General features: G+C 42.8%; 3 protein-coding genes across 5 annotated transcripts; 2 read left to right on the forward strand and 1 right to left on the reverse strand.

Moving 5' to 3' along the window:
* The first annotated feature begins 22411 nt into the window (after positions 1–22411).
* On the forward strand, positions 22412–38352 carry LOC140126739 (protein DGCR6-like). 2 transcript variants are annotated; one of them, XM_072146544.1, is made up of 5 exons: positions 22412–22605; positions 23409–23559; positions 26439–26539; positions 28865–29005; positions 37503–38352. In XM_072146544.1, the coding sequence occupies exons 1-5, from the start codon at positions 22465–22467 to the stop codon at positions 37584–37586; spliced, it is 618 nt and encodes a 205-aa protein (XP_072002645.1). In that variant the 5' UTR covers positions 22412–22464; the 3' UTR covers positions 37587–38352. The 2 variants fall into 2 exon arrangements, with proteins under 2 accessions (XP_072002645.1, XP_072002654.1); XM_072146553.1 differs by having other exon boundaries at positions 22419–22605; positions 23399–23559.
* An 8426-nt stretch (positions 38353–46778) lies between these two features.
* On the forward strand, positions 46779–76605 carry SLC7A4 (solute carrier family 7 member 4). Its single transcript, XM_072146565.1, has 5 exons — positions 46779–46918; positions 57332–58381; positions 62080–62774; positions 63619–63727; positions 68655–76605. Exons 2-5 carry the CDS (start codon positions 57400–57402, stop codon positions 68849–68851), a joined length of 1983 nt encoding a protein of 660 aa, XP_072002666.1. The 5' UTR covers positions 46779–46918; positions 57332–57399; the 3' UTR covers positions 68852–76605.
* An 11367-nt stretch (positions 76606–87972) lies between these two features.
* LRRC74B (leucine rich repeat containing 74B) lies at positions 87973–117481 on the reverse strand. Of its 2 annotated transcripts, XM_072146577.1 has the most exons (13): positions 117092–117480; positions 114187–114355; positions 113586–113728; positions 113268–113400; positions 110739–110945; positions 102600–102709; positions 100985–101100; positions 99773–99851; positions 99090–99185; positions 95607–95723; positions 90163–90291; positions 88905–88990; positions 87973–88641 (listed from the first exon to the last, which is right to left on the reverse strand). In XM_072146577.1, exons 1-13 carry the CDS (start codon positions 117263–117265, stop codon positions 88614–88616), a joined length of 1587 nt encoding a protein of 528 aa, XP_072002678.1. In that variant the 5' UTR covers positions 117266–117480; the 3' UTR covers positions 87973–88613. The 2 variants fall into 2 exon arrangements, with proteins under 2 accessions (XP_072002678.1, XP_072002687.1); XM_072146586.1 differs by lacking the exon at positions 95607–95723 and having other exon boundaries at positions 117092–117481.
* Between the last annotated feature and the right edge of the window lie 3448 nt (positions 117482–120929).

Here is a 120929-nt window from a genome sequence, read left to right on the forward strand (position 1 = left end):
AAATGTCCTGCCAGATGCCCCCCTTTAATGAAATTTCCTGTCAGACGCCCTCTTAATGAAATGTCCTGTCAAATGCCCCCTTAATGAAATGTCCTGCCAGACACCCCCTTAATGAAATGTCCTGCCAGATGCCGCCCCTTTCCTCTGGAAAAAATAAAATCTATACTCACCGCAGCTCCGTCTTCTGCTGTTTCGGCCTGGGACACAGCGGTGTTGCGGCCGCAGGACATCATAGTGAAAGAGCCAGCATGGCGCATACAATATGAAGTCATGCAGCCGCGACAAAGCCGCGTTATAGTGATGTGCCCTGGCAGGAAGAGCAGAAGATGGAGCCGCGGGACCCGGGAGAAGAAACCGAAAGGCGAGTATAGATTGATTTTTTTTTTCACACATAGGGCCTGGAAATGAGGGGTTTAGTGGGTACTGTGATCCCCTTGAGCATGCCTTTTGATATGAAAATGGGGGCCCTTGAACACAGTCCCACTAGACCCCCCATGATGGCGGCCCTGACTTCTCGTACAGCGCCAGAGGTAAAGAGACATGCTGGAGGATGCTGAAGGGTGGGGCTGACAGCAGAGGAGCAGATCCAGTCCCTGCTCTCAGCAAATCAAGCCTGGCGCTCCTTGCAGAGGAACACAGGAGCTGATAGTCTCAAGTACCGGGTGGGAGCTGACACTTTGGCTGGATCCCACCCCAGGAGTACTGTGTACAGAAGGTGCTGGGCAGGACCCTCCGTGTGCCACTTACTGGGGGATCCGATCCTCTTTTAAGCAGCTTCAAGGTCTGCCGAGGTCCCTGGGGCTTCCCGATCTGTTTGGCAGTCAGACCAAGTCTATGCTGGCTGTTACAGAAGACCGAAGACAGAAGAGGAGCCGCGGGGAAGACAGAAGAGGAGCCACGCCAACGTTGGGGAGTCGCACTGAGCATCGGGCCTGCCAGAGGGTGAGTATATAAGTTTATTTTTTTTTATTGACTTGTGTATAAGCCGAGGTGAGGTTTAAGCAGAGAATAAAAACAACATGTTTTTATGGTATGGTGGTATGGTGAACAACCAAAAAAAATTGATGATTTCATTTCCTCCCCCAACAAAGAGTTAATGAAATCTTATCAATTATCTATAGATGTCCCAAAATTATGTACCAAAAAAGTGTATCTCAAGTGTCAAAAAATAAGCCCCTATATGTATAAAAAAATTATAGCCTGTACAATGTGACAATGCAAATCTGCTCTGGATGGCTCCTCCTTCCATTCTATGCCGGGCCATGTGCCCATACAGCAGTTTACCACCACATATGAGGTATCGGTACACTCAGTAGAAATTGGGTATCAAATTTTGTGGAGTTTTTATTTTCATTTAATTTTCTGCCTAAAATGAATGTATTGTCCAAAAATATTACAATTTGTAGACCGCACCTCCATTTTGTTTTAACCCCTATAAAACACTTAAAAGGTTAACAAACTTCTTAAAAGTGCTTTTTCATACATTCGCTCATATGCAGTTTCCATAATGGGGTAATTTACGAGTCTTGCTATTATTTAGGCCTCTCACAGTCAATTAAAAGTTGTGCAGGTCCCTTGAAATAGAGGTTTTGACAATTGGAATGTTAAAAAAACATGCCAACATAAAGCAGACATTTGGGAAATGTAAGTTAATTTGAGTGCTATGACCATCTGCTTCAAATGTAGAGAATTTTTGTCAATTTCAGTTTTTTTCATAACTAAACACAAAATATATTATTTAAATTTTTAAACTTATTTGAAGTACACTGGGCACATTTACTTAGTTGTCCGCTGTAGTTCATTATCCGACGATAATTCACTGTGTCGTAATTCAGTAAGATTGTGCGCCCGATATCATGCATGTGTTGCTTCGCTGCTCAGGTCCGACAGACTTCACCATCTTTTTAGTGGTGCATCAAAGTGCTTGGGCTTGCGGCACAATTTCAAAAGTAAATCCCATGCTAAGTGTGAATCTGTCAGATCGTCTGACGGCACAACCCCCCAATTTGTGCCGCATGGAACCCAGCCAGCTGCGCCAAAAAAGGATTGCGTGTGCCAAAATCCCATCTAGATAGACATCTTCTAAATACCTGTCCAAGCCGTGTATTCCCTGAAAAAGGCGTACGGTCTGAAAAAAGTGAGCAGGGCGACCCCTGGATATGTTAAAGCATTCCAGAGCTTTTACCACTTTAGACACAGGGCAGATTTGAAAAATGGAGTCCTGTCCTAGAGGCCAAAATAGGCTCAGTCCTGACGGGGTTAAAATAGCTTTATAGATCTGTGCCTTTGTTTTTCTTAAAAGAGAGGAAAACACACATGTCCATAAACAATGTCTATGAACGATGACTAGTTAGAGATCACATGACCTTCCATCTACAGCCATTTTATGGACAGAAATGTCTGGATGAAGAGGTAAAAACAGGTGGTTTCACTTTGCATATCAAGAAAGTGGCGGAGAAATTTTAATAGATGTATATTGGCAAATATCCTGCCCCCTACACTTACACACACATTACAAAAACATGAGCTAAAGGGGTCAACCCCTTTAAGCTACTGATAGACTGCTATAGAGCAGGACCAGACTTGGTACTATCAGCATTTACCGCATCATGGAACAATATCTCAAAGGGACAATCTCAGTACAGTTTGAAGTTCTATCAAAATCTTAAAGGTGCTTTTAAAGTCGCAATATAGGTTACAGTTCCAGCATCATCCAGCAATATTTTAAAGGAACAATCTAAGTATAGTTTGCAGTTCCATCAAAATCTTAAACTTGCTGTCGCAGTATAGTTGCTGTTGCAGTATAGCTTGTAGTTCAGGCATCATCCAGCAATATATTAAAAGTGCTGTAGCAGTTTGCAGTTTCAAAATTATCCAGCAATATCTTAAAGGCACAATATTGGCATAGATGGCAGTACCATCAATATCTTAAAGACACTTTCGCGCTATAGTTTGCAGTTCCATCAAAATCTTAAAGGTGTTGTTGCAGTATAGTTTGCAGTTCCATCAATATCTTAAAGGCATTGTTGCAGTATAGTTTGCAGTTCCATCAATATCTTAAAGGCATTGTTGCAGTATAGTTTGCAGTTCCATTAAAATTTTAAAGGCACTGTTGTAGTGTAGTTTGCAACTCCATCAAAATCTTAAAGGTGCTTTTATAGTTGCAAGACAGGTTACAGTTCCAACATCATCCAGCAACATCATAAAGGTTCTGTTTCAGTATAGTTTTCAGTTCCAGCGGCATTCAGTATTAACCCCTTCCCACCATTGCCCTGCATTCGATTTTGCATTTCCATTTTTTGCTCACCTTCTTTAACAATCCATTACAGTTTTATTATTCTGTCTACAGAACTTTATAAGTGCTTGTTTTCTGCGTAGCAAATTATACTTCCTATTGGCAGCATTTAATTTTCCATGCGGTGCATTTGGAAGCGGGAAAAATTCCAAATGCAGTGAACTTGACAAAAAAAAGATATTGTGCTTTTTTCTTGTGGGCTCTGTTTTTACAGCTTTCACTGTGTGCTCCAAATGACAACTCCGTTTTAGGCCCCTTCTACACTTGCAAGTGTGATGCAACGTGTGCTGCCCGGATCTAACGGCCCGAACACTGCAAACCGGAACTGAACACAGCATGTCAGTTTAGTTCCGGTTTGCAGTGTTCGGGTGTAGACGGGCCTAATTCTTTGAGTCAGTGCAATTACTAAAAAATACCAAATTTATATAGGATTAATTCAGTTTTAAAAAATAAAAACCTAAAAAATGGTACAGAAAAAAATGAATATTGCATAGGTACAGTTAGAAGCAGAGGTTTTCCTTGAAGTGCCATGTTGTTTTTTCGTGTTTTTTTTCTATTTAATTCAATGATCTTGCTTTGACACATATTCTTTTCCTCTCTTTTATGATATACTTGGATTAATGTGTCATCCAATTCCTTATTTATTGTAAAAGAACATCTAATACCAGGATGAAGCATTGTAAACTAAGCAAACGGATATACTGGTGTCTGCCCCCTCTGGCAGGATCTGCTCTTCTTGTAGCTTCTTATGTCCTTGTTTTTAAGAAAAAAGGGCTTTAAAACTATGAAAATGAGCCTGAGGGGCTCCAGGCTCCATTAACACCTATGGACCACAGAGCCCTTCAGGCTCATTTGCCAGAGGGGGCACACACATGTTTGTCAGTGTACTTGGTTTACAATCCTTCATCCTGGTGGTAGATTTTCTTTAATGTACCCATGGTTGTTTGACTTGTGATGGCCCAACCTATGTAAAAATGGACCATGGGGCCAATGTCAATTTTTTTTTCAGGGCCACATTAAATTCTCAGTTTGACCCTGGTCCTGTCTGTTCCAGATAAATAGAAAGATTTAAACCTCTTCTGTTTATCTTACTATGAATAAAGCAGTAACCAAGTGACCTAAAGTTGATACAAGAATGTTAAAGGACACAGCAGAAACAAAAAGGCTACCGAAACAAGTCTAAACTTCTATCACATTTTAGATAATAAATCATAAGATGCAGAATGATGTATTAAAATAGGATGGTAATTTGTGTTTACGGCCTTTCTTTTAACCAATTCAATTACCTTTTATGTAATGAACTGATCTGTGGAAGAAAGAAATAATGATCATAATCATCAAATGGTAAGTGTTCTGTATTATTTTTTCGGACTGTTGACTGTGGCTTGTACCAGTACACAGCTGACAGTCATCTGCACGTTCCCATGAAAAAAATGTATATTCTACCATTTCAAATTCATTTTGGACAGAACTTACCTAAAACAACAGAAATGCCGGCAGTGAAATCACAGGCATTAGTTTTTCAAACCTGAGTGGAGTATTGAAATTACTTTTTATTATGTACATATTATTATGATTTACTTCACAATCGCTTCTACTTTATATTAGTTTCTGTTGCATACATTTCAGTTCAATTCCACATTTGTCAAATGGCTCTGACATTACGCAGAGCAGTTAACATATACTTCATCTGATATAGCTCTGCAGATGGGCTAAAATCATTGCCAAAGACGATCCACAGCACAACATACAAGCAGTTTTTAATAAATACAGTTTTTATAGGCCATGCATTTTATCAGTGGACACTAATGAATAAACCCTAGAGCTCAAAGCTTTGCTTCTAAGGGGAAAATAAAAAACAACAATTTAAAGTATTTTAACTTTTTTAATTAGAACCCAAGCCTATAAATTCAAATTTTGCTAAGTCTTCAATAAATGGTTCAGATATACTTTTAACCTTCCTGAAGAAAATGAGGCTCATTTACTAAGGGTCACGCTGCTAATTTTCATTAGACTGTGCGCCTCTTTCGGGGATTACAGTGTCTGTGTCACGGTTACACCCTCAATCCTCAGTATGGATCGCGGGTGCACCCGTGTCTGCTGCCGCGGTCCTCGCTCCGCCAGGCCTCACTTACCTCTCCTTGCTCCGGCTTGCACTCTGGCTCCCAGGATGTAGGCCGTATGCTTCTTCCCTGCAGATGCACGCTCCCACCACTAGGGGGGGGGGGGGCGCGCGCAGACTTCTCCCAGCCTTAAAGGGCCAGCGTCCTTCTTATTGGCTCTGGCATTCCCAGCTCAGCTATATAGCCTGGCGACTCCCAGCATCCCCGGCCGGATCTTCATGTCCTGTTACTGAAGAGAAAGCCCTCTGTAGTCCTGAGCGTTTCCAGACACCTCCGTGTATTCTGTGATTCCCGTGTTCCTGTCTATTCTGTGATTCCCGTGTTCCTGTGGTGATTCCTGTATTCCTATAATCCTGTGGCGGTCCTGCAATCCTGTGGCGGTCCGGTATTCCTAGTGGTCTTACGAGGTCCTGCCAGCCGTCCTTCCGAGGTCCTGCCATCCCGAGGTCCTGCCATCCCCAAGGTCCTGCCATTCCAAGGTCCTGCCTTCCCGAGGTCTTGCCTTCCCGTGGTCCTGCCTTCCCGTGGTCCTGCCTACCCGTGGTCCTGCCTGCCCCATGTCCCTACATTGGCTGCCACCGTGGGCCTAGTCGCACCCGTGGAGCGACCTGGTGGCTCCCCGCCGCAGCAAGTCCATCCCGCTTTGCGGCGGGCTCTGGCAAACACCAGGAGTCCACTTAGACTCCGCTCCCGGGTAAGTGTGGCCAAACGAGGGAAAACCCTAGGCAATATCTTATCTCCCAGCACATTTAACACAAAGGTCAATAATAATAGCTGGTTGTCTGTGACAGGCTTTTATAAATGCGGAGGTAGCAGTAGTGTATGCATATATGCGGCCAATAGAACGTTAGAGTTTAAGATTGATGACAAGACAAATAGAAAAATAAAAACATTCATTAATTGTGACACACAATATGTTGTGTACATCATCCAATGCACATGTTGTTCTATGATCTATGTTGGCTGCACAATACAAAAATTGAAGACTAGGATCTCACAACACCTAAACAGCATTAAAAACGGCGACTCCAATGCTTCAGGAGCCGCTAAACACTTTATTGACATACATAATAAAAATCTCTCCAGCTTCCACTTTTTTGGCATCGAACATGTTAACAAACCATCCAGAGGCGGCAACTGGAGAAAACTCCTCCTAAAAAGGGAGGCGTTTTGGATTCTTTCCCTAAATGCAAGGTAACCTTACGGAATGAATTCAAAAATGATTTAGCCTACATTTATTGATATATAATATGTATGTGTAAATTCTGTTTCATTATATTTTGATCTGTTTCTGAATACATAGAGCTATAATTGGATTGCAAGTGTTAAACCAGGAAATGACGTGGTCAAACCTAATTGTTCAGGTGTGTAACATGGTTTAAAAGTGTTGTTTTTATTCTGATGGTTTATACCATGACTAAGGCTCCGCTGTGAGCTGAAACGCGTAAGTCTCCACCACTGTAACCTACACCTCTTATGCACAAGCCATGTGCATTTTTTTAATGGAAATCAAATAAAGTAATTTTTTGGATTTTACCCACAAGTGCTCCGGTTTTTCCTCAAACTCTCTTTGGATTTGCCCTACATGCCAGATACCGTTGCAGCACGGGACTGAAGGGGACCTTAAGCTACAGACCAGCCAAGGGAATGTGAGTGCACCCTTTTTTCTTTTTCTCTAATATATATTAAATATTTACAGTTGGTTGCTAAAACTTTCAACCCCATTGAACTTTACCTAATTTTTAAATGTTACAACCGCAAACTTAAAGGAAACCTACCACTTAGAATGGCCAGGGTAAGCTGTAAGTACCGAGCACCAGCTCAGGGTGAGCTGGTGCCAGTACTTACTTTCGTTAGTGTTATAAACCGCGGTATCGCGGTTTTAACACTTTTTAAACTTCAGAGCAGAAGACGCTTCGACGCTGCGTGCGCACGATCGTGCGCGCCCCTACATAGTGTGAGACACTGAAGGGGTTAACTGTGGATGGGCGGTATGTTTCCCCTAGGTTTTGCTATTATGCATGGCCTTAGTGCTGAGGTTGGGTGTCCAGCACCTTGGACACAGGTGATGGGAGCAGCCCAATCAGTCTTTTTTTTAAACCGCTCAGCAGAGCTGGAAGTGTTGTCTCTCTCTGGAAGGCAGCTGGAGAGCACACAGCCCTGACCTCTGTGCCTGGAGCAGCCAAGTGATTTTGTTAGTGGTGAGTTAGTGAACACCTGTATAGTTAGCACCCTGACGGGTAGGATTTTTGTTTATTTAATGCCTGAATGTAAAGGCTGTTTTATTTTGCTGCTACAATAAACGCAGGCGAGACCTGTTTTGGACTAAACCTTGGTGTCACTGTCTTGAACTGCATCACAGCACCCCGCTACCACGGTCTCTACTGGGCCAAATCTCCCACATATGGTGGAGGATTGCGGGCAGTTCAAAAGACACACACCTGAAAGGCTCGCTACATCCTGCAACAGTGCATGGCCTGGGTGAAAGCAGCAGGCAAATTGCAGGATAAAGCCAAGATGGAGGACTTTATTAAAGCCATGCTCCAGCAGCAGGAGGAGAGATCCCGCCAGCAGCAGGAAGAGTCCCAGACTAATCGGCAGCTGCAACAAGCCATGCTCCAGCAGCAGGAGGAGAGGTCCCGACAGCAGCAAGCCATGCTCCAGCAACAGCAGGAAGAGTCCCGAGCCATGTTCCAGCTGCAGGAGGAGAGGTCCCGCCAGCAGCAGGAAGAGTCCCGAGCCATGTTCCAGCTGATGATGGAAAAGTTTTCTGGCGTTATGGCAGCACCGCAAGCGACGACTACTGAGGGGTCCCATACTGGTTTGCAAGGGTACCCGGTTGTCCAGCATTCCGCACGGGCTGCAGTGCAGAAGGCTTTACAAAAGATGACGGCGACCGACGACGTGGAGGCTTATCTCACTGTGTTCGAGCGAGTAGCTGAGCGAGAGGAGTTACCAGCTGAGCAGTGGGCAGATGTCCTGGCGCCGTTCCTGACGGGCGAATCGCAGAAGGCCTACTACGACCTGAGTGAAACTGAGGCCCGTGAGTACCCCCAGCTAAAGGCGGAGATTCTGGCTCGTCTTGGGGTCACCATTCAAGTTCGTTCCAGCCGGGTCCACCAGTGGGCATACTCTGAAAAACTGCCCCCGCGCTCCCAAATGCATGACCTGATCCATCTTGTCCGGAAGTGGCTACAACCCGAGGATTGCACCCCAGCACAGATGGTCGAGAGAGTTGTTCTTGACAAGTTCACCCGTTCTCTGCCCTCTCGGCTCCAGCGGTGGGTTGGACAGGCCGGTCCCACAAATGCCGAGGAACTTGTGTCCCTAGTAGAGAGGTATCGGGCTACGGAGGATCTTCTACTTATCCCTCCCACACGAAGCAGTGCCAGTGACAAGGCCATTAAACCATCTGGTAAGACTGCTACTGCAGAAAAAGGGAAACAGGTCAGGTTGGGAGGGGGTACACTGGGGGGCTTGGATACACAGAAACCCAGTGAGGCTCGTGACAGAGGTCATAGCCGTACCCAGTGCTGGCGATGCCATGAAATGGGCCATATTGCTGCCAACTGTCCCCTGTCAGTGGAGCCAATGGACTGCAACCAGACCCGGCGAATGTCCCTGTTTGCCCGGCCGGTTCTGGCTGCCGAGTCAGTCACGGATGCAGAACCCCAAGTGTGTATGGTCACAATCGGTGGTCAAACGGTGGAAGCCTTGCTAGACTCAGGGAGTCTGGTCACCCTGGTGCGGGGAACTTTGGTTGATCCTGCACTGTATAGTGGGCGTAAAGTGGGAGTGTTATGTATACATGGGGACACTCGCGAATATCCCACTGCTGTCATCAACCTACATACCCCTTGTGGTACTATTACCCATGAAGTGGGGGTGGTGGGGACCCTGTTTCATGAGGCTATTATCGGCAGAGACTTACCGGTGTTTTGGGACCTCTGGAGACGAAGACCCACCTCAGGTGCTGTTGCAGATAATAAACGACAGGTATGTCCGGCCTTGGCCCCTGAACCCTTTGAGGCCGATGTACCCACACCAGCAGTAGGGGTGACCCCATGTGATGAATTCTCTCCCCTAGAGGTCCTAGCTGGTGAGGTCGAGGGCCACGAGGAGGTGGCCGACATGCCGGACCTTGAGTTTTCCCGTGAGAATTTTGGGGCTGCACAGCTACAGGACCCTACCTTGTTTAAAGCACGGGAGAATGTTAAGGTGATAAATGGGGTACTCCAAATACCAGGGGCTGACAAAATATACCCCCGAATGGTGATTGTTGGGGAGCTGTTGTACAGGGTCGACCAGATACGGGGTGAGGAGGTTGAGCAACTTGTAGTACCCCAATCTCACCGTAGGCTGGTGCTAGAGTTGGCACACAAACATGTGCTGGGAGGGCACTTAGGTGCTGAGAAGACCCGGGAGAGGATCCTGCAGAGATTTTTCTGGCCCGGGGTGTGGGAGGAGGTAAACCGGTATTGTAGCTCCTGCCCTGAGTGTCAGCTTACTGCCCCGGTGTCCCACTTCAGGAGTCCTTTGGTCCCGCTACCAATCATAGAGGTGCCATTTGAACGGATTGCAATGGATCTGGTTGGCCCCATAGTCAAATCCTCAAGGGGGCACCAATACATCCTGGTTATCCTGGACTACGCTACGCGGTATCCCGAGGCGATTCCATTAAGGAACACCTCCTCCAAAAATATTGCTAGGGAGCTGTTCCAGGTATTCTCACGCACAGGCCTCCCCAAGGAAATCTTGACTGACCAGGGTACCCCATTCATGTCTAGGGTAATGAAGGAGATGTGTAAGTTACTGCAGGTTAAACAGCTCCGCACCTCTGTGTATCATCCTCAGACAGATGGCCTAGTCGAGAGGTTTAACAAGACCTTGAAGGGGATGCTAAAGAGGGTGGTCAGCAAGGATGGGAAGGACTGGGATTGTTTGTTGCCGTATCTGATGTTTGCCATACGTGAAGTACCCCAGTCCTCCACGGGTTTCTCACCCTTTGAGCTGTTATATGGCCGTTCCCCACGTGGGCTTTTGGATATAGCCAAGGAGACCTGGGAACAGGAGAGGACCCCCCACCGTAGTGTGATAGAACACGTCTCCCTTATGCAGGACCGCATAGCGGCGGTTATGCCCCTTGTAAAGGAGCACATGACAAGGGCACAAGAGGCCCAGTCTAGGGTCTACAATAGATCAGCCAGACTCAGGACCTTTAACCCAGGCGACAGAGTGCTAGTTCTGGTGCCCACCGTTGAGAGCAAGTTCTTGGCAAAATGGCAAGGACCATATGAGGTCATGGAGAAAGTAGGGGAGGTAACCTACAAGGTATCTCAGCCGGGGAGGAGGAAACCCGAACAGATATACCACGTGAACCTCCTAAAGCCATGGAGGGAAAGAGAGTCCCTGATGGCCGTGGGAGTAGAAAAAGCGTCTGTCCCCAAGAAGGGGACACCGGAGGTAGGTGTACCCGATGCCAAGGTGCCTGAAGTACGGATCTCGGAGTCCCTCTCCAGGGCCCAGATTCAGGAAGCGAAGGAGTTTGTGCTCCGAAATGTGGATGTGTTCTCTAAGTTACCGGGACGTACTTCAGTCATCAAGCATGATATCATAACCGAACCCCACATCCGGGTACACCAAAAACCCTACCGGGTCCCTGAAGCGCGCCGGCTTGCCATATCCGAAGAAGTCAGGCAGATGTTAGACCTGGGGGTTATCGAGGAGTCTAAAAGTGACTGGTCGAGTCCTATTGTGTTGATTCCCAAACCTGATGGTTCCCTACGGTTCTGCAATGACTTTAGGAAGTTGAACGAGGTGTCCAAATTTGATTCTTATCCCATGCCCAGGGTTGACGAGTTGATAGAACGACTTGGACAGGCTAGGTTCTTCTCCACCCTTGACCTGACGAAAGGGTATTGGCAGGTACCCCTTACTGACAGGGCCAAAGAGAAGACCGCTTTTGTTACTCCTGATGGGCTTTTTCAGTACGTGGTACTCCCCTTTGGGCTACATGGGGCTCCCGCCACATTCCAGAGGTTAATGGATCTCGTCCTAAAACCTCACCGGAGATATGCCTCGGCCTACCTGGATGACATCATAGTTTATAGTAACGATTGGGAGAGTCACCTGGCCAAGGTGCAAGCAGTGGTAGACTCCCTGAGGGCAGCAGGGTTGACAGCAAACCCCCAAAAATGTGCACTGGGTCTGGAAGAGGCCCGTTACCTGGGGTACCGTATTGGGCGAGGTGTCATCAAACCCCAAGTAAATAAAGTAGAGGCGATCCAGCAGTGGCCACGACCTATGAGTAAGAAGCAAGTGAGGGCTTTCCTAGGCATAGTGGGCTATTATCGCCGATTTATCCCCGATTTTGCTACCATAGCGGCACCCCTGACTGACCTGACCAAGGGTAGCAGGGCGGTGATGGTAAAGTGGAGTGAAGAGACTGAGGGGGCGTTTCAGCGACTTAAGACGGTTTTGTGCGAGGGACCGGTACTGATCACCCCTAACTTCACCAAGACCTTTATTGTGCAGACTGACGCTTCGGACGTGGGCTTAGGGGCTGTCCTGTCCCAAGTAGTGGAGGGTGAGGAACATCCCGTGACATTCCTGAGCCGCAAGCTCACACCTCCTGAGAAGAACTATAGCATAGTTGAGAGGGAGTGCTTGGCGATAAAATGGGCTCTGGAATCCCTGAGGTATTACTTGATAGGGCGACAGTTTACACTAGTGACCGATCACTCTCCCCTCACCTGGATGAGTCAGGCCAAAGAGAGGAACGCCAGGGTCACAAGGTGGTTCCTAATGCTGCAGAATTTCAAGTTCACGGTGGAACATCGAGCAGGAAAGCTGCATGGGAATGCCGATGCCCTGTCTCGTACCCACTGTCTGATGGCCAAAAGTGTTCGCCCCCACAGGGTCAAACAGAGGGGGAGGGTATGTGAGACACTGAAGGGGTTAACTGTGGATGGGCGGTATGTTTCCCCTAGGTTTTGCTATTATGCATGGCCTTAGTGCTGAGGTTGGGTGTCCAGCACCTTGGACACAGGTGATGGGAGCAGCCCAATCAGTCTTTTTTTTAAACCGCTCAGCAGAGCTGGAAGTGTTGTCTCTCTCTGGAAGGCAGCTGGAGAGCACACAGCCCTGACCTCTGTGCCTGGAGCAGCCAAGTGATTTTGTTAGTGGTGAGTTAGTGAACACCTGTATAGTTAGCACCCTGACGGGTAGGATTTTTGTTTATTTAATGCCTGAATGTAAAGGCTGTTTTATTTTGCTGCTACAATAAACGCAGGCGAGACCTGTTTTGGACTAAACCTTGGTGTCACTGTCTTGAACTGCATCACAGCACCCCGCTACCACGGTCTCTACTGGGCCAAATCTCCCACAATAGGAAATAGCGGAGATGTTGCGCGCACACGGTCGCGACTAGCGCCGAAGCCCCTTCTGCTCTAAAGTTTAAAAAGTGTTAAAACCGCGATACCGCGGTTTATAACACTAACGAAAGTAAGTACCGGCACCAGCTCACCCTGAGCTGGTGCTCGGTACTTACAGCTTACCCCTGCCATTCTAAATGGTAGGTTTCCTTTAAAGACAACCTATCCCCACATTTTACCCCAGTAAACTACTAACAGCTTTACCCTGTGGAAGGGTATGAAATGTCCTTTTTAGAATTTCTCTTTTATGAGAAATCTCACTTTTTTACCTATAAAAGTCAGCCAAATATGACTCTTCTCAACTTATTTTCATGTTAGCTGAGTCAAGTTTAGTGGTTGACGGGGTAATGTAACTTCCGAAGCCCCATCTTCTGTTCTATAGTACCTAGAAACAAGCTTTTGTGTGTTATTGAAGATAAGGGGACACCATTTACTAAAAACAGTGCAAACTGCACTATGTGCAATTTGCCTGTGTAGTATGGCACGAGGACTTCAAAATACACGTGCAAGGTCCTTAGTAAATGTGCCCCAAGGACCTCATCTTTCAAATCACATGCTCTCGGACTTGGTCATTTTTTAATCCTTGTATACAAGGAAAACTGGCTACAAGGCCTTAATTTAGTGAGTGTGCATGGGCCCTGCGCCAAACAAGAAAAAAAATTATTTCTGGAGTAAAAAACTAGGCAATTGTAATTTCTGTTTTTATCTTCATTTCATTCATCTTCAATTTTTGGGTTATTTGCTGTTATATGATGATTGGAATTTAAGTTGGTTGTTATGATATGGAATTTATGTAATTGTATTTTTTTAGATTTGGTATAGCAAGTATACAGTAGGAACATTTAAAAAAAAAGGGCTGAAAAGAACAACAGTAGCGCCATAACTTGCAAATAAAGTTACACCATATACTTTGTGTAATTGAGGCATAGCTCAAGGAACTTGAACCTCTTCAGGTTGGATTCCCCTCAGCATCACGATCTCATGGATGAATCCTCTTTTAGCCCATTGCTTGTGCTAAGCAAGAAGCAGGCAGGGAACCAGGTTGGAGCACACTAGCAGCCATGCGCCCATTGACGTCTATGGGGAACGTATATAGGGCGCATATAAGTTGGCCAAATATACGTCCCCCATTATTACCAAAGATATAGCATTTCACAGACATAATTCCAATTGTCTCATCTATCTTTCAATGTGTCACTACTAGTACTAGTACAGTATTAGGTACTAGTACAATGTTCAGAAGCTAAATGAGAGTATATATAACCCTGATTATCTAAATACATGAAGTGCCTGCTTAGAGGCCTCGCTCACACTCTGGAATCTTACACTGACCAGCGTAGGGAGTGATAGGAGCTAAAACAGCAATAAAACTGAGTAAAATTGGAAAGTAAGGGGTTAAAAATGATCTTTATTGTGTAAACATCACTAGCGGATTGAAATTTGCGAATTTTCTTTCATGGGCAAAACCCTTTAAATATCAGAATCTTTCCTGTAAATAAAAGAAGCACTTATAAAAAGAAATTCCCATAATACAGGTTTTAAATATACAGGCAGTCCCTGGGTTACATACAAGATAGGGTCTGTAGGTTTGTTCTTAAGTTGAATTTGTATGTAAGTCGGAACTGTATATTTTATCATTGTAATTCCAGACAGAACTTTTTTGGTCTCTGTGACAATTGGATTTTAAAAATGTTGGGTTGCCATAAGAACCAGGATTAACAATAAAGCTTCATTACAGACACCTGTGATAACTGTTAAAGCTGTTTATTGTAGCCTAGGACTAAAGTACAATAAATTACCAAAATCCAGAGGTCCGTTTGTAACTAGGGGTCTTATGTAAGTCGAGTGTTCTTAAGTAGGGGACCGCCTGTATTTTATGTTAGGGATTTAGTATATGGGTATGGTGAGTGGGTAAACAGTCTTAGTTTTGCACACACTTATTCCTCACTATGCTGCAGTTACATTGTTTTACCTTTCATATCTTGTCTTTGTCAACACTTTGCAGTTATAATTAGATTTTTTTAAGCGCATTATTTTATACTTACTCATAGTAAACTGCAGTTTTCAAAATATACTCTATTGCTGTACTTTAACGAAATCCCTAACCACTATATTATACCGCCTGAATGTCTACTGTGTTGCTGATTTTTGTGTCATCTGCAAAAATGCAAACCTTTCCCTGTAGACCATCTGTCACTTGTGCGACTGTAACATCATGATATCTGGGAATATTCTATATGCAGCAAATTATATTATAAACTATGATGAAGATATTTTCTTCATACCCCATTTTGCTATTGGCATGTAAAAATCTGTTCATTATTTGCCAAATTAATGCAAACTAGAGTAACACATACAGCAAAGGAACTGAATTTACAAAAAGAGATGCATTTTTCAGAGGGAAAGGCCAGAAAAACACAGCTCCATACATAGATACATAAAAATGTGTTTTTTTTTTGGTTTTTCTCAGAACGGTGCAAGAGCCACACCTAGTGGACAAATGGAGCACTGCATGCCATGCATCAATTTCTTCTATCAGTTGAAGCAATTAATGATTAGTCATTCTTGGCCACACAGATTCATGAATGAGCAAGTTTCTAATGAGAGATCAGTGCAAACAGTAAATAGATTCTTTATACGATTTCACTGTGTTATTTGTATTTGTCTACTATACATTTAGAACATAATTAACTGCAGTTTTTTCATGGCTGAGGCAGATGCTGGCCGGGAATAGTCAAGTTATTAACAAAACTCACAATTCAATGTGAAAGTGCATGAAAACTAGGCTTGAATGCAGATCAGAAACAGTTTTACAGCAAGTAAATAATAACAAGGAGATAATAAAGGCCTGAGAAGATAACATAACAGCTTCTGCTTCTCTTATGCAGGGACAGAACATTTTATGTAATGGCAGGGGTGTAACAATGGTGGTTGGGGATGGAGGGGGCCAGCAGCCTGCTAGACATTTCATTATTAAGGGGGCTAGTACTGTACATTTCTTTATTAAGGGCTACTGGACATTTCATTATTAAGGGAGCTGCTACTGTACATTTTATTATTAAAGGGAACCTTACTTGTCCCCATCCACTATTTTCCCAATCTGTGCAGCCAAGTAATAATTTTTTATATCTGGGATACCCAGGCCACCATCTTGTATTAGACAAATTTGAGAGTAGTAAGTAGTAAGCTTAAATACAGGATACAAATATAGCACAGATGGTAGCACATCTGGAAGGTAAGATACAGGTAGTGGTTTATTAGGTCAATTTCTGCTGACAGGCTCCCTTTAAAAGGGCTACTTGACATTTCATTAATAAGGGGACAGCTGCTAGAGTAAACATTTCATTAATGAGAGCAGCTGTTTAGTATATTTATAGGTGCTGCTGGAGTATAGTTCTGTGAATATTTGTCAGTATAGTATACAGTGGGTACAGAAAGTATTCAGACCCCTTTAAATTTTTATTCTTTGTTTCATTGCGGCCAATTGGTAAGACTAAAAATGTTTTTTTGGGGGCTCATAGATGTGAATCCTGACCCTTTTCTGTGACACTCATATTTAACTCACATGCTGTCCATTTCCCTCTTACTCTCCTTGTAGTGGTTCTACTCCTTCATTGGATTCCAGCTGTGTTTAATTAAACTAATTAACTGATTAGACTTGATTTGGAAAGGTACACAACTGTCTATATAAGACCTCACAGCTCACAGTGCATGTCAGAGCACAAGAGAATCATGAGGTCTAAGGAACTGCTCAAGGAGCTCAGAGCCAGAATTGTGGCAAGGCACAGATCTGGCCAAGGTTACAAAAGAATTTCTGCAGCACTCAAGGTTGCTAATGGAAGAAGTTTGGAACGAGCTTTACCTGGCCGTCCAACCAAACTAAGCAATTGTGGGAGAAGAGCCTTGGTGAGAGAGTTAAATAAGAACCCAAAGATCACTGTGGCTGAGCTCCACAGATTCAGTAGGGAGAAGGGAGAAAGGTCCAACTATCACTGCAGCCCTTCATCAGTTGAGGCTTTATGCCTAAGTGTGCCGATGGAAGCCTCTCATATCAAAGCCGCGTACAGTTTGCAAAAAAAACACATGAAGGACTCCCAGATTCTTTGGTCTGCTGAAACGAAGATTGAACTTTTTGGGGTTAATTCTAAGGTATGTGTGGAGAAAACCTGAAACTGCCCATCACCTGCCAAATACAATAGAAGCATCATGTTAGGTGTTTTTCAGCTGCAGGGACAGTACGACTTGTTACAATTGAAGGAAAGATCAATCTGGTCAACTGCAGAGATATCCAGGATGAAAACCTCTTCTGGACCCCATACTGGGCCGAAGGTTCTCCTTCCAACAAGACAATGACCCTAAGCACACTGCTAAAATAACAAAGCAGTGACTTCAGAACAACTCTGTGACCATTCTTGATTGGTCCAGCCAGAGCCCTGACCAAAACCCAATTAAGCACCTCTGGAGAGACTTGAAAATGGCCTCCACCAACATTCACCATCCAACTTTCTTCTGCAAGGAAGAATGACAAAGGCTCCTCAAAGCCAGGTGTGGAAAACGTGTTTCATCATTCCCAAGAAGGCCTACCTATACCAGCTGAAAAGGTGCTTCTACTCAATGGTGAGAGGGGCTGAATACCAAGTGATATTTCAGTTTGTCTTCTCTAATAAATTTGCAAAAATATAAATTGCTGTTTTTTTCTGTCACAATGGGCTGCAGAGTGTACATTTATGGGCAAAAATAACGTTTTTGATCTTACCAATTGACTGCAATGAAACAGATTGAAAAATGTAAAGGAATCTGAATACATTACATACCCACTGTATATGTGTATTCTCATTAATAATGTGCAGGATGGGGATGGCAGTATGAGTTTAGGTATATGGGGCACCGATCAAAGTTTGCCCAAGGGCCCCATGTAGCCGCTTTGCTACGATTTGCAAAGATTCAGTGCACATGCCCCACACAACTGCCATGGTCACTACACCATTGAGCTGCTATATGTAAGCCTTTCAGACATCTGAAGTTGTTAGAGGCCAATTTGTGCACGTAGCTTCTGGTCCACGTTCTGTGGGTTACAACTGTATACAAAACTTTGAGATTATTTTAAGTGCAGGAAGCTACACTTTGTTTTGCTCATGGGTAAATATATATTGAGTATTGTGTTGACTGTGGTAGTCAATATACGAAGATTTCTATAACAAAAAATATTTCCTTAAAAAAATATGTTCATCTTTAATTACCAATAACCAATTTTTGTATAAATACACTTGCTGACTATTTTTGGAACTCCTACACAAGTGCATAGAGAGCCACCAAGCATAGCAGCTTTGAGACTGGCAAGACTATTTATAGGACATTTATGGCAGATTCTATGGATACACCCTAAATATGTGACATGGGAATATCCCTTCAAAAGATGTTCATTACAAACAATTAACATTTTTATAAGTGAAGATACTTTGTATAAAAAAATATATATAAAAGCGTAACTGTAAAGATATTATATATGATTTCCCCTTTGAAAACAAACAGAACAATGTCTACAGATCCCATGATGCCTTGTGTTCTCTCTCAAAGTAATTTAGCATTAAATCCATTTAGTTTCTGACAAGTAAATGCACTGAACACTGCACAGAGCTCATACAGGATGTAAATGGTGACCAGCCTGGCAGCTTCTATCACATGGAGGAGCAGGGAACATGTACAGTACATACAGGATGTATATGGTGACAGCCTGGCAGCTTCCATCACATGGAGGAGCAGGGAACATGTAATACGTGGGAGAAATCATAAACAAACCAGTGACATGCAGTCTATAGCCTGTGCTGTGTGAGCACTAAGAGTTAATATCCGATCTGGACAGAGCTTATGCTGCCCATGACAAGGTGGGGGAAGGGAGCAGAGAGAAGAGCAGAGACAGAGAGATAAACTGCTGTAGAATCATAGACTGGGATGGTTGTCAGCTCTATTTTCTGTGTGTCTAGCATGCTCTATTGCATAGCCTGAATTAAAGGACTTTGGATTTTAACCAGTGAGTGCACGTCTTAATTTTTCTTGCGTATGCATTTTATGACTGTTGTCTGGAACCCATGGCACCCTGACCTACTTTGAGAACATGGAAAGGCTGAAGATTTCAAAGGAGGCAAAGATACACGTACATATGCATGCAGAGACATGTCTAATGGAAGAGATTTATTGAAAAGTTACCTACCCCTTTTAAGGGAACCTGTCACCAGAAGACCAAATTTTAGCACTCCCCTAGTCCCCACAGAGCATAGTACATACACTGCCAAAATGTTTTTGTATAAAAAATAGGTTTTACAGAAAAAAAGGTATGCTACATGGTACCTTTCAATACCATGTGCTGTGTGACTAGGCACTCGTCACCTGGGAGTGGCTGGAAAGGAGCAGTTTCCCCCCACCCTTGGGAAACTGCTCCTCCATGTGTCCTTTTTAAATAAATGAACAACTCCCATCATGTTTTAATAGATTTGAAAAGGACACATGGAGGAGCAGTCCATAACAACCCTCGAGATCTCAAGGGGTTAACAATCTTCCTAAAAGCCGTTTCTGATATGTGAGGGGTGCAGATTTGAAAATGGGTTGATTATTTAGGGGGTTTTTGATATTAAATATGTAAAATTTCATTCAAAGCAGTATTTATTCCGAAAATAACCAAGCCTGAAAATACCGAAAATCGATATTCGATTTGTAAGCCGAGTTACATCAAAATAAATTATCCAGACATTTCAAAAAATATGAAAATGTAAAGTAGACATATGGGAAATGTTATTCAATAACGTACATAGATGATAAATCTATTTGCCTGGAAACGCAATAATTTTGAAAATGGCAAGTTTTTTTTTAAAAATGCATAATTTCTTATTTTTTTTGTAAATAAACGTAAAACTTAGAAGCAAAGATTTACCACTAAAATGAAGTAGAACATGTGGAGAAAAAACAATCTCAGAATCACTTTGATAAGTAACAGTGTTCGAAAGTTATAACCATATAAATAGACGCAAGTCAGAATCCAAAAAATAGGGCTGAGCCTTAAGCTACAAAATGGCTGCGTCCTTAAAGGAAACCTACCACTTTCAAATTGTACTTATAAGCATAAAATACCGTGCACTAGCTCAGGATGAGCTGGTGCCGGAGCATATCTTTGTTATTTCCATAAAGCGCTGTAATGATTTTTAACACTTTTTTAATCTTTATATTCTAAGCAGCTTCGGCGCACAGTGATACGCGCTTGGCGCACCGTGCGCGCAACCGTGCATGTGTCTGAATAGGTGACGTCACGCATGGTCGTGTACCACCGTGCACCGAAGCTCCTTAGAATATAAAGATTAAAAAAGTCTTAAAAAGCATTAAAGGGAACCTGTCACCAGGAGAGCTATTTTTAGCACTCCCCCAGTCCCCACAGAGCATAGTACATACACTGCCAAAGTGTTTTTGTATAAAAAATTGGTTTTACAGAAAAAAAGATATGTTATATTGTACCTTTCATTAGCATGTGCTGTGCGACTAGGCAGTTGCCAAAAGGCAGGGTCTGGAATGGAGCAGTTCCCCCCCATCCTTTGGAAACATGTGACCTTTTCAAATATATGAATGACTTCCACCACATTCGGGATTGGCTGTAGAGGAGCAGGGGGCGTCACTAAGCCCAGTAAGGGGTGTTTTCATATATTTGAAAAGGTCACATGGAGAAGCTGTTCCCCAAGGGTGGGGGGGAACTGCTCCTTTCCAGACCCTCCCTTTTGGCAACTGCCTAGTCACACAGCACATGCTAATGAAAGGTACAATATAACATATCTTTTTTTCTGTAAAACCAATTTTTTTATACAAAAACACTTTGGCAGTGTATGTACTATGCTCTGTGGGGACTGGGGGAGTGCTAAAAATGGCTCTCCTGGTGACAGGTTCCCTTTAAAGCACTTTATAGAAATAACGAAGATATGCTCCGGCACCAGCTCACCCTGAGCTGGTGCATGGTATTTGATGCTTATAAGTACAATTTTAAAGTGGTAGGTTTCCTTTATGGGATTAAAGCCACAACATAAAAACTAAAGTAGTAGCACATAAAAAGATAGGGGGAGTGAGGGCTGGAGTAAATTTGCACCAAACCTTGTGGCTAAATGGAAAGTTGAAAGACAAGAATTCAATACTTGGCTATTCAAGAATTTGGTGCAAGCAGTGTCCATGTCAAAGTGACTTTGCACTCCTCCTATGGTCATTTGGTGCAATAGAATAACAGAGAATGACACTGGAAGTCCAGCTGTATTCTTTGTCTAGTGGCCAGCAGGTGGTGGGTTAGCCATCAGTGAGTCTACATAAGCTAATACATCCTGTAATGTAGAAACCCGAAGGTCATGTTCAAAGAGCAGTAATATTAATGCCAAAACCAGGAACAAAATGTATGAAGAAAAGTATTATGGAAAGATCTGGCCTTCTTGTTTTGGCTTAGAATGGTATTATACGGAGCAGAATACTGCTGTGTGAACATAGAATTATAGGGGGAGATTTCTTATCAGTCCTATGTAGCTTCTCTGCGTATGTGATTGTCGCAAATTTTTGCACAAACATAATTTTTGCTGTTTTTTTTATCAAGAAAAAAACGCAACTCTAAAGTCATGCAATGGCGGAAAAAATACACCACAGAGTATGCAACACCACATTTATCAAGTGAGAATTTTCAAAAGAACGCAAATTTAATCACTAAACTACACCACATAGGAGGTGGTGTATGTGGGTCCATTGCTACTACAGGGGGGAAGTTTTTGCTCAATTTTGAAGTTTTTGCTCAATTTTATGTTTGAGGTATCTGAGAATTTCCTGTGCAAAAACATCGCAAAAAGTCAGAAATTGAGCAGATGTTAAACATACGTGTGACTGGTGCAGTCTATTCGCATAGAGCACACACAGCTAATAGTCACATCAGAAGGCATCTAACACTGCACATACACCGGACTATAAATCTGACTGATGGAAACCTGCCAGTCTAACCTGCCTAATGATAAATCTCCCCCATAGAGCACATTCTGCTGGTGGATCTGCCCCTGAGTCCTGGTGCTTTGTGTTGGTTTCCTCTTTTCAGCAGCTTTTCCACCATATCTGCCGGCAATAAACACCAGATGGCGGATTAATGTATTTAGAGGGTAAAGTCGGCTTTTAAAACATAAAAGTACACGTCATTTCTTTTTTTCATGCTAATTTTTTCATAGAATGTATCACATAAACATGAATGCGCATGTTCTGCTGAAATATAAATGAGTGCAGATGCATTTCAGGAGACTTTACACACAGCAAATTACTCTTGAAAATGAATCAAAAACTATTTTTTTTTTTTAAAAGTGCAAGGTAAATAAAGTCATGAGAATGGTCAGTTCAGCAACGACACTGCAGCGAAAAGGTTAAACTTATTCCTTTTTAAAAAAAAAAAAAAAAATGAAACTAAGCAAGAAATTATAATTGTTCATCAATCGCACTGTTCTCACAGACTGTAGTACACACAAAGCTACACCAGAGGCGGTAGCGCGCCTGAACTAGTGACGTCATTCTACATCCGGCAGCAATCCTCACGTGGGCCCTGCAGGCGTCACATGATCCGGCTATGGGGAGTCACATGACACAGACGCTCCGCCATGGCCGGGTACCTGGGGACCTACGGGGAGCCGAGCGATATAACGCGGCAGCAGGAGCGACATTACCACCTACTGTCCGAGCTGCAGAACCTCGTCAAAGATTTACCGAGGTAGCGAGCAGTAACGCATGTCATCCTATGTGTGCACTGGGGCCAACACTGCCTGCATCTATGGGGCTGGATGTGTCGTAGACCCGCAGTAATATCTCCCTATCTCAGGAGCCCCCTATAACATCGCCGTACTACTAATGTGAATACCGCCATATACACATGGGGGGCAGCTCTGTGCTGCCTACACACAGGGATAGTCCATTGTGCTGATGCTGTGATATAGCATGCGCTTCACTGTGTGGTCGGCCAGTACCCAGGGATTGCACAGGGGTGCACAGGGGGGACATTACACACCTCATTGGACTCACAGAACCTTTCCACCAGCTGAGCTGCATGTATTCAGAACCCTAAACCCGATCTGTATAAGACGTTTCTTACCTGCATCCTTCTTCTCCATTCACTGTGTATAGGAGCAGATGGATAAAGCCGAGCGATGTGCGCCATTTCCAGCTAGTTATCCTGTGGATAGGGGATAACTTACATACTTGGGACCTGTACACATTGCTACATTTATAAAATTTAGAGTGAAAGCCACACCAGGGCATCATAGATATTAGTACTCCCCATCCTATGGTATTAGGATAGATGAGCCACAAGTGTCTGGCCTAGAATAAATGTGTTTTTGGGGTGGCGGGTAAGGAGAATGGCTCTCAGCCCAAAAAGCCTTCCACTGACTGCTGCTGGTATAATATCAAACATGTTAATCATTCATCTTTTCTTCTGCTATGTGTGTGTTGGTTATATGATGTCATGGCTTCTTATAATCATTCTTCTACTTTCCTCTGTTTTCCAGCTCTTTTCAGCAGCGCTTGTCATACACCACCCTCAGTGATTTGGCCCTGGCACTCATAGATGGCACTGTCTTTGAGATTGTTCAGGGTTTGTTGGAAATTCAGCATTTGACAGAGAAAAACCTCTATAACCAGCGTGTAAAGCTGCATGCAGAGCACCGAGGTAAAGAACCAGATCACTGGTCTTGTTATTCATGTGGTTATTACTCATCCATTTCCCTCCTCTATACAGAGGATATCATGTCACATCTCTGATAAGTGCATAAATATACCTTTCTTTTGGAGACTTTTTTTTCATTTATTCCATAAAAGCATAAAATAAAGTGTACTTGCCTTGTTTTATCCTGGACAAACCAGCACTGCAGCTCTGGTGCTCCAGGGCTCAATTATGACGTCAGTGACACATAACCAATATAGCCAATCATTGGTATCAGGTGCCTCTGATGCCATAACCAAGACCAGGTTAAACGAACAAAGTGCACATTGTTTTGTTCTTAAAAGGGATATTACAGCAATTTTGACTTAAAGACAGTATGATACATGAAGGAATACGGAAACATTGCTGTCACGAATGACGTGCTGCCTTGTCAAGTGACTTTAGGTGCGACGGTATGGGTTAATTTATTTAGCCCATTCAACGTTGCGCTCACCTTTCACTCATGACACAAACTGAGCATAAATCACACCTCATACAGTCACACTCTCCAATTATTAATCCGCTGCCACCACTTATTGGCATAGTTAAACAGTCTCTTTGTTTCTGATGGAGGAGGGGGGCGGGGGTGAGAAGATGACCTTGTGTTTTTTTAAATCTGCACTCAACAGTCTTCAGGTCAGAGTTTATCAAAATGTAAAAACTCCAGGATGTCATAAAAGATGCCTAAACACTTCAAAAGATGCCAGTTGTTATATAGTTCAACAATTCTACACAATTAACAGTTGTATTAAAGGGGTTATCCAAGATTAATAAATAAGAGCCAGGCTTGGGGGGGCTTTTTTAAAATAATAAACGTGTACTCGCCTCCTTCAGCACTGCTGATGTCCCGCGCTGTGGTCTGTTTGATCCGTGCCCCTGTATATGTGTACAGGGGCACGTAAGCCGCCCAAGGGGAGCTTCCGGCTGGCCGATGTTGGCCACTCCTATCCGTCACTATCTCTCAGCATTGTAGGGCGCTGGGAGATAGTTTCAGATGGGAAATTTGGGCCTGCCGGAAGCTCCATGTGCATGGCTTCCGTGCCTCTGTAAACAAACATGGGCACAGATCAAAAGGCCTGTTCAATGAACACAGCACAACAACTCCCATCTGCTCTGAGTCACTGTAGTAACCAGCTTATGTATAAATACTTACTTAAAGGAAATCTACCTTTGCTTTTATGCATTATGAACCAAGCATATCTTGAGAATGCTGTAGTTACACTGATGCTGAAACATATATTTTGTTTGCTAATGAGGCTCTGTCACTCCTGTGGCTGACCTGGTGCTCTCTTCACCCTAATTATGCACTGCTTCAGCCTTGTCCTGCCCAGCATAAACTGAGAATATGTCATCACTGTGTTGTCCCTGACAGGCAGAAGTAATCAATCACTGCACCATCCCCCAGCTACTGTTTGAGTCATCCAGCTCAGGTTGATTAGTCTTGTCTGGACAGTACAGGCAGCTATTTTATGTACAGCAGCCAGCCTGCACCCAGCTTTCTCAAGGTCCTGAATTTTATAATTTGTTTTTTTGAGCAAACCACTAGGATCAGGGATTAAACAATATGTGTTTCTGCGTCTATGTAGCTACAGCATTGTCAAGGTATGTTTGGTTCACAATGCAAGAAAACAAATAGTAGATTTCCTTTAAGGAAAGGGCCTATGCACTTAATAGATCTTATAGGACTGTGTCCAGCTACAGTCCTAGAATATAAATGCATTTTTCACACACATGGTCTGGCTGCACAGATCTGCAGTACTGTTACCTAACACAAGCTGCTATTTTACAAAAATTGACGGATTCACTTTAATGCAATGTTTCTGCATTCCTTTGTTTATTTTCAATGCCTCTAAATGGAGGATTTATTCCTCTACTTCTTAACACTTGACACTGCAACATCTAGGAATAATATGTATTTAGAGGGAGAACAAGAAACTGACCTCCTGCCTTTCTGCTCTACAGACTTAAGGATACATTGAGACCAGTCATAGCAATGTTAAGTATCTTTGTGATCAGATACCCAACTTCCAGAAATCTTCTTCTAAATGGCTTTTAAAATAATCTAAATCTAATTACTTTCTGATCAGACCATATGTTACATATTGGTGAACGGCCTCTGTGTGCAGGGGGCAGCAAGCGGGTTCACGTCTGTGAGGTTTTGAAGGACCTATACATTTTCACAAATCTAAAATTCTAAATTATGAGAATTGTAATAACTAACTACATAATACGTTGGGGATCATTTAGTCAAGGCATTTGTTAGTGTTTTTTTGTTCTGGGGGGTTTAGGACTTGTTTAATTTATCTTAGAGCAGTGGTTCTCAACCTTTATAATGCTGTGACCCAACAGGTCTAGTCCTCCATCCTTGTCCCCCTCCTCACTGTCAGTAGCCCTGTGAGAAGCTGGAGGGTCGTGTGATGATTGCAGCATCACAGGTCCTTTAGCCGGCAGGCTGTAGGAGCTGTATTTCTGTATAGAAATAGAGCTTCTATAGAGACCCCTGCAGCGAGACCTTGAATGATGTCATTCAAGGCCCCGCAGCAACTAGTGTGTGCATAATGCACACTTGTTTTAGTGCATTTGAAACGCAATAAAATCTCAGCTCCGATGGCTTTAGATGACCCGCTGTGTTTTGGTCGTTCAACACCTGCTGTTGTCGTGACCCACAGGCTGAGAACCGCTGTCTTAGAGGTTGATCTATCAGATCTGGATCAGGCTCAACACTGAAAAATTCTTGTGCGGCTAAAGTCACAAATATACAAATGTGCCAAAAAAGTTGCAAATATAAGAGAAAAATAAAGGATCCTTAATGACCCCCAATGTGTTTTTTTTTTCTTCATCTGAAGGGTTAAAACAGGAACTCTTGAAGAAGCATAAAGAGGCACTGCAATCATGTAAAGCCCACAACTTGCCTGTACTCCGATCCACCCAGCAGAAGGAGATAGAGGTAAGTAGCTTTGAGTGCTGTGAGAAATCTTTAAAGGAAATATACCACTACGGTGGTAGGTGCATCTAACGAATGTAAGGATAGCCCTTTTTAGGGCTAATCCTTTACTCGCCTCTATCTTTTCTAATCTTTAATCAGGGTAATACGCAAATTTTCTGAAGAGGCTACTGTGGAGTAGCTGGAGCTGAGGCTTGATCCTCCAACCCAGACATCTTCAGCGCGCAGCTATGAGGATATTACCAAATAGCAGTGCAGATTCCAGCTTTAGGATCCCAATTTTCATTTCTATTTTCATAGCTTTGCAGGACAGTTCTTTTTTGTGATGTCATTTAGGAGGCATTAAAATATTGGGGGGTATTTATAATTGGGCAGGCTCTGCAAAATGTCTGCCTCTGGAGCTCCTTTACCCGTCAGGTTTATTAAAGTCGCTTTGACCCTTTAATAAATCCCACGGGAGTGCCTGAGATTTATTTATTTAAAATAAACACAGTAAGATTAAAAAGACACTATTTTTGAGCGGTGGGAAAAGGCCCTTGTTATATGGCCACTTTTTACAGAAGAAGTCAAGAAAGACATAAGATATGATATTTATTAGCAGTCACACTACACTAGAGATGTGAGAAGTTGGGTAGCCTGTGTCAGAGATGGAGGCAGAGCTACTTTGTATTCAGAAGCTGAATAAAAATGTACGAATAACACAAAATGCCAATGCGGTGTTTCCTTGTAATCAGCCATTGAATAGATTACTACGTTTTGGGATGGGCAGCTGTAATGTGACATGATGAAGTACTGATAAACAGGCGTGCGTCTATAATCTCTTCATTTCACAGCTTAAACCTCATTAATTTGCTGTAAAATTACATCTTCACCGCTGTGTCCTGGAAGATGTATGACTCATTGATTGACTACTGTAAAGTGAAGACTGAGGTTTCTTTGCTGAAATTCTTTTTTGTTATTTCCCGCCTTTGTTCTAGGAAGGGCTGGTTTGATCTAAACATATGTAATGTATAATATCTATTGTAACAATTATCAAGTTTTGTACTGCATGTGCAGATTCACTGGGGAACATTCTTGGACTACCTGCACACAGACTTTCAAAAAGTATACAGTCAGGCCCGGGTTAAGTAAAAGACAATTTCTGCAGGTTTGTTCTTAAGTTAAATCTGTTTGTAAGTCAGGACAGTCGAGTGTAACTCCAGACTACATACATAATTTTTTTCCCCTTGTTACAATTGGATTTTCAATAAGGATTATCAATAAAACGTCATTGCAGACACCATACAGCTGATCATTGCAGCCTGGGACTAAAGTAAATTACCAGCATCCAGAAAGATTCATCTGAGGTCTATGGTGTCTGTCTCTAGTGTATGAGTAATCAGTAGAAAAACTGTTCTTGGACATGCTCTATTGTGTAACTGGTCGCACAGTACATTACTATAATGGCTGTGGGCACTGATCCATTAACAAATATTGCATTTACAGCAGTCCTGTACCAAAATAACGGAAGGGATGCAGCCTTTTTTCACTGTCATGTGCATCTGACCTTAGTGCAATATTCAGTGCTTTAATGTTGAGTTGGAAAATTTATGAATATTTCTACTCACTGTCCCCCAGTGAGTAGCCAGCAGCCACTATCCCCAGTGTACAGCCAGCCAGCCACCTGTCCCCCAGTATATAGCCAGCAGCCATTGCCCCCAGTATGTATCCAGTTAGCCCTTGCCCCAATATATAGCCAGCTAGCCCCTGCCCCCTAGTATATAGCCAGCTAGCCCCTGCCCCTTAGTATATAGCCAGCTAGCCCCTGCCCCCTAGTATATAGCCAGTATATAGCCAGCTAGCCCCTGCCCCCTAGTATATAGCCAGTATATAGCCAGCTAGCCCCTGCCCACTGTATATAGCAATTCGGCCCCAGTATATAGCCATTCAACCCAGTATATAACCTGCAGCTCCCCATTGTGTAAGATTATGGCACCTTCACAGTGTAATGGCTTGTAAATCTGCAGCACTGGAGATTTATCCTGCTTGATTATGATGGTATATTCCCTGTGTTGTTGGATCTCCTTCAGTATGTAATGCATACCTCCAGGGTGGCAGATTGAGTGTTGATTGAAAATCGTGTGTTAGATGCATATATTTTTGAAGTCTTTGTACCCATATTCGAATCCAAACACAACATGTAACTTGGTGCACCCTGTCTATGTCTGCCTTGGGTGGTTAATCAACATTCATTAGATGATGTTTTAGATTATTAGATTAATTGTTGTTATTGTGTGTTGTTTTTTTTTTTTTTGGTATTTAAATTTTTCTTCATTTTTATTCTTGCAGGCTCTAGAACAGAGAACCCGAGAAGAGCAGCGAATGATGGATGAGAAGATAGTCCTGGAGCTAGACCAAAAAGTTATAGACCAACAAAGTACCTTAGAGAAAGCTGGAGTTTCTGGATTTTATGTTACAACTAACCCTCAGGTAATTCTATGTCCTTATTCTTAAGAAAAAAAATTATATTTTAGTAATATTTTACTCATAAAGGTACAAGGTCTTTAAATGACCAGCCACTTGTCAGCTACTGATTGCTGCACGTGCAGGAAGTCAGTTCTCCACTGATCTTAAAGGGAACCTGTCAGTGTAACTTAGGACACTAAACTAACTGAAGGTTCTTACAGAGCTCTGGTTTAGTGTCCCAAATGGCCCTGTATTATATCTATCTAGGCCACACAAAAAAAAATTTATACTTTTTTTTTTTTTTCTTGTGAAAACGGACATTTTATTCTAGCCATTGGAATGTGCATTGTAAAAAGGCATAATCAAATACAGCCTCATAAAAGCCTAGGTCTCAACATTCATGATGTACTGCATTCCAGAAAAAAAAAATTCTACTTAACTCCGTCCTGAACTCTCAGCGTTTCCACGGTCGTTCAGTGAAGTCCTCTTGGGACACCCTGCCTTTAATGCAGGCCTGTGGGTATGGTGCATGTGCAATGAAGCTGGGTTTTACTACACCAAATGGGTGCAGCAGAGATAAGTCTGATATCCTCTCTCTAAATGTTTTTTATTTTAAAGGAAATCTCGGATCTACCTATTAAGGTGAATCCGGTGGCAGGTTCCTCTAATAAATGCCATTTGAGCCCTATTTAGGGCTAATCCTTCAGTGCCCAGTAAGTTTGTAAATCTTGTATTGCCCTAATATGCAAATTAGTTGAAGAGTGAAAGATTAGTGGAGTAGCCGGAGCTAGCCTGAGATCTTACCGGGTACTCATCCATGCCCGGCATAGAGTATGTATGCAGAGCTGGCTGAAGCACGTATGAGTGTGCGCAGGTACCAGGATCTGCGTGCAGAAGATATAGTAGGGGGATTGAAAGAGGCTATTGGGCGTGGAGTAGCCTCACCGTGTAGCTTCAGCTCCAGCTACTCCACACCCCATACACCTCTTTCATTATAAGGGCAATAAAAGATTTACAAACTTATCGGACAGAAGGATTAGCCCTAAAAAGGGCTGCAATGGCATTTATTAGAGAAACCTGCCATAGGATCTACCTTAATAGGTAGATCTGGAATGGTAGGTTTCCTTTAAGTGGCCTCAGAAGGTTATGATAGAGGGGGATTTGGGACACTTAACCACAAATCCATAAGGTGTAGTTGGTTTAGTGTTGAAAATCCCCCAGACTGGTTCCCTTTAATATTGATGGTCTATCCTTCATTTCCATGCAACCACTTGAATAATAATCTTTTGTGGAATCTTGTTATGTAAGGTAGTGAGGTAGAAAAGGAATCTCCTCTTTCATACTGCCTTCAGCACACAAATACTGATGCACAAAGATTGCTGCTACATTTGATATGTATCTGCACTTAAATAATTGATGTGCAAGTCAGAAATAAGACTCTTTGGCAAGGCCTGCGGATTCCTTATTTCTCTTAACTGCAAATTAACTGCAGCACTTTAGATCACTAGAATTTTGCTATAGAATCGGCCCTGTCCAGGTCCAACCTATTTTTCACCTTAAAGAAAATCTACCGTCACAATCCAGCATGACATTTACTTATAGATCCAGGCTCTGTGACCAGTGATTGCACTAGCATTTTACCAGAAGAGTAATAATAGGAGTATTATTACTCTTCTGGTAAAATGCTATGTGACGCTCTGAAGAAACTTACCATTTTTGTAACTTGTAACCGTTTATAATGTTAAAAGATGGCTGGTATTACAGCCAGTGTTTTCTGTGCTTTAATAGCAAATTGAGGCAATGGTAATGTTACATAATGCATTAAACAAGGGGTGCACAAAAACTTCAACCTACAGACTATGGCTGTGTAGAGAGAGAGGAGTAACATTGCCTGTACAAGCAGTAATGGGACCTTTGAACATCACTGTAGTAATCTTTTTATTTCCATTACGTCCCCCATGACGGCACCTGGAGGTTGCACCTTGACCTTTGGTAGGGACAGGAAGTTGCGAAAGATATAAGGCCCCTCCTCTGCCGCTGTTCCCCAGTGTATTCCTGTCCCTACCAAGGGTCAGGGTTGCGAGACCTCGTCTCTCCCCTTGGGGGGGGGGGGGGAGGGATGAAATTAGAAACCCCCCCAGGACGGGCCGCGAGCGGGGGCTGTACCTCCCTTCCTGGCTGGACGTCTTGCGGGACGTGTCCTGGCTCCCCTCCTCCTGCGGCCTGGAGCTGAAGCCGAGGGGAGCATGGGTCTCCGGACCCTGGATGAGGTGCCCCCCGGCTTCCGGGCGCTACCTCCCACAGCTACTGCCTCCTGTACGCCGGTGCGTACTGCGCGACGGCCGTGTATCGCCGGCCGATTCGCGCATGCGCAGTGCGCCCGACTTCCGGGTTGGGTCACGTGACTCTTAAAGAAGCCATCTGATTGGCTTAGAAGGTGGCGGGAAGTTTAAAAGTGCTTCCTGCTTTGTGTCAGCCTCTATACCACCAACGAGTTCACTACTGAAGCTGTGGAAAATATCCTTTACTATGGCGGACGACCTTGGTTCTTCCCCCATTGTCCCGGGTACCGTGAGTACAACCAAAAAACTTTACTTAAAAGGGAAAAAAAAAAAAAAAAAATTTGGTGTGCATTATTGTTTAGATTCTAATATAGTCTGTCTCCTTGTCCTAGGACGACTCTTCTAGACCTAAGGACAAGGAGAAGAAAGACAAGGACCCCAAAAAAGGAAAATGTGTTACTAAATCAAAAAGATGTCTTTCCTGTAACATAAGATTATCAGATTTGTATCCAAAATCACTATGCTATGAATGCCTAGCCAGGGCCCTACAACAGGAAAAGGAATCAATGTTAAATGAGCTTAAAGCGGCCATGCGGGAGGAATTCCAATCCTCTCTTATGATGTTTACCAATTTAAACCGACCGATACCGGGACTGGGCCCTGAGCCAAATCCCGAACCTGAACTGGTCCAGGATCCGGATTTATATCAAGAGCCAGCTCCTAAAAAACTTAGATCCCAGGACACTGATTCGGACTATGATAAATACTCTGCGGCTCCTACCTATTCTTGGAAGGACTCGCTTGATGATGTCTCCTCGGTGTCCGAGGATAAAGGAACCTCAAAATACCTTTTTTCTAATGAGGAACTGGATAACCTCCTTAAAGCTGTACGTAATACGCTTAACGTAGAAGAGGTGGTAGAGCCGAAATCCATCCAAGACGAATTGTTTGGGGGGTTAAAATCCAAAAGGAAAAGGGTTTTCCCCATAAATCAGACCCTAAAAGATATTGTCCAGGAGGAATGGAAGAATCCTGAGGGGCGGGCAAACATCACTAAAGAGTTCAGGAACAGGTTACTCTTTGACCCCAAAGAGACAGAAACCTGGGACAGCCCCCCCAAGGTAGACATCCAAGTGTCTAAGGTGGTGAAAAAAACGGACCTGCCATTTGAGGACTCTTCCCAATTAAGAGACCCCATGGACAGAAAGGCTGATGCCCTACTCCGTAGAGTTTGGGAATCTTCCATGCTCGGCCTCAAGTCTAACATAGCTGCTACCTCGGTAGCAAGAACTCTGTTCTTTTGGTTAGGTGAATTGGAAGACCACCTTAAAACAGATGCAGACAAGGATCTCCTTCTACAAACAATACCGCTGCTGCGTTCAGCGACAGGCTTTCTTGCTGATGCTTCAGCTGAAAACATCAGACTGTCAGCAAAAGAAGGGGCTCTATCTAATTCAGTCCGTAGGGCTATTTGGCTTAGACAGTGGGGAGGGGATGTAAAATCCAAGACAAAGCTCTGCAACATCCCATTCACAGGAGACTTCATGTTCGGCGCTGAACTGGATACTCTTCTGGAAAAAGCCTCTGATAAAAAGAAAGGGTTCCCGGAAATTAAGAAACCCCAGAAAAACTATTCCTTTCGGAATCCCAAGGATTCTAAAGACTCCAGAGGCAGAGGAAAACAGGGCCGCTGGTCCTTCAACAAAGGTGGAAGAGGCCGAGGATATCTATTCTCCAACCTTCCACATCAATCAAAAAAACAGTGACTACCAGGTAGGGGGGCGTCTTCTTTTCTTTTTCCACAGATGGGAAACGATCACATCAAACAAGTGGATCCTGAGTATCATCAAATCAGGTTACCAGATAGAATTCAGCTCCCCTCCACAACAAAAATTTCTTATCTCCAACCTAACATCTCGGAGAATGACAATACAGCTATGGAAGAATCTTCAAGAATTGTTAACAATGAAGGTAATTGTTACAGTTCCCAAAGAAGAAGAAAAGAAGGGCTTCTACTCCCCCTTATTTCTTGTGAAAAAGCCAAATGGGACCCTTCGACTTATTATAAACCTCAGGCGGCTAAACAAGAACATAAAATACAAATATTTCAAGATGGAATCAGTAAGGACAGCCACCCCACTAATTCCTCCAGGCGCACAAATGTGCACTATCGACCTAAAGGACGCCTACTATCATGTCCCCATACACAAGAATCATCAGAAATTCCTAAGATTCGCAGTGGAATCACCTCAAGGGAAGGTCTGCCACTTCCAATTCAGAGCCCTGCCCTTCGGAATTTCATCAGCCCCCAGGACCTTCACAAAGGTCATGGCAGAAGTGACGGCATTTTTGAGGAAAGAAGGAATCTCAATTATTCCATATCTGGACGACCTCCTCATAGTGGCAGACTCGACCCCGACTCTTCTCAATCACAGAGATCGGACGATACGAACCCTGCAGAATCTGGGCTGGATTATAAATTTCCAAAAGTCCCATCTAGACCCCCAGAGGGAGACAAGATTTTTAGGAGTAATGTTAGATTCCAGACGCCAAACTTCTTTTCTTCCACAAGACAAGAGAGAATCCCTTACCTCCTTCATAGACAAATTCCAGAGGAAAAAATCATGCAGCGTCCGTTCAGCCATGAGACTGCTAGGTCACTTAACAGCTTGCATAAACTGTGTATCATGGAGCCAGTTCCATGTAAGAACACTACAGGCGTGGACACTAAAAATTTGGGACAAGAACCTGGATCATTTAGACTTCAAGAAGGTCATTCCCCTGGAAGTCAAAAATTCTCTAAACTGGTGGAAATACCAACAGCATCTAGAAAAGGGAATACCATGGAATCCAACTCCAGTCCTGATCATCCAAACAGACGCCAGTTCCTCAGGATGGGGAGCTGTTCTTCCAGACCGTTACCTTCAGGGGTCATGGTCCCCTTGGATGAGAAGACAATCCTCAAACCTAAGGGAATTATCGGCAGTATGGGAAACACTAAAAAGGCTACCCAAAACCCAGGTAAAGAATATCAGGATCCTCTCAGACAATGTGACCACTGTGGCCTATCTACGTCGTCAAGGGGGCACAAGATCCTCGGACCTGATGGAGGTCACCAAGAAGATCTTCTCCTGGGCAGAAAATCACCTAGATTCCTTAACAGCGGTATTCCTAAAAGGGTCAGAGAATCAGTCAGCGGACTTCTTGAGCAGAGAAAAGATAGACCCACACGAATGGTCCCTGAACAGGGAAGTTTTTCTTTCTCTAACCCAGAAATGGGGCTCTCCATTGGTAGATCTGTTTGCCTCAAAAAAGAATACTCAAACAGAGGTATTTTTTTCCATCTCACCCAAGGACAACCCTATGGGACTGGATGCCCTAAGCCAATCATGGGGGACAAATCTAGCATATGCTTTTCCTCCATTTCCCCTAATCTCCAGAACCTTACAAAAAATTCTATCGAGTCGGACAACAGTGATCCTAGTAGCACCATTCTGGCCGAAGAAACCTTGGTTCCCACTTCTCTTGAAACTAGCAATTTCAGGACCCATCTTCCTTCCCTACAGAAGGGACCTGCTACACCAGGGCCCTCTTCTTTACCCAGACCCGAAGTTTCTGAACCTAGCGGCCTGGCTCCTGAAAGGGAATTGCTCCTAGCTAAGGGAATTTCTCACCAGGTCATACAGACCCTAATAGCAAGCAGGAAACCAATCACCAACAAAATATACTACAAGATCTGGAAAAAGTATATATCCTGGTGCGGGGACCTTTCCCCGATTCCGGGCAAACCGGATATCATTAAAATTCTGGATTTTTTACAGGATGGGTTTTCTAAAGGATTAAGACCTAACACCCTTAAGGTCCAAATTTCGGCCTTAAGCGCCTGTTTTGACTTCCCATTAGCAGAGCACAAGTGGGTGAAGATGTTCATGAAAGCAGTCTTAAGACTGCGACCTACAATCCGATCAGAGATACCAAAATGGAACTTATCACTAGTCCTAGACTCCCTTATGAAGCCTCCGTTCGAACCACTCTCGGAATGCAGCCTGAAAGACCTATCTCTCAAAACCTCCTTCCTTGTGGCCATAACATCCGCCAGGAGAATTGGAGAACTGCAGGCCCTATCCTCCAAGGAACCCTTCCTGATCATCTCGGAAGACAAGATAGTACTAAAATTAGATACGTCTTTCCTCCCAAAAGTAGTCTCAGACTTCCATAGAAGTCAGGAAATCGTTTTACCATCTTTCTGTAACAACCCAAAGAATGAGAAGGAAGCACTCTGGCATACCCTTGATGTCAGAAGAGCTGTCATAATCTATCTAGACAGAACCAAATCTTTCAGAAAGTGCAGAAACCTCTTTATTCAGTTTGGGGGAAAAAATAAAGGAGAGAAATCATCAAGTTCCACCATTGCTAGGTGGATAAAACAAACCATCTCTAAATCCTACCAGCTACAAGATGTGAGTCTCTCAAAAAACATAACAGCCCACTCTACCAGAGCTATGGCTACTTCCTGGGCAGAGAAACGGGGAGCATCCATCTCCCAGATCTGCAAGGCAGCTACGTGGTCAAGTACATCGACATTCCCAAAACATTACCGCCTGGATCTACCTTCTAGCCATGATTTGAGTTTTGGACGGAAAGTTCTCCAGGCTGTGGTCCCTCCCTAATCTATTTATCTGGTAAGTCTCCAGGTGCCGTCATGGGGGACGTAATGGAAAAAGTGAATTAGTCTCACCGGTAATTCTGTTTCCATAAGTCCACCATGACGGCTATATTTACCCTGCCCTGTGTTATTAATGATGTCTGGCTAATATCTTCTAGCTCTCTACTGGAACCCCGGTGGTTATTTGGAAGACACTGGGGAACAGCGGCAGAGGAGGGGCCTTATATCTTTCGCAACTTCCTGTCCCTACCAAAGGTCAAGGTGCAACCTCCAGGTGCCGTCATGGTGGACTTATGGAAACAGAATTACCGGTGAGACTAATTCACTTTATTTGTTATCCATGGCCTCCATCCTTCTAAAATTATGCTAACTATGCTAATGAGCCAGAAGGGCTATTGGGGCCTTACCAGAGCCTCTCCATTTTGTAGCTTCCCGGGCTGATAGACTGTCTCACCCTCCCCCTTTGCTCCTTTGTTACTTCCCACAGTGTATGAGCCTGTGAAGCTGCAACATGGAGGATTTATGGTAATACGCCCCAAAGCCTTTCAGGCTCATTGCCATAATATTAAAAGTTGATTTTAGAAAGAAGGAAGCCATGTATAACAAATATAGGAAGATTACCACAGTCAAGGTGCCTGGATCTATAAGTAAGTGTCCCTGGTTTAGTAGACTTCCTTTCATGAGGAATAAAGGAGAGGTGTGATTTTGAGCAAACAATAAAAGCACACCCAACAAGAAAACGGTGCAAATCTGTTTGTTGTTTTTTTTTTGTCATTTTTACTGCATTTGGAATTTTTTTTTCTACTTCAGAGTATATGGCATATGGGATATTAAATACCATCACTAGGAAGTACAACTTATTATGCACTAGGAACTTTACACAGATTTTTCTGTGTCACCAAACTATGTCTACAGGTAGGGTGCAAGGAAGTAGTGCAGGATTCAGATACTGTACTATGAGAATTGCTTTTTTTTATCCTTATCCATTCTATATGGAGTATATGAGTTTTTGCTCAATTTTATGTTTGAGGTATCTGAGAATTTCCTGTGCAAAAACATCGCAAAAAGGCAGAAATTGAGCAGATGTTAAACATACATGGGACTGGTGCAGTCTATTCACATAGAGCACACACAGCTAATAGTCACATCAGAAGTCATTTACCACTGCACATACACCGGACTATAAATCTGACTGGTGGAAACTGCTCAAAATCCTGCCTAATGCTAAATCTCCCCCATAGTTTAAAGATCAGTGTATTCTTATTAATACATTTCCCCATTATTTCCTTATTAGATTTTGTTTCTACTATTTTCCTTTTGTTGCACTTTATAAATGTTACTCATGTTGTCAGTTCGTGCTAAGAATGGCCTGCCTCCTGGCTATAATCCACTTAAGCTGGGAGGACATCATAAGTTCTTATGATCTCATGACCGAGGAGCAGAGCAGGACAAAGATTCAGACTGTGCGTTGAGATTATTTTGTCTAAAATGAATTCTTACAGTGGGATAATCCTATAACTGATCAATATAATAAAGAAAAATGAATAACTTGATTGTTTTTGTTCTCTTCCAGGAGCTAACATTACAGATGAATTTACTGGAACTGATTCTGAAATTGCAGCAGAAGGAGTCTTCAACCAGCAAAACCTATTCCTAGATTTTTATAAGAATGGGACTTTTTTTTGCATTAGGTCAAGGCTGACCATAGGAAAAAGAGGGAACATGATTGAAAACCTTCCATTGCTTTGATAAAACTGATGTAAATATTTTCTATCCCTACACTGCTAGTTATCCTGTACATGTATTTTAGAACATAGGACTTTATTCATAGCATTCTTTTGATTGCATTAGTGTGTTCTGTGACTGCCAGTATTTAATGACAATGTCATACGTCTGGAAAAATGATGTCTGAACAGAATCAATACGTGTGCTGTCTATAAAATACAGAAGTGTGATGAAAGGGGTTTTCCCACAAAACTAAGTCATCGCTCCGTCAGATAAAGAGTGGACCGAAGGACCCCTCGTTTTCGTGATCTGTGGGGTCTCAGCACTAATACCCCCACTGATCAGTAAGTTAGGCCCTATCCCGAGAATAGGGCCTAACCTTTCTTCATGGGAAAACCCCTTTAAGGCCTGAGGTTAGGTAAAAACCATAAAAGTTGTAGAGGTCCATCAGTTTAGGTAGAAGCCAAGATTTTTTTTTGTTGCCATGGATTACATGTTTCTTATACTTTAGCCATTAAGTAATAGATATTTTTATTATTTATTTTTCCAGGTGTCTTCTCACAGATGCACATAGTGAATTCTGTGAATGTCTGATGGTGTAAATATTATATACCTAGTGACTTTATTATTATGTTCACATGTTATTACAATCCTGAAGGCTTTTCTTTACGTAGTAAACATTCGCATTGCTTTTGTTTCATCTGAAGTTTCTACAGAAAAGGCAACTTAATAATTTATATCTCTATTCCCTATAGGCTGAAGGTTGTATGCCATATTATAAATATGCACTGCCGTATTTTCAAGGAAACCAATATTGTGCAGGGTATAAAAGGTCAGGTACACATGTAGGCTGTCTACATAGCTTTATACTCTGCTCAAATAAAATAAAGGGAACACTAAAATAATTTCTATACGAGATCTCAACAAATGAAATACAGGCAGTCCCCAGGTTACGTACAAGATAGGGTCTGGAGGTTTGTTCTTAAGCTGAATTTGTATGTAAGTCGAAATTTTATAATTGTATATCCAGAAAAAAAAATTTTTGGCCCCAGTGACAATTGGAGTTTAAACATTTTTTGCTGTAATGGGACCAACGATGATCAATAAAGCTTCATTACAGACACCTTATAGCTGATCATTGCAATCTAGGATTATAGTAAAGCGTTCAGAAAGCTTCACCAGAGGTTAGAGGGGTCTGTCTGTAACTATGGGTTGTCTGTAAGTCGGGTGTCCTTAAGTAGGGGACCGCCTGTATTCCATTTACAAAACATAAATATGATCAATGAAAGTCAAAATGAATATTCCATGTACGTCTGGATTTGGAATGATGCTAAAAATCAGTAAAATTTTGGGCTGATCCGAGCCCTCAAGCCGAGGCTCATGTCACGAGTGAGGGGAGGCCGCCGCGGGGACATGTCACGAGTGAGGGGAGGCTGCAGCGGGGACATGTTTAACCTCCTAATAGAAAATATTTCCCAAAGTCGATTATGCTACTTGTGCATAAGTGGTATCCTTGTGATTGTACTGACCCAAAGAATAAAGTAGACCTGTCATTTGGGGCGTACAGTGAAAGCCGTAAAATCCAAGCCCACAAGAAAACAGTGCAAATGCATTTTCTCACCAATTTCACTACATTTTTTTGCACAGCATGGAATATTAAATACCACTATGCATCACTATATTACACAGAAAACATGCACAGTCTTTAAGTCCTTAGGACGCGTTCACACGTTGCGTTTTCATTGCGTTTGAAACGCGTTACAAGAGCTGTTGAGAGGTAATTTGCCTAATTACATTACCGTTACCAAAACGCATGTGTTAACACATTGTTAATGAGTGTTAACATTGCGTTTATAAATGGAAATGTTATCCGTGATGTAATTAGGCAAGTCACCTCTCCTCAGCTGTTGTATATGTGTTTCAAATGCAATGAAAACGCAGGTCAAAACGCAAAGTGTGAACACGCCCTTAAGGACGTAGCCATTTTGTAGCTTAAGGCTCAGCCCCGTTTTATGTATTCTGACATGCATCGTTTTATATGGTTATAACTTTTATTTACTTTATTTTACTGTTACTTTATATTCGTGGTAAATTTTGGCTGATATGTTTTGTATTTATTTACAAAAAAATTATGAATTTTCCATTTTCGAAATTCAAAATTATTACATTTTCAGGCAGATAGATTTACCACCTAAATAAGTTGCTGAATAACATTTCCCATATGTCTACTTTACATTGTCCAGCAGCTTAAAAACCGAATAGCGATTTTCCGTTTTTCAGAATTGACTCTTTTGGGGATAAATACTGTTTTGAATGAAATCTTAATAATATCAGACCATTTTTAAATCTGCACTCCTCAAACGATCAGAAACAGCTTTTAGGAAGATTGTTAACCCCTTGATTAAATCAAAATGAAGGTGAACATTTTTGCGCACTATATGTCTCTTTATATGTTGGCTTATGGACATTTTTATTGATTACAGGCCATCTAACAGGCACTGCCTTCAGGCAGCCCTGGGGTCTTGATTGGACCTCAGGGCTGCCAGGGGAATGATCAGTGCCCCCCAAAGACTGCGCGGGGGAGCCCCAAAGGCAGTTTAATTGCCGTGGTCACGCTGACAGCGGCATTTAATGGGTTAAACACCCTTGATCAGAGCCTACTCTGACCGCTGATGTTACACTGGGGTGTCGGCTGTTAGTTATGCCTGTTCAGCTCAGATCTCCCGCTGAACCAGCATCAGCTCTGATTCCGATAAATCATTACATTTGCAGTTACATTTCATTTCCACTTTATTTGCTAAAAAGCAATGTAACCTCAGCATGTGATCACGGTTCAGGCCTTTGGAATGCGTCAAAAACTCAACAAAAAACGTGACGCGGCCTGAAGGTGCGTCCACATGTTCAGTTTTTCAGATGCTGTTTTTGATGTCCGTACCAGGAGTGAACATAGAGGGAAGAGTAACTCTTCTCAATGATAATCCTTACTCATTATGATCCACACCTCCTTTTGGCTTCAAAAACTCATGACCGCGGCGTGTTAGAGGCATTTAAAGTTAGTTAAAAGTGATTACGCTGTACAACTCTTACGAGCTGTTCCAATGTTCAGGTCCTGCTGTATCATTTCTCCGTTTTCAAGAGGAAGATATTAGGAAACTAATATTGGGACAAGAAGGACGGGGCCCCAGTACCTCTGGTTTAGATGTTCCTGTGTTTTGCCAGGACAGCATTTTCCTGGTGAATTCTGCTGCTTCTAATGGTAGGACTCAATAAAGAGTCTGTTCCAAAAGAGGAGTTAGGAAGGACACTACATACAACTAAGGGTACATTCACACGCGGTATGCCCGCCGTGCGGGCATACCGCCGTGTGCTGGAGGTGAGGAGGAGGTGACCCCTCCTCCCTCCATAGGAAATAGCGGCACACGGCCGCACATCCGCCGAAAGATAGAGCTTGCTCTATCTTTTTGCGGTGTGCGGCCCGGATTGGTGCCACACATGTGTGGCACCGGATCCCCGCCGTGCCGCTATTGCCGTCTATGGGGACGTACATGCGGCCGCATGTACGGCCCCGCAGACGGCAGTGTGAATGAGCCCTAAGAGACCTGCGACAACTCCAGAGTGACAAAAGTTTAGTTGGTCCCTTGATATATTCTACCTCCTTATACGCAACACATTCACAATTCACGCCCAACCTTTTGTGAATTAATTTCGGTAAAATGAATAATTGTAACAACTGTTAGGTCCCTTTGCTCCCTATACCCCTCCATTATTTCATAAGGGGCGCCACATAACGGGCACTGAACTTTCCAGAAATAATTGCAATTTCCATCTTGGACTCCATTGCACATCATGTTTCAAAACCACCTATATGTGCAAAATGCTCATTTCACCAAGTGTATTACACTACACCACATAATACACTTTCTAAATTCCCCAAGGGGTGTACATTCAACAATTAGGGTCACTTTTCGGGTTTTCCTCTGTTTTGGTACAACTCTGGCTCTCCAAATGTATCCTGACACACGTGAAGGATTTCTGTCAAATTTGGCCTCTAAAAGACAAACATCCCTCTTTACCTCTACTGTGCGCCCATGTATTTTATATGCACATGTGGGGTACTTCTACACTCGGGAGAAATAGTTTTACACCTTTTTCGGGGTTATTTAATATATTATCCCTTGTGGCTTACAAAAATTAGGGGTAAAGTGACATTTTTAGGAAAATTTTCACCTTTTTGATGTTTAGGGCCTAATTGGATCATTCACCTGTAGGGGCAAATACATATATTACACATTGCAAAATTCTCTAAGGGGTGTGTATTCAAAAATTAGGGACACTTTTCTTTCTTTCTTATCTGTTTTATCTGTTTCTTATCTGTTTTATACCACTAGGGTTCTCCAAATGCATGTCAAACATTTCTGTCAATTTTGGCTTCTAAAAGGCAAACCTCCCCCTTTCCTTTTACTGTGCGCCCATACAACATTTTATATACACATGTGGGGTACTTCTACACTCGAGAGAAATAAGTTTACACATTTTGGGGGGTTATTACATTTTTTTTATCCCTTGTGGCTATAAAAAATTAAGGGTAAAATGACATTTATAAGAAAATTTTCACCATTTTCCTATTTAAGTCCTAATTAAATCAAATACCTTTATGGATAAATACACATATTACACCTTGCAAAATTCTCTAAGGGGTGTGCTTTCCAAAATGGTGATACTTGTTGGGGTTCCCCTCTGTTTTGGTACCACTACGGGTCTCTAAATGCATCCTGACACATGTAAAGGATGTCTGTCAAATGTGGCTTCTAAAAGGCCAACGCCCCTCTTTCCCTTCTGAGCCCTACTGTGTACCCATACAACACTTTATATGCAAAAGTGGTGCAGTTCTGTGCTTAGGAGAAATAGTTTTACACATTTATGGGGGTTGTTTAATCTTTTATCCCCTGTGGCTTACAAAAATTTGGGGTAAAAGTGACTTTTTTGAGAAAATTTTCACCTTTTTTTCCCTTTTGGGGCCTAATTGAATCAAACACCTTTTGAGGCAAATACACAAATTACACCTTGCTAAACTCCCCAAGGGGTGTAGTTTCCAAAATGGTGTCTCTTGTTGGGGCTTTCCTCTGTTTTGGTACCATTATAATTCTCCAAATGCATCCTGACACATGAAAACTTTTTCAGCCATATTTGCCCTCCAAAAACGAAACAACACTCTTTCCATTCCAAGTGCCCCCCTGTGCCCGTACAGCAGGGTACAGTGACAAAATGGGTATTGGCATGCTCAGGAGGAATTGCCCTCAACATTGTAAAATGCATTTTACTTTTTAACCCATTGTGAAGGTGCAAATTTTAGTGTTTAATGAATCTATAGTAAGATAAAATTACATTTGTGTAATTTCACTTTCATTTAGCTTTCACCCTCATGAAACGCTCAAGGGCTTAACAAAATTCCCAAAGGTTGTTTTGAATATTTTGAGGGGTGTAGTTTCTAAAATTGTGTCATTTGTGGGGGTTTTCTGTTATGTGGGCCTTATAAAGTCTTTTCTAACTAAATTGACCCTCCAAAAGTAGGTTTTGATGATTTTCGTGAAAATCTGAAAAATTGCACCTAAAGTTACAAGCCTCCTAACATCCTAAAAATTGGAAAAGATGTTTGAAAAATGATGCCAAGTTAAAGCAGACATATGGAAAATGTTAGTTATCAAGTTATTTTAGTGATATGACCAACTTTCCAAAAAGTAGAAAATTTTGAATTTGGAAAACATTGTTTTTTTCAAAATTTTTGCCAAATTTCCATTTATTTCATAAATAAATACTAAACATATTGATTAAATTTCTCAACCAACATGAAGTACAATGTGTCACGAAAAAACTATCTCAAAATCAACTGGATATGTTAAAGCGTTCCAAAGTTATAACCACTTAAATAGACACATGTCAGATTTTTAAAAATGGGCCGTGTCAGGAAGGTTAAAAGTGGCTTCAGCGTTAAGGGGTTAATTATAAATAGTGTAAAAAATGTGATGTAGTCATGCAGGGACTTGCAGCCAATATACAGTAGCATTTCACAGATCAAACACAGCTGTCTGAATAAGGCCTTAGGTGTGTACATCTTCAGGTTTTTTGTCCATTCATTGATTTCTCTCAGCCTCAGCCACAAAAGAATGGGCTTCAAACAACATTGGATAAATTTGTTAAAAATCTGATTTTTGTTTGTAATTATACAGAGCCAAAACTGATGTAAATATACATGTGCAGAAAATCTCTAGAAAAATGATCCGATTTAAAAAAATAAATAAATAAATTAAAAAAAAATAAATATATATATATATATATATATATATATATATATGCATATATATGTATATACATATATATACATGGTAAGTAAAATACTGAAATGCCCATACATCTTCATGTTGAGACAATGGTGTTCATTTACTAAGGGTCCGCAGACCGCATTTTCCTCGGGTTTCACAACAACTTCTGATTAGCAACACATTTAACTGGGGTTTTTGGCGCAAGCGATTGGATTTTGGCACATCGGCGCCGGCTTTCACGCAACACAACGGGGCGGGCCGTTGGACGATCCAACGGATTCGGACAACGTGCAGGATTTAACATTGTAAATTGTGTCGCAAGACATGCACTTACAAGCACCGGGAAGAAGAAGGTGAACTCCGGCGGACCTCACCAGGGGAAGCGACAGATGCAGGATTTCGGGCGCACGGTGTTGGTGAATCGCGTCGGACTTCACCTTCGTCAGACCGTCCGGATCGGGGATCGCGACAGGACCGGGTAAGTAAATGTGCCCCAAAGTCTGAGTCTGTTGTGCATGGTGCTACAATTGGCATAATGCAGTTAGACAGCTTGTACATGCTACAGGTGACTTCTCTTCACATAAGGAACCAACCTCGCTAGAATCCAGAAGCAGAATCCAATTGATAAGAAGACCAGAAACTGGAAAAACCAGGTCCTGATTAAAGTCTGAGCCCTGAAGGTGTCCTCACTTTTCCTGTGTTTCTAGTTTCTGGCCTCCTCTGATAGATTGCCAAGGGTTTGTATGATTATGTATAAGTAGCTCTTTCACGTGTTATGTCAATACTGAAATGCAGACCTGTTATATTGTATGTAAGATTTCTACTGAATCGACATCGATGTGTGGAGGTAATGAATATTAAAGTGTAACCCGGGCCGGCGCCAGCACTGGGCACACCCCGGCAAGTGCCGGGGCCCACACAAGGTTGTACATAAGAAATGCATGGGGATGAGGGGGGATGTATCTAATGAATCCATAGGAGGTGAGGGGGCTGTATATCAAACAACCATGAGGGGTTATTTAGTATGATAAACTAGGGAATATTTTAGAGAACAGTAGCGTGTTTTAGTTTCTGAATATTTAATGCCGCCACGTGAGTTCACTGCCAGGGACTTACTGAAACCTGGAGTCGACTCTGAGTGTATTGGTAATGCAAAAAAACATAACATTCAGAAAACAAAAAACATAATTCTGCTCCAGGTGTCCCTGGGGAGAGTATTTTTCCTCTCAGTTCCCATTTAGTAACTTTTTTGGCCCAAAGCAACCATGGTTCCCAGCACTGAGGGGCTCAGTCCTCAGAACCAGCCAGGGTATTTGCTTACAAACAAATAGTCTACAGAACCAGTCAAGGTATGGGCAATCCGTTTCTGATGAACTACGTTCTGATGAATGCCCGTTGTGACCCCAGTTCCGTCCCTGACCGCCTGCTTTGCCTTTGACGCTGATCCTGTGCTGCCTGTCTCGACCTCCTGCTACCGCAGACAGAGTCGTGCTCGGGGGAGCGACCTGGTGGTACCACGCCGCAGCAAGTCCAACCCACTGGTGTTCTGGTGAAAACTGGGTGCCACTTAGACTCTGCTCCCAGGTGTAGGCCATTACAGCTGGTCCACTACCCCTGAACCCTGACATTCCTTTAGCTCTGCATAATAATAACACTTTATAGTTACACACAGTAGTATGGAAAGACAATCTATATATGGGATGAGAGGTAGATTGATGATAGAAGAAAAAGATGAAAGATGATATAGATTTACAGATAGATGATAGATTTATAGATGCATAAATATAAAGTAGATTGTATAAACATAGCTAGATAGATGATAGAAGATAGATGTGAGAGAGATACAGTATAACAGAGATAGAATATCGATTGATTGATTGATGGATTGATAGATGGATAGATAATAGATAGGAGATAGATATATATGATAGATAATAGCTAGGAGATATATAGGTAAATAGAAGATGTATAGATAAATAGACAAAAAGCTGAATAGCTAAAAGGTTAGATAATAAAGTTAAAAAAGTGTAGGCAGCACTCCAAAAATGCAAAATTCCAAAGGGTGAGGTTTATTGAAACAGTGGCGACGTTTCGGTGTGAACCACCTTCATCAAGCTTGATGGAATTTTGCATTTTTGGAGTGCTGCCTACGCTTTTTTTTAACTTTATTACTGAAGGATCCTGCCAGGATCTAGGAAGGCTCTGCACCCCCTCTATTGAGGTTTTTCTCCACTGTGCTGACTTGGTTTTCTTTTTTGTATTAAATGATTAGATAGACAGATACATAGATAGGAAATAGACAAATTGTAGGAGGTGGATAACAAGACAGATAGATGATAGATATATAGACAGGAGATAGATGATAAGCATCTTCTTCCAGGCATTCAACCAAGGAATATAAAAAGAGCAATAAATCCTCTGCCCACAAATGTCCACATACAGTGGAGCCCTTTAGGACAAGGGGCCCTGGGCAAATGCTCAGTTTGCTGCACCCTAACGCTGGCCCTGCCTGAAAATGTTAATACTGACAGTAGAAACACAAAAAAAAAAAGGTCATCAACGGGAAAGGGTTAGGGTTAAAACAACTTGACCCTGCTTTAGGATAGGGTGTATAGACTATGACATTGCAGGGAGCTATACAAAATCACTTTGCTGATTCGTAATAATTCATGCAGGTGATGATCCAGTTTCATGGGTGAGAGATGAGGGTGGAGGGGGCGGGGATTAAGAACGTGTACTCCTGACCTGCTGCTAGGTGAGCGCTATGGCTGGGTACTGAATGGGTTAAGCCTCCAGGTCTACGTCACTATTGGAGCTGTCACTTTAAGGTTGCAGGATCTGTCAGCCCAGCTCCGCCCTGAGCACAGCGATCGCAGCACCGGCAGGGGAACCCTCCATAGGCAGGTGACCGGATCCGCCCGCTGTGATGCTACACACAGGACAGGTGAGGAGGGCACGTCCTGGACACGGGGCGCTGATGCCCGGGCACTGTGTGCCCCCGGGGTGCCATGTCTGCAGCACTAAATAATTCACCAGTGCTTATCCTGGAGCATCTGCTCTCAGCCCGGATTATGGCTTCCTCCATGAAGCCTGTATCAGCTTCTCAGGCTGTGGATCATAGAGGCCCGTACACACTAGACTGTATACTGGGCTGAGGAGGAGGGTATGACAAGTGGTGACACATGGGCAGTGTGTGTAGTGATACCCAGCAGGGACAAGATCAGGAGGTAAATGTGGATATAATGTATCATAAAATAGGATGTTACTGTTAGAAATAACCTATGGTATGAAAGGAGTTGTCTTATCTCATTGTAATGAATGCAAGGGTTAATAAATTGGGCCACTATGAGCTTGGAAATAGGAAGGTTCCTAGGGAAAGAGAACATAGAAGAGAAAGAGAAGCTCATATAGTGTTAACCCTCTGGGCTACTTAAGATGGAATTACTGGTGGAGATCCTGCAGCTATTTACATGGATAGGAGTTATATAAATCCCATTCACATGCTGGTGAAAAGCACCTGTGGTGTAAAATAAATAATGCCCTGGATGCAGAATCCTAGATGATGATAATCCTCCCTGTATAATGTTCAGTCAGCCCACATATGGTTCATTTTTTTTACTCCTGAGCAATGCTATACCATTCCACTTTTTTTTTTAATCTCTTATTATTTTCCAACAATATTTAAAATACATTTACATAAGATAGAACAGTCAATATAGTTAGAGTTTGTTAGAAGCAGCCTTGAGTATATATCCTTACTATCCCACAAAGGGATTCTATTCTAATCTTTTTTTTTTTTTTTAAAGTTCCTGACTTTTCGTTCCGAATATTAACATACCAAACACACAATTCCACAAGATCAAGTCTAGAAGTGTTTTGGCTTTTTGGCAACTCTTTACAACAAAATTGACTATGATACATGAGTTTGGTTCATATGGCTTGGGAAATATCACCGGCATACAATGTACCGTAATTTGGACTAAAATTTGACATGTATATAGCAAGTTCTATTAGGAACTCTCTAGCAAAATAAGTCCACCAAATGGAGACCCAACAGACCCCAAAAAGTCTGCCAGGCCACACTCACACATTGCCTTTTGATTGCGTTTGAGACTCAAAGCAAGGACTACCCCTGTCATCACATGAGTTTCGATTGCATTTAGCAAACATGATGGAAATGTGGGAGAGCCCCTGGGTTGTGTCTCAAAATGCAACATGTGAACGCCGCCTCAGGGATTAGGTAGATTTTGGCATTGGCGTGTTTTACAATTGTGTTTTTAAAATGAAACTGGAGGTAGCTACTCGTGTAGCCTGCAGCCATGTATGTGTCTTTGTATGACCCAAATGTAAATTGATGCCGTACTTTATTCTATGTCTAGCTCTGCAATCTGCTGATGACTATAATGTTTGCTGTGCCATCAGTAGTCATAGAATCTTGAGCATCTGGTGACAGATTAATTAGATATAGACATGCAGCAAGGACTGAAATCACTTGTGTCCTAGCAGGCAAGCAGTAGAAGAGATGCTCCTGGTAGATAGACGAGTCATGAGCATACTTGTCCCTGGTGGTCTGGAAATATTTATGTTATATATCATTGCATACGGCGGTTTCCGTGAATTGTACAACACACTACTATGGGTTTGTTCTGTACATGGATGGCATACAGATCAAAAATACACCTTTCTGAATATTTTTAAATGCAACTATTGATCTTAACCGTAACAGTAGAAAAAAGCAGCACTTAAAGCGATAGTATAAGTAGAAAAAGTGTTTCCTTTATTTCATAACATAACTGTGAGCCTTTGAAAGACCCGATCCGTTCCCTAGAATGAATGGACCACTTTACCAACGTTACCAGCTTAGGGGGTGAGGCTGATGTGCACACCTTTAACTGCTCTCGGGCATCGATATAGTAAGTATAGTTTCACAAGGGATCTATGTGAGCAATGGGAATGGGAGTGGCTCAAAGGGGCACGCTCAGCTGGGCACAAATTTCATTAAACATTTTTTTGTCCAAAAAATTAGCCAGATACAGTAAACTAGTTTTCCACTTAAGCCTACCTTGTTTTATATGGATGTGGCCGTCTCTGCGGTGGACACACTAGTGCATTGATGTGCCTTCACTTTTATATAAAGTGGCCATGTCTGCGGGAGTATGCCAAACCAGGACTCTCTGCCCGGCCATGGCTCTGGGGAACGAGCAGTAGTAAGACACACTCCAGCAGTGTGTCCAGCACTTCATATAAAGGTGAAAGTAAATAATAGTACAAGCAAAGACACCACTGCTGAACCGCAGAGCTGGACTTATCCATGGAAAACATAGAAGAAGCGTTCATGAATGGGAGCCTGCCTGCTGGTAATTAAATATCTTCTTATAGATATCATTAATTTTATTGGACAATATGTTCAGCTTTATAAATGACCTTAAAGTGGTTTGCCCATGCACGAAAATGCTCAAATGTCAATTCCCTAGTGATGTTTACACAATAAAGATAATTTTAACCCCTTACTTTACAATTTTACTAAATTTTATTGCTATTTTAGCTCCTATCACTCAGTGATGGTCAGTGTAAGTGGTTGTGGGCTGGGTCTCTCTAACCAGACACTTCATATTTCCTCTAGTGCTGTGTGCTGACAATGTGGTTAGATTATCAGGGTACAGGTTTATATACACTTCCATTCTAAACATAGAGAGATGAAACAGAGCAGAGATGATAGGTGATGAGATTAATGAGATGCATATTACACATGGCATTCTCAGCCATATCATACACAAAGCTCTACTATATGCCTTCCTCCGCCTCCCCTGGATAAAGATCTTACCTGCCTGTAGCTTTCCTCTCCTCATGATGTGTTGTTTGCCGGCACAAAGTCAGTCTGTGTGAGCTCAACCTGGGGGCAGCTGAAGGTGGGCTGAAGGCAAAGAGGAGCTCAGTGCAGCGTCAGATAGGAGAACAATATGTCAGCCGACCCTGAAGTCAGAAGATCCAGGGTCAGGTCCAAAATTGTGTACACCAGAACTGATAGAGACAAGTTCAGAATTATACCTGTGAAATACCGTATTTTGGTGAAGATCATCACCCCCCGTGACATCATTGAGGGGCGGCATGTCTTGTTTTAACCCATTCATGACAATGTGCGATTTCTACATTGTAATGGATGAGGAGGAAAATTCCAATATACTGCCATACTGTAGTATAGCTTTTTATGGTAGGATCAATCAGACAACCTAGGGCCAAAGTACCCTAGGGGGTCTGAAAAATACTAAAAATAAAAAAAAATAAAAAAAAATTATATAAAAAAACCTTAAGATTCAAATCACCTCCCTTTCCCTAGAAGTCATATAAATATAAATAAACTGTAAAAATCATAAACATATTAGGTATCGCCGCATCCGAAAATGCCAGATATATCAAAATACATGCACTGTGTTTAACCCCGTAACGGAAAATCGTGCTCAATGTCGAACATGCCACTTTTTTGCCATTTTAAAAAATTCTGTGAAAAGTGATCAAAAGATCGTACCGTCCTCAAATGTCTCAAAAAATGACACCACCCACAGCTCCGTACACCAAAGTATAAAAAAGTTATTAGCTCCAGAAGATGGCAAAGTAAAAAAAAAATTTTTTGTACAGGAGGTTTTCATTTTTGTAAATGCATGAAAACATTATAAAACCTATACAAATTTGTTAGCACTTTGATCGCACCGACTCAAAGAATAAAGTATACATGTCATTTGGGGCGCATAGTGAAAGCCATAAAATCCAAACCCCCAAGAAAGCGTCCCAAATGCATCATTTCTCCATTTTCACTGCATCTGGAATTTTTTTCCCACTTGCCAGGACATGGCATGGAATATTAAATACCATCACTACGAAGTGAAATTTGTTACGCAGAAAACAAGCCCTCATAAAGCTCTTTACGTGTAAAAATAGTGAAAAAAAAGAAATGAAAAAAACAAAAAAGGGGCAGGTCGTTAAGGGGTTAAATTTGCTTAACCGTCATACACTCCTTAAATTATATTCTAGTTCTTTGAAGCAACCACACAGCTGATGTGGCCAGCGGTAATATGAGTTTGACACCCCTGCTTTAGGGTGATGTGCCACTGATAATGCATCTGATAAAAGTGTTTGCTAACTTGTTGACTTATTGGGAGGACTTTATTACAGACAAGATACTCTATGAACCTTTCTTCACTTGGCCATGCAAAACTGCAGACTGTGTAAATTCACATCACATTATTCCATTTTCTGGATCAGTGAACAAGTTCTTATGTGATGTGTCTACACTGTGACCTACACTTCTGTGGTAGATGGTAGATTGCCACCTTCATCGTGTACATCACTGCCAGGCCTCTGTTTACTGATGTCTGCGGTGCCATCCCAACCATAACCCCGCGCGTGCCACAGCCATAGTTTCTGTGTATAGAAGGTACGTGGCAGTTCTGGCCTCTGTAAACGAACAAAGGCCCAGTAGTGCTTTACGCTGCCATAGATAAACGGGAGCACTTTAGGAGATTAGTATGAAATCTTTGTTTTCATAACACCAAGCCATATATAGGTTTATATAGACAACTCCATGTCTTAACCCCTTATCACCAACGCCTGTTTTCAGCTTAATGACCAAGACTTGATTTTTAGAATCTGACATGTGTCACAATAATTGGTCATAACTTCGGAAAGCTTTAACATATCCAGGTGAATTTGAGATTGTTTTGATAAATGATAATGGAAAATTGTATAACTTTTCATTATACAAACCATAACATCTATTTGCTGAAACAGAAATAGCCCTTTACAAATGTGTTTATCTCCAAAGGGTTGTTCCCTGTATAACACAAAAATGTCATCTGTAAGGTCCAGGTATTGCTCCTGGGCAATGGTCCTAGGGTTTCAGGTGACACCAGTATTTAAATCGGGTTACAAGTCTTATTACTGTGTTTTGTTTTAGTTTTTTTTTCATAATGGCCTGCTCAGAAGTGGCCCCTCCTGTTGTAGAAATACAGGAAATATTAGTTAGTTGTAATATTATTTGCCCACAGTACTGTTCACTTTGTCTTCTTTGGCATGAAATATAAAATCATGTTATAATTTTTCTATAATTTACTGAATAGTAACATATTATTAGTATCAATGCCATAATTTTGGCTGAAATTTTGGTCACAATTTTTCCAGGAAAAAAGTCAGGTGGTGAACCTACTTGACTTCGCAACATAAAAAGGGCACTGCTATAAATGTATAAATGGCTTCACCTGTTTTAGGGATCTTTCACATCGGCGTTGGTGCTCGGCTTCAGTTGCACATCCGTTGCGTTTTGTCTCCGTTTTTATCTCTGTGATCAGGGGTGCACCTAGCCATTCTGCTGCCTGAGGCGAGCTATAAAAAGACGCCCCCCCCCCCCCCGACTCCATATATGTAATAAATCATGGAGTGTCAGGACCAGACCCAATCATATTGATTTAATGTGAAAATAAAGAAATGCAAAATACATAGAGCATCCCTCCATGTACTATATAATAAACACCATAAAGCTACCATAAAGAACAAAATACATACAACAATCCGCCATATAATATAAAATTAATACAGCATGCCGCCATATTCCATGTAATACATACAGCGTGCCACCATATACCATATAATACATACAGTGTGCCCCCATATACCATATAATACATACAGCGTGCCGCCATATACCATATAATACATACAGCGTGCCGCCATATACCATATAATACATACAGCGTGCCGCCATATACCATATAATACATACAGCGTGCCGCCATATACCATATAATACATACACTGTGCCGCCATATACCATATAATACATACAGCGTGCTGCCATATACCATATAATACATACAGCGTGCCGCCATATACCATATAATACATACAGCGTGCCCCCATATACCATATAATACATACAGCATGCCGCCATATACCATATAATACATACAGCGTGCCGGCATATACCATATAATACATACAGCGTGCCGCCATATACCATATAATACATACAGTGTGCCGCCATATACCATATAATACATACAGCGTGCCGCTATATACCATATACTACATACAGCGTGCCCCCATATACCATATAATACATACACTGTGCCACCATATACCATATAATACATACAGCATGCCCCCATATACCATATAATACATACAGCGTGCCACCATATAATAAACACAGCGTGCCGCCATATACCATATAATAAACACAGCGTGCCGCCATATACCATATAATACATACAGCGTGCCGCCATATACCATATAATACATACAGCGTGCCGCCATATACCATATTATACATACAGCATGCCGCCATATACCATATAATACATACAGCGTGCCGCCATATACCATATTATACATACAGCGTGCCGCCATATACCATATAATACATACAGCGTGCCCCCATATACCATATAATACATACAGCGTGCCCCCATATACCATATTATACATACAGCGTGCCGCCATATACCATATTATACATACAGCGTGCCGCCATATACCATATAATACATACAGCGTGCCGCCATATACCATATAATACATACAGCATGCCGCCATATACCATTTAATACATACAGTGTGCCCCCATATACCATTTAATACATACAGTGTGCCCCCATATACCATATAATACATACAGCGTGCCGCCATATACCATATAATACATACAGCGTGCCGCCATATACCATATAATACATACAGCGTGCCGCCATATACAATATAATACATACAGCGTGCCGCCATATACAATATAATACATACAGCGTGCCGCCATATACAATATAATACATACAGCATGCCACCATATACCATATAATACATACAGCGTGCCACTATATACCATATAGTACATACAGCATGCCGCCATATAGTATATTTTACATGGTGGTACACTGAATGTACACACATACTGAGTATACATACAGCAAATACACATATATAAACAGTATGTACAGCAAATATACACACATTTACCATATACAGAATATACATATATACAAATATATGCAAACACACATCTATACATACATTCATACAGACATATATACATATATACTTACATATACAAAAACATACATAGAAGTTACCTTACCTTTTTTCTTCTTTCATCATCGGCCTTGTCCTCCAGGGAGTGGAGGGAGGGGGTTGCCGGGGAGGTGGGAATCGGTCCGGGGGGAGGAGTGAATCGGAGCCTGTGGGGGGAACCAGCGTGGACTTTGGGCTGGGGTAGTTACCTGTGCCGCCGGGCATCGGAGAGTGTCGGCGGGCAGGTGTATGTGAAGGGCGGGCGTGTTGGGGGCAGGCCGCGGGGGAAGTGCCGGCATGCGGGTAGATGTGATGGGTGGGCCGCGAGGGGGAAGTGCCGGCATGCGGGGAGATATGATGGGCGGGCCGCGAGGGGGAAGCGCCGGCATTCGGGGAGATGTGATGGGCGGGCCGCGAGGGGAAGTGCCGGCATGCAGGGAGATGTGATGGGCGGGTTGCAGGGGGAAGTGCCGGCATGCGGGGAGATGTGATGGGCGGGCCGCGAGGGGAAGTGCTGGCATGCGGGCAGATGTGATGGGTGGTCCACTGGGGGGAAGTGCCGGCATGCTGGTAATTGTGGGGGGCGGGCAGCGGGGCGATGTGCAGGCGGGTGGATGAGATGGGCGTGGAAGTGTGCCGGCCAGCGGGCGGTTCGCTGCTACTATGGGCAGGTCCATGTGCCGGCCGGAGGACATGCCGGCAGACGGGAGCCCGACGCCGCCCCCTCATCTAGCAGGAGGCGTGCCGCCTGAGGCGAGAATCTCAACTCTCCTCATGGCAGGTGCGCCCCTGTCTGTGATGCATCAGTTTTGTTTACGAAAAAAAACCCTGAAAGGTTTAACATTGCACCTGGTTTTTCAGCCTCATCAGTGACCCATAGGGGGACATGTATGATTGTTTCTGCTGGGCAAATTGTTTCATTTTTGCGACTTTTTACGCTGTCATTTTTCAAGTACGCCTTGGCTGCACCTTGTGCAGTGTGCCTTACGTATCGTTGTTTCCCAGATGTTCAGTGCGACTTTTTTTTACGTATGTATCACTTTTTTGGCTTATTTTTGCAACTTTTTAGGCGCAAATATGAACCTGGTCCAGGGCAAGTGTAAATTGGAACTGTGCTAAATGTTTAAAATTTAGCACAGTAACCAGGTTTTTTTTTTTAATTCAGAAATTTTAGCATTTTACATTTTTTTTAATTTATTGGTTAATTCTTAGGGTGAGATCACACGTAGCATTTTAATTGCATTTTGAAACCAATTACAACAGCTGAGGAGAGGTGATTTGCCTTATTACATTACTGTTAATATTTGCGTTTACAATATGAGCGTGACGTTAATGCATGTGTTTACATCGCTCTTACTATGCGTTTTGTAAATGCAAATGTTAACAATAATGTAATTAGGCAAATCACCTCTCCTCAGCTGTTGTAATAGGTTTCAAAATGCAATGTGTGACCGCGTCATCTCCCTGGGATGTGACTAGAGTGTTTAAAAATGCAGGACACAGCCTCAAATCCCAAATTAAGTCTATGTGGATTTGAGACATTTGCAACAAAAAGTCTCAAAAAGAAGCCAACATTTGCGCCTGCAAGGATAGGAAAAAGTAAACATGTATCACAAGTAAAAAGACATGATCATACATAAGGGGCAAAAGAGAGCTGCCAAATTTCTCAAAAATTCACCACAGAGAGACCAAACTGTGATACATGTGCCCCATAGACTTCTATTGCCTTCCGTGATCCGCATCAGTGAAAAAAATCTGACATGCTTTATAATTTTTTCCACGGACAATGGATCAGTGAAAATACAAGCCAATGGGAAAACATCCATAAAAATCTATGGCTTTGTGAGGCATCTGAGGAAATCACTGAACCACGGACGTGAAAAACAACGGCAATGTTAAAGATCCTTTATACTGACCCAATGTAAAGGTTTTCCTTTATGTCATTTGGATCATGAAGCTACATCTAGAAATTAGCCACTTTAACCTAACATTTTACATGGAGAACCCCATTTCATATAACCAGAGTGGAGAGCAGTAACAAAGCCTGTGTAGCTCTGGAATAGAATAAAAAATGTTTAATAATTAATATTGTAATGATACAATGAAACCGAACAATTAAAGGGGTGGGCCACTTTAGTATAAATTTTAATTATGGCTTATGGACACACATTTTTCAAACTTACCTTCATTAGGAATTCAAGAACACCAGAGATAAGATCTATATCAGACTATTGTTAAGTATAAAGTTGTTTTTGTTTTTTTAAAGAAAGCGGTCTAACAGGGCCATTTGGTCCAAACCAATAAACCAGGGTATTAATTGCTAGTAATTTATTACAATTGCAGTATATACAGTTTTAGTCCAGAAGTCCTGTACTAACATCCACAGGCATCTATTGCTATCTATTTATGATTTCAGCTGTGAGGTAGGAGAATAGGCACTCAGCATTGGGGCAATATAATAGTGTGTACACTACTATTAGCATGGTTTTAACTAGACCTTGTTCATAATTCTTATATGGTCAGAATGAAAGTGAAGTTTTACTTTCCTCACACTCTTCCCCCTGTTACTTGGCTTCCCTATATGTTACTCAGTACTAATTGGTGGTGCACTTCAATTCAATTGTTATTGAATTATGAAAACAATCAATCCTGTATATCACTTATCTGATGCATGATTCCATCATCTTTGCTGCTTCCCTTTATAAATTTCCTTGTGACCTCGGTTTCTATTATTGTACTAAACATGCACAATAATGCCCTGTTTACAAAAATGCATAGAGTGCAGTCAGAATAGATTCTTAGAATTATCTAGAAGGCTGGGGTTATAACACAACTCATGTGATGTGAATAGATCCGAGAATGATAAAGTGCGGCCACATTTGGGGACGGAAGCATGTCTAGGTTCCCCAGGGTCTGTGGCTGCTATATAGCTGATAACTGTATCCTAGGCAGTGTGGCAGCCCCTATAATCCTAAAAATGAAGAATTAAAAGATCTAAAAAAAAAAAAGTTCTTATGACATTGATGAATATTGTAGCCCGTCATAAAATTAATCCTGGATTGCATTAACCTAATACCTTACGGTATATTAAAACCAGAGTCATTTTGGTGTATGGTGTTTTTGATTTAGTTTTTTTGCCTAAATTATGATAGATATGCCCATTTAAGTCTGTAGTGGTGGAAAATGTTTTTTCTTTCTAATAGATTTCTAGGACTATAGAGTTTGGCGAGGAAAAAGCTATGCTTTAATATTCTTTTATTAAAAGATATTGGAAACCTTTATTTATTTTTGTTTGTTTTTCTAGATTCACTAACCTTGGACATGAAAGAAACGCCTTTCTACTTAACGTGTTAAAGGAAAAAAAAGTACAACATGGGGAATAGACTCCCTTCGTCAGGGGCTGTTGTCCGGTTTTGCCAGAAACTGAACAGAGTGAAGACTTTGGAAGATGACTTGATGGAGACATCATTTAAAAGATGCCTATCTACCCTTGACCTCACCCTTTTGGGTGTGGGAGGAATGGTGGGTTCGGGCTTGTATGTACTGACTGGCACAGTGGCCAAGGAGATAGCCGGTCCAGCTGTGGTCATATCATTCCTTATCGCCGGTATTGCCTCTCTTCTTGCAGCTCTCTGCTATGCTGAGTTTGGTGCAAGGGTGCCAAAGACTGGATCTGCATATATGTTTACATATGTTTCAGTTGGTGAACTATGGGCCTTCCTGATCGGCTGGAACGTCATCCTGGAATATATGATTGGCGGTGCAGCGGTAGCAAGAGCATGGAGTGGATATTTGGACTCCATATTTGATCACAAGATCAAGAACTATACTGAAAGCCATGTTGGTACCTGGAATGTCCAGTTTTTGGCTCATTACCCTGATTTTTTAGCTGCTGGAATATTGCTGTTTGCCACAGCTTTTATTTCTTTTGGGGTAAGAGTATCCTCCTGGCTTAACCACATCTTTGCTGCCATTAGCATGGGCATAATCATATTTATCCTTATATTTGGCTTCATCCTTGCAGACCCCAAAAACTGGTCTGCTGAGCGTGGTGGCTTTGCCCCATATGGCTTCTCTGGCATCATGTCTGGTACTGCCACATGTTTTTATGCCTTTGTGGGTTTTGATGTGATTGCAGCATCAAGTGAAGAGGCAAAGAATCCACAAAAAGCTGTTCCCATAGCAACAGCTGTGTCATTAGGTCTTGCAACAGGGGCCTATATACTTGTGTCTGCCGTGCTGACTCTGATGGTGCCTTGGAATACATTAATACCAGACTCTGCTCTTTCTGACGCATTTTACAGACGAGGTTATTCATGGGCAGGATTTATAGTAGCAGCTGGGTCTATTTGTGGTAAGTGAAATTTGTATAAATGTTTTATTTAATTTTATTTCTGCCATTGTAATATACACGCTCAAGAAAATAAAGGGAACACTCAAATAACACCTCCGAAATCTGAATAAATAAAATATCCTCATTGAATACTTTGCTCTGTATAAAGTTAAATGTGTCGACTGCAAAATCACCAAAAAATTACCAATGGAAATCAAATTTATTAGTATATGGAACTGTATAAAATTAATTTTTTTTGCAGGATGAGATGACTTTTTCATTGATAACATTTTGGGAACTGTACAACATTTTTATGTCTGTTTATTCAAATTTTTATGTTTTGTGACATGGAGAAAAAGTGGTTTGGACATTTGGATGTTATTTTCCCTTACAGCGTCCACCGCCACAAATCATTGTTTTTTGAATTGATAGATTGGGCATTTTGAGACTTGGCTATGCCAGGATTATTTTTATTTCAGTTCTAGGGAAAGAGGAAAAGTAATTAGAACAGTTTTTCTAATAGGCCCCCTAGGGTAATTGAACCCTAGGGGGTCTTATTGCTCATACCATGTACTTCTGTGGTGCAGTATACAGTAAATGTACTGGTCATTTGTTAGGCATCTCCCACACTTGCGTTGCAGTTCATGTCAGGGTGCAATGTGTGAAAAACTGCCGTTTTTTGCTGCTTATTTGGTCCTTTTTTTCCTTGGAGTCATTAGCATATTTGCGTTTTTCACGCGTGTGTTGTTCTCATTTTTGTGTGATTTTCACATGTGTTTTTTAGATCACATGATTCTTAAATTGGTACTTCCTGACTTTTTTTCATATCAACCCATCCATTTAAAACGCATTGAACTTGCGTTAGATGTGTCTCCATAGACTTGAATGGGGCGTGAAAAACGGAGCATGCTGCGAATTTTACGCGCATGAAAACAGATGCATGCACGCAAGTGCAAGTAAGGACAAACCCACTGCAAACAATGGGACAGAATGCAATGCAAGTTCTGCGCATCAAAAGCACGTGCAGAACACGCGCGTGAAAAACGCTAGTGTAGAAGGGGCCTTATAGTCTGCCTCCAGCTGTAAGAAATGCACCTGAATGACAGTCCTTAGAATCTCTGAGCCACTCCGCCCTGTTAACACACAAAATGGGGCAGATTTATCAAGTGTCTGAAAGTCAGAATATTTCCAGTTGCCCATGGCAACCAATCACAGCTCAGCTTTCATTTTACCAGTGCTCATGAATATTTTAAAGGGGAGCTGTGATTGGTTGCCATGGGCAACTGGAAATATTCGGACTTTCAGACAGCTTGATAAATCTGCCCCAATATGTGTGAGGAGCAAACACCTTGTATGTATGAAGAGGCCTCAGCTCAGCAAGGAGCTTTGGGTTTCCGCATCTTCTAATAGGAGAAACTCCCAGTGGGAATCGCAGGAAACCAGTTGTAACCTCATCTGAAATGTATCACAGACATGTCAAAGGATGATAAAAGATTAATCTTTCCTTACAATCTTAAAGGGTACCTGTTCTTTAATAATAATAATTTATTTATAAAGCATACACAGAGCTTGCCAAATCGGTCCCTGTCTCCATGGGGTTTGCAATATAATCAATATACCAGTATGTTTTGGAGTGTGGGAGGAAACCTGGGGACCCAGGGGAAACCCACAAAAACATGCAAAGAACATTCAAACTCTTTGCAGATGTTGACCTGGATGGGACTTGAAGTGCTAACCACTGAGCCACCATGCTGCCCATATTTGTATTAATTTGTTTGTCACAGAGATGAATTGGAATAAAACAGGGGTGTAATACTGATGGTTTTTCTACACAGGTTAGCAGTTCACTGAGAGATCTGGTTACATAAGTCTATAGAGGTGGTGAGAACAGGCTGAGAGAGGGAGGACTTCTGCTGGTACTGTTAAATATGTATCTTACCAGTTCTAGATATATAACGCCCTCCTTGCTGTTGCCGTACCTGAGTGCTTGTGAGAAAGAGTAAGGGGAACAGGATCTCCTTTCCTAATTTCCACAAATGCTGTCATTCTTCATATTCTAGCACAACTGGTAATTCTGGAAATTCACCAGAAATAACAGTTTCTCCTTAAGCAAAGTTCAATTCTTTGACTCCACATAATGTCAGTAGACTTGATACGGTAAATATTTATGGAGGGTAAATACACATGGTCCGGATTGCAGTAGGATATTCTCTGTATTTGAATACTGTTGAAGTCTGATATTTAGAAAAATCGCATAGTTTTGCTTGCTACAAATGACACTTTGTGTAGAATTTTAAAATCGACCACATCTCGATTTATTTTTACGGAATCAATAATTATTTAATTTAAAGGACTCCTGTCATCAGGTCTCTGTCACTATTTCTGTCACCTCTACCTGTTGGAGCAGCTCACAAGGATCCCATCCCAGCCTTTATCTAGTCAATTCATACAGTAATCATTATAAAATCATCTTTTCTTTATAATGTAAATGAGGCTGGTCACATGGTCAGATGTCAGTGAGGGCAGTGATGTCACCCCTGTTATCCCTCCCCCTCTCCTCCCCCTGCACATGTCTGTGTGTAATGTATAGTAAAGCATTGCTCGTGTCTTTGCTTTATCTGGTGACATGCTCTCCCTCCTAATACACATGTGTGAGACACAGACATCAACTACACAAGTACCTGACATGTTCTGCTATAACATCGCTGCCTGGAGCTATTGTATCTCTCCTATACACACACAGGCTGCAGGGGGCACCAGCACAAGGAAGCATGGAGGAGCCATTACACCATTATACCTCACATCATTATACAGGCTGTCAGTCATGTGTATAGGAGTATCTCATACACACACACAGGCTGCAGGGGGCACCAGCACAAGGAAGCATGGAGGAGCCATTACACCATTATACCTCACATCATTATACAGGCTGTCAGTCATGTGTATAGGAGTATCTCATACAGACACAGGCTACAGGGGGCGCCAGCACCAGGAAGCACATGGAAGAGCCATTACTCCATTCTACCTCACATCATTATATAGGCTGTCTGTCATACACTGGGGGATTGGTGGTGCCTCCCACTCATGAATAAGATGGACAGCTTGGATATAATATTGACTCATTGGACATCTCACAGGTCATTTGCATACAGCTTTATTTGGACCTCATTGCTTAAGTTTACAGGCATGTAGAGGGACAATGAAGGGATAGAGGCAATGCTCTCTAATGGCAGTTTATGAAAATATATTTAGTTTAGGAGGTTAATTTGCCTGATGGGTTCTCTTTTTAAAGGCAAATGGATCGGACTTGAAAAATCCACTAGCAAATCTTAATACAACATGTACATTTATTTGCAGCCATGATCACTGTTAAATTGTGTCTAGATTCTTCTATTTAACAAATTCCGCTACAAACAGCTCTGTTTTGAACCTGAGAGTAAACCATGACACTGGTATAAACTGAAGGGTTTACACTGTACTCCTCCAGTATTGTCCCAATGCTCATATGTGAACGTGACCAATGCATCTGACTGGTTGACATATCACCATTCCACCTAGAGACATGAAGGCATGTTTATGGAAGGAAATCATCCCAAAAGGCCAGACCCAGGCGATTCTTGGACATCATCAGGGTTTCGACAGAAGTGTTACTTTTTATTCATTTCTTTTGTAGTCGTTTTTTGTTTAATAATACATTTGTATCTTCTCTTCTATTAAAGCCATGAACACAGTGCTGCTCAGTAATCTCTTCTCCCTCCCAAGAATTGTATATGCAATGGCTGAAGATGGATTGTTCTTTCAATTTTTTGCTAAAGTAAACCCAACCACCAAAGTCCCTGTCATTGGGATAGTGGTATTCGGTATCTTGATGGCCTTCCTAGCACTGATCTTTGACCTGGAAGCCCTGGTGCAGTTTTTATCTATTGGCACTCTGCTGGCATACACCTTTGTTGCAGCAAGTATAATAGTTTTAAGATTTCAGCAGGAAAAGACAGAACCTTCAAGTGGAGCTGAACAAGAGCAAAGTCCCCAGCACCATGACCCAAATGTCAATGTAGAAAGAATTGCTGGAGAAGAAATGAAAGAATATGAATCCTTCTCAGATAAGCTTCAACTAGTGGAAACTCAGAAAAAAGCCAAAGAACGAAGAGAGACCGGTCACCTAAAAGCTGCCTTTGAGCCCTATCTAAAGTTCTTGAGTGACTGTTATCCTGGAGAGGTGGTCACCATCTCTGTAGTCACCATGATGTTCTGCTCTATTTGCCTGTGTGCGGTCTTGGTGTTTGGAAATAATGAACTGCATTTACCCAAATGGAGTTTCTATTTACTACTGGTGATTTTTTTGATCGGATTTTTAATCAGTTTATTTTTCATTTGGGTTCATGAGCAGCAAAAGAAAGCAACAACTTTCCAGGTACCAAAATCTATTCTATGCTTTTGCCATTTGTAGATGACAATTGGATATAATGTTATCAAAACATTGTCTGTAGGTTCACACAAACTAATTAAACGGCAGTGTGATACCTGTACAGTACCTTTTTCCAACGGCTAGTTCACATTCACTACAACGGGCAATATGGACAGCATTTGAAATGGCCATATTCTCCACTGTACAGTGGGCGAGGCGTATTTCCCTTGTGTACACCCATAGAAGCTCAATTTTATGTCTGAGGTATCTGAGAATTTCCTGTGCAAAAACATTGCAAAAAGGCAGAAATTGAGCAGACGTTAAACATACGTGCGACTGGTGCAATCTATTCACATAGAGCACACACAGAAGGCATTTACCACTGCACATACACTGGACTATAAATCCGACTGATGGAAACCTGCCAGTCTAACACATAGACAACGGCTCAAAATCTTGCCCAATGATAAATCTCCCCCAAAAAGTGTAATTTATATGCGGCCAAATACAGCACTAAAATACATGACTGAAAAAAGAGCATACATTTCTGTGAAGGGGCCTAACACTGGCCCAAGATGGTCTACGGTTTAATACATAGTTACATATGTATACATACAAATACAAATTTAATACATAAATCTGATTTGTCCGCTTATATAGAAACCTAGGTTTCTGCATTACCTGAGGTGCAGTGTATTCACACGTTATAAGATTATTTTGCAACAATTTTACAGCAAATGCAAGTTAAACTAAACTATATGAATATGCCTTGAGATATATATATATATATATATATATATCTCAAATTCATGATATAATATTGTAATAAATACGTATCTTCAATCTGTAGGTTCCGTTGGTGCCGCTGATCCCATCTCTTAGTATCCTGCTAAACATATATCTCATGCTAAAGCTGAACTACATGACGTGGGTGCGGTTTGCTGTATGGCTAGCTATAGGTAAGTACTGCATTTATTATTCTGTGTATGTATATATAATGTCCACCTAGCTATATTTTTCACCATTTACAATACTGTGTTGGGTGGTGCTGAATTAGGTAAATAGTTATGTATATTTACCTAAAGGCATGTATTTCATTTCTCTTCCACGTAGCTGTCAGCAGCTCAGTTTCTTTCCATGTTTTATGGAACTGACCTTTGCGGCAACCACAGAGCACGATAGGATGTAGAAATCTGGATTTATTATGTATAACAACCTTGAAATCACAGCAGCATATATATATTCTACAGGCAGTCCCCGGGTTACATACAAGATAGGGTCTGTAGGTTTGTTCTTAAGTTGAATTTGTATGTAAGTCGGAACTGTATATTTTATCATTGTAATCCCAGCCAGAACTTTTTTGGTCTCTGTGACAATTGGATTTAAAAAATGTTGGGTTGTCATCAGAACCAGGACTAACAGTAAAGCTTCATTACAGACACATTTGATAACTGTTACAGCTGTTTATTGTAGCCTACGACTAAAGTACAATAAATTACCAATATTCAGTGGTCCGTTTGTAACTAGGGGTCGTATGTAAGTCGAGTGTTCTCGATATACAGGGGACCGCCTGTATATATATTCTATATGTAAAGGAAGAAGCCAAAAGGATTAAAGGAACCCTTCAAACAAAACGTATCGTATCTCACTCAAAATTATCACGATACTTGATACCAATACGATACTTATATTCTGAGCATGTATCCATATAGCTTTTTGTCTATTTATCTATATATCTATCACCTACCTATTGTCTATCCATCAATCAATCTTCTGTCTTTCTTCTACTGTATCTATAAATTTCTCATATCTATTTATCTTCTATCATCTATGCAGCTATCTACATATAATCTCATTATATTAATGCATCTATAAATCTATATCATCATTCATATTTATCATCAATCTGTCTATCATTTATCTCCTATAAAATTCTCTTACAGTCCCATATTACTGAATGCCTTTCCATACTACAGTTTGTAAAGTTGTGTTATTATTGTGCAGGACTAAAGGGAGAATCTTACTGACTATGACTGTTCGTAAAATATTTTTATTCTGGGGCCCATGTGAGGGTCTCCCAGGCATGTAAACAATAAAATGTAGGCCGATCCAAATCTTTGCAGCTTACCATTATCAGCTGGTTTGCCCGTTTCTCCTGTGTGCATATTATGACAGGTGCATTGTGGGCAGGCAAATACACTATGCAGCCTTTTTGTCTTTAGTGTTAGTAGTTGTTTATTCATCCAGTCAATGAAGAAAATCTTATCTTTAGGACATCTCAAATCTCAGGACTGTGACTGGGACTGTTATTTTTTGTCATTCTTATTTTACCATGACCTAAATGGAATTGTCAGGGTCCCCTCATAAGCAAGCATAGCCTCTAGCAATTATCATAGAACCACGTGGGGAAGTCTCTCAGTGTTTTAGTGGGTCACACCAGGGGCGGATCTCCGGGTCAGCAGGACATGTGCCCCGCTGCCCCGGCATCCTCCCCTCTCTCATCACAGTCTGTGTCCTCAAGACACAGATTGTGATGAAAATCTTTGCGTTACTTTCCCCTGCAGGTCCTAGTCTCCGGGAGAAATTAGAATAAGACTCCCGGAGGCTGAAGGACCTGTGGTGATGTCATGCACAGAGCTGCACAGGAGTGAGGTGAGGGGGGGAGACATGATTGGGACTAAGGGAAGGGGGAGAACATGGGGTTCTGTGTTGGCACATTACATACTGGGGGGGTGCTGTGTGTGCACATTACTTACTGGGGGGCTGTCTGGGCACAGTTATTACTGGGGGGGGGGGTAACTGTGTGGGCACATTACGTACTGGGGTGCTGTGTGGGGGACATTACTGGTGGTAACTGTGTGGGGGACATTTCTTGGGGCACATTCACACATGACATTAGGACAAGCCTTAGTTTGATCTCATGTTTTCGAGTGAAACGTGTGATGGGTAACAAGCACCTGGTGTTGTTTACATGCAAGACAAACGTGTGACCGCAGCCTTACAGTATTTGGGGGAGATTGTTAGGGGCGGCAGCAGGATAATGCTGTCAAGGAACCAATATGTAGGAACAATGAGGAACATAAGATGTGGTGATGCCTAATGGAGAAAATAGAAGACACGTCACTGGATGGAACAAGTAGGGATTTCTCTGGTGTTTCTGTAACTGTATATACACTCAGTAAAGTTGTTATCGGCACAGCCACATGTGAGGGGCTTATGTACAGTAGGGAGCATTACTGAAAGTGTGATACACATGCATTGGGGCCCGTGCCCCGGATCTTTGACCACCCTAGCAACGCCCTCAGTCACACAATGAATTATGACAGAAATTGTGTAGCTAATAAAACAGAATCCAGAATCCATACATGGTCATCACTTTACCACCTGGAAATAAACGCATCAAATTTTAGTGAGGCCAACAATTTTCTCTTGAAGGGACCTGTCAACCGAAATTGACCAAATAAACCTCAATCAGTATCTGATCAAGCAGATAAATGACTTGCACATCATGGTTTCATGGCCCTGTATTAGGCATGGGGAGCTTGACTTCACTGCTAAACTCTCCCCCTCCGTAAATTTTTACAACCAATTTACATCTCGTCTTTAGGTTGATTTTCTGGATAATAACACCAAACTGGGTCATGAAAGAAACAGGATCTGGATGGTGTTTGCAGCTTTACAATATACTGGTAGAGTTTTATTAGGTCAATTTCTGCTGACACCAGAAGAATTCCACAATGTGTACTTGCCCTTAGGCCCTTGTACACAGTAAATGGTAGCGTATTTTGGTATATGCTACACAATGAGGCACATGTATTATAAGTCTGGGTTTGTTCATCTGTTACGCATTGTTTGCCTGTATGGTAAGAATGTCTGCCTTATTATAAATTAGAAGAGTTTCCTGATGTTGGCGATAAGGTAACCTGGTTATATCCACCCTGTACTGGCCTTTAGCGTAATCCTCATCAAGTAATGGTATTTCCTATGTTCCTCCGTGGCAGAAAATTTATGTTGTAAGATTTCAAAATCTTGTATTAGGATATGCTAATTTACCTTAATTTGCTAGTGCGATAGAAAATTTGTTTCAAAAAGTTCTGAAAAACTCATGTAATAGCTGTCTCTATCCTTAAAGCAAGAAGCTATAGAGCCATAGAATCTATGGACCCTAGCGCAGATAATGTACAGACTGGAGGCACGGATGCAACCTTTGACGTCTTTTCCTGGCAAACAGAAGAATTTTTGTCTCTCTGTGTCTATGTTGAATAACTGCTCTGTTAGCTCTGTTGTTGAGCATCCTAGAAGAGGGGTAATGGAGGAGACCCTGAACAGCTGGAGTTGTAGAAAACACAGCAGTTCTATAACCCAGGAAGAAGGGGCAATGATTTGTGGAAGCACCCAATGCACTAAATCTTCCATTATCCAGGTAGAGAGACCAGAGACTGCTAAGGAGCAGCTGGGCATGAGCCCTCTCAATCGTCCACTGACTGCTAAATGTGGATATACCCTATGCAGTGCGCATAGAAACCTGATTTAATAAATAAAGTATATTACAAAAAGTCAATAATTCACTTGACCCATGTGTTTCAAAATGTTATTTTCCTATGTCACTAACACTTTAAAGGGTTATTCCCATGAAGACAAGTTTCTTATATGTACAACTAAATAACACATTCTCTAATTCACTGTTATTAAAAATGCAGCATTTCACAAATACAAGTCCAACCTGTCTTTATCAGTCCTGCTATACACAATTTCCGTTAGCCCTAGATCCGACCCTGTAACTTCAGACTTTGGGTCCGGCGCCATCTTGGATTTTTGTGTGAGACCGTGCAGATGAGATTTCTGTGGCTTGTGCCTGTAGCTATGCCCCCTGCAGTCCTAACATGGAGCTCACAGATACAGACACTGTTTCACTTCCTGGCAGGAGAGGAGAGACAAGCTGGAAACTACAAGGAGATAAGTGATCCAGGGGAAGGGGGATGCAGGCACATGTCTGTGAGAACACAGAACACAGATGTTGCAGTACTGTGTGTGTAACAGGCATATTAAGGATCTCATGCATCTCTGATCTGTCTCATCTCTCTCTATTTGTCAGTGTGTTAGTACAATATCAGTAGCCAGATGAAGGATATACAGCTTGTACCGTGATAATCTAACCACATTGTCACCCCCACAGAACTAGATGGATAATACAGTAATGTCTCTGCTTAGAGAGGCCCCGCCCACAGCCTGGGATTTTTCACTGAGCACCATAGAGAGTGATAGGAGCTAAAACCGCAATAAAACTGAGTACAATTGTAAAATAAGGGGTTAAAATGATCTTTATTGTGTTGACATCATTAGGGGATTGAAATGTGAGAATTTTTCTTTTGTGGGAAAAAACCCTTTTACTATTAATAGGGCTGTAGAGCAGTTTCATCTGTTCATGCAATCATTTTGCTAAATCATCGCCTGTGAGGCGTGACTGTCCCTTGGTATCTGATATCGGCATGATGCCAGCCAAATCTTCTGCGATTAAGCACAACTTAGCACATGACTAGCTGAAACTGCTTCCTGTCCATGTGATTAAGAAACTCTGTATATGACAATCTAAATTATAAAAAGTTTTAACTTTGCTTTTCCTATGGTGTCTTTTACTAAGCTTTCCCATTCTGAAATGTCATGAAATGATGCTACCTTTGCTCAGGTCAGTTTAGGGTGAAATCATCTGACAGGTTTCTCCTTACAACAAGATGTAAAGAAATTATGATACATATTAACTTTGTAGGAAATATTGTAAGTAACAGGAAGTGCAGCCATTGTTGTACTTCCAATATAGGTTACTCCCCCTTTTTCTAGTCTGAAGAGTCTACACCAATGTGTTTATATTTAATATTTTTCTTCCAGGTCTCCTTGTGTATTTTGGTTATGGAATCTGGCACAGCAAAGAGAACTTGCGTGGTCCAAAAGGTCATGGAGTCACTGCACGATATGTAGTATTTCCAAACAGCAGCCTAGAAGAAACAGTACAGCAGATCCAACCAAATCTGCAAGATACCATGGGAAGAGCCGAGATAACGGATGAAGAAGTCCACAAGAGATGATGATTTAAGCTACAAGTTAGGAAATGTTTAGGCCTTGGGCACACTGGTGTTACTCGCTCTATTCTTCTCTCTGCCGTCATCCATGCTGGGCTCAATGGATGAGCTTAAAGTGGGGAGGATACAATATTGACTGCTTCTTATTGGCACCAGCTGGTCTCTTATCCTGTAATTAATTATTTATATATAACAAATGGTCCATTAGGGTCAATATTCTATCCCTTCCACCTCCAGGCCCATCTGCTATATTTTAATAAATGGAAATAGTAGATGGGCAGCTGGCATGAGAAGTCTTCTGCTTGTACTTTTTTCCTTCACATGAAGGATTTGCCATTTGCACTGAATTACTGGGAAATCACATGACACAAGTAAGTTCTAGAATATGACAATGGAAAATTAAAGTGCACATCTGATTCTCTCTGATCAGACAGCAATATTCAGTAGTTTGGAGCTAATAGCGGTCAGACAACTCACAAAAAATCAATTTATCATAGGTTTGTAACATCACATATCTGAAAGGCCCCAATACAAATACTAGTAGCAAATGGACTTTTGTACGTTTATATGTAATGTTACTTATCCCAGGATATACAGGGGCACAGGGGCACAGGTCTAGTAAAATATTACTAAAATGATCCAGAACTGCAGAAGTATTTTACATAACCACAATGTTTTATAACAGACCACAGTCTCTTATCAGAAATATGTCCTAGAACTTCCTGTCACTAGCCACCTCCCTAGATGCCCTTTCTTTAAATACGTTATTAAGGCTGCGATGCCTTGAGATATACAGTAATGAAATTGGGCTCTAGTCAATGATATAAATATAAATTAGCCATTCATAAAAACTGGAGGAAATTTATCAGGAGTGTCCGAGGTAAAACTGTTCTAGTTGTCCATGGAAACCAATCAGAGCTCAGTTTTAAATTTATGGTTGCCAGGGGTAAAACAGAACAACCCTAATCTCAGACACTTCTAATAAATCTCCCCCAGTGTTTTTATTACTGGCACATTATTTTATATGGCTCATTTTTTTATATCTCCATTTTCCTTAATTTTTATTTGAGTCTGATTAACATGGCAGGAATGTCAAAATTGGAAATGATCGTTTTCACTGAAAAGTCTGTTACACTTATTCACCATAATATAGCAATTTTAGATTATGTTTTCTTATTGTTGTGTCGTCCCATTCATTATGAATACATTTATGAATAAATTATTAACTGGGTGTTACCATTAACTTAATAAAGGGAGTCTACAACATCAGTAGTAAAGTAAAACCAGCATCATGTGAGGCACTTTATAAGCTTCCTATATATTCTTTTTTTTTGGTTCCAAGCCTTCTGTCATTTTTGAGAAAAATTTTTTTTATATTTATGCAAATGAGTTTCTTGGTGCATAAGGGGTGTGACTGTGTCTGACGATGCATTTATCTCCTTCTTTCTATGACTCCTTTCTGGAGGAGTTATTAGTTATTTTGCAAAGCGGAGCTACTGAGGGGACCTGGGAAGTACTGGAAGAAGAAAGTGGGTTTACCAGCAGACAAAGCCCAATCCCTGGTGCATTGAAAAGCTAATTGCATTAAGATACAAATATGAATTTTCTCTAAAAAGACAGACAGTAGGAAAATAGGAGAGGTCTGTATTGGAAGCTTATAAAGTACCCAATATACAGCTGGTTTTCCTTATTTGTAAGGTAGTAGACTGTTTGTAAAAGAGTGTATACCTACACGGTCTGACACTGACTGACAATGTTAGACTCCTTAAAGGGATATTCCCATCTGTGCATTTACATTTAATTAAATTCATTTTTCATATGTAAACATTTCTTCAATTGGATGTTAATAAAAAAATGCTCCTGTGTGAAGATAATGGGGCAGAAATACTTACCCGGCCCATTCGCGATCCAGCGGCGTGTTCTCAGCGCTGGATTCGGGTCCAGCCGGGATTTATTAAGGTAGTTCCTGCGCCGTCCACCAGGTGGCGCTGCTGCGCTGAAGAGCATCGGAACGCACTGGAATACACCGAGCCGGGCTGAGTGAAGGTAAGTGCAATTTTCGCGACACTTTTTTTTTTTTTTTAAATACGGCGGTTTTTCCGAATCTGTCGGGTTTTCGTTCGGCCAGGCCCCCGATTTCCGTTGCGTGCATGCCGGCGCCGATGCGCTACAATCAGATCGCGTGCGCCAAAATCCCAGGGCAATTCAGGGGAAATCGGCGCAAATCGGAAATATTCGGGTAACACGTCGGGAAAACGCGAATCGGGCCCTTCGTAAATGACCCCCAATTTCTCATAAATGTGGCCTTGTCGTCCCTTAGAAACCAGATAGCTTCCTCGGATACGACCACCTCACACTCTGGCAGTGGTGGCCAGACTTGCGCTATAGAGTCCTGCCGGACCTCCAGGATTCAGCAATCATTACCACAGGACGGCTGGGGGACATGTAGTAACTCCCGGACATTTCTTTGTGCACTCAATCCAGCAGAGGTGGTCATATCCGAGGAAGCCATCTCGTTTCTAAGGGACCAAATGACTACATTTATGAGAAATTATCTTCACACAGGAACATTTTTTTTTAATAACATCTAATTGAAGAAATGTTTATATATGGCAGATTAATGAAACTGAATGTGAGTGCCCAGACGAGAATACCCCTTCAAGGATATACTCCCAACTGATAATATCCTATTGCTCTTTTTTTTTCTAAAATATTTAGTAAGTATAGCAGATGAACATCACATGTTCCAAGATAATCTCTAGAATTGAAATGATATGAAGATAGACACTTCACAAAGGCTGACAGGCCTTCTTAAGGTTAGATAGACAGATCTAACCCAGTTTAACATTTGAGTGACAGGATTGTCATTTCAGGGAGACGTCTTTAAATGATTCTTGTATCCTTGAAAACATAAACTATTGGAGGGAATTTATCATATATCGGGTACATGGTGTTCTAGCATATGACTGACTGAACTTTTATACAGTTCTACACCAGGCCCTGCCCTGAACAGGCACAGGATATAGCTTGGGGCAGGGAAACCCTATATCGCCCACTCTGCCTCCCCAAACTGCCCCCTTAGCACCCCTCTACGCCCACTTGTCGTGGAGGTGCCGTAAGGCAGAAAATAATGGGAATAGCTGGCATTGCATTAGGAATTGCGATTATTTTAGGGATTGTAAACCCCACCAACTAACATATAACTCTTCCTGTGTATGTAGTGTTGGAAATGTACATACAGGCAGTCCCCGGATTACATACAAGATAGGGTCTGTAAGTTTGTTCTTAAGTTGAATTTGTATGTAAATCGGAACTGTATATTTTATCATTGTAATCCCAGCCAGAACTTTTTTGGTCTCTGTGACAATTGGATTTTAAAAATGTTGGGTTGTCATAAGAACCAGAATTAACACTAAAGCTTCATTACAGACACCTGTGATAACTGTTACAGCTGATTATTGTAGCCTAGGACTAAAGTACAATAAATTACCAATATTCAGAGGTCCGTTTGTAACTAGGGGTCGTATGTAAGTCGAGTGTTCTTAAGTAGGGGACTGCCTGTATAGGCTACAATGCTGCCATACTGTTTGCTGTATATTAGCACAAGTTAGTAGACAAAACCAAGAATAAGGTTTCTTCCCACATGTTATGTTGGGATAAATCTGATAAATCAGAAGCATAACGCTTTTTAGACTTTCTTTGCTCCTTGAATTAGTCGGCTTAGATAAATGCCAATGTCCCTTCTCTTACTTTTAGATACCTTTAATCTGTCCCACTGTGGATCTTATGGTAAACCCAATCAAGGTTTCCAGTATCCCTCTCCGGGGTCCCATAGACAACTAGACCAGGAGGAATTGTCATATTTACAGAAGAAATTTCCACATTGTAGAAAGTTTTTTTTTTACCCTAAAACAAGCTAATTTGGGACAGGAATAGGAGAAGGGACTTGAAAACGCCCCCATTAGATAAAAGAACAGGAATTGCTACACTAAACTATATTTTATTGCTGCATGACATATATGATAATACCATGAATATAAAGACTATACAAAGACTGTGCGCTTGTACGCCGGCATATGATAGCCCCGCCGTTGCTCTTGCGCAGCCTGATACATTGCGCAGGCGTTGGGACAGTAACACCCCCACGTATTGGAGAAAATAATCGCACATGCTAGCAATAAGCTAGCATTTGCGATTATTTCAGAGTCCCTGATAAATATTCCCCTGTGATTATATGTTCTTTCCATCAGTAAACAATCCTATATAATGTGTCTGCTAATTTCAGATTTCTGTGTTTGGAACAAGCAGTGTTTAAACCTGTTTAACCAGTTTGGGTAATAAATTGTGCGCTGTAACCATTGTTACGGTCACCGTTTATAGAGCAGTACAAGACTGCTAAACACACTTATATGGAAATAGCCTATTGAACTATCAAGTAGCATGAAGCAGATCAACTTAGGTGTCTGCAAGGAAATTCCAACATCTGTAAATATGATTATTTTTTATAACCGCAATTCACGGGCTCTTTACTTCAAGTTTTTTGGGGGGTGCGGGATGTTAGGGACCTTACCAATATACATCTATTAAATGTTCTGCACCACTTTCTTGACATGTGAAGTGAAGCTCCTGGTTTAGAAATGTATTTTACCTCATTAGCTGCTATTCCTGTCTATAAAATGCCCAGAGATGGACGGTCATGTGATACTGTCTATGACCAAACTCTCTTCCAGGAACTTATGATAGTACTCGTGAATACAATATTAAGCTCCTGAGAGGGAGATTGGTCATGGACAGTTAGGATCAAATGACCCTCCATTTTATGGCAGATTATGAGGTAAAATACATTTGTAAACCAGGGGCTTTACTTAACATATCAAGAAAGCATTGTAGAATTTTAATAGATGTATTTTTGTAAATATCCTGCCCTACACACATTAAAGTAAATCTAACATCAAAATTAAGCATGATAAATCAGGGAAACTAAGATCTCCACAAGTGCTGAGGAAGCAGGGGTGAATGTGAGACAGTGTAACAGCCTGATGATAAAGGGGCGAGGTTAACTCTTCAGGCTAATGAACATAATTTTAAAATTAGAAGGAAGGAGACCATGGTTAACAAATATAAGAAGATTACTACAGTCACAGTGCCAGGATCTATGAGTGTCACTGGTTTATCATGCTTGATTTTCATGGTAGGTTTCCTTTAAGTAAAGTTGCCAACCCCTTTAGGAAAAAAAAAGTTTGTCATTTTACAGCAGTTATACACCTAATAAAAGTGCTGTCACCAGCCAGGTCATTCTAGTAATCTGCCACATGATTGATATTTGCTTTCCAGCTTCATAAGAGGAGGCTATTGTCATTTTGCTATTCAGCTGTCAGTTTATGCACAGTTATCGCAGTAGCCTCAGGCTGTTGTCATTCTTGTTAACCTGTTCCATCAGCCTCCGTTTTATTTTGCTCCCTCTTTATGCCTTATAAACACTGTTAGCTTGACATTTGGTGAAATTTAGTTGGTGTTGAATAATTTTTTTATGAAGTGGTAAAGGTGAAGCCGCAAAGATTCGAGATTCTTTCGTGTTTTTCCCCATATTTTATAGATGGATCAGACCGCATACACCTTTCTATATTTTCTGTTAATTTTAGTTTATTTACATTGTCCTATAGACCATTTAATGGTAAGTTCACATCTAATCTCATACTTCATGCATTACATGAAAATATATATAGGAGAAGCAAATGTAACACACAGATAAACTCAGGTGCACGGCCCAAATCCTAGACAGCAATTCATCAATAAAGATAGAAATGATGGCAGCACTCCAAGAATTCAGTGAAGAAAAATCTGAATGCTTTCATTGCCATGTGTAGTGGCATATATGGTCCTTCTGACACTCTCACCAGCAATAGGTGTCAAGTTAGACGCAGATTGGGAATCTTTGTTCCTATTGATAAAGGAGGCTGCTAAAATCACTATGTGGACAGTTTACTAATATCTTACGTTGTACTCCTTATGTATGTTAGGTGCTGTGAGAACATAAAGAATAATTTCAGGCACTCCACTTTTTTATGTTTTCAAAAAAAGATATATTTATTGTGGCAATACAAATTCAATGTTTTGAATATTAAGCAGTCTTTGTTAAACACATGTGCAGCCAGTCAGGGCCGGCTCCAGGTTTTAGTGGGCCCCTGAGCGACAGAGCCCTAGTGGGCCCCTTTATGGGCCGCCCTCCAGTAGCCACACTGCCCCCCCCATCCCCCTGTGTACACATTCCTCCCCCCTCTGGACACTCTGCCCCCCCTCCAACCCTGTATACACACTTCCCCCAGTAAGTAATGTGCCCCACACAGCCCCCAGTAAGTAATGTGCCCACACACATCCCCCCAGTAAGTAATGTGCCCACACACATCCCCCCAGTAAGTAATGTGCCCACACATCCCCCCAGTAAGTAATGTGCCCACACATCCCCCCCAGTATGTAATTTCCTCCACACAGCCCCCCATGTTCTCCCCCTTCCCTAGACCCTGTCATGCCCCCCCCCCCCTCACCTCACTGATGCAGCTTACTGTGTGTTCACAGCTTTCCCCGGCAGGTCATGTGACCATGACATCATCACAGGTCCTTCAGCCTCCGAGGCTGCAGCTGGGGAAAGCAGTGTGTGCAAATGTTCTCATTACGATCTGTGTCCTGAGGGAAGGAATCTCCCGGGCAGCGGGGCAGATGTCCTGCTGACCTGGGGAGATCCGGGGCACTGGCCAAAAGATCCAGGGCATGAGCCCCGGATCTTTTGACCTAGCGATGCCCCTGGTGACACTGGTACGATTGACCCAGGGGCCTGAGTGGGTCCCTCCAGTAGCCCGGAGCCCCGGCACTTGCCCGGTTTAGCCAGGTGCTGGCACCGGGCCTGCAGCTGGTGAAAAGAGAAGGCAGTATCGCTCAGTTGGGTAGCATAATAGTGCTATGGGCCAACATGTCTAAGGTGCCTTCCAACATCATGGATGTGCCAACCCATAGGACTGTAGACAGTGTCCAAATGTGTTGGGCACATATGTCCATCTTCTAACACCAAGTTTATCGATTTAATCATAACTTTCTGTGAGGAAAAGTAAATACGCCCCCGAATTATTATTTTATGTCAAATACCAGGATTATCTTAAACCGACAAGTCTCTATAATACATATTATACATACATCCATACTAAAAGAGGTTTCCATAGAAAATATTCCATTCTTATGAATTAACTTAACTGTGCTCTGTTAAAGGGGTCACATTTCCAAATCCTGCGTTCTTTATCGTTTTCTAGAAAATGTCCATACACTGCATGCATGGAAGACTGAAAGACATAAATTTTTAAAACACACGCATTCAATTCAGCTTCATATAGGGTAATATAGAGTGATAATCCCTGCCTGTTAATCGTAGCTCTGCACACACAATGTGACAGTACAGGACTTGTGTCCTTCTATTCTAGCCAGCAACAAAACTCTGTACAAGATAAACTTGTAATTTGCGATCATGTGATTTCAGCCCAAAGTTAATGATATGGCCGCTTAATTGTATTAACAGTGCTTATGGCAACTACAAAACAAATCTTGTATTTTTGTATCAATGTATTTTAACATTCTTTGGAAGAAAAGTGCGTTATTCCAAATGTCTTTTCCAATTATTTGAACTGTTGCTGTTTGTTTTGTTGTACAGTGATGTATTTATTTCATAATGAAAGTAGCTAATAAATGGTTAGAGATGGAAAGTCTCCACTTCACTTTGCTTATCTGAGGTTTATTTGGGCACATTTATAGCACATTAATGGAAACATGAGTTTACTATTGGGGAGACTATATTAATAGAGTTTCATAGTGTGAGAGCACTTGCAAATAGGTTACAGATTGCCTCAGAAAAATTTGTTACGGGTCTACTTTATACAAAGTATATAATGAGGTTGCAAAAGAGATATTGTGAAAATTATTAGAAAATATAATGCCCCCTTTACTTTTGGTCATCCACTTAGTCCCCCCCACCTACTCCTGACACACACACACTTATAATGTCATAGCTTTCTGTAATCCTACCTCCTTACATTGCACCCCCCCCCCCCAACTTAAATTGTGGCCCTTCTACTATTTCTCCTTATTCTGGCTTCCCTCCTTTTCCTCACAATGCAGCCCCTTTATTCCTCCTCCCCCATATAATGTGGCCCGTGTCTTCCTCCCTCACCTTACATTGTTGCACCTCTCTTGTGACCCACCACCTCCTTTCCATTTAATTGTGGCTCCAGAAGCTGCACACCCTTCAGGACACCAAAAAAAATCAAAAGTCGGGGACCTCAGGGGGGTCCCACTGGAAATGGGGTTCCTGGCCAGTTGGTCACTCCGTTCCCTTCCCAAGTGCTTTTATTTTTGGACTTTCTGGTCTAGGTTTACACTAATAATCTTATACATTATTAGTAACTATCTGTCCTGATGTGTTACCTTTATTCTGCACAATTTGGGACATTTACTTACACGGCCGCTGGAGATCCCCGAAGGTGGATTGACCGACTCCAATGCCGTGATTCACTAAGATCCTGTGCTTGATATCCTGCTTGTGTGACTTCCCCGCTCAGGTCCGCCAGAGTTAACCATCTTCTTCCTGGCGCATGTAAGCGCATTGGATGCAACACAATTTAAATATTAAATCCTGCGCTCAGTCCGAATTAGTCGGATCGCCCGACAGCCCACCCTCTGATTTCTGTTGCATGAAAGTCGGCGCCGCAGCACCAAAATCCGATCATGTGCGACACAATCCCTTTCTAAAACCCTGTCACAGTGGCTCATATCCCGAAAACCATGAACAGTCTGACGGAAATGCATCCGTGGACCCTTAGTTAATAAGCCCCAATGGGTCAATTCACAATGTAAAAGACGTCCGAATACATTAACCATTCCTTCCTGTAACATATGTCTATTGTGTTACCTAAGCAGATGGCACCATGGTAACAAAATGCATAAGGGGAATACAGTTCCGATGAATCCACAGCAAAACAACATTTCTGGAAATAGGTTAATGACATGTAAAGGTTTCATCTTCTAAGAACATTTGGCTTAAACAGACTGCAGTGTCACTGGAAAGCACAGTCATATGGAGAATACATAAAATAATAGCACAAGAGGCCAATCTACAACAGTGAGAGAACTTATTGTTCAGTGATGGTTTTACACATGTTTTTAGTGTAATTTTTGTTTTGCACAAAATATTGCAAAGGTAAGATGTTAATAATAATTCCTTTATTTAAATAGCGCACACAGATTACACAGCGCTTCACAGAGTTTGTTTTTATTGCTTTTCTATTTTAATCCCCCCCCTCTTCACCATGTAAAAAAAAAAATAATGTGGGGTGAATGAGGTAGAAGAATGTATGGTCTAAACAACCTAGCAGATTTGCGGATCATTTCTTTTGCCAGAAACAGGCTCATAGATTGGCATAGACTTACTGCTCTGGCACAGTGACTGCCGACAGATGTTGCAGATTCATTAAGAGGCTCCTCTTGAATTTGTCACTTCTTACTCTTGTGCTTCCTTCTAAAGACTTCTGATGATTCATATATCTTTCTGTGGATTTCTCAGTTCAAAGGTAGAAAGGTATAAGCTGGTATTCATACAAACTAAAATATGTATTGAAAATGCTAAATGTCTTCAGTAATGACTAGATTAATTTCAACAGGCCAAAATTGTTTAGTTTTGCCGCGATACCCCTCAAGGATGTAAATCTATGTGGCGAAACATTTCGGGGTGGCTGTAATGTGCTTTAGTTTTTAATAGCAGCATTTGGATGTTGTGTCACAAAATACATAGACTACTCTTATAAAGACTTTGGATAAATCGGTAGGTAGGATAGTGAATTAAAGGGAATCGGTCACCAACACACTATTTTACACTAATAATGTGCCAAAAGCCCATAACATGACAGATGCATATGTGCTTTTGTCATGTTTGTGGGATGTGTACATCAGCTGATATCGTCACTATACCACCCTACCTGGATCACTGCCAAGGTCCCCCCAAAGTCCCGGGACTGGGATTCAAATTCAAACCGTTGTCTGCTCCTCATCCTTCAGCGGTGCCCATACACTAACCCCCCCACCCCCTCCATGTGACATCACAGACGGCGGCCTCTAGGAACCATGGGAGGGACACCTGATTCCTGGCTGCCACTCCTCTGTGACGTCAGCTCACCATTGTAAGCATTGCCAGCGCTTGCAAGCAGAGCTGTATCTGTCCGGCTCTCACTACTCTAGTCAGAGAGATACAGGTCTCCCCGTAAGTGTCATAGATGGCTGTATGAATGAGCCCATAGTGTTTCCATGAATAAAAGTTATTTTTTAATATTGAAAAATGGGTTCAATATGCCTGTTGGCAAATTTTGGCCTGTTGATTTTCAAAGTAGTAACAATGTAGTAGACATACTGTATGTTCCAGCCCAGGGTCAATTTTTTAATATTATCAATTATAAACATTATGGGGGGAATTAATTGTATGATAAAAGCCACACACCTCTGCCCCCCGTGTCCCGGTGGATGCATCAAGAGACCTAGGCCTCTTGATTTATGCATCGGTTGGCTGCGCTGCCAGGCACCACTATGCAAAGTTTCAGTTCTACACCTGCCTAACCAAGTTAAGAATTAACTTCTTCAAGAAGTTAAGCAACACTAGTTCTTTGCTGAAACAGATTTATACTTATGATGATGAATCTGTCGCAGTCACTTTCTCCTTTTAGACCTATTTAAGCTGGTCTAAACTATGCACCATGATGTGGGGCACCCTCCTTTTTTTTTGGCGCTCAAACTATTTCCCACTCGACCACACTCTGGAGACCATGCCCTTTCTTCAGGCCTAGCCCTCTTTGTCAGAAGAGTCAGAAAATGGCCAAAAGTTATCTAAAACCTTTGATAAATGTGTCGGGAGACATTTCAGGCTGTTTTTTTTTAGGTGATTAAACTGTCTTTTGAACATTTACCAGCAAACCAGGGACACTTCACTTATTCATAAGTCCAGGCATTGTGACAAGAGCATGTAAATAGCATGTTTATCATGCTTGACCTCGATGTTAGATTTCCTTTAAAAAGGGGGATTCCTGAAATTCTATGCAAAATTATTGAGCTAGAAAAAAAAACACATTGGGGCACATTTTCTAAGGCCCTTGCACCAGTTTTCAAGGGCAGACAGAAGTGTGTCACACTCCCTATGTTAAAGGTGCGCCACAAAAAAGTCAGTAAGCTCTGTCGGGCCAATGCAGGGAGTGCCATGATTTCTGGCACCAGTTCTTCATGAATCTGGCACACCCTGCACTATATACACAGGCAAACAGTTTGCACTTGCAACACCCTCGCCGATGCAAGGCAGAGGAGTGGTTGCGAATACGTCCCACCATGTAGCTTGCAGCCTGTGTAGGGTCTAGTCAGCCCCACAGAATGTCACTACATAACACTACATAGTCCTTATAGGACACAGGGGAACATTGCAGTGGTAGATCCTGCCTGGCAAGGCAGGAGTTAACTGTTTTATGTGATGTAAGATGTGTCATCCAATCACATGTATTACACTCGCTGAGATGTAATTGGAGGAGCAGCCACCACCTGACCGGGGGAGTTACAAGACCCTGTCAGGAAACTTCCAGAAGAGAGCAGTCTCTCTCAGGAGCGAGAAGAGACCAGTTCTAGCCAGACCTAGGAGTCTGCAGAAGCAGACTGGAGTAACTCCAGTCTAAACTCTATACAGCTAGCATACCAGACCAGAGCAGGAAGAGCCTAGCCCCTGCCTGAAGAGTGGAGCTAATAGATAAGAGTTAGTGAGGAAAGGGGTATCATCCTACCTTCAAGGATGATACCTGAAGCACTCCAGGATAAAGCTGAAGCATCCTATTAGGACACAGCTACCTCCCAGCCTGCCCTCTGCATCCAGGCTGGCGCTCTACATCCTGTGGCTTCCTCCAAATGCATCTCAGCACTCCACTACTCTGTTAAAGGCACGCTGCTGCGGTTCCTGTCGGTTCCAATAAAGAACTGTAAGTTGTTTTTGTTCAACCTCTACCTCTGTCTGGTCCCTGCTACTACGGCTGTCATCATCACGGGCACCCTGTCCACTACACAGAGACCCATACTCTAGACACCAAAGGGTTGCCCCAGGGACATCCGCTATAGCAGCCTCTCCCTCATCATTTCTTGCCAACACCACCTGCTGGAGACCTGCCAGGCTGTAGGACAGCCCTCCGGTTCCCCCATACCAAGCACCGTGACACTAGTGTGCCTAGGCCGCAACCGCCAGCCACTCAGGTACTGCGGGCCCCGGCTGACTCCAGGCCCCGAGAAAAGGCTAGGCCCCGGTGGGGGATGTTGCAAGTGGCATCACGAACAGGATCTATACTTCTGTGCCTTATTCTGGCACTAAAGACTATCCTTTATTGAAAAGACTGTGCTGCCTAACCCTGCTGCCATTAGGGTTCAGGCCCCAAGTGATTGTGTGTTTCTGCATTGAACTGTATTACTGCTGCCACGTGCTGTCGAGCGTCGCTCCAGCCTTCAAGAGGTTAACCCCTGCAAAGAACTTTGTCAGCTCTGCTACATCCGACGCTGCTGCGTCTGAAGCATTTTACCTCACGAAACTGTGGCGCAGCAAGTAATTCCAGCCCGCCAAAACCTTCACTGGCGGGAAACCCAGATGACACACCAAGCTCCACCCATGCGCGAAGGGCGCGAACCCCGCCTCCTGTGGCGCAGGAAAAAATAGAGCCCGCCACAGCTCTTGGCGGGAAGGACTTGGACTCCTCCCTCTGGCACGAAGCGGACTTCCTGCCCCGCCTCAACGAAACGCCAGAACTCGTGTGGATCTTGGACAGTGAGGTCAGCACCATGTGGCGTCCTCGGCCATTCCCTTCCGTGGAGCAACCCGAGTTCTTGGAGGTTCTGGAGACCATGGTTGTGGTCTCTGCTCAGCCGGTCCGGAGGCCCTTCGCTGGGCACCGGCTGCATCGTGGACTGACCCGAGCCTTCGTCACAAGGCGACGGTGACGGAGCGCCAAGTACCACCCGGGCGGTTCCTAGTGCCTCTCCCGGCTACCATGCTAGTACCGCGGACCCACGTGGAGTCGCCACGTGGGGAGGCCCCGACTCCTGTCGAGCCAGCGACTGGACCTACTGCTGCCGTGCCACCTGCACCGAGGCCTACTGCTCCTGCCGACCAGCCTGCCAGCCCCGCTGTGGTGGTTCCTGATCCTCCGGCTGCTCCTGCTCCAGTTCCGGCACCTGCCCGACAAGCTGTGAGACCCGAGCCTACACCGGAGCGACCTACCCCAGCACCGGCACCTCCGCAGCCTCGAGGTCGAGGTGAGGCCCTCCGCCGGCAACTCCGAGACGCTGTCTCGGAACAGCGACGCCGGGAGAAGGAGGCCCGGCGCTACATGGCCGGCCGGTCTACAGCGGGAGCCTGAGTGAAGCAGAACCGCACCACCGGCATGGTCCGGTACTTCGACCGGCAGCGTGGCTATGGCTTTGCCACTCAGGACTATACCAGACGGGAGGTATTTATTCCCCGCCGGTCCGTCAAAAGGCCTGATTTGCCGGAGAGACTTCACAATCTGAGACCGGGGGAGTGCATCGAATTTTCCCTGCAGGAGGGACCTCCGGGGCCGTGGGCAGCTGGCGTGATCCGGATCCTAGACTCTGATGAGGACCGCTACCCATCGTGTGATGAGCTGTACGAGGACGACGAGTGGCCGGAGTCTCCAAACACCTCTTCTTCCTCGGCTGCGAGTCCCCGGGCGGTGACCCACGTGAATGCTCCATCCACGGTGATCGTGAGTACAGGCCCCATTGCTATTCATGGGCCGGGCATGATCCAGGGCGCCACCCCCACCGTCTCCCCTGCCGAGAGCTTTGCCAGATCCCGCAGTTCTTCCGTGGCAGAGGATATCCCGGTTGGTCAGTCTTGTCCGGAGGCTCCAACCAGACCCTCATCTCCACCTGCCGGTTACCAGTGGGGTGACGACCCGGCCCCAGAAGAATTCGGAGCTGGAGGGAGCCGCGGCGCTGCCGCAGGTTCCTATTTACTTATTTCTGGACCCCTCCGTGGTCCCTGGCTCTGTTGAGCCCCCGGCTGGAACAGCCGACACCCCGGGCGACAGCGCCCCTCCACCTGAATGTCAGGAGGATGCTGCTGAGCCTGCAGTTCCTGCAACTGCCACCAGGTGTCCCCAGCCGGCTTCTACCACCGCTGAGGATGCACAGGATTCCCTACTGACTTTGGATCCTGTCCCTGCTGAACCCAGTGAGGATGCATCTGATTAACCCCTGATGGGCTGTAGCCCTCTTCAGGTACTGTGCCTAATGTAAATATTTATTTCTGCCTATCCCTAAATAGCCAGAAACTGTCCTGAGACTCTCACCCTTATTTATCTCAGTCAAGAGACATCTCTTGCGCTGCCCATTGTCATGTGCTATGATAGCACCCCTTCCTCTGCCACAGCAGGGATTCCTTCAAAGGACTCTGTCCCTCTACACATAGAGGAGACCCTTTGCATCTTTTATTGCACTTTTCCCCACATCAAGGGCTGTACCCAGAATATAGACTTTGGTATTAAAGACCTTCTGTGAGACTTTTGCCAACTCCAAGGAAAAGTTGCTATTGCTATTGACTTCTTATATTGCACTTAATGCCTTCCTTTTAGGTATGGACATTATGCTTGCACTTTTATGCCTTTTCCTTTTCAGGTAAAGAGACATTTTATTCTGCTACCCTGAGTAGCCTACCTCTGTGTACCCATTGGGCTCCTAAGCCAATGTGAGTTTACAAAATGTTTGCACACTGTCAATTATGCCAGTAGTTTGCACTAACCTTTGATAGGCTTTTCAGGTTGTAGTGTGGCTGTGTCGGACTGTCTCTATGTAAAACCCTGACCGCTACCTTATCCCTCAAACCGAGGTTTGCACGTGGGGTTAGTCCGTAAACTGCGGGTCCTTCGGGGACCGGGGGTGTTACAGAGATAGCACCTGGATGCCACTCATACAAGGGTAAGAATGTCAGTCGGCAGGTACTTGTACATTGTACAATGTCTTATTGTGTCACATATGCCAATGTAATGCATATACACACTATATACACTCACCGGCCACTTTATTAGGTACACCTGTACAACTGCTCGTTAACACTTAATTTCTAATCAGCCAATCACATGGCGGCAACTCAGTGCATTTAGGCATGTAGACATGGTCAAGACAATCGCCTGCAGTTCAAACCGAGCATCAGTATGGGGAAGAAAGGTGATTTGAGTGCCTTTGAACGTGGCATGGTTGTTGGTGCCAGAAGGGCTGGTCTGAGTGTTTCAGAAACTGCTGATCTACTGGGATTTTCATGCACAACCATCTCTAGGGTTTACAGAGAATGGTCCAAAAAAGAAAAAACATCCAGTGAGCGGCAGTTCTGTGGGCGGAAATGCCTTGTTCATGCCAGATGTCAGAGGAGAATGGGCAGACTGGTTCGAGCTGATAGAAAGGCAACAGTGACTCAAATCGCCACCCGTTACAACCAAGGTAGGCAGAAGAGCATCTCTGAACGCACAGTACATCGAACTTTGAGGCAGATGGGCTACAGTAGCAGAAGACCACACCAGGTACCACTCCTTTCAGCTAAGAACAGGAAACTGAGGCTACAATTTGCACAAGCTCATCGAAATTGGACAGTAGAAGATAGGAAAAACATTGCCTGGTCTGATGAGTCTCGATTTCTGCTGCGACATTCGGATGGTAGGGTCAGAATTTGGCGTCAACAACATGAAAGCATGGATCCATCCTGCCTTGTATCAACGGTTCAGGCTGGTGGTGGTGGTGTCATGGTGTGGGGAATATTTTCTTGGCACTCTTTGGGCCCCTTGGTACCAATTGAGCATCGTTACAACGCCACAGCCTACCTAAATATTGTTGCTGACCATGTCCATCCCTTTATGACCACAATGTACCCAACATCTGATGGCTACTTTCAGCAGGATAATGCGCCATGTCATAAAGCTGGAATCATCTCAGACTGGTCTCTTGAACATGACAATGAGTTCACTGTACTCAAATGGCCTCCACAGTCACCAGATCTCAATCCAATAGAGCATCTTTGGGATGTGGTGGAACAGGAGATTCGCATCATGGATGTGCAGCCGACAAATCTGCAGCAACTGTGTGATGCCATCATGTCAATATGGACCAAAATCTCTGAGGAATGCTTCCAGCACCTTGTTGAATCTATGCCACGAAGAATTGAGGCAGTTCTGAAGGCAAAAGGGGGTCCAACCCGTTACTAGCATGGTGTACCTAATAAAGTGGCCGGTGAGTGTATTTGTCGCTAGGGAAGAAGTGTTTATATAACAAATATACAGGCCCTGGTGCAAGGAGTGGATTACAGTACATGACACCACACCTTTCCTACTGTACAGTTTGGTTTAATGGCGTTAGCGACCAACTGTCATACTTCGCATTTACATGTCCTTGTCTTAGTCCGACACCAACCCAGGTGCCTGTCTCCAGGACCATGGGCGGTTTGTCCCTACAGATCCTGTAGCCTGCACTTCACAAAAGTGCCCTTATCTACCTCTGCGCCCCAATCCGTCTGTAGTCGAGCCGAGGGCGGCTCTTTCAATTGCCCCGGGGGTATGCAACACCCTCGCCGATGCAAGGCAGAGGAGTGGTTGCGAATACGTCCCACCATGTAGCTTGCAGCCTGTGTAGGGTCTAGTCAGCCCCACAGAATGTCACTACATAACACTACATAGTCCTTATAGGACACAGGGGAACATTGCAATGGTAGATCCTGCCTGGCAAGGCAGGAGTTAACTGTTTTATGTGATGTAAGATGTGTCATCCAATCACATGTATTACACTCTATTTTCTGTAAGCTGAGATGTAATTGGAGGAGCAGCCACCACCTGACCGGGGGAGTTACAAGACCCTGTCAGGAAACTTCCAGAAGAGAGCAGTCTCTCTCAGGAGAGAGAAGAGACCAGTTCTAGCCAGACCTAGGAGTCTGCAGAAGCAGACTGGAGTAACTCCAGTCTAAACTCTATACAGCTAGCATACCAGACCAGAGCAGGAAGAGCCTAGCCCCTGCCTGAAGAGTGGAGCTAATAGATAAGAGTTAGTGAGGAAAGGGGTATCATCCTACCTTCAAGGATGATACCTGAAGCACTCCAGGATAAAGCTGAAGCATCCTATTAGGACACAGCTACCTCCCAGCCTGCCCTCTGCATCCAGGCTGGCGCTCTACATCCTGTGGCTTCCTCCAAATGCATCTCAGCACTCCACTACTCTGTTAAAGGCACGCTGCTGCGGTTCCTGTCGGTTCCAATAAAGAACTGTAAGTTGTTTTTGTTCAACCTCTGCCTCTGTCTGGTCCCTGCTACTACGGCTGTCATCATCACGGGCACCCTGTCCACTACACAGAGACCCATACTCTAGACACCAAAGGGTTGCCCCAGGGAGATCCGCTATAGCAGCCTCTCCCTCATCATTTCTTGCCAACACCACCTGCTGGAGACCTGCCAGGCTGTAGGACAGCCCTCCGGTTCCCCCATACCAAGCACCGTGACACTAGCGTGCCTAGGCCGCAACCGCCAGCCACTCAGGTACTGCGGGCCCCGGCTGACTCCAGGCCCCGAGAAAAGGCTAGGCCCCGGTGGGGGATGTTGTACACTACTCTTAGTAAATGTTCCCCATTGTGCTATAAATTCAAGCCTTTCCAGTTGGTGGTGGATTTGTAAGTTAACATGTATTCAAAACATAATAAACATAATCTGCACATCTATAGAGATCCTTTAAAAATGTAAATACAGAAACACCCTATTGTTTCTAAGATTGCTGGGGGCCCTTGACATGGTTAGTGAAGTCACAACTAATACAATCCTATGAATGGAAAATCTGGAAATATCAGACATTTAAAACAAAATCTTAAATCCTCTACATTGTTGTTTTTCTAGAAAATACTGTTAAAGGATGTATTAGTGACTGGGATGAACTTCAGTGCACACAAACTCAATTTTCCATCCATGAATCATCTTCCTAGTACAGGTGTTGGCATGGAAACATACTGGGAGGTTAAGTCCCGGAAGGTCGCTTCATTCTGTGTGATCAATGGTAATAAAAGCTGCTCATGTCTAACACTGTAAACCAGTAGAAGCACATGTTCTGAAGATTTGATGTCTATCTCACAATCCCAACATGATACATATGGTCTGATAGGACACTGGCTTTGGTAAATTCCGCTTGCAATGTAGCTAATTAAGATAAATCTTAACCCCTTAAGGAGCAGGCCTTTTTCTATTTAATTTCTTTAATTTAATTTCTAATTTAACCCCTGATTTGACTTATAATAATAATTCTTTATTTATATAGAGCACACAGACTATGCAGCGCTGCACAAAGCATGTCAAATTGGTCCCTGTCCCCATGGGGCTCACAATCTAATCAACCAAACAGTATGTTTTAGAGTGTGGGAGGAGACTGGAGGACTACCACACAAACACGGAGAGAACATACAAACTCTTTTGCAGATGTTGACCTGGGTGAGATTCGAAACCAGGACCCCAGCGCTGCAAGGCAGAAGTGCTACCCACTCAGCCACCATGTACCAACTGACCATTGGAACCTCTCAGACTTATGTGCCACCACACACAGGGTGTCTGCTCTATAATACAGCATACACCCTCTGTACCCATAAGCCCTTTAAAGAACACTTGTCACCCGTCCTCACATGTCTGTTAAGCTAATAATAAGGAAATAACAATTCTGGAGCATCTTTGCTTATAACCGCATTGTGCAGTTCCCTAGTTTTTCTTGAAATTTTCTATCATTGGAAAATGATTTATAACTTGAAAACTAGATGTCATCAATAGCCTTGCCCCAGATGGATGATGTCAATTTGTTAATAGATTCTACAAGGAATCTCATAGGAATGAACAATATAAAGTTACAAAAACTTACTACCCTATTATTGTTTTTTTATGGAGATTTTTAATTTTATACTAAAGTTACTAATGTTAAGGTCCAGTTTAACACAGCAATATAATGATCCACCATGTTATGTAGAAACGTCACATAAACAGTTAATGTAGTCACTCAAATTCTTATCATAAAATATCTTAACTTTATTACATCTGAACAGTAACTGCTGGTCACATAACAACAGCTTAGCGAGAAACAGGACATAGTTTACATTTCTTTATGGTTCTGCTTAAAGGGGCTATAACATAAAGGAATTTTAAGACATGTATCTTCTCCAGCTTTTCTAGAAAGCCCAGGGGAACAGCGAAGGGAGAATAAAAAAATGTGCTACATCTCTGAGGCACAGTGTTTCAGTCCATTGGTTGACACTCCAGACTCTCAGTGACCATAGCGGCCACAGAAGTGAGGATGCAGACACCACAGATTAATCAACCCTCTCCAGTTTGGCCGTAGCGGACACAAGGCTTCTAACACTTTTGCCCAGCTGGCAGTGTCAACAGATGGACCTTACAACCCGGCAACTAAAGGGAGCAGGCTAAGCAACTTTAATTCTTTTTCCTCTCCAGTCCTTCAAGCCTTCCAGCTGAAATAGTTGGATATCCACTTCTTGCACAAACATAGTCTTGGTATGGAGATTTTTTGGATATTCAATGAGAGTATTAGGCCACCAATTTAGGTTATAACAACATACATCAATAGAAACCTAAACATTTAAAGAAAAGTAACAAGTATCAACATAAAAACTGCTCCAATGAGGACTTTAATAGGAAAGGGTCTTGTAAAACAAACTGTAGAGGAAACAAAAAAAAAGAGTAACTATTGGATAATAATCCAGAACATAGTATCATAGTGGATAAGACTGGAAAAGGATACAGGTCCATAAAATCCAATCAATGAGATTGACAAAAATGTTTTCTTCCCATGACACGTAATATTTCTGTTCCCAAGAAAGGCATCCAGGCCCATCATGGGCTCAAATTAACTGAAGCAAATAACTGACCTTTCAGAGGAGTGAACTGGCCCTATATATCAGATAATGTATAATATATACCTGATATCAATCACACCACTCTTGTCTTTGTCCAAGACATTGATCAGTTGCTCAATTTCTTCTTTAGACATTGGAATCCCAGAGTTCTGTAACAGAAAAGGAAACTGTTTTTGAGATAATATAAAACATAGGACCCTGGAAGCTACTACAATATCTAAACCTTTCCTACAAGTTTAGACAAAACCAAATCCTATGGCACAATGTCCCTTTAATTTACAGTATGGATGATATTTTGATAGTAGTTTGCACCAGCAGCCTTGCAGAAGGCCATTACCCACAGTCTATGGGTGATGACAATACCAACACAAAGTATAGTTTTAAAGGACCTGTCACACTGATTGGGAACCTAAACCAACTACAGGTCCATATAGTTCAAATTGGCCTTTAAAAAAAATTATAATTACCTAGATACGAGTCTGATGTGGCACATCGGACTTGCATCTACAGCTGTGTCCACTGCAGGCCTTTTCGCATGATATTGTGTGAAGCCGTGATTAGTCCCCAACTCCAATGCACATGCGCAGTGAAGCCAGGGTGTATCACTCCGGATTCACTTGCAGCAGAGCACCGGTGCATGGAGCTTGGGAGGAAAGGTAAGTATAAACATTTTTTTTGTAAGGTTCAGCAAGATTTTCCCTACTGAAGGAAGATGTCACTGTTTTTTATATCTCTTTAAGATAACTTGTCTGGGCGATTTGGGGCACTAAACCACCCACAGATCCATATGGACCGGTGGTTTAGTGCCCTGAATCGCCCAGACAAGTTATCTTAAAGAGATATAAAAAACAGTGACATCTTCGTTCAGTAGGGAAAATCTTGATTGTAGTACCAATTCATATGTATCCCAAGAATAAGGGTATACTCAAACATGTCAGATTTGTAAAAGAACTTTCTGAAACTTGCCTGTCTGTGTGACTGTGCCATGCAGAAAAACATGTGCTTGTCACAGCAAGAATGATACAACACAATTTTAGTGGCAACAATTTCTGCAACACTTCCAATGTGTCTGAACAAACTTCTTTGTGCTTCTTCATATTATAAACAAGTAAATGAGGGGAAGATCACATAAGTGATCCACTAAAAGGGGCAATGGTGTAAGAACACCCTAGTGGTCTATACTGCACCACAGTGTTACAGAATTGGCATTTCATCCTTTCACTTGCTAGACCTGCTTTATGCAAAATGTATGAGCTGCTTCTATTATCATTTGTGATCCTTTCAATTTTTCTTGCCTCGGGACACTGAACAGGAAACTTACCATTAAGTTGTGTTCAAAGTCTTCATGAGACACCAAACCGTTCTTCTTCTCATCCATTTTTCCAAACAATTCAGATGCCTGCAGGTTATTTTTCTTTATATATTCTTTTATATTGTTCATTGGGTCCACCTACAGAAAAAAAGCAAGTCTCAAATGTGTACAGCTTCAGAATGAACATATGACCAATCATCGGGACGCATTTCCTATATACTCATAATTCTTATGGCCCGGTTCACTCCTATGTCTAAACCTCAGTACCTAAAACAATGAAAGAATGACGGTTCAAGGCATCAGTTACAAAATCCCACTGACATCAATGTAAATTTCCTGTCACCCGTGTTTCCTGTCACCCCTGTTCAGTTCGGCAGTCATCTGTTATGTATGCGTCTTTTAGACAGAAAAAATTTATAGTGGCTTCAGTACTTTTTTCTGCTTTGAAATAACACATGTACACTCACCGGCCACTTTATTAGGTACACCATGCTAGTAACGGGTTGGACCCCCTTTTGCCTTCAGAACTGCCTCAATTCTTTATGGCATAGATTCAACAAGGTGCTGGAAGCATTCCTCAGAGATTTGGTCCATATTGACATGATGGCATCACACAGTTGCCGCAGATTTGTCGGCTGCACATCCATGATGCGAATCTCCCATTCCACCACATCCCAAAGATGCTCTATTGGATTGAGATCTGGTGACTGTGGAGGCCATTTGAGTACAGTGAATGTACTTGAGTCATGTTCAAGAAAACAGTCTGAGATGATTCCAGCTTTATGACATGGCGCATTATCCTGCTGAAAGTAGCCATCAGATGTTGGGTACATTGTGGTCATAAAGGGATGGACATGGTCAGCAACAATACTCAGGTAGGCTGTGGCATTGCAACGATGCTCAATTGGTACCAAGGGGCCCAAAGAGTGCCAAGAAAATATTCCCCACACCATGACACCACCACCACCAGCCTGAACCGTTGATACAAGGCAGGTTGGATCCATGCTTTCATGTTGTTGACGCCAAATTCTGACCCTACCATCCGAATGTCGCAGCAGAAATCGAGACTCATCAGACCAGGCAACGTTTTTCCTATCTTCTACTGTCCAATTTCGATGAGCTTGTGCAGATTGTAGCCTCAGTTTCCTGTTCTTAGCTGAAAGGAGTGGCACCCGATGTGGTCTTCTGCTGCTGTAGCCCATCTGCCTTAAAGTTCGACATACTGTGCGTTCAGAGATGCTCTTCTGCCTACCTTGGTTGTAACGGGTGGCGATTTGAGTCACTGTTGCCTTTCTATCAGCTCAAACCAGTCTGCCTATTCTCCTCTGACCTCTGGCATCAACAAGGCATTTCCGCCCACAGAACTGCCGCTCACTGGATGTTTTTTCTTTTTCGGACCATTCTCTGTAAACCCTAGAGATGGTTGTGCGTGAAAATCCCAGTAGATCAGCAGTTTCTGAAATACTCAGACCAGCCCTTCTGGCACCAACAACCATGCCACGTTCAAAGGCACTCAAATCACCTTTCTTCCCCATACTGATGCTCGGTTTGAACTGCAGGAGATTGTCTTGACCATGTCTACATGCCTAAATGCACTGAGTTGCCGCCATGTGATTGGCTGATTAGAAATTAAGTGTTAACGAGCAGTAGGACAGGTGTACCTAATAAAGTGGCCGGTGAGTGTATATTGAATGTTATTAACAATCAGTTATTATATCTGTATTTTTAAAGAGATAGATACAGATAAACATAAATTGTTAGTATAATATATATATATATATATATATATATATATATGTGTGTGTGTGTGTGTGTGTGTATAAATACATGATAGATAGATTGTAGATTTTCACTGAAACCTGGAAATGCTGCCTGTTTTTCCTATTTTTATAAAGGAGGTTTATGCCTAAAAACCCCTGGACTTGCACCCAGACTCATTGGTTACACATTGTTGCCTTGGACTTTCACAGTGCTAGATAGATAGATTAGTATGCAATCCTAAAAATAATAACAGGGCACTGCTGTATAATGCAATTGTCCTTATATATCAATTACAACATATCCAAGGAATTGATATTTAAAGGAAATCTACCATTTGATTTGTTGCATTATGAACCAAACATGCTGTAGCTACATTTATGATAATGAAGCCCTGTCGCTTCTGGGCCTGGGCTCAGCGCTTTTCCTTTCACATTAGTTATGTACTTCAGATGCAATCACTTTTTTCCCTGCAAGGCAGAATAATCAATTGCTGCACCATCCTGTGTATGACTGATTCAGCTCCGGTTAATTAGTCCTGTCTTGGCTCTTCAGAAAGCCCCTTGTGTAATGTGAATCCAGCTTTTCCAAGGTCCTGAATTTTATAATAGTTTTTCCAGCAAAAGCACTCAATTCAAGGATTAAACAAGACATGATCCTGCATCAGTGTAACAACAGCTTGGTTCATAATGCATGAAATCAAATGGTAGATTTTCTTTAACACCTTCCACACCAGTCGCTTTTCTGCTTTTGTATTTCAGTTTTGTTACTTTTCCACATTCCAAAAGGCATGCGATCTGCGGAAAAATAGTACTTTCTAGTGGCACCATTTAATATTCTGAGCAGTGTTTTACATTTTTAACAGTTTTGTATGCCACCTAGCGTTTTTGAACCCTAATGGGTCTGATCACTCATACAATACACTGCAATACAACTATATTGAAGTTTATTGTTATATAAAGCTCATCTATTACAGCCTGCCTAAGAAACAGATTATACAAGAGTTTTGCACACTGTTTCTTGTCCATAATCACAGGGGGAGTGGCTACTTTCAAGCAATGCTGGTTGAGAGACACTGGGCAATGTACCGCATATATACTCAACTATAAGCCGACCCCAGTATACGCCAAGGCAACTTTACTGGGAAAACCTGTTGACTCGAGTATAAGCCTAGGGTAAGAAAGCCGTTGGTCACAACCTCCCTAGTATATAGCCAACAAGCCCCTAGTGCTATATAGCCAGCCAGCCCCCGTAGTATATAGCAGGCCTGCCAGCCCCCAGTAGTATTTAGCCAACCAGACAGCCCCCCATAGTATATAGCCAGCCAGACCCTTTTAGTATATAGCCAGTACCCATGTAGTATATCCCCTGTCATCCCCCTATAGTATATAGCCAGCAAGCCCCCTGTAGTATATAGCCAGAAAGCCCCCTGTAGTATATAGCCAGCAAGCCCCCTGTAGTATATAGCCAGCCAACCCCCTGTAGTATATAGCCATCCAGCCCCTTGTAGTATATAGTCAGCCTACCCACAGCAGTATATAGTCAGCATGCCCCCTGTAGTATATAGTTAGCCAGACCCATTGTAGTACATAGCCATCCAGCCCCCTGTAGTATATAGTCAGCCGGCCCTCTTGTAGTATATAGCCAGCCCCCTGTAGTATATAGACAGCCAGCCCCCATTTAGTATATAGCCAGAACCCTGTAGTATATATCCATCCCCTGTAGTTTACAGCTAGCCCCCTGTAGAAAATAGCCAGCCCCCTGTAGTGAATAACCTGCCATCCCCCTGTAGTAAATAGCCAGCCCCCTGTAGTGTATGGCTAGCCCCCTCGTGAATATAGCCAGCCCTCTGTAGAATATAGCCAGCCAGGCCCCTGTAGTATATAGTCTGCCCCCTGTAGTATATTGCTAGCTCCCTGGAGAATATAGCCAGCCCCCTGTGAATATAGCCAGTCCCCTGGAGAATATACCCAGCCCCCTGTAGTATATAGCCAACCCCGCTTAGTATGTAGCCAGCATGCCCCCTGTAGTATATAGCCTGCCCCTGTAGTATATGGCTAATGCCCTGGAGAGTATAACCAGACCCCTGGAGAATATAGCCAGCCATGTTTAATATATAGGCAGCCAGGTCCCTGTAGTATATAGCCAGCCCACCCCCTAAAGTATATGGCTAGCCCCCTGGAGAATATAGCCAGCCCACCCCCTGTAGTATAAAGCAAGCCAGGACCCTGTAGTATATAGCCAGTCAACCCCTTGTAGTAAATAGCCAGCCAGCCTGCTGTAGTATATGGCTAGCCCCCTGGAGAATATAGCAATCCCCTGTATAATATAGACAGCCCCCTGTAGTATATAGCCAGCAAGCCCCCTGTAGTATATAGCCAGCCTGCCTCCTGTAGTATATAGCCAGCCAGCCCCCGGTAGTATATAACCTGCCCCTGTAGTATATGGCTAGCCCCCTGAAGAATATAGCCAGCCCCCTGTATTATACAGCCAGCCCCCTGGATAATATAGCCAGCCCCCTGTAGTATATGGCTAGCCCCCTGGAGAATATAGCCAGCCCACCCTCTCTAGTATATAGCCAGCCCCCTGTAGTATATAGCCAGCCAACCCCTTGTAGTATATAGCCAGCCATCCCCCTTTAGTAAATAGCCAACCAGCCTCCGGTAGTATATATACAGCTCCTTGTAGTATATGGCTAACCCAATGGAGAATATAGCCAGCCCCTGGAAAATGTAGTCAGCCCCCTGTAGTATGTAGCCAGCAAGCCCCCTGCAGTATATAGCCATCCCCATTTAGTATATAGCCAGCCAGCCTCCTGTAGTATATAGCCAGTCCCCTATAGTATATGGCTAGCCCTCTAGAGAATATAGCCAACCTGGCCCCTGTAGTAAATAGCCAGCCAGCCCCCTGGCATGGGACATGGACCAGAGTGATGGCAGCTGTAGTATATAGCCTGCCCCCTGTAGTATATGGCTAGCCCCCAGAGAATATAACCAGCCCCCTGTACTATATAGCCAGCCCCCTGTAGAATATAGCAAGCCCCCTGTAGTATATAGCCAGCAAGCCCCCTGTAGTATATAGCCAGTCCCCTGTAGTATAGGGCTAGCCCCCTGGAGAATAAAGCCAGCCAGCCCCCTGTAGTATATAGCCAGCCAACCCCTTGTAGTAAATAGCCAGGCAGCTCTGTGTAGTATATAACCAGCCCCGTGTACTATATAGCCAGCCAGCCTGCAGTATGCCCAGCACTAAAAAATAATAAACTCACCTTTCTGACACCCCAGGCAGGTCCTATTCTTACTTCATGCGCGCCGGCACCATCTCCCTGCTCACCGGCGGCACACACTATGATGTCGGCCCCTTGCTGACCGTGCGCTGACCTGGAGCAGACGCACATGAAGTATGAAGAGAACCTGCCCGGTACGTCGGAAAGGTGATAATATTTTTTTAATATACTCAAGCATAAGCCGAGTGAGTTTTTTTCAGCACAAAAATTGTGCTGAAAAACTCAGTTTATACTTGAGTATATTCGGTAATTGGGCAACAGAGGATGCACTGGACCTAATGGTTTTTCCCTTGGGATGCCCAAAGTGCTTATTAGCAAGCATCATAGCCCATTCACCTGCATATTATCATGGAATTTGTGCTAAAATCCTAAGAGTGTCAGCAAATCCACAGGCATCTACGGGTGTCCTCACCTTTAGAGTCGTTCTTTTAAACATATCTGAATTTCCTCCAAGCTTGATAGATAAATTTGGCATTGTTGTCTTTACTGCTGCATACAGATCATCAAACTGTTTATTTACAAAAATATCCTAAAATAGAAGTAAAGCATTTCACACATATCAGCACTGGATCATACATTTAAAAATTTCCAGAAGTTCCCCACCTAAATGAGTTTGTCACCCCCTTTTCTATCTAAAGAGAATTTATATTTAGCATTTTTTAATGTGAACCTTCAAATAGAAGACTTAAAAGTGTGTGGGAAATATGTCAAGGGCTACAATCCAAATTTCTACCAAATTTTTTCAACATTTTTTATTTTTACACCATTCCATAATAAAAAGTGGGCATGCAGTAGTTACAGTACACCGAGGGAGAAGGGGGAAAGTCAGGTGCCTTGATCTATGAGTAGGTGTTTCTGGTTTATCATGCCTGATGTTAATGGTAGATTTCCTTTAACCCCTAGGCGCACCAGGACGTTATAGTACGTCCCGGTGGCTAGATACTTAGCGCACCAGGACGCACTATAACGTCCTGCTTCTGGCACCGGCTCACGAACGGAGCCGGTACCAGAAGCAGCGGCTGTCAGCTGTCTAGTACAGCTGACAGCCTGCGCTAACACCCGCGATCGGAGCCGACTCCGATCGCGGGTGTTAACCCCTTACACGCCGCGGTCAAGCATGACCGCGGCGTGTAAGGGTCTTCCCCCTATGGATCGGATCCCCCGTGCCGCTTACCGGGGGATCCGATCCTCTCCTGGGCAGCTCCGAGGACTGGCATGTGCCCCGGAGCTGCCCGGTTTCCATGGCAGCCAGAACCCTTCCGGGTCTGACTGCAAACTGTCTGAGCATGCGCAAGCATGCTTAGACAGTTTACACTGCTCTACAATAAAATAGTATTGTAGAGCAGTGTATTGAACTTAAACCAGTGATCAGAGCATCACTGGTTTAAGTTCAAGTATGTAGAAGTAAAATTATGCAAAAACACTTAACACTACACATTATAATAAATAAAAAATAAATACATAAAAATATAAGCCCCTAAAATGTCACTTTCCCATAAAAACACTTAATAAAGTATAAAAAACATAAAAACACAAAAAACCCCCGCATGTTTTGTATTGCCGCGTCCGTAACAATCTGCATAATAAAACAGAATCATTACTGGACCCGCACGGTAAACGCCGGAGGAAAAAAACGCAAAAAAGTTCCGAAAAAAAGATAATTTTTAATTAATACCCTATAAAAAATGCTCTAAAAAGTGATTTAAAAAATTTTATGCACTCTAAAATAAGCCCACTAAAAAGAACAACTGTTCTCGCAAAAAATAAGCCCCTAACCAGATTTGTCAGCCAAAATATAAAAAAGTTATGCATATGAATAGATGGTGATGCTAAAATGAATAAGATTTTCTCCAAATTAGTTTTTATTCAGTACAATTGAATAAAATACACAAAACCCCCACATGTTTGGTATCCCTGCGTCCGTAACAATCTGCATAATAAAACAGAATCGTTATTAGATCCGCAAAGTGAACCCCGTAAAAAACAACCTCAAAAAACTCTCTCTGAAAAAAAGATGATTTTTTATTAATGCCCTTTAAAAATGCTCTAAAAAGTGATTTAAAAAAGTTACGCAATCTAAAATAAGACCACTAAAAAGAACAATCCTTCTCGCAAAAAATAAGCCCTTAAACAGATTTGTGAGGTGAAAAATAAAAAAGTTATGCATATGAAAGACGGTGATGCTAAAATTAACAACAATTTTGCCAAATTACTTTTTATTCAGTAAAAATGGGAAAAAATAAAAAATATATATAAATGAAGTATTTTTGTAATCGTGGCGACCCATAGAATAAAAATAATATACTATTTTTATGGTATGGTTAACGGCCAAAAAAAAACACATAAAAATGTTCCTAAAAATTGACGATTTTCATTTCCTCCACCAACAAAGCTTTAATTAAATCTCACCAATTAGCTATAGATGCCCCAAAATTATGTACCAGAAAAGTGCATCTCATGTGGCAAAAGAAATAAGCCCCTATAGGTCCTCAATAAAAAAAGAAAAAAATTATAGCCTGTACAATGTGACATAGCAAATCGGATCTGGATGGCGCCTCCTTCCCTCCTATGCCCAGGCGTGCGCCCATACAGCAGGTTACCACCACATATAGGGTATCGGTGTACTCGGGAGAAATTGGGTAACAAACTTTGTGGAGCCTTTTTTCATTTAATCCATTGTAAATGTTTAATTTTCCACCCAAAATGAGTGTATTGTGAAAAAATATTACAATTTTCAGACTGCACCTCCGTTTTGTTTTAACCCCTATAAAACACCTAAAGGGTTAACAAACTTCTTAAAAGTGGTTTTTCATACGTTGAGGGGTGTAGTTTCCACAATGGGGTAATTTATGAGTCTAGCTATTATTTAGGCCTCTCAGTGTCAATTAGAAGTTGAGCAGGTCCATCTAAATACGGGTTTTGGTGATTTTACAAAAAATGTGAAAAATGATACCTAAATTCTGAGCCTCATAACATTCTAGTAAAATATGTGGAATCTTAAAAAAACCATGCCAACATAAAGCAGACATTTGGGAAATGTAAGTTATGAATTTATTTGGGTGCTATGACTATCTGCATCAAAAGTAGAGAATTTAGAACGTTGAAAATATAGAATTTTTCCAATTTTTTGCCAAATTTTGTTTTTTTTCATAACTAAACGCAAAAGATTTCATCCAAATTTTTAAACTAATTTGAAGTACAATGTGTCACGAGAAAACAATCTCAAAATCCCCTGGATTTCTCATAGCGTTCCAAAGCTATAACCACTTATAGTGACACAGGTCAGATTTGAAAAATGGGTCCGCGTCCTTTAGGCCAAAAGATGCTGTGTCCCGTAGGGGTTAAAGAGGAACATTCACCAGCCTTCTCCAACACCAACTTTTCGCATCCTCTAATAGTCATTGTTCAACCAGTTCTGGAATAATTTTTCTCTAGCAACCACCATTCCAAAGCATCCATTATTATTTTCATCTCTCTACTTAAGCAGGGCAAAGTTTTATAAAACCACTTGTACCACTGATACATGCAAACTTTGTTTTAAACAGTTTACTTACCTCCGTGGTCCCATCACTCCAGTCCGTACCCTATGTAAACAAACAGGGGCATGGAAGCCGTGTTGCGTTAAGCTTCGGCATGGATGGCTGGAAGCTGAATGCAGTGCGGCTTCCGTGCCTGTGTTTGTTTAGATGGGGCACGGACCGGAGCGATGGCTGCGCTGGACACCAGGAGGGCCCGCAAAGGAAAGTAAATGTTTATTTTTTTTAATCAGCCACCAATAGGATTTTTTATGCTCTCGGACAACCCCTTTAACTATGCTGCAATGTTTTATGAAAAGTTTAAAAGTAGATAAACTTTTTAATCAATTACCACATATTTATATGTATTTTCTACTTACAGAGAAATCCAGTGACTCAATAGCTGACTCAGAGTTGGCTTGAATTGACTTTAGAATGGCAAAGCATCCATCACTTTGTATTGGATTTCTGCCCATCTAAATGAACATAACAATAAGAAATATCAAATAAAATTTATGTGCAAAATTTAAAGTAGAGAAATAGAAATAGAGCTACAATTGCTTTATGACAGCTTTCCATATGTAATGATATAACCTTAAAGGTAACCTGTCAGCAGAAGTCAGAATTTTACTGATGACAGGTGTGAATAGGCCTTGCATAGTACAGTATATCACACCCTGATTGACACCAATATACTTTCTGTATCAATTCCTCATAGGTTTCTATATCTGTTTGCTGTCATTCCGTAGGAGGTTTTTCTATGTTTAATTCCAGAGGATATAAATCTGTCCATGGCCTTCTGCAGTTGCTTGTCCATCACATGACCATGGACAGATTTATGTCCACTGGAAGTAAATATAGCTTTCTATAGAAGGACAGCAATCAGAGATCTGGAAAACTGAGGCTTTGATATAGAAAGTAAATTGTAAAATGTTAAAAGTGTTCCTTACACAAACATATCAATTATTTACAGAAAGTAGACAGCCCCTATAACAAAATCCTACTAGAGACATTTATCATATTGGATTTCAATACCCAATGCCTGTGTATTGATATTTCTTACCTTTAGCACTCTTAGAGTTTTATTTTCTTTAACACACAATGCGAAACGTACAGCACCTTGCAAGGCAATCCGGTTGTTACTTAAAAACAAAATATATCAAAAGTTAGTATTGAAGTTTTTTTAATGCCTCTTTCAGACAAAAAAAACACTGTCATCCAAAAAAAAAAAATCAATCCTGTATTGGAATTAGACAGCACAAACTTAAAGGGGTTTTTCCCAAGAACGCAAGTCACAAAAACGAGGGGCTGACGGGGATCGACGAGCGCAGCGCTCATGCGCGGCCGTCTGCTCCATTAGCCTGATGGAGTGCCGGGGGTCCGACAGAGGTACATGGGACCCCATCGGACCCCTCGTTTTCGTGATCTGTGGGGATCTCAGCACTGAGACCTGTGGACAGGCCCTAACTTACATTTGTGGGAAAACCCCTTTAAACATGCCACATTCATAGCAGTGTTGCATGCTGAATGAAAAAGTGGTACATATTTGCACATCGTGTCTAAGTTTATAGCTTGCTTAGTTTTCACTAGAAATTTGAACGAGAATCCATACTGTCATTTTTGCACACACATTACATTATGCAAATTGTATCAATCATCTTTCAGAAGGTCACACCCCTTCCCTAATAAGCCATGTCCCCCTGTTGAAAAAGATGAATTTAACTTGGGAGATATCTTCCAATGTTCCCAAAATTAAATACTTTGATTATTCTGCATTAACCCAGTACGGCCACTGTACAGAGGACTGAGCCGTTATTCTCTCTAAGTCCTCTTTGTTAATTCTACTTGGGCCCCTGTCAATTCCAATTGATGACCTTTAGTATGGGTATCGGTCATTCATGATAAAAAAGGCTAAAGTTGTGTTCACATCTGCTTTAGAGACTACATGAGAAGCTGCAGATTTTCTCACAATTGGCGCCATAATGCAGTAGCATGTTTCACTATTTTGTCTGCTAAGATGTCAGACCCCATTATATGTCAATGGAGTTATTGTGGTGATGTTGTTGTTCATCATATGACAGATCTGGCATTGACGTCCTTCCAAATGGAACAAAATAATAAAGAAGAACATTGTAAGCACAGAAGTTGTACAGGGTAAAATGCCATAGGCAAATATTTGTGTTCAGAGCACTTCATCTTCTGCTACTACATCCCAGCAAGCATCTATCCTATCACCACTAGATACTTACATTTCACTTCATATTATAGGTTTTACCTGATATTTATCTCTTCCAATACATTATTAACCTTTAGAGCCTCCCCTAAAGCAGCTGCTCCGTCATTTCCAAATCCATTGTATGATAGGTCTAGAACCCTCAGGAAAATATTGGCCTACAAGAAAAAAACAGTAGCGTTTCTGATTCCTTGCGTTCTGTTCAGCCAAGAGGAGGGAAAACCCACAACTTCTTCAAACTGCACATTGCATAGTCTTAAAAGTTGGGGACCATTTTAGAGAAGAAGAGGATAATAGGGTCAGAGGAACATTTCCAGAAAGATGTAAAATAAGAATGCCAGGTATTCTACACTCACCGGCCACTTTATTAGGTACACCATGCTAGTAATGGGTTGGACCCCCTTTTGCCTTCAGAACTGCCTCAATTCTTCGTGGAATAGATTCAACAAGGTGCTGGAAGCATTCCTCAGAGCTTTTGGTCCATATTGACATGATGGCATCACACAGTTGCCGCAGATTTGTCGGCTGCACATCCATGATGCGAATCTCCCGTTCCACCACATCCCAAAGATGCTCTATTGGATTGAGATCTGGTGACTGTGGAGGCCATTTGAGTACAGTGAACTCATTGTCAGGTTCAAGAAACCAGTCTGAGATGATTCCAGCTTTATGACATGGCGCATTATCCTGCTGAAAGTAGCCATCAGATGTTGGGTACATTGTGGTCATAAAGGGATGGACATGGTCATCAACAATACTCAGGTAGGCTGTGGCGTTGCAACAATGCTCAATTGGTACCAAGGGGCCCAAAGAGTGCCAAGAAAATATTCCCCACACCATGACACCACCACCACCAGCCTGAACCGTTGATACAAGGCAGGATGGATCCATGCTTTCATGTTGTTGACGCCAAATTCTGACCCTACCATCCGAATGTCGCAGCAGAAATCGAGACTCATCAGACCAGGCAACGTTTTTTCCAATCTTCTACTGTCCAATTTCGATGAGCTTGTGCAAATTGTAGCCTCAGTTTCCTGTTCTTAGCTGAAAGGAGTGGCACCCGGTGTGGTCTTCTGCTGCTGTAGCCCATCTGCCTCAAAGTTCGACGTACTGTGCATTCAGAGATGCTCTTCTGCCTACCTTGGTTGTAACGGGTGGCGATTTGAGTCACTGTTGCCTTTCTATCAGCTCGAACCAGTCTGCCCATTCTCCTCTGACCTCTGGCATCAACAAGGCATTTCCGCCAACAGAACCGCCGCTCACTGGATGTTTTTTCTTTTTCGGACCATTCTCTGTAAACCCTAGAGATGGTTGTGCGTGAAAATCCCAGTAGATCAGCAGTTTCTGAAATACTCAGACCAGCCCTTCTGGCACCAACAACCATGCCACGTTCAAAGGCACTCAAATCATCTTTCTTCCCCATACTGATGCTCGGTTTGAACTGCAGGAGATTGTCTTGACCATGTCTACATGCCTAAATGCACTGAGTTGCCGCCATGTGATTAGCTGATTAGAAATTAAGTGTTAACGAGCAGTTGGACAGGTGTACCCAATAAAGTGGCCGGTGAGCGTATGTACTAACTATGGTGATTTGAGTGTCTCTAAAATGAAAATAAATGGATTTGCTTATTTTTACAGCAGAGTATTAAACACCTACCCCTAGTCCTTTAGCAATGGCAATGGCTGCTTTTCCATGAAAATAATTCCAGCTAAGATTCAGTTCCAGCATTCCCGTGTTTTCAGCAAGCGCAGGCCCAAACATCTCACCTGTACAAAAATAATATCATTTATACAGATCTAAACATTTTCTACAACCTCATCATAGTGCCATATTTTTACAATATCTTTATGTGGCCTTTTAGACTAGCAAACCACATTGCCCCATTAAAGTTAAAGCCAGAGTTTCTCTTCAGAAGAAAGCCAATGTCATTGCAAGAGTGTCAATGCATTCATCAGCCTCCATGACTATCTACTATCAACTGCCATACGGCTATATGTGTCCTGGGGACCCACCTAATGCTACATGGAAATATTCCCAGTACATTCTTAGGCCATGTTTACACAATGCGAGTGAATGGCGTTTTAAAATGCATTTCGAGAGCATCTGAGGTATCTCCTCTCTGAACGCAGATGAGTATAGACCTTAATGCTTATGTTCTTTAAGTACTAATGTGTTTTGCGTTGTTTTTGCAGGCATTTAGATCTAAAGATGTCAGTGCTTAGGGAGGAGATATTCCAGATGTGCTTGAAATACATTTTAAAATACAAGTCTTGAGATCATGGACTTAAAGGGTTTTCTGTATTAATTTCTCAAGATCTCTGTCCTGCCATAGAAAACTTCTATGTTTACTTCCAGTGGATAGAAATCTGGACATGATGGACATGCAGGTACAAGAGCCGTTATTATCACACAATAACTCTCTGTGATAATATAGGTTTATGTGCTGTGATGCTGTCACTCCGCGCCTGCCAGCATTACAGCTACAGGGGAACAATGATGATGAGGTAGCTGATTGCTCTCCATCATCATGATATTCAACTCTATCTGTGTCCGAGGGACTAACGGGGCTAACAACGGCAATGTGGAGTCGTCATCCGACAGGGGCAGAGCCAAATAGTGTCAGCATATCGGTGGGCCAGTCTGACCATGTGGGGCACATTTACTTACCCATCCTTCGTGATCGCCGAAAGTGCATTGTCTGGAATGCACAACTGCTGTTGATCGATTCACAAAGATTGTGCGCCCGATATCCTGCATCTGTTGCTTCCCCGCTCAGGTCCGACGGAGTGTGTAAGTGCATTGTCTTGCGAAACAAATAGAATATTAAATCCCACGCTCAGTCCGAATCAGTTGGATCATCCGACAGCACGCCCCCTGATTTCTGCCGCATGAAAGCCGGAATCCGATTGCGTGCGACACAATCCCCTGCTAAATAGATGTCACAGCCGTTCAATCCGAAAACGCTGGGAAGTCCGGCGGAAATGCGATCCGCGGACCCTTAGTAAATAGGGCCCTGTATGTCCTATTTGCACATTCCCTGTGCAGACAGCATGTTTATAGATGTCAAGACAGTGGCCAATATCAAAACTCTTGAAATGTGGCACCTGGAATCAGACTGTGGTGCCCGATTAAAGTTGCTGTAATATATGGTTTAAAACATTTCTGATATAGTATTAAAGGGGAGATTATCATATTTTTTTATCATTCTTTGTCTTTAGTAATTATCGTAAAACATACATTAAACTTGAAGATTATCATCTTTAATATAACACCAGATTGTATTTTGTAGGTGCCACAGTTCATGAAATATAACTGTTTGAATTGAGCCACTGTCACGGGCACCCCCGCGATCCATACCGCGGATCGCGGGTGCACCCGTGCCTCCGTTGCGGGCACCCCCGCGATCCATATCGCGGATCGCGGGTGCACCCGTGCCTCCCTCCGCTGCCCCACTGCTGCTCCGGTGCACTCACCTCTCCTGGCTCCCGCTCCCGTCCGGACTGGGTCTCGCGCGCGGCCCCGCTCCCTAGGGCGCGCGCGCGGCACTGCCTCAAGATTTAAAGGGCCAGCGCACAGGTGATTAGTATTGGTCATTTCCTGTTTTGTATATAACCCTTTGTTTCCCATCATTCCCTGCCGGATCTTTGTGCCTCTTAGCCTTAGAGAAAGCTTCCTAGCGAGTATTGCTGTGTTCCTGCGTATTCCTGTATTCCTGCGTTCCAGTGTATTCCTGTGTGTTCCCGTTCCTGAGTTCTGTGTTGCCGTGTTACCTGTGTTCCTCCCTGTTGCTGTGTGCCTGTGTTCCCGTTCCCTCCTGCCTGGACCTCCTGTTGCTGACCCCGGACTTGAACCTGACGTTGCATCTCTGCCGCCTGCCCTGACCCTGTGCCTGGACCCGACTACGAGTTTGTCATCCGTTAAGGTACCTCGACCTCGGCTGCCACCGTGGGCTAGTCACACCTGGGAACGACCTAGTGGTATCCTGCCGCAGCAAGTCCAACCCGCTTTGCGGCGGGCTCTGGTGAAAACCAGGTGCCGCTAGGCTCCGGTTCCGGGTGTTGGCTAGTTACATCTCCCGCGGTGGTCCAGAGGATCCACTGATCCTAACAGTAAGATCCGGCCATGGATCCCGCCGAGGCTCCTTCTCCCAGTCAGCCTGATCTCGCCACCATCGTGATCCACCAGTCCCGGCAGATTGCAGCACAGCGGAATCAGCTAGAGCAAGTCACCGCCATGCTCCAACAACTACTTGCTACCCAACATCAGCAACAGTCTCCTGAAGCGGCCGCTGCGACCCCTGCTGCTCCGGCTTATCTTCCTGCTGCTGAACCCAGGCTACGCCTCTCTTTGCCCGGCAAGTACGATGGAGATCCAAAGATGTGCAGGGGCTTCATAACCCAGTGCTCCTTGCACATAGAACTGATGCCGTCGCAATTTGCCACAGAGCGGTCCAAGGTGGCATTTGTCCTCAGCCTTCTTTCCGGGAAAGCCCTGGCCTGGGCTACTCCGCTTTGGGACAGAGATGACCCGGTTGTGTCTAACCTCACTGCGTTTCTGTCAGAGTTCCGGTCTGTCTTCGAGGAACCAGCACGAGCCTCCTCTGCGGAGTCTGCATTGTTGAACTTGCGTCAGGGCAACTCATCGGTGGGAGAGTACGCAGTTCAATTCCGCACCCTGGCTTCTGAACTTGCGTGGAACGATGCAGCCCTCATCGCTACATTTAAGAAAGGGCTCTCTGCGCAGGTCAAGGACGCACTGGCAGCTCGGGATCTTCCATCTACTCTGAGTGACCTCATCACCTTGGCCACTCGAATTGATGTTCGGTTTAAGGAGCGAGCTGAGGAACTACGCTCCGAGTATCCCCAAGGCCGTGTTAGACGCATTCCTCGCCTGGCGCCAGTCTTCCAAAGGCCGCTCCAGGGTCCGCCTGAATCTTCTGCTGAGGAACCCATGCAGGTTGACCGAACCCGGCTCACTCTACGTGAGCGTTCAAGACGCCGACAGGAGAACCTATGTCTGTACTGTGCCAGCCCTGAGCATTTCATCGGTTCCTGTCCTGTCCGTCCTCAACGTCCGGGAAACGCCAGCACCTAGGCTTCTTGGGAGAAGCGTCCCTAGGTGTAAATACAGCTTCTCCACGTCTGACTCTTCCCGTGCTCCTCAGCGTTGGCACCGGTACCCAGATCCAGGTTACTGCCTTCCTGGACTCGGGCTCTACAGCGAACTTCGTGGATGCAGCCTTGGTCTCTCGGCATCACTTCCCGGTGGTTCGTCTTGAGAAGCCATTGTCTATTGCCTCGGTCAATGGTCAGATTCTCTCCGTACCCATCTGGTTTCGCACGGAGCCCCTGCTTCTGCAAGTTGGTGCCCTACATCAAGAGAGACTTTCGTTTTTTGTGCTGCCCCAAAGCACATCTGCTCTACTGCTGGGTCTCCCCTGGTTGCAGCTTCATGCCCCTGTACTGGACTGGTCCTCCGGGCATATCCTCCGTTGGGGTCCGAACTGTGCTTCACGTTGTATGCAGGTTCCCCGTCCGCTACCTGTGAGGACTTCGACTCTGGCTCCCAAGTCTCTGGAGGGTCTGCCAGCTTGTTATCGGGACTTTTCGGACGTTTTCTCCAAGAAGCAGGCGGAGATTCTACCACTACATCGTCCCTATGATTGCCCTGTGGATCTTCTTCCTGGCGCCACTCCTCCCAGAGGTCGTGTCTACCCTCTTTCAGTACCTGAGTCTCTAGCCATGTCCGACTACATCAAGGAGAATCTGCAGAGGGGTTTTATACGCAAGTCCTCCTCTCCGGCTGGCGCAGGGTTTTTCTTCGTTACCAAGAAGGACGGCTCCCTACGTCCCTGTATAGACTATCGTGGGCTGAATAAGATCACGGTAAAAAACCGTTACCCTCTGCCGTTGATTACAGAACTCTTTGATCGCCTACGTGGTTCCAAGGTGTTCTCCAAGCTGGACCTCCGTGGTGCTTACAATCTCATCCGGATCCGCAAAGGTGATGAGTGGAAGACGGCGTTTAACACCCGTGACGGGCACTTTGAGTACCTAGTGATGCCCTTTGGACTGTGTAATGCCCCTGCTGTTTTTCAGGAGTTTGTGAACGACATTTTTCGGGACCTTCTTTATACATGTGTCGTGGTCTACCTCGATGACATCTTGGTGTACTCTCCAGACCTTGAGTCCCACCAGGCACACGTACGACAAGTTCTAGGTCGACTTCGTGCCAATCACCTCTATGCCAAGTTAGAAAAATGCCTGTTTCACCAGCACTGCCTTCCCTTCCTTGGTTACATAATTTCCAACAGAGGCCTTCAGATGGATCCCGCGAAGCTGTCTGCAGTTCTTCAGTGGCCACGTCCAGAGGGTCTCCGAGCCATACAGAGGTTCCTGGGGTTTGCGAGCTATTACCGTCAGTTTATTCCCCATTTCTCCACTCTGGTGTCCCCCATCGTGGCGCTCACCAAGAAGGGTGCCAATCCACGTGCCTGGTCTCCAGCTGCTGAAATGGCCTTCTCCAAGTTAAAGTCTGCTTTCTCCTCGGCTCCCGTACTCTCTAGGCCAGATACGGACAAACCCTTTCTTCTGGAGGTGGACGCATCCTCCATAGGAGCTGGAGCGGTGCTCACTCAGAAAGGGCCCAAGGGCCGAACTTTGACTTGCGGTTTCTTTTCCAAGACTTTTTCTCCTGCTGAGAGAAATTATTCCATTGGAGACAGAGAACTATTAGCCATCAAACTTGCTCTTGAAGAATGGCGATATCTTCTGGAGGGAGCTCTCCATCCTGTTTGTGTGTACACTGACCACAAGAATCTTCTGTACCTCCAGACAGCCCAGCGCCTGAATCCCAGGCAAGCCCGGTGGTCTTTGTTCTTCTCCCGCTTTGACTTGCTGATTCATTTTCGTCCGGCAGACAAGAATATCAAGGCTGATGCTCTGTCCCGTTCGTCAGATGTTGTTGGAGATGAACCAGTTCCTCGGCACATAATTTCTCCTGATCAACTTGTTGTTGCAGCTCCGGTGGACCTTCGGCAGCTGCCTCCTGGCAAGACGTATGTTAGACCTGCTCTCAGGAAGAGGATTCTGTCTTGGGGACATTCTTCTCGTCTGGCTGGGCACCCTGGGGTGCAGCGCTCCTTGGCCCTCATCTCCCGCTATTACTGGTGGCCAGACCTGGTCAAAGATGTTCGGGAGTTTGTGGGATCCTGCTCCTCCTGTGCCCGCAATAAAGCCTCTCGTCTCAAACCGGCTGGACTGTTACTCCCGTTGCCGATACCCAGTCGCCCGTGGTCTCACGTGGCAATGGACTTTGTTACTGATTTGCCTGTCTCCTCGGGCAATACTGTCATCTGGGTGGTGACGGACCGGTTTTCCAAAATGTCCCATTTTGTTCCCCTTCCAGGTCTTCCGTCTTCTCCACAGCTTGCCAGTTTGTTCTTCAAACATATCTTCCGTCTGCATGGCCTTCCGCTTCACATTGTGTCCGATCGAGGAGTCCAGTTTGTCTCTAAATTCTGGCGTTCTTTATGTAACCAACTGCAGGTCATCCTTGACTTTTCTTCTGCTTACCACCCTCAGTCGAATGGTCAAGTAGAGAGGGTGAACCAGACTTTGGGCTGCTACTTGCGCCACTTCGTCTCAGCCCGTCAAGACAATTGGACTGACCTTCTACCTTGGGCTGAGTTCTCTTACAATTCTCTGGACTCGGGATCTACTGGTTCGGCTCCGTTCTTCGTGGTCTATGGACGTATTCCTCGCCCACCTCTCCCGCTGTCTACTCCCTCTGTTGTCCCTGCGGTGGAGGATCTGGTGCAGGATCTCAAGGCTGTTTGGGACCAGACCCGCCAGTCCCTTCTACGAGCTTCAGACCGTACCAAGACCCAGGCTGATAAAAGACGTCGAGCTCCTCCTGTCTTCTCTCCTGGTGACAAAGTATGGCTATCCTCCAGATACGTCCGGCTTAAGATACCCAGCTATAAACTTGGGCCCCGGTTCCTTGGCCCCTTTGAGGTAATCAAGCGCATTAATCAAGTGGCATACAAGCTCCGCCTTCCTCCATCTATGCGCATCCCGAACTCCTTTCATGTATCCCTCCTGAAGCCAGTCGTCTTGAACCGCTTCTCCCAGCAATCCCCTCCTCCGGCTCCTGAGGCTGATTCTCCAGATGTATATGAGGTCAAGGAGGTTCTGGACATGAAGTTCGTAAGGGGTAAGCGGTTCTTCCTTGTAGATTGGAAGGGGTTCGGGCCTGAGGAGAGATCCTGGGAGCCTGAAGAGAATATTTTTGATCGGACTCTCCTCCAGAGGTTTCTTGGGACCAAAAAGAAGAGGGGGAGGCCGAAGGGGGGGGGTACTGTCACGGGCACCCCCGCGATCCATACCGCGGATCGCGGGTGCACCCGTGCCTCCGTTGCGGGCACCCCCGCGATCCATATCGCGGATCGCGGGTGCACCCGTGCCTCCCTCCGCTGCCCCACTGCTGCTCCGGTGCACTCACCTCTCCTGGCTCCCGCTCCCGTCCGGACTGGGTCTCGCGCGCGGCCCCGCTCCCTAGGGCGCGCGCGCGGCACTGCCTCAAGATTTAAAGGGCCAGCGCACAGGTGATTAGTATTGGTCATTTCCTGTTTTGTATATAACCCTTTGTTTCCCATCATTCCCTGCCGGATCTTTGTGCCTCTTAGCCTTAGAGAAAGCTTCCTAGCGAGTATTGCTGTGTTCCTGCGTATTCCTGTATTCCTGCGTTCCAGTGTATTCCTGTGTGTTCCCGTTCCTGAGTTCTGTGTTGCCGTGTTACCTGTGTTCCTCCCTGTTGCTGTGTGCCTGTGTTCCCGTTCCCTCCTGCCTGGACCTCCTGTTGCTGACCCCGGACTTGAACCTGACGTTGCATCTCTGCCGCCTGCCCTGACCCTGTGCCTGGACCCGACTACGAGTTTGTCATCCGTTAAGGTACCTCGACCTCGGCTGCCACCGTGGGCTAGTCACACCTGGGAACGACCTAGTGGTATCCTGCCGCAGCAAGTCCAACCCGCTTTGCGGCGGGCTCTGGTGAAAACCAGGTGCCGCTAGGCTCCGGTTCCGGGTGTTGGCTAGTTACATCTCCCGCGGTGGTCCAGAGGATCCACTGATCCTAACAGCCACCCCCGGCTTGTTAGCTGAAGACACTTTGTAAAAGTACATGCACCCTCTGGCTCTGTTTCTAAAGTTGGGAAATGGTGATGTATATGAGGCTGTATATATTTATAATATATTCTGGTAAGGTTTCTACACTTTACTGCATATTAAGAAACTTTAATGGGTAAAATGACAAAAAAAAGAGTATATTTTTTCACATTTTTAGTAATTTAAAACAAAAACATATTTTATCAAGTTAAACTCTCAAATGTCATGAAACAAGTAAAAACTATTATGATATGTATAGCAGTTCCAAAGATATCATCATTTAAAGAAGAACAGAAAAGAACTGCAAAAATTGACCTGGACATTTAGGCACCAATGACCCTTGGTCACAAAGGGGTTAAGAAATTGGTACTTCTTCATTTGAATGGTGCAGAGTAGTGACAATTAGTATTGTGGATAACAGAAGAAAGTAGATGATGCTAGTAGAGTAGGAGTTCTCTCTTTCATGAGGCAGTTTATTAACACACCAAGACCTCTAGTGGAAGATTTTTGTACTGTTTCTTTTTTTGTCTTCTTTATGGAAATGTTTCTAATATCTCCCATGCTTAAAGTCTTTATGAAACATGTGACAGAAATGTAGATTTAGTACCTTACAATTACAATCATGTGGTACCTGATCCATCTCCAAACATGTTATGGCTGAGATCCAGCGACTCTACCTTCTGATTGTTCATTATGGCTTCAGAAAAATAGGAAGCAGTCCGGTCATCAAACTCATTCCCTGACAGGTTCACCTTCTGAAGTGTTATGTTCTCCAGCAGCATCAGTGATAGGGCTTTAGCACCTCTTAGGGCTAGTTTATTATCACACAAGTGTAGCTCTGAAAACACAGAACAAGAGCAATAAATGAAAGACAAAAAATTCTCAAGGTCACAGAAAGAAGCATAGCTGGTAAGTAGGGCTGGGCAAGCGCCGGGGCCCTCGAGCTCCCACTAGCCTCAACGATGAAAAATTTCAATTACATTGGCGACAGCATCCTTGTGTCACCGATGTAATTAAGAGATAGAATAGCATCTCTCTTGTGGGGTCCTCATCCGACAGGGGGCTGCGCTGCAAGCGGATCCTAGGAATATTTGTCCAGGACAAAGATAATTCTGCATGGTCTGCGGAAGGGCCTCTCTCACCATATAGTGGACGCTTGCCAGCCCGCTGCCTGGCGTGAAGATTTCACAGCACATACGTCCATACTGCCCTGAAGATCAGAAGAGGAGAGCGTGACGGAGACGCTGGGCTTGCGTTCTTGAGGTAAGTTAGAGGGTTGTTTTTTTTTTACTGGTCAAGGTGCTTACCACTTTATGAGGATAGTATTTTAATAAACATATTTAATCCTCCCCTCCTCATATTGCAGCCTCCTTCATGAATAAATATGAGGCGAGGAGGCAAGTCTGCAGCCTCTTCCATGAATTAATATGAGGCGTTGAGAAGGCAAGGCTGCAGGCTTTACAAAATATTAATTAATGGAGGAGGCTGCAGTCTTGCCCCCTCATATTGACTCATGGAGCATGTTTACACTTCTGTTCTTTAATGCCGCCACATGAGTTCACTGTTAAGGGGCCCACTGTGGCTCTGTCGCCCAGGAGCATACTGAAACCCAGAGCCGGCCCTGCTGGTAAGCATATAGTCCCACCCAGGCCACGTATCTTCTTCTCTCACAGCACAAGCTGGTGGCAGCCCTATTATATATATATATATATATATATATATATATATATATATATATATTTGGCCTTCTATTTTTTTTAATTGAAACGTTGAATTGCAATCCACAATCACTACATAACATTTTGGTCGATAAGACCTTCTTCAGAAATTGTGAAATGTTAATAATGATAACAATAAATAAGTGCGCTAAATACATTTGTCGTGAGACATGTACTTACGGCACATATTTATTATTGTATTTATACATTTTGGAGTGCCAAGTTATGTATTTACTGAAGTTTGCAAAGGGCTGGTTACCCTACTTAAGCACCAAGTTCTCTTAATTCCACATGTTGCTCTGACTTCCGGGGGAACCTTGACCTCCACATCTACCGACGCCTCATGGAGTGTCTCTAGTCTACGGGATGTTGTCGGGATGTGAGGGGGAGGACCTGGCACTGCCCTATATGAGGGCATGGGAAGCGGAGTTGGGTAAAACCTTCACTAAAGAACAGTGGGAAAGGTCCCTCCTCCTAACTCATAAGATGTCGGTGTCTAACAAAATCCAGGAGACTAATTTTAAAATCCTTACCAGGTGGTATAGAACCCCCACTGGCTTGCACAGCATGTTTCCTTCGGTCTCTCCTATCTGTTGGCGGTGTCACAAGGACAGGGGTACCATGCTTCACGTATGGTGGGACTGTGGAGTGGTGGCAGCAGTCTGGAATGCCATTTGGGATCTTTATAAGCAGCTATACGGCTCCACAGGGAGCATTTCTCCTGATATTGCTCTGTTGTCGATGCTCCCAGGAAGGCTCAGAGACATCAAAAAAGGTCTCCTACGTCACTGTATAGTGGCAATGAGACTGGTAATCCCTAGACTGTGGAAATCCACCTCTCCACCTACCAGATTACTGTGGGTGGAAGAGATGGACTGATTGAGACGTATGGAGGAATTGAGAGCACTAGATAAAACCAATACGATGTTTTTCATAAAACTTGGTACAGGTGGGAGACGTTCAGGAACTCACCCGCTTTACTCTCTTGGATACAGGTGACTTAATAGTTGGTTTCGCTGACCCAGCAACATGGGGCACCACCCCAACCTTGAGATGTAGTGATCGATTCCTTGTCCCCCCCCCCCTCCCTCCCTCTCTTCCCCACCCCCCTTATTTTTTCCCTTTTGGATGTTTGGTTAAATATAGGTATGTTCATGTTTGCTTTGCTGAGCTTGAGACCTACTTGCATATGATGCTTTGTCATAACTAAATATGGGGCTGCGACCCGAACATGTGCCTGACCTGTAGGCTTTCCGCTCGCTTGCAAGTTTATTAAAGTTTATTGAACCATAATTCCACATGTTGGAGTGACATGTATTATATAAGAACCTAGTCTTAATAAAAGTCAGTAAGGCAATGTCCTTGTCATTGTACATTCAGTACTTGATCCAATTCTCAGAGGGAAAAATAAGTAAATTACAATAAATAATACATAGACTAACCTGAAATATAGCAGTTTTCCTTTAACATATCTGCAATTGCCATGGCCCCTTCCCCTTCCAGCCAGTTATCACTGAGATCTAAATTCACAATTGAAGTGTTGGTCACCAAAGAAACCGCAATCGCTTTAGCGGCCTGGAAAAAAAAGAGAAGATAGATTTATGCTGACCTTTACATAGTAATTTACAAATCCATACTGATATTACTAATTACATCACAGGTTTTTTTTCCATATTTACAAGATTATTAAAACTATTCCTAAAACATTGTGCCTGACGCCAGGCATCAGGATGCCATTTTACTATTGTAATACTTCATACCTCCGCACCAAGCCCATGATGCCTCATTATGAGCTCAGAGTCCCCCATGTGACGCAAGAAATAGGAAACTGGAACTACACCAAAAACCTGGCAGGCAGAGAGGTATCTTGCTTTACCAGAGGGATCATAGGAATGTTTTACTTCTGCAAAATTAAATGAAACATTTAGTTTATTATGTGTATCCGCATCTTACAGAAGGAGATTCTGCACTTACTAAACTTGTGAAGGGTTCTTTATTTTCACAGTGTAGCTTACAAGCAGGGGTGCAGTGAACATTGGTCAAAAAGGAGGGGAAGGCAGGTAAGCAAAACCTAAATTACCGTATTACTTTACTGTAATTTCCATTTATTAACAATTGGGGCATTTATCTTTTTAGTTTTTTTTTTCTTCCTTTCTTTGCGGCTTTTTAGTGTAATTGCTCAAAAATTTGTGACTTTTTCAGTGTAAAAGTTACAAATAAATTCCACTATAGAGCAGACGTAGGAAAGGGGTTTCTTAAACAACATCTCAAGAAACCAACATTCACTTGCCACCTATATCAACCAAACACAAAACCCTAAGAAAAAAACTATAGTAGACACACGTTAAAATAACAATAAACCTTCAATTTCGAGGTCTGTGTCCCAGTCATCAACAGTTTCTTTGGATTTGTCAGAGTCTTCAGGTTGCTCTTCTGTTACTGTTTCTTCTTCGGCAGGCACATCCTCATTCTTTTCTGGATTCTCGTCCTCTTCAGTCACAGATCTTGCTGTAGTTGATCTCATTCCAGTCTAGCAAAGATACAAGAATTTAACTTAACAAGTAATCCTAGTTATTATTTGGAAAAAAATGTTTAAGAACCCCACATTTATTATGTTTTGCATATGGTTGCTGGAAAAGAGGCATAGATCAGCAAAGAAGGGGCATGGGTTGTTAGCAAAGATCTTGCATCTCAATTTAAAGCAGTTTTTAGCCTCAAATTCCAAATAAAAACTGGCTACTCGGATGCGTGTCACTGTGTTTATTGCACACAGTGGGGCTTATTTACTAAGGGTCCCGCAGCTGCATTTTTGTCGGTTTTCCAGAATTTTCGGGGATCACGCCGGGAATTGTGTCACACGTTTTGTGTCGCAATTGCGCCAGCTTTCACAAACCTGATCAGCAGACCTGATCGGGGAAGTGACACATGCAGGATATTGGGGGGGCATGATCTTCATGAATTGTGGCAGAGTTAATCCTTGTCGGACAGTCCGGATCGGGGTTTGCGCAGGGACCGGCTAAGTAAATGTGCCCCAATGTGGATAATTCTTCCACCAAAACTAGGGCATACTGGGGCAAATTTATCGACCTCTGGTGAGTTTTTCAATGCTGTAAGTCAGTACAAGCCTTAATAAATCCACCCACAGTTTAAATTCTACAAAACTATGGAAAGTCGAATTTTTTTTAAAGAAAAGTTATTGGAAAGTCCACCTCAAAATACACTGCACAAAATGTGTATACAGTTCTGGTTTACAATTGTTTAAACACTAGATTGGATTAATGTATCTTTTCCATGGTGTTGTGAATAAAAGTTGTATATATATTTCTAAAAGCAATTATAACCTTAACCTGTTCACGCTCCCTGACGTACTATTATGGCATTGATCGCGGAAGATCGCGCTTCATGCAGTAATAGTACCTCATGGACTTGATGTCGGTTCAGCTCATTACCAGAGCTGAACCGTCATCAGGAAACAGTGGCAAATTATGAGCTCTGATCGCTGGTGTTAACTCTTTAAATGCAGCGCCTAACATCCCTGCAGCATTTAAATTGCGTGCAGGGAGATTCCATACTCAGTCTGCCCGAAGCATTTTAGGGGGCTCTGATCAGCGCTATGGCAACCTTGCGGTCTGATCCAAGACCCCATGACTGGCGACAGGCAGTATTTCAGCCTATGCATCAGTCTAGTCTCACAGTTCTAATACCCTGAAATTGCAGTATTGCAGAGTATTATAATGAACAATCAATCAATTGACTGCTTGTTCCTGTCCCATAGTGGGACAAGCAAAAAAGTTAAACAAATGTTTTTAAATAAAATAATAAAATTAATAGGAAAGCCTCCAAAGCCCCATTAGATATAACGCTTACATAAAAGGAAAAATCGCCATACAAACCCCACATATCAACATGCCCGTAATCACCCATACAATAAAATCAAATCATTATTGAAACTGCATGATGAACACCAAAAATTATGATTTTTACCCATTTTGTCCCACATAAAATGCAATAAAAATGTATCTACGGTATATAAAATTGGTACTGTTGTAAATTACAACATGTCCTGCAAAAACACGCTCTCAACGAGTATGAGTTATGTCATTTGGAAAAGGGTGATGCGAAAATTATTCCCACATTAAGTTTTATCCTACAAAATTAGTAAAACATGAGCAAATATATAGAAAATGTAGAATAAGGTGACAAATCAATACAGAATAAAATCAATTACAGAATTGATATTTTTTCTACAACCCCCCCCCCCATAAAAATTTTCATTTTTAGCAATAGGATATAGTCACCCCAAAATAGTATTGTTGAAAAATGCATCTAATCCCACAAAAAATAAGCCCTCACATGGCAACATTAACAGAAAAACAAATATTTTATACCTTATAAAAGTGCACCCATGAACCAACTAAAGACCACTAATGCTATAGGGCAAAACTGGCTAATACATGGCCCTCCTTTCCTTCTGAGCCTCGAAGTGCACCCCTACAATATATGATGTCCACATGTGGGGTGTTTCCGTACTCAGGAAAAATTGCATAACAAATTTTAAGTTGGGTTTTCTCTTTTTGTCTTCTGTAGATTTATAAATTTTAGGGCTAAATTAATGTATCACTGACAATTCTAAATGTCACCTCCATTTTATTTAAATTACTATGAAGATCTGAAAGGGTTAACAAAATTCCTAAAAGCTTTTTCTGATAGTTTGAGGGGTTCAGATTTGAAAATGGGGTGATATAAAGGTGGTTTCTTATATTATATATTTGATCCACAAAAAGGCAATTCTTGAATCTCCTTGAAAATACGGAAAACCAATGTTCGATTTGTAAGCCGCGTGACATGAAAATAAAATATCCAAACGTTCTAAAAATTATGAAAACGTAAAGCAAATCGGAAATGTTATTCAATAACTACTTTGGGGGGTAAAACTAGAAAACAAGATCATTTAGAATTTTGAAAATTGCGATTTTTTTTCTAAAAATTCTGCATTTTTAAAAATAAATAAACATAAAACTTATCAGCCAAAATTTACCACTTACATGAAATACAACTTGTGACAAAAAACAGTATCAAAATCACTTTTGTAAGTTACAGTGTTCAAAAGTTATATAAATGTAAAATGATGCATGTCAGATTACAAAAAATTGGGTTGAGTCTTAAGCCATAAACTGGCTGCACCCTGAAGGTTAATAATACATAACGGAGGCTTTTTCTAATCAGGGAGTAAAATCCAGTCCTATTATTGCTGGAAATAACTTACCTTATTGTCGGCGCTTCCTTGGCTCTGGCTCAGGTGAGGCAGTGGTCTACTAGGTGGTCTGCTAGGAATGTCTCCTAAGGAGTGACTTCCCTCTTCCTCCTCCGCATCCTTTGCTTCTTCCACTGAAGGAAGCATTGGACTCATGTCCTTAGAAAACCTCTTGCTGAGCACCATATTACACCAAGTACAGGTATCGTATTTACAGTAAGTGATAAACCTTAGTACTTGATCACTAATGAAAACATTACCCTACCCTAAAAAACTCCCAATATTTAAGTCCTATACAAAGTAGATGTAGCAGCGTCTATTCACATTTGGTGACTGTCACTATGCATAAGCTTTGCTAGGCTGCATTTCTCCCATCTGAGAGACAGGATCACAGACCAATTAGAGCAGCTGTTGTAAGGGATCCGCCAATCAGTAGTGATGGGCGGGAGAGCTACACCTCTGGTTTGTTGTATAGTTACCATAGAGATACAGTGCTAACAAGTGATTGCTGACAAGAGTAAAATCCCCAGCCCGGCTCCTGCTCAGCTTCTCTCTGTATCCCATGAACATATGAGAGGAGATCATGTGGTGAAATCTGCTTAATAATAAATTCATACGGATTGATTGCAAATACTACAATTTGTTTTCCTCCTTGAATTTTACTCACAGTATATCATCCCATCTGTAGGATTCAAAGAATATATCTATCAATCACACAGGTCTTTATTATTTTCCAGCATTGAGATTTATCAGGGTCTGTAAGCGAGTTTTTGAGCACCAGCTCGAAATCTCCCCCAATATGTGTATATGTCTTCTTGAACCCTTGCATTTACACTGCAATAACTTGCCATTAAAGGGGTATTCCAATTTCAGCAAGTTAATGTTATCGTTTGTACTATAAAAAGTTATACAACTTTCCAATATACTTTCTTTATCAATTCCTCAGTTTTCTAGATCTCTGCTTGCTGTCCTTCTATAGAAAGCTTCTGTGTTAACTTCCAGTGGATAGAAATATGCTCGTTAGTATCACAGAGAGTAATCAGAGCTGTGTGATATAACGAGCCGTGCACCTGTGCGACCATGGTCAGATTTCTATCCACTGGAAGTAAACACAGGAGCTTTCTATTGAAGTACAGCAAGCAGAAATCTAGAAAACCATGAATAATTGATACAGAAAGTTTATCGGAAAGTTGAATAAGTTTTTATAATACAAACAATAACATTAATTTGCTGAAATGGGAGAACCCCTTTAACATTGTGTTTACAAAACACGGTGCATAACTTGATGCAAATCTTCTCTCCACAGCTGTTGTATTGCGTTTCAAAATGTAAGGATAAGGTGACACGTACCGCAAGCACTGCATTTGCAAGCAGAATGGTAGCGCAGGAGGCCATGCCTCGGGCTGATCCTGATTCCCAGTGAAACGCATGCAATTGCCTACCGATCGCATTGCCCCCTGCACTAGCAGCGCGTTTACAAGCGCAATGCTAGTGGTACATGTGACCGTATCCTAAAAGCATTGAAAGTCATCTAAGACCCCTATCACACTTGTGTTGCCGATCACGTCAAAGTGCAACGTGTGAAAAACTGGCGTTTTTGCCTGTGACTTTCATCAGTTTTTGTGGTTTTTCACAAACTTTTTTTTGCATTTCCATGCATAGACTTGTATGGGGCGTTTTCACAAGCGTGACATACAAAAGTAGAGCATGCTGACAGTTTCATGCGCATTAACAAAAATGTTCATGTGCATGAAAAAAATGCAAGTCTCAGAAAACCTATTGTATACAATGGGACAGAGTGCAATGTTTTACATGCACGTAAAAAAATGCGCCTAAGTGTTTGTGAAGTTCCTAATCCATGTATACCGTGTTTTACATGGTAAATTAGATGGTAGAACTAGTTGTAAAATAGTTGGTGCTCTCTGTCTGAGCAGTGCAGGGGGCACCAGAAATCCCGAATCTGGCACCCTCTGCACACTACACAAACTCTAATAGTGCAGTTTGTACTGTTTTTAGTCTATGTGCCCCATTGATTTTTATGGGTCTCTCAATTTTTTTGCTGACTGTGCAAAAGAAAAAGCAGAATAGACTTTTTTTCTTGCATCCAGGCCGCATGCCTCCATAGAATTCAATGAGAGGCGTGTATATCCCAATGCCAGTGTCTTAAAGAAACTTAGGACCAGCTTGAGTCTCTGGTCTGATACTGGTGCTGCAAGAGTGCCACAAATAATCCAGCCCTGTGTGGGACCCTCACTTGAGTAAAAGCCGAAAAGGACATCTACCACCAAGATGAAAGACTGAATGTAAATGAGGGCTCCATTAACACCTATGGAGCCCGAAGCCCCTCAGGCTCATTTGCATACAGTCCTTCATTCTGGTGGTAGATGTCCCTTAAGTGTGTCAGCTTATGCTCAAGTATATAGGGTAGTTGGAGCTTAGGATGCCAGCTTCATCAAGAAGTATACTTGTGTCTGTATTACTCTAAACTACAAAACATCAATATTAGAGAACAATGGCACCTGATTTTATTTCCAAAATAATGGTATTTACTCTGATCAACATTTGAAGGGATACACCATCCCACAAGAACAGTGTTTCACAAAATTACCAAAGCATATGTACAAATGGCAGCTAACATACGGCCACCATAGAAGTGCATTTTGCACAGCACAGTACTGTGAGCACAAACATGTGTCACCTGAAAAAAAAAAAAAAAAAGTGTATGCTCTTTCACTGGAAATACAGCGCAACTCCTTGTGGAGAGGGGAGGGGCGAAGAGCAATTCCCTCTCTTCTTCTCCACCCATCTGTATATTCCAGACACAGGTATAGCATATGTTTGTGTGCATAAGGCCTTAGAGAACAGCGATGACTATAGCAGAAAAAAAAAATTTTAACAGCATTTTCTGAAGATTACAGCAGTAACCAATGAGTAGGAAGTGCACAGGCCTTTGCTTTGAAAGACTTCCAGTCTCTGCCACAGTTTGACTGTAGTGGGTTTCTTGGCCACAACTTTATCACCAAATCACTAATTGCCCTGCATGGAAATTGATAGCCGAATGTAAGGAAAAGGTTGTTGACGAAGGTTCTGATACACACTTGCATTTACTCTGCCATATAGTTTTCCAACTCCTGCTAAAACAATTCCCTAAACCATGACACTTCCTCTACCACCTTTCACTGACTTCTTTACACATTTTGGGTCGTCTTTCCCCAGATGTACAGAATGTGTATTTTGCCTGTAAAGTGTCCAGGGTGCGCCAGATTCATAAATTGTGATGCCCCAACTACAATGCTTTGGAAGTGTGCACCATTTATTTTTGGTGCACTTTGTTGTGACGAAGCACTAACACGCCCCTTTTGGTGCACATTTTTTCTGTTGTCTAATCAAACACAGCACAGCCTGGACACAAAACTGGCACAGACACTTTATAAATACATGTGCAAGCAGTTTGCACATTCTTTCGAGTGCAAAGACATACAGAAAACTGAACACTTAATAAATGTGGGCCAATGTTTTGCATTAGACCTAAACAAATGAAACTTTCCTCACTCAAAATAACTTTTGACCACTTCTCTGTCCTCACAACAGGCTTCTCAAGAAAGTCTAGCCTTTTGATGCCTTCTGCCAATGAGAAGTTTGGTCACTGCAGAGTGGGCTTTCCATCCAAATGCTCTTAAAGGAAACCTACCACTTGTAGTGGCAGGTTTCCGATGGAAATACCGGGCACCAGCTCAGGGTGAGCTGGTGCCGGAGCTTATTTTAGTTAGTGTTTTAAACCGCAGTATAAAACACTTTTTAAACGTTATAGCCGGCGCAGGCAGGTACGCGCTCGGCGCTTACCGTGCAC

This window comes from Engystomops pustulosus, chromosome 1 (assembly GCF_040894005.1).
Source record: "Engystomops pustulosus chromosome 1, aEngPut4.maternal, whole genome shotgun sequence".
NCBI lineage: Eukaryota > Metazoa > Chordata > Amphibia > Anura > Leptodactylidae > Engystomops > Engystomops pustulosus.

Bases quoted from the DNA above. Each gene is read 5' to 3' on its own strand.
- LOC140126739 (XM_072146544.1), top strand. From the start codon at position 22,465: ATGGGGAGTCACATGACACAGACGCTCCGCCATGGCCGGGTACCTGGG. The intron at 22,606-23,408 runs GTAGCGAGCAGT...AGCTCTTTTCAG, and splicing joins CTCGTCAAAGATTTACCGAG to CAGCGCTTGTCATACACCAC. The intron at 23,560-26,438 runs GTAAAGAACCAG...CTTCATCTGAAG, and splicing joins GCTGCATGCAGAGCACCGAG to GGTTAAAACAGGAACTCTTG.
- SLC7A4 (XM_072146565.1), top strand. From the start codon at position 57,400: ATGGGGAATAGACTCCCTTCGTCAGGGGCTGTTGTCCGGTTTTGCCAG. The intron at 58,382-62,079 runs GTAAGTGAAATT...CTTCTATTAAAG, and splicing joins AGCAGCTGGGTCTATTTGTG to CCATGAACACAGTGCTGCTC. The intron at 63,728-68,654 runs GTAAGTACTGCA...TTTTTCTTCCAG, and splicing joins TGCTGTATGGCTAGCTATAG to GTCTCCTTGTGTATTTTGGT.
- LRRC74B (XM_072146577.1), bottom strand. From the start codon at position 117,265: ATGGTGCTCAGCAAGAGGTTTTCTAAGGACATGAGTCCAATGCTTCCT. The intron at 113,401-113,585 runs GTATGAAGTATT...TTTTTTTTCCAG, and splicing joins ATCATGGGCTTGGTGCGGAG to GCCGCTAAAGCGATTGCGGT. The intron at 102,710-110,738 runs GTACCACATGAT...ATTTTTGTACAG, and splicing joins CATGTTTGGAGATGGATCAG to GTGAGATGTTTGGGCCTGCG.